Source organism: Saccostrea echinata, unplaced genomic scaffold (assembly GCF_033153115.1).
Source record: "Saccostrea echinata isolate AGI-Se365-2 ecotype Australia unplaced genomic scaffold, CSIRO_AGI_Sech_v1 ptg000012l, whole genome shotgun sequence".
In the NCBI taxonomy this organism is placed as follows: domain Eukaryota; kingdom Metazoa; phylum Mollusca; class Bivalvia; order Ostreida; family Ostreidae; genus Saccostrea; species Saccostrea echinata.
The window spans coordinates 7,756,426-7,900,604 of NW_026889761.1; the positions used below are offsets into that span (position 1 = coordinate 7,756,426).

A 144,179-nucleotide genomic window follows, 5' to 3' on the forward strand; every position below is an offset into this window, starting at 1 on the left:
ATGTTAAATTCAGGAACCTTGAAATATAGTCGACTAGAAAAAGCGTATATTTCCTCCAGATTTCGTGGAAAATGCCAAATAAAGCTTGAATCTGCACCGATGTTTTTCAGAGTTTGGTTATTTGCAACTTCTTGGCAATGAAAAACATCTTTGAACAATTCTCTCTTTTCAATACATATATCTACAATTGAATTAGGAAACTTTGGTGGATGCTTCTGAAAGCTCGCATTGAAAACTCGCAAGTTTTCCAGCATATTAAATTCTAGTATATAAGGGCCAGACGTTAATTTGTTTTCGTCCATTGACAATTTCTCTAAAGTTTTAGGAAGATTTTTAAAGACTCCTGGCTCTAATATTTCCAATCGGTTACTGCCTACATGTAATGCTGTAAGGTTAGTCTCTTTGAGAGAAAGAAGATGATGACATTTCAATTCTGTTCCAACTCCGGCTACACAGTTAACTCCGTTAATATTCAGGGATTTTATCTTTGTTTTGTTTAAATTAAAAGTTACATTAGGCAAAGATGCGAAACCTAACTGACGATTGTAGGAAATATTTAGATATTGTAATTTTGGCATGTTGCTAAATGATCCTTTATCAATATCCTTTACATTGCAGTAAGAAATGTCCAAAACTTCAAGGAATAGAAAATTTGAGAACATGTTCGAATCAATATATTCGAGAACACACTTGCCTTCAATTCCCGACATATCTAAAACTTTAAGATTCTTCAAACGCAAGAATCTTTTTCCAAATCTTTTATTTGCTATCCCATTAAATTTAATGGATGAAATGGAATAAAGATTTGCAAAAGCATTGTCTGGGAAAGCTATAACATTTTCCTTGTAACTGTTTTTCTTTATGTTTATATTTCTAAGGACGACAGTGTTTTGAAAAGTTTCTTGTAATCTGAATGTTCCAGTTCATTTCCCTCTAAATTCAAAAAACTGGAGTTTTGTTAAATTTTCGAAAGGATTTCCGTCTACAATTGTTAGATTATTTTCAGATAAATCGAGATAAATCAGCTTTTCTGGCAGTTGAGTACTCCATGTCTGAATCATCTTGATATTATTTTTACTGAGGTCTATCCATGTGATGCTGTCATTCATATGTGGTATAACACTAAGATTCCGTTTCGAACAATTAACATGAATTCCCATTTCATAAGGAAAACAAATACACTTAATGCTTCTGAACCAACATGAATTATTCTCCCCTGCATCACTTTGAAAAACGTCAATAAACATAGAAATATAAAACCAGATGAGAATTGATGCCTTGTTATTCATCATAGATGTTGCTGCGAAAATCGTCCTAGTATCTTTTTTCAAGTGTGGCTAATATGAGTGCTTTCCCCTTTAACTTGTAGAGTTTACACTTCAGGCTCTAAGAGGTTTATTATATTTTCATTTTGATATTTCTAACATGATGTGCCCTAGAAAAAGTTTACATAAGTACACATTCTATATCGAGCTTTCTTGATAAAGGTTTATTGGCGACCAAAAAATTTACCTGCCCGTCTTGATGCAAGTTTCCTAGTTGGGGATTTCCAGTCAAATCAATCATAATGGCTGAGCTGGATAGCAGTTATTCAGAGCTATTTGAATAAGAAGATGACTTTGCTATAGATTTAATTTATACAAACCGTTTAGGTTGATTTGTTATTTCAGTGTATTTCATAGAACTATCAAAGGAAACATTAATAAATTCAGTTTGTAAGTGGTTCGTTAAATAAGGGTGGGTGCAGGGATGGAAAGGTCAAATTTAGCTTCCGCCAGCCTTACATTTCAATTAAAATATACACCACACCTCTACTTCAAATAACTCACCATTTCAATATAACTTAGAGTCACTTTTTATGGATGTGATCAGTCGACAGGTAAAGGTTGTCCTTTAGTAAGGTATTCGATTGAATATACTAGGTAAAGCGAAAGCACCACAGTCTCTGATATGATAAGCCTTTCATACATCATATACAATTAAAAATACGAAAAATCTTATACCACAAGACACCTTAAGTTCGTGTAACATTATCATTGTTATCTTCAGCATAAAGACAAAAATGTTCTGTTTTTATGCAAATAAATAACATTCCACTGAATATTTAAAAGACAAGACTATAATTTTAATGCAGAAAACAATATTCAACGAATTTGAAATACAAAATACAAAGAGTCCATTGTACATGTATATTGATTAAAACAGTGATTGTTTGCTTATTTTGAATATCATAGAGGAAGATTATTTTGATAGTTTTCATTTTCTGAAAGGACTTCACGTGATATTCGTTCTATTGTAATATTAACCCGAAAACCGTCCGCGGAATATTATATACGACTCAAAGTTTTTGCTGTAATGAGCAAAAATGACCGCACCAAAATTACACAGAACATGGCGTCATCCTATTAAAAGCATGCTTTTACTATTGTGATATCATAACATTCAATTTTGTTCAGTGATGACTGTGTAAGATTATTAAGTTTGAGTGATTGATTATGTAATATAACTATTATGGACTTTTTCGCTGTTTGATGAGTTTGTTGGCAATATTTCACGGTAGGTTAATATGTTGTTATACGGACCCATATGTCAAGTGATATTGACCTTTTCTTCACAGAAAATGATAGCGTCCTCGTACGTTGGTCCGCTTACACTTTCTATTTTTCCTGTTGGAGGAATATTCACGTCGTTAATTGCTAGATGCAAGGAGATGGAGATAAAGAGTATACATAGTATATTTAGAAGTATTATCATAGTATTATTATACTTAGCCTAATGTCCTTTAATAAATTCAACTATTAAGCACTAATAATATTAAAGATCTTTTAAATTTGGGCAATTGTTTTAATGCTGCCACTTTGTTAAGAAAAAAAAACAATATCGATGTATAACTGTTACACTATTTTCATGTATACATTTTTTTTCGTTTCCTCTATCTGTATTTTTTAATAGCATATATTTATTATTCTGATCAGCCAGTTGGCTTAAGGAAATAAAAATAATTGAAACCTGAAGCATACATATATATGTATATATCTCCATCCCTTAGCCTGTTGCAATTAACGCCATGCATATTATTCAATGTTTGTAACTCTTAGGTTTACAGCACACCTTTCATTAACAACTAGATTTCGAGTGTACATTTCTGTTTAATTTATCTGTATGCTTATAATCTGACTTTCTTGTGCTTCATCTTCCTGTGCTTAGTCATTTACATCTGATTTTGATGCATCAGCTGTTAACTGTTTTAGTTATCTTAGTAAATACTTACAAAGTGCAGTTCTATGTCTAAATTCTGAAGTGTTTACATGAAAAAGTCTTGTTCCTGATAAAATTGTCTCATTTTATATACATGTACGTATATTTAGTAAATACACTCCGGTATAAATGCTGATTTTCTTTCTAATATGAACAATATAAAAAATATAATCCTGTTTCAGTAACTGAAATCAAACAAAGGGACAAAACAAGAGATAATATTATAGATTTGGAAAATAAAAACGATTTCAGTATAGTCAAGTAGTCAAGGAGTAGTCAAGATTCCTACCTTTCTTTAATTAAAAGTACTATTAAAGTATTCATCAACTTACAATTACATGAATGACCGAAGAGACATGTGTGTCCCTATTCTTCAAAAAAAAAAACAAAAAAAAAAAAAAAAAAAAAAAAACACAAAAAAAAAAAGATTGTTGCTTCACAAAAACGTTTTGTTTATATTGTAGTAAGATGCCTCAGCATCATAACTTTGTAACGAAAAATTTTATATGCACCCACGGGTGGCATTGTAAATTAATCTGCAGTTTATGAAGATATTCGCAGGTAGGCTAAGGCTTCCCGTAGAATATGACAGTGCACTCTGTGCCTTCACATCTCTGAACTACCAAAATATGACGTCATAATAGAAAATGACGTCAGGTCACTGCAAACTTGAGATGTTATGACGGGGAGAGTGTCATGAACTTTACACTTTATTTCAAACTGCATGTAAAATGCTAGATAACTATTGCAAAATTCACGGGTCGGTAAAGGTTTTTTAAGTCTTATATGTCCAAATATTTTAAAAATACACCGCTTACCTACCCTTGATTGAAATTCATCATGTTCAAAATGCTTATGAAAAATATACTTTTGAAATGTACTCTGTTTTATACCCGTGGTTGGAGGTAGAATTCATTTTGTGTGTATAAAAGAGTCCTGCGCAGGTGATTAATGAGGATTAATCTGAGAATGTTTGTGGAAATCTGTAAGAAGAGGTTGTTCTCTAACTGAATCTTGCTTGGGAAAAATGTGTGTTGGATTTGTTTTAATACAGATTACGATATTGTGTGGGAAATACCCTCAGATTTGTAGGTAAGTTGAATTTCTCAGGAAATATTTTGTGCCCAGGTAATAGTATGACTTTTCCCAAGCACATTTCGGATACACAAGGATACGATGAGTTTATTTATATAACAAAATGTTAATAAATATTGTGTTAATCAGCTGCGCCGAAACGATTTATATGAAACACTTCAAAAAATTATAAATGACCGTCACGTGATCAACAAAGTCATGTGATATCATAACAAATATGCTTATATATAGCCGAGGAAACCCTTTATATAGATTGAAAGTACTAAAGTTCAATGCTTAAAAATTAAAACCAAAACCGACCTCGCAATGACATATTATGATTTGAGTGCATTTTAAAGCTTCGGAAAGCCTTAACATAGCTGCGTTGTTTGTATCTATGAAATAGTTGAAGCCTTATAATTAGAGTTATATAGAAATTCTGGGAGTTCCTTCACACTAATACCCTTTATAATTGTACGGATAAAGCACTTTGTTTCAATCTTACCAGTTTAGGAAGCTTATTCTATTAGATTATGCCATTCTAGATTATCAAATCCAAATATCTTAAATGTCCTTTTCTGTGTCTCTTTTAAAGATGATGTCCCTTGCATTATTCCGAAATAGAAAATGTTTAAACCACTTTTTGCTACAGGTCAGAGTCACGAATTCGTACATTGCATAAAATGATTGAAATGGGGATACGTTTTGAAATTTGGAAATTAAAATTGTAAGTGATGACTTCTCAAACTTTACACTAATTAAAATGTTTGTTGGATTTTGAGAAAATTGTATCATATAAGGTTACATACTGAGTTTTTCTAGTCATTCTCAATGCAGGGAACCTGCCATATTTCTCCAGGAAAAAAGTTAAAAGACAAAGAAGTATTAATGAACAGTTACCTCTGTAGTTAAACTACATCGGGAAAATACTTGCAATTAAAATTTTCAGTTACTCAACTTGGTTTAATATAATGTTAAGAATATTTTAATCTATTTTGAGTTTTGTCTTTTAATATAGAGAACCGTTTATTTTATTTTACATCATAGGGCAGATAACTATGGAAATTTTGAACTCTTCGGTGAGCAGTATTCAGAATTTCCTTACAAAGGACCATTTTGATTTTGGGGGTCTCAAGATCAAGCTTATGAGAGAACTGTATTGCTCTTGGGATTAGTGGGTCAAAGGCAGAGGTCACAAATTCATTTATGTTATGAAAAGGTGCAATTTAGTTTCTTGATGAAATATCTGAAATTCCCTTAGCTTTTGCGAAAAGAATTTTTTTTTTGGCTACAAAAACTGGTTCCCAGAACACCTTTTACAATTTACACAGTAGAAAATGTACTTTTTGGGATGCTTGCTGGTGTCCTGTAGATGTGCAATAGTGTTTTGGTTTGGAATTTCATTTTCATTCGGGGGCAAAATTAAAGTCGAAAATGATGTCTTTCTACATAAAATCCTGGTTCTAGAGTTCCTCTTACACTTTACACAGTTGCGAAATCTTCTACTGGAAGGTGATTGCTAGTGTCCTGTACATGTTCAGTAAGGTTTCGGAATACTCAGTTTCACTCCAGTACCCAAATGGGAGCATAAAAGTTTTGTTTTTTTTTTATAAAAAGAAAAGGTTCTCTGAACTCTTCTTAGAATTTATGCAGTAGTCTATTCATGGGCAATGATTGCCGGCGTCCTGTAGATATGCAATAAGGTTTCGGATCATTTTTACCCCGGTAGTAAGTCAAATTTGGATCGAAAATGACGGTTTTTTTCTCACAAAGAACCCTGATTCCTTGGACTCCTTTGTAATTTTTGCAGAAGCCTAATCATCTTTTGGACGATGATTAGAGGTGCCCTGTAGATATGCATTAAACAATTAAACATTTTCATCTCAAATCTTATTTCTGATAATTACTTGTATCATTTTATTAGTTTTATTCATTTTTACCCCCCCCCCCTCCCTTCCCCGAACGCACGCACGAGTGTTTTTTTTTTTTCTGGTTGATTTTTTTCCCCATTTTATTGTACCTCTTTTTTACCGTCTTGAGTCCCCCCTTCCCCTTTAAGAAATCTGACTTTTGTGAGACTGACTACCTCTTGTTTCTTTTTACATGTCCTTGATCTATAATTTGTTATTATCTACAGGATATGTGGGTTGGAGTCATTCTGCCCAATGGTGAGCAATATTAGCAGACTAGAACTGAAGGACTGCTACATCCATTTCTCGTTTAATAGTACTACATGTATCGATTAATATATGGACAGTTTCCTTCATAAGAGTTTTGATTAACGGTTAACTACATGAACTACTTGCCGAATTAAAATACCACTGTGTCCACCCTACAATATTAATTTAAAAGCAGTTGCTTAAGAGGAGTAAGCATCCCCTGTCGACTCGTCACATCCACCTTGGCCCAATGTAATGATCAGATACACGGAATATTCCGTAGTCAAATTTAGTATAAAAACAAAGGTCTTACAACTGGTATGGAATGTCACTCAAAATATTATCCAATGCATATGATAGGCTATATTTGCTAACAAGGTAATCATAACGCCTATACAATTTACGAAATGCTGACTTTAAACGAGGCTGCTGAAATCCACTTACCATCAATTTATCTGTCAGTTGCCCATCTCAATTTGGATCAAAAGGAACAGAAGACAGATAAAAATGTGCACACTGTCTAAAACGTTTTACTCGTCAATACGTTTCATTTTGTTTGATACATGTTATATAGTATATAGCCACGAGTGACTCATAATATCATTTTTTCACTATACATTTCATTCAAAAAACAATATTAAATTTAAAAAAAAATCTTTTTGTGAGGTCGATTTTCCCCATTTCTAATGTTTTTGGCCCCTTATTAACGATATACGACACGATATATCACAGTGAGCTTGAAATAAAAGATACAACAGAGTATGACATATCTGTTTCATATTTGAATATTTTACTAGAAAAGACGTTATTGGTGATTTAAGAACAGAACTTTATGATAAACATGATGACTTTAACTTTTCAATCGTCAACTTCCCTTACTTATGCAGAAATACACCCTTATCACCTGCATATAGGGTGTATATTTCTCAGTTGATTCGATACGCCAGAGCATACTCTACGTATGAACAATTTCTAAAACGAGGTAAGTTATTGACAAACAGGTTGATGAAACAAAAAATATCAGCAGTCTCCTTTAAAGTCGTCATTTCGTACGTTCTATGGTCGATACAATGACTTTGTCAGCAAATACAATTTATCATCAAGTCAAATGGTGACTGGCGTTTTTCATACTTATTGTTAGGCAATAATTTACACACGAAATTGTCGACGGCTTTTTTCCCGTTATTTCCCGATCATGACAAGGAGCACACGGCGGGTGTGACCGGTCGGCAGGAGATGCACCTGACCCCACCTCTGATGTTTTAGAGGTCCGTTTTTGCTCTGCTCCAAAATTTGTATTGTTTAATGTACTTTTGAGCTTGAAAACTCTTCGTTATCTCCATACATTTCATTTAAATAGAAAGAACGAACTTTATATAATTGCAGTCCAATTGTACGAAAGTTGAGTCATATATATAGTAAGTACTTGACGTAAATGACTATGTCCGTTCATTTTGAACATTTTCTAAGACATACAATCGAGGCGAAGTAGATGAACTGAAAAAAACTCAAGATGGTTACCATGAAGAATCTTGTTATAGTTAAATGTATTTTTATTTAATTTAATAACTAATATATATATATATATATATATATATATATATATATATATATATATATATATATATATATATATATATACGAGGGGCATTTCAAAAGTTCTTGCAACTGGTATATAAAATTTTAACTACGTTACGGATTAAAATGACTCTGATACCACAGTAAAGCTTAGGCAAATATGCATTAGTAGTGACGTCATTTTACATTCAAAATGACGTATAGGTCTTCTAAAATGACGTCATAATTAGGTATACTCTGTATACTGGGCGTAAAAATGAAAATGAAATGAAATAAGGAGAACAATGTTTTTGTTGAGCAAAGAGCGTATTGCAAAATTCGCTCATTGCTTGGCTTTACGACAACAGAAATAAAAGCCGATTTAGATGTAGTATATAGAGAGCATGCTCTTTCATATCGAGCAATAGCAAGATGGGTAGTTCAATTTAAAGAGGGTAGAAAATCAATTGAAGATGACCCCCGCTCGGGGCGTCCAGTTTGTGCACATGGCGAAAAAGAAATCGTCGCTGTTCAAAATACGATAGCTGATGATGCTAGATATACAGTTGAGGAAATAGCAGACTTAGCTAACATTAATTCGTCAGCAGTTTTTCTTATTTTAAAGGAAAATTTAAAGCTTAGGAAAGTCTGTGCTAGATGGGTGCCGGATCTTCTCTCGGAAGAGCAAAAGCGCATCCGGGTAGAAATGGCCGCAGAGTTACTAACAATTTATGAAGATTGTGACCAAAGGCGAATAAATGAGATTGCAACTGGTGATGAAACATGGATATATTTTTTTGAACCGGAAACTAAGCTCAAAAATAAAGTTTGGATCGGTGAAAATGATACAAGACCTCAAATTGCACGCAGAAACCGGTCTGTCCGGAGAGTAATGTACGCCTAATTTTTTGATTCTAAAGGCCCTGTTGCTCAAGTTCCGGTTCCAGAACACAGCAGTGTTACTGGTCAATTTTATGCAGAGAATGTCTTGTCTCAGGTTGTAGAGCACTATAAAACGACCCGACCAACAAACAGTACTAGAGGAATAAAGCTCCTCCATGACAACGCACATGCCCATAGATCAGAGGTAGTAACCAAATATTTAAAGGAAAATGGTATTGCCGTTTTACCACATCCACCCTACAGTCCTGACCTAGCTCCATACGATTTTTATTGGATGCCGTTATCAAAGAAGCCCTCCGAGGACGGCGATTTGAAACTCGTCATGCAGTCGGAAGTGCCGTATTCCAGTGTATGAAGCGTATACTGAAAGAGGACTATAGGGCAACATTTTCCACGTGGATTCCAAGACTGAAAAAGTGTGTCCAGGTCAACGGAGACTATTTAGAGGGATTGATATAATTTAATTTATGATAATGACGCTCATTAATTTACCGCACACCAGTTGCCAGAACTTTTGAAATGCCTCTCGTATATATATATATATATATATATATATATATATATATATATATATATATATATATATAAAGCACTAAAAACCAACAACACTATATCTTAAGTGTCGGATCTACTAAGTAGATACAAGGTCACGGATGGAAATTTATATAAAGCACTAAAAATGACCAACGACACGAACAATAATAATTGTCAATTTTTTTGGACGACCTGTCCCTTCCTCAGGACAAAGAAAAAAGTTGAGAAGTCATAAAAACAAAGGAAATAGAGAAATAAAAATAACTAGCACTACTACTAAACTACCAAACACTTAATATTTACAGTTCTTTTATTCAATTATTGGCAGGCGCGTAGCATGGGGGCAGTTTCCAGTTTTTTTTTTTTTTGGGGGGGGGGGGGGGGGGAAGGGTTTCGCTATAATTAATATAATTTTTTTTTCCTACTTTTAACTCTGGCAATTTTTTTCAAATTTTTCAAATGAAAAAAAATTATACAAAGTTAGAGAAAGAACCCTCCCCCCAACAAAAAAATAAATAATTGCTATGGGCTTGGTTGATTGAACAATAAAGTAATTTCTGAAAAAGGCTAACCAAAAAAAAATTTGATAAAGCCATTAAATCATTTTATTTTGCATAGTAAAGGTACATGTAAATTGCAACTTGCATTCAAAAGGTCATTCTTCCTCTGAATTAAAAAAAAAAGATTTAAAAAGTTCTTACAAGAAGATGTGCAATGATAGTAAAGCAGCAATTAAGGTCTGGTTTATACTATACATATGTATGCATTGTTGTCTCTGCATAAGTGTTCATTCGATGGATTCAATCACTTGTCCACTGTTTTCTTTCTAAAAGGAAAAAATCAGAACATTACTTTGAACATCAAGCTATCAGACAGAATGTATTTTTATTTAATCTAATAACTAGTATGGAATCAAGCATATTAGTGCAAAATTTAAATTGTTTAGAAGAAAGCAAACAAATCAACTAGAGATTTCGGGGTTACAGTGCTTATTAGAAATACAAAATCATTATTCTTCCCATTGGCTAGTCGATATCTACAACGCTCTGTGTAAATTATCTATATCATTTTTTTCTCCTATGCAAAAAGGGGTTCTGTTCATATCTCCTAATAATAAGTTTTAAAAAACAAGCACATTGTGGTCCCCGCTTTCGGTGTCTTAGTGGTTGGGTGCAGATATTTAAGGTATATTGTAACTGTCTTGTTTATGTGTTCTGTCTTGTCTGTCTAACATAAAAAAAGCTATAAATTATTGGATTAAAAACATTGTGGCAAAGATTAAAGCTTCTCAAAACTGCATCAAACTTCAAAATCAAGGTCATGAAGTCTAATATCTTAATACAATTCGAAAGCTCTTCTTACAAGTGATGCATATGTAAAAAATATGAAAGCCCTTAAAATTGTTGATACGGAGGTGACTTCTAGATCAAGGTAATGAGGTAATATATCTTTCTCAAAAGGTGTTGTCATATGTAATGTACATGTAAAATACGAAAGCCCTATTTTCTCTCATTCAAACTTGATTACAAATGTGAAAAAAAATGAAAAAGACTGTGGGTTAAACTTGAAGATCAAGGTCACGAGGTCAAAACCAGAGTACATTAGCGAAGGTCTTGAAACAGGTAATGCAAATGTCAAATAGAAATACTCTATCTTCTTTTCTTCAAAAGTTAGCAGCAATAATAAAATGTTTGAAAGGTAGGTCAAACTTCTAAGTCAAGGTCAAATATTATACATTCCAAAACTTCTTGTCACAGGTAATGCACTTGTCAAAGATGAACGCCCTATTTTCTACTATTCCAAAGTTATGTCAAATTTCAAGATCAAGGTTATGGGATCAAAATTCATAGTATATTTATAAAGGTCTTGTCACAGGCAATGCACATGTAAAATATAAAAGTCCTATCTCTTGACCTGTACAGATAGATTCCACATTCATGTCAATGAAAGCTTACATCAATTTATTTGTGATGACTAGTAATCTCTAGTCAAGTTAAATATAATATCATTATTCATATTTAAAAGTAATTGGCTGCATTTATTTGTATTTAAATTTTCAAAAGCTATGAGCAAGGTAAAAAGAATGTAAAACGTTTTGAAAAGGAGGTCATATTTTAAGGTCAAGGTCAAGTCAAAAATCTTAGTATATTTGGAAACGTCTTGTTACAGGTAATGTACATGTGAAATATGAAAGCCCTATCTTTTCTCATTCAAAAGTATTGACCAAGATTAAAGTTCTTGCGATAGACAGACTGACAGATGTACAGAATGGCAGGAACGAGATTTCATGTCCCCTCACTTTTGCAAAAGGGGGGGGGGGCTTTACTTTCAATAAATATAAAAATATGCATAAACCAACATTTAACAAATGACTAAAAGTCATTAATCTCTTTCAATCAATTTGAAGTATAGGGTATCAAAATACTTGTATCAATGAATCATATACCTCTCTTCCGGATTTCCTCACTGTTTTCCATTTCCGTTGATTTTAATTCCTTTGAAGTGCTCTGTTGCTCTTCTCTTCTGAACCCCTGGTCTATTCATCATACGATTATGGTAGGCCTTAAGTGATGGAAAAGCATCCAGACATGGAGAAGACAAGGTCACAAGACAATCCAAAAGGTCAAACAGATTGTAGTCGGTAAAGCATATCTGTAAACCAAATCAAATTTGGATTGTTAGTATTTCTTTCTAAAAGATATAAACAAACTAGATGTCCTAATGTGAAACGAATGCGACCGCCTACATTATTGTATTAAACATTTGAAAGTCAAAGAAAGTGTGAATAACAATAGGTAAAAATAAAACACAAAAAGTCCTATTGCAGCTTTTTTTTTTTATTTTGAATCAGGTGACTTCAGATCGACAAGCACATCAGAAAAGAAGTCTGGACTATATTGAATAATTAGACATTTCATTATCTAAGGGCAATGACTTTTGTAACAATGGATCAATTGACATAAAACTTGAATTTGATGACTACACCATCAATGTTGAAAATCATACCAGAAAACAGCTCATTATTTACAAGCACGAGAAAAAAGTTCAGAAAAGTGAATATTAAGCAAAAACTAGGGACAATGGTTCTCTTGGACCGTTTGAAAAGGCATAAAGCTCGAATTTGTAAAGCATCAATATTAAGAATTACAAATTTAGGCTATTATCTTCAACCATGGCAAAAAAGTGGAGAATTTTTAAAAATTGTATGGTAATAACTTCTCTGAAAATCTGTCAATTAACATGATATCTAAACTAAATCTGTAATTCATCAAGACATAAACCCAAATCAATTTTTCATTCACAAACAGGGAAAAAATCCAGAAAACAGATTATGACGCAGTGACAGAATGACGGATAAAAGGGTGACATTATATAACCAAGACATTTCATAGTGGCACAATAATGATAACCATTTCTTGTAAAACAGATTTTTTATAACTTTTATTTTTGACTGAATATTTAAAGCAGATTTTAAATAACAAACCTTGCTTCCCAATACATAATCTCCACTTTTCATTAAGTTCTACAAAAGAAGGCTAAAAGATAGAATCTAATTGTGTCAATAACAGAGCAGAATATACAAATTTCCTTATTTAAACTTTCTTTAATGGACATGTACTGCAATGTCTCTATAAGCAGCTCAGTTTCATATTTTATATCAGAAACTTAAATGTTGCTTCTTGTATAGTATTGTAAGAATTATTTGATGATCATGTCAAGATAAATTGTTCGAAATTATAAACCATACCATTTAAATGTTAACAATAAAAAAGGGCGAATAAAACAAGTATACACAGTATGTACAGTAATGTAACAAACCTCAAAACACTGTAGTTTTCCTGGAAGTTTTTCAATAAATGGACCCTTTCCTTCCTCCTGCAAGAAAAAAACTGATATAAATTAATTCATATTTCATTGTCACCTCATAGGACCCAAGTATAAAAAATATTAAACAACCCCATGTTATTAGTGTTATGTCGATAAAGTGAGTTTTCAATCAAGTTAATGTTCGTATCATTTTTTTCTGCTAGAGAAGGCAACCCTCTCCTCACGTAGATGGATGGATTTTCCAGTCATTATTACGATTTTTACGAAAAGATGGAGGTTACATGAAATTCAATCAATTTAATACACCACATGGCAAGAAAAACTGTGTGACAGTGAAGCATTATTTATTGTAAGCTAAAATTCCATGTAATCAACAGACTTTGGACATCTGGTATAAGAATAACTTTCTAATTTATAGCACCAGGTAGAGTTGGTAGAATTTGACCCAGTGGCTTTCTTTTTACAAAAGAAAAATACACATGTACTTGCATAGTTCTGATAAATCATCCTTGTATATTCTATTCTAAGATCTTCCACCCCATCATTGATCATGTCAGCCCTTGTTGCTTCCTTATTGTTTGAACCATACAAATCTAAAGAGTGTCATAAAAAGGCAAAATATAAACGAGTATAATGATCATTTATACATGCATGACTTTCTAGCCATTGACAACGATTCAAGAGAAACCATTATCCGTTTTACATCATAGGATTAGTAAAACTTATTTCTTAATATCTATTATAAAAATTTGATAAATCTTGAAAAGGATATGATAAAATTATGATCCGTTAAAGGTTACAAGTAATTGAGCAAGATCACCAAGATTGTTTCGAAATATTTCTAGGAATATTACAAATTAAAATCATTAGTATGTGCGGCATCACATATCAGTTACCTCTAATAGAAGAATTGTTTTGGTAATAGACAAGATAAGATCATACTCACCCAGTTTTCTAGCCAGATATCTCAGAATTGCGTTGGACTGTACGATCTCTACATCTCCATCCTTAAAAAATGGACTCTGACCAAATGCCTAGAACAGTAAATGATACTGTAAATTTCATCAATTTTGACTCTCTTATGTGCTATGCTACTTTTTTTCAAGCTGCTGCATTTTATCATATGATTTCACATCAGTGCATATTTATCTAATATACGGGTGTAATATTCATCTCTTTTTTTATTACATTATTTTTTTTCAAATTGATTATAGAAAAATTTCATAGGTTGTTTCCACTTTTCAAAATTGATGTGACAATTTATATAAAGTACTATATGTACTTTCTTTTCTATGATAATTGCTGTTAAGATTTTTTTAAATATTACATGAACGAAGTAAGATTAACGCCCCTTGATAAATGAATTTACAAAAAAGACTATTAAAACGGTTTTAATGTTGGATAAACCAGTCACGGCAGCCTTATGGTAGGGCGCTCACTTCGTGATCGGGAGACCCAGGTTCGATTCTGGCGCCGCGTCAAACCAAAGACGTAAACATAGATAGTGACTGTTCAATCACCAAGCGCCCGACACCAAAAGTGAAAGTCCCGGGCCTTTCGGATGAGACCTAAAAAAAAACGAAGGCCCGTGCCACGAGGCTTTGGCACGATAAACCCTCGCTGCTCAATGGCCCTGAGTGCCGGGTATAGGTCTAAATTTGGAGCCCTTCACCGGCATACGGTAACGTCTCTCTATGACTGAAAAATTCTCGAATGGGGCGTTAAACAACATACAATCAATCTAATAATGTACGATAAAAAAAACAAAGATAACCTGCAAAGAGCAAGAGCCACTTAAGGCCTTTTTGGCCCTGACAATTTCTGAAAAATCGAAACTGCTCAGTTTTAGTTGGAAATGCAGTATTTATAACGTGGACCCTTGGTGACAGTGTATCAATTGAACATGACGTAATTTTCTCTCTAGTCAATGCATTATGACGACATAAAATGCGTCATTTTTCTCATATCCTGTAAATTCTCTTAAAAATGGCCAAAAGTTGAGGTATTTTTTCAATATTTCATATAAAGCACAACCTCTTATCCAAAACATGCAATAACATAATGAAAGATCTGTTTCTGAAGATCACAAAACATGTTTTAATTTTTGGATCGTGGGCTGTGCTCATATTTTAATTCTTTGCTGAAGGTAGTCAAATACGCATGTTTTCTGCAAGATTCAAGAGCATTGCATTTTCTCAAAGCCTATTTTCCAATACCTGGATTCTCAAAAAGAAATTTTGTTATAGGAAATGAAAGTCTCTACTTTATTTTGATATATGATATAGGACAGAGGGTGATAGTAAATTAATTGATATAAGGACAGGGCCATTTTATGCATAAAGTGAACCTAGCTCTTTCACTCTAACTTACCATAATTCATACACACCTCATAAATAGACTTCTTGCTTAATGATCTCGTTACATGTCTTTACATTGTTATATATGCATCATGACATTGCAGTATTCAGCAGATTCATTAATGTTTACAAATAAAAGTATTAAAAGAACCAGTAGCAAAAGATATTTGTGGATTATAATTTTAATCAACAAACATGTGACATTGTAAAACAGGAAAGCATCTTCAATACTATATTATCATAGCTTGTTTCTTCTTCTTCCTTTAAAGTGAAGGGCCGCTTCTGCGGCATTTTCTCACTGATTAAAAACGTGTGCGGGAGGGTGAGAGCAGCTAATACAAATTCTTTACAAAGTCAGCACATAGCAAAGTAATCTGAAGAATACAGCCCTTTACATCGAAAATATTAATGATTTGTGCTAAATTTGAAAGGAGTTCTGGAAAATCTTGAACACACAAACACTGATATGTCTAAAATGAGAGAATTCGAAGAACCTAGTCATCAACATACACAACATTTAATCTACAGCAAAAATACCAGATTTTCCCAAAGTCCTCAACATTAATTAATAGCAAAAAGCTTAATTTAATAATCAGGTAGACTGACCATTTTTGGTTTCCATTCCTGCACCCAGTTTGGTCCACAATCAATTTCCTCATACTCCACATTGTTGTCAACCATGAGAGTCCTTATTGACTCACCACGGCCTGCAAAATCATACCAATGAAACATTTCACAACAATTGGTATTTACCGATTTATTACATTATTTGCAGTGCATAATTTAAAAACAAACCCTCAATTATGAATAAGTTCGATCACTTTAGTTTTGATCAAAATTTATTAGGGATGTCAACTCGGTCAATATTTGATAATCGGTTACTCGGGCGATTTTCCGATCGAGTACCCGGGTACTCGGTAAAATTGTAAAATACAAATGTGTTAATTTTATTGAGACCAGTTAAGCCCTGTTTAACCCCAACGTTGAATTTTTAACGTTTTTTATGTTTGTACACAAACATCGAGCAAAACGAAAATGATTTTTTGCACTAAATTTATTTCTCAAATAAACACAAAAGACAACAATTAATGCATCATTAATTAGAAATGGTTTATAGTTCTTGTTTAGGAAGACGATTTGATCAACACAAGAGGAAAACAATCTGTAACGTAGCTTTGCAAATGATTAGACAAGCGCAAAATATTGTTTTTAAAGAAAGGGATATTGTCGAGATCGCTAGATATTATTTAATTAATACGTGTATGTTGGTTGTTTTCCCCATGTACGCTATGTTAACTTTGCACAGCTAATTTAAACATTTTTTAAATCTTTACTTCTTTCCTAATGTTTTTTTTTTCACTTTTGAAGTGGTAGCGGTATCTCTTTGTACATCCGAATTCGCTGTATGAAAACTTTATTATTTTAGGATAATAAAACCCTAATTAAACGATATTCATTAAATACTAATCATTAAAGCTATGCAAAAAACTAACGGATCACAAGAGGTGATAAAAGCTGTGTAGGAGATTGGTCACGGTAATTACTGTATAAACAAGTCCACAGCCACAGACAATAACGGGTATTGACAGGTGAGGGTGACGCTAATTACAAGGTAAACAAGGACAAATCATTTTGAAGTTGCATTTTTTTTTTATAAGTTTTTGATAAAAAAATATATACTTTGTTCTTTGAAATATGAAAAAAAAAATATACATCCGAGTAACCGAGTAGCGATTTTAGTATTCAATACTCGTTGACATCCCTAAAATTTATCCGTTGTCTGTCGTCGTAAACATTTTACATTCTCATCCTCATAAATTAGGCTTCACTTGCCACAAAGCAACCTATGTTAATTGGATTCAGGTTTGTTAAAAAAGAGGAACCACACTCTCTTTCAATGGGACGTAACTAAGAAAAAAGAAAACTGGAGTTATTTTAAAATCTTATGATATTATACATTATTTAATGCCTGAGAAGTCAATAGACCAGAATATTTTTCCCGAGGTGCAGGGAACAGCTCAGTGTGTTCTATTGCCCGAGGCCAACGGCCTCGGGCAATAGAACACACTGAGCTGTTCTCTGCACCATGGGAAAAATGTTCTGGTCTATTGACTACTCAAGCATTAGATAATTGTTTTATTACCTAATTCCATTTTAGTATTTAGTGTTCACAATTGTATATTACAGAAGGTTTCCGTACCATTATGCATTCATATTCATATAATATATTTAAGTTATGTAACTCTCATTAAATAAAATATCCTACCATTGAAATCTTACATTAAAAAAAAAAAATATTATCAAAAGATCACATGAAATGATTGTTTACAACTGGCGTCTGCGCAATGTTACACATTAATTCGAAATATGGATCTGTTTTTCCGAAGTACGTTGCCTGTTTAATGGCTCGCAGTCTATTGACCGGCGGTCCAATAGATTGGAGTCTATTGACCGGCAGCCCAATAGATCGGTTTCAAAATAAAGATAAGAAAAACTGAAAACACATACAGAATAGAAGAAAATATTAAATCTCTAATAAAACAACAAAATCCATTTGATTAGGCAATAAAAGAAATTGATGACCAATGATCTCTTTTAAGTATTTTGCACATTGATCTTTACCATATACAATGTCCATTTATGATGCAATCTTGACTTTGAGGTGTTGCCTCCAAGGTCAAGGAGTTAAAATTTTCATTTTAATTCTAAATTATGTGTCTGCTTCATAAAACTGGAATTATTTCAAAGGCTTTGGAGTAAAGACAAAATAATTTACACTGGGTGCATTATTTCCAACCAAAGGAATATTCCTTGGCACCATTCTCTCTTACACTGTAATAAATATTAAAACCAAAACATTGACATTTACTGATGGAAATATTTTTGCAATGGACGTTCAATTACAATTAATCTATCAAAACCCACAGTATAACCAGGACTAAACATATCAGTTTAATAGTACATGTAAGCCAAAATATACGTTCTCCATAGCTACGTCACATTTAGTTGTAACCATCAACAAAAAAAAATCATGTACCCTTGTAACAAGACACAACAAATAAGTCATAACGATGTCCCTCCAGGGCTTCCGTACAATACAGTACAATGTATCAACTAACAGCGTGTCACTTAATTTGATCAAGCGGGTTAAAGTTTCACATGTTTATCACCATATTTCTCATTGATTGGACATTTAAATTCAATAAAAAGAACACTATTTTGCATATGTACAGTCGAGAAGCCGACAACGGCTTTCACTGACCACGTGTTGATCCTGTCCTTGCAAACAATCGTTCAATGAGATTGGTCAGTATAATCAGTGTATTGCTGAATTCTCTACTTTTTTAATAAGCAAAATAGCACGGTATTTATTTCACTGGAATCAAACAGGGCTACGTTATCTCAGCTTCTTACAGATACATACAAGCATTACACATTCCTGTACACGTTGAGAAATGCAGTATCACGCACCTATGCAGTGAGATTTAATCTTACACCGGTGTCGCATAATTTACGTTCCGGGTAACTTAGCGTTCCGGCCGGAACGCTAAATACCTATAATATTGGTTCCGGGCTATAATAAACGTTCCGGCCCGCGTAAGTTTGGTTCCGGCCATAATAAACGTTCCGGGCATCCAAGCACCCTTTTAAAAACTTTATTTATAATTAATATTTACAAATAATTTGGATTTTTTCTTTCTCTTAACGGGTTATACGATGCAGCAGGATTTACACGTATATCGATTTAGAAGAAGTCCCAATATACGGTCTTAATACATGTACCAATACTATAATCCATGGAATTATACGTAATTATGTTGTTTCTTTGTAAACAAAAGAACGCCAAGGTGTGAAACTTGTTGACATTGATATACCCCGTCATGTTGTCTTTCGATACAATGTGCATTCATGCGAATCGCTGTAAGTATGTCACTTCCGCAATTTTAAATGAGTTTTAGGCAAAGGGCACCCCGATCAGCTGGTAATGCTAATAGATGAATTATATTTACGATTTAAAAAAATTATTGGATAATATTTTGATATCTTTATATATATTTTTTCAAACACCCATTGCGTTTTTGTAAAGCCAACTATATAATTAAATCACATTACGTGAATGAACATAATAGGAGATGTGTGGGCGACGGACTTGCAAAGGTGTGAATAGACATTAATTTCAGCGGAAAATTTATAAAGTATTTAATATGAAGAAAAGCAATTTCCTGTAATAATTCAGTAAAAAATTTTGTGGATTTTTTTTTCTCGGATAAAATTTATTTTTTAAACAGTCAATGTAATGCCAGCAAAATATGACGAACTTTAAAATTTCTAAGATCCCGATTTTAGCAAAGGTTTCAAGGTCACGGCTAAAAACTATTGAATAAAACTCAGCTCATTTTTATTTATACAGGTAAGTGCACTTATCAGCATTTGTAATAATAACTCTGAAGAGGAAATGTAATACAGATACAGATTTGTATTTTACAATCCTGAGAAATTAATAGTATTGTTAAGCCTGCGCAAAAACCTACCCCCCCCCTCCCCCCACCCCCCCCGGGGGGCAGAAAACTTAGCCCGACTGGCTAACGGAAGAGGCATAGATATAATTATATTTTACTTAACAATTTGTTGAATGTAAGTATGTATTTTAATTTCCGCTTAAATGTCACATTTTCGCTAAAACGTCCATTTTTCCCCGCTAAAATTTTATATACCATGTATTCAGAACTCAGTTTTCAAAAGGCATATCTGAATTTAATGATATATATAAATAAACGAAGTTTCAAAACAATAATTATTTGGGAAGAAGAAGAGATTATTCTGTAATTCTGTTAGAACATGTTTTCCGCTATAGAATGCAGTGGAAAATGGAAAATATCCCCCTCCCCCCGTGAAACTAAAATGCGGCGTGTAATTTTCGTCAGTTTAAAACTGCACAGCTCCATTTCAAGTTAGACGAATTAGGCTTTCATCTTATAATCTTGAAAATGAGACAGGACTTCATAATAAAATACTTAGGGAGAGTGGAATGTGTAGAATATGTTCAAGTGAACATGCGTGGATCTAAAAATATTTCATGGGGGGATGTTGAAGATGAAATGAGAGTTGTTATAACGTACGAACGAAAACTTTAACTGGGAGGGGGCAGTGGTGAAGTAGAGGATGAATACCATTTTGTTTTAAATTGCCTGCATTTTGAAAAGCTTCTATAAAAATATGTCGAGAAGTATTACTGACAGAAGTCGTCTTTTTTTCAAATTTGTACAATTATTAAGTGCTCACAAGGTCCATGATCTCTGTAATTTTGGGACATATATCCATTATGCCTTTAAGTTGAGAAAAAGTTTTTTCTTATATGATATGGTAATTCTCCATGATATAATTATATATTACGATTGAGTCATCTATAAAAACTACCATACAATGCCATTGTGTATTATTTTGCATTGTTTGTTATTGTTGAAATGCGATAAGATATATGTCTAAAGCAATTGATAATAATATTTTTTTAAGGCTAAAATTGAAAGATTTTGTGTCAAAGACAGGGTTACATTCTCACATTAAATACTAGAATTGTTTTAGATTAATAGTTAAAAAAAAGTTCAAACGCTTTAACGTAAACACATCAGGTAAAGTGAGTCGTAATAAAAAACTAAATGCGTTTGTGAAACACTGATGCTCCTGTACGGCAGTCTTTTGTGAAGGGTAAAGTCTCTAAAGTGCAAGTTAAACTCTAAGGTCAAGGTCAAGAGATCAAAAATGTTGTTTTCCAAAAAAGGACCTGTATCAATGAAAATACCTGTGAAATATGAAAGCCCAAGAACCAACCGTTCAAAAGTTATATATGGCCAAGGTTATAGTTTTTAAAAAGTGGGTCAAACTCAAAGGGTCAAAATCAATGATACCCAGGGAAAGGACCCGTCACATGAAATATACATGTGAAATATAAAAGCCCTAGGATCAAATGTCAAAAGTTATGGCCAAGGTAAAATTAAAGTTAATTTTTTTAATAGTTCAAACTCCAAGGTCAAGGTCAAAATTGTTGGTATCCTAGAGAAAGTCTTGTCACTAGAAATGCACCTGTGAAATTAAAATTACATATACTCTGGCTATTGTAACCTGGGACGTCTATTATAACCGTTAACTTGGTCCCGGGTTATTTTATCTTTGTTTTAAAGAGGGAGAAAATGAACAGGTAACAAATAACTTTGAAATTACTCTTATATAAATATTGCATATAGTTGAATGCACCCCAAGAAAACAATTGTCAATCGAGGCGTAGCCGAGGTTGACAATGGTTTTCGAAAGGTGAAAATTTTAAATGTTAAACGCAACTACATGCAATATTTATTATATTATACTGAATTTTTATACAAATACATGTACACATAACAGTGTTGCATGTGCGTGGCTTCATCATTCAGCGGGTAATCGTGTTTTTTAACAAAATAATGTTTCTCGACGAATCAGTTTTAACTAATTTACATGAAAGAATAATATCAGAAATTGTAACCCGGAACATTATTTGTGGTTCCGGGCTACTTCATCTTCGTAATAAAGTGGAAAAGAAACAACCTAGAAACAAAAGATGTTTGAAAACACACAGCAATTGTAACCCGGAACGTTAATTATGACCATAATTTCAGTTCCGGGCTACTTTATCTTCGTAATAAAGTGGAAAAGAAACAACCTAGTAACAAAGATATTTGAAAATACTCTCAGCAATTCCAACCCGGAACGTTAATTATGGCCATAATTTTAGTTCCGGGCTACTTTTTCTTTGTAATAAAGTGGAAAAGAAACAACCTTGTAACAGAAATATTTGAAAATACTCTCAGCAATTCTTACCCGGAACGTTAATTATGACCATAATTTTAGTTCCGGGCTACTTTATCTTCGTAATAAAGTGGAAAAGAAACAACCTAGTAGCAAAGATATTTGAAAATACTCTCAGCACTTCCAACCCAGAAAGTTAATTATGGCCATAATTCTGGTTCCGGGCTACTTTACCTTCGTAATAAAGTGGGGAAGAAACAACCCAGTAACAAAGATATTTGAAAATACTCTCAGCAATTCTAACCCGGAACGTTAATTATGACCATAATTTTAGTTCCGGGCTACTTCATCTTCCTAATAAAGTGGAAAAGAGACAACCTAGTAACAAAGATATTTGAAAATACTCTCAGCACTTCCAACCCAGAAAGTTAATTATGACCATAATTTTAGTTCCGAGCTACTTTATCTTTGTAATAAAGTGAAAAAGAAACAGCCTAGTAACAAATATGATTGAAAATATATAGCAATTGTAACCCGGAACGTTAATTATGACCATAATTTTAGTTCCGGGCTACTTTATCTTCGTAATAAAGTGAAAAAGAAACAACCTAGTAACAAAAATATTTGAAAATATACATATAGCAATTGTAACCCGGAACGTTAATTATGACCATAATTTTAGTTCCGGGCTACTTTACCTTCGTAATAAAGTGGGGAAGAAACAACCCAGTAACAAAGATATTTGAAAATACTCTCAGCAATTCTAACCCGGAACGTTAATTATGACCATAATTTTAGTTCCGGGCTACTTCATCTTCCTAATAAAGTGGAAAAGAGACAACCTAGTAACAAAGATATTTGAAAATACTCTCAGCACTTCCAACCCAGAAAGTTAATTATGGCCATAATTTTAGTTCCGAGCTACTTTATCTTTGTAATAAAGTGAAAAAGAAACAGCCTAGTAACAAATATGATTGAAAATATATAGCAATTGTAACCCGGAACGTTAATTATGACCATAATTTTAGTTCCGGGCTACTTTATCTTTGTAATAAAGTGAAAAAGAAACAACCTAGTAACAAAAATATTTGAAAATATATATATAGCAATTGTAACCCGGAACGTTAATTATGACCATAATTTTAGTTCCGGTCTACTTTATCTTCGTAATAAAGTGGGGAAGAAACAACCTAGTAACAAAGATATTTGAAAATACTCTCAGTACTTCCAACCCAGAAAGTTAATTATGGCCATAATTTTGGTTCCGGGCTACTTTTTCTTTGTAATAAAGTGGAAAAGAAACAACTTGTAACAGAAATATTTGAAAATACTGTCAGCAATTCTTACCCGGAACGTTAATTATGACCATAATTTTAGTTCCGGGGCTACTTCATCTTCGTTATAAAGTGGAAAAGAAACAACCTAGTACATGTAACAAATATGTTTGAAAATACTCTCCGCAATTGTAACCCGGAACGTTAATTCTGACAATAATTATGGTTCCGGACTATTTTATTTTCGTAATAAAGTGAAACAGAAACAACTTAGTTACAAAAAAGTCTGAATTTATTTTACTATTATCTTTTTATAAGGTGGAATACAATGAACAGGAAACAAAAATGTTTGATATTAGTCTCAGAAATTGTAACCTGGAATGATAATTATTTTTAATTAAAAAAAAATTAATTTACAATTTTACATTTTTGCAGATGCTATAATTTAAACTCCTCCCTTTTTTTTGGAAGGGGGGGGGCTCAGATAATTAACTAACATTTTTTTTTATTTTTGGAGCTGTTATAACCTCCTTTTTTTCAAATTTGGGGGAGGGGGCTGAGATTTAAAAACAATGGAGGGGTGTTACATTATTGCCGCTTGCCTTTTGCCTACATGTATATATGTATTTTGATTTTTTTTTCTCCACAAATTTTGATATTCATTAAACATAACGGTATGTATAAAACGATAAAGTTTTAAAGTGTCATAAAAATTGTCATTTTCTTATTGTGTTTTATGTATAAAAAACACCTAGGAATAAAAGTTATTTCCCAAATATCTTAAGGGGTGGGTGGGTAGGATATGCATCGAAGTTACAGAAAAGTCCATTTCAAGGCCTTTAAAACATAATAAAAAAAAAATCATATAAAATTTGCGAAAACCTTGATTTTACTAAAATATTTGAGCTAATTCAGTTTACCTCACTGCTATTTTCACAATCAACATTGCTGGTCTTTACTTTTCATATTTCAACCTTGTTTTTTTTCTTCCTACGGTCTTTAAAAAACAACAACAACATAATTTTCATTAATTACTTGTGTTTGTTCATTCTAAGGGAATAAACCATATCGTTATGTTTTCATGTTTGTTTCATTGCAGAATAAACCACATATTCCTGAAATAGCCATTGTTAATTTATCACAAAACTATATAACTATCTTCATCAGTGAATTATATTTTTCATGTTTGTTTATTTCTAATGGAATATAAATCATATTTTCATGCCAAGTGATAATATCTATGAGGAATGGAAGCCATGTATTCGAGGCTCGACATAGTGGAATTTGCAACACTTGTAATATCATTTAAACAGAGAATGCATCTCTGTAAATACATATACCATTTTGTATTTAATTCTTTACTTTATCAGATTATAAATTTAAAATTTACTGATCAAATTTATCTTTGACATTATGCTTCTTTCTAGGCTTTTGTAATCTCGGTCTAGTTTATCTTCTGTCCTCTTTACCCTGTAAATACCGGGTCTGCGTGCATTCAAGCGAGAAATTCACACCTGACATACACTAAATAAACAAAGGGACTGAATTTGTATGCATTAGATAAACAAAGCCTTTCTTGCGACCAAATTTTATTCGGTGTATACATGTATGTATCAGAAAGCGTATTTCACGATCTTTACTTGGACTATTTAATTCATTTATTTTTAAAAAATGGCTGTACAAAAAGGGCATGACGCCTTATAAAAAAGAACATTGCGCCACATGAGAATGGCATGCCGCTGCGCCATGCTTAATCCTCAAGGAAAAAAACTACTTCTATGATTCAGTGTAGAATGAATTCTGGTAGATAATAATCATTGAGAGATACCGCGATTCGAAGATTGCAGCCATGGCCGGAACCAAACTTACAGTAAAATCCGGAACCAATATTATGATTTTAAGGTTCCGGCCGGAACGCGAAGTATCCGGAACGTAAATTATGCGACACCGGCTGTGCTGACAGCCAATTTGAAGAGAAAAATAAAACTTTTGACAATGGTCTTGCTTTTTCTATTGGTAAAAACCTGATTAAATAATAAAGGGAAATACATAATTATCATGCTTGTACTTACCCCTGACCTGGAAGTACACTAGTTGTATTTTTGCCATGCTTACGATACTAACTCGTGAAGCACAATATTCTAGTGACAAAAACACGAAGATTGCTACCTTGATCAGTTGACCTACTTGATCGTTGCCACCGCTCTATTCAAACAACGTTAAAATAACATGTTTGTTTGCCCTCTCCTTATTCAAGATAAAAAAAAATGATTGGTAGGTACATGTAGGTGGGAAATTATTTTTCCCTGAAATTTTCAACATCAATTCTGAATTTCCAAAATCTATTAAAATTGAAGGAGCATGTATTAATCAAATTAATATATACAGTTGTCGACGAGATGAGAAAATTCCGAACTTAATGATATCGTCTCAAACCACATTTTGGCTGTGGTTTGCGGGGATGACCTTATGAATGCAGATCGGCTTGAGACGTCTGATAAAGTTAGTGTGCTATTCATTTTTTAGATTCATTTCTCGATGAACAAAATAATTAATATATATTTAAATGCTTAGAATTTAATTTGAGTGAAAAGCATGCTTCTTTTCATGTACATACTCATTATTTAGCTAACTCGAAAAGTTCTGCACGAAATTTACATGCTGACATATCGATTGGAAAATTACACCATTCTCGGGAACGTTCAACGGATCCAAAAGCATGCAGTGCACAAGCGAAGGCGGGTGTACATCTTTTTAAAATTTATTTTTAAAAAAGAATTCTCCGTTGTAATATTGTCTTCACAATAATTTACTAAAATATCAATTACGTAGGTTATGAAAATCTGCACCTGCAAATTTTCAAAGCGATTGCACCAGAAGACTCTACTCAGAAACTTGCTTTGTTGTCCGTAAGCAATCGGTCAGCGGGTCACAGAAAATTAGAGAGAGATATCTAGATCTGCAGGTTTAAATAAATTTCTGGAAAATTACTTGCTTGTCGATACACATTAGTACATGTACTTTTTAAGTAAATATCCTCTATAAAGTTTAAATGTACGCGTAGACGAAACACAGTCAGACAAAATGAGAATAATGTCATAAAGAAAAATTTGGTCTAAGGTCCCTTAAAAAAATTAAGCTTTATAGTAAGTTTCTAATTTTTTCTATTTTAGTTTTCAATTTGTACTAAAATTAAAAGTAATTTTGTCTCTTGAGAACACGCAAAAGGTGATTATGTGTAGAGTTATACCCCTTGCGATTATGTTACTAACAAAAGACGGTAATTAGGCTATATCACTTGATAATTTACAGGATTTTTTTTTCCAACTCAACCAAATTATATATTATAATATATATATATATATATATATATATATATATATATATATATATATATATATATATATATATATATATATATATATATATATATATAACCCTTATAAATATCTTTCTAAACAATTATTAATAATAAAAAGTCCAACAAAAGAAATGTTTTTTGCATCGGTCTAACAATTTCATTGTTGACCGACCTGCCAGTACAACATAAGTATTGTTAGACCGCAACGTCACTGCTACGTCAAAAGTAATAAATCCTCGTTCAATATCGGCGGCACTGGTAATTGATTGTATATTGATTAAATCTGATAGATGTTTTCATTTTAATTGTTCTATCTGAAGTGAAGGGTATAACAAAACAGTTATAGACTGGGATTCGGGCAACATGTGATTTGTTGCACCTATAATACAATTACTCAATGTGTTTGGATTAAGAAGACTTTTGTAAGTTTATAGTTTTATTATAAAGTCACAGCAAAGGCAAAAACAATGATACATAGGAAAAGTTCAATGGCTGTAGGTCTCGGAGCTAAGGTGGTGAAAAGCTCACATATTCAGTCTCAGAGCTTAGATGTTAAAAAGCTCTCGTAGTCATTGTAAGAGCTAAGATGTTAAAAAGCTATTGATACTCAGTGCGCACATCTTTTGTACAAGAAGCTGCATCATAGGGATCACGTATTTGGTAATAACAATCAGTAAGTTACAGTGTCACATAATTAATATTAATATAGTCCGAACCTCACTGAAGCTGTCTAATCTCCTTATAGGATACGGCAATATCCTCTGTTTACATTAACATTGTGTATCTTGCACATTCTTCAGTTAATTAGATGGTTGCAGCTTTGCACAAAGTCTGATTGGAAGTGTCAATGTTAGAGAACAACACATCGTAACAAGAGGCCCAGGGGCCACATCGCTCACCTGAGCACTATGGCTAGGAAAAAGCAGAAATCACTTCAATCTTGAAAGGTTGAAAAGTTTAAATATAAAAGTGGTTGGGGGGGGGGGGGTGTCAGGAATTGAACAAATTTGAATCTACATTATCTGAGGATGCTTCCATTTAAATATGACCAATCATGGCTTTGCTGTTCTTGAGTAGAAGATTTTTAAAGATTTAACCTATGTATTCCTATGTAAAACTTTGATCACCCATTGTGGTCCCACCCGACCCACAGGGGTCATGTTTGAACAAACTTGAATGTACACTATCTAAGAATGCTTCCATATAAATATGACCAATCATGGCTTTGCTATTCTTAACAAATAGTTTTTTTTAAAGATTTTTACTATGTGTTCCAATGTAAAACTTTGATGGCCCAATGTGGCCCCACCCGACCCCTGGGGGTCATGATTCGAACACATTTGTATGTACACTATCTGAGGATGCTACCATATAAATATGACCAATCATGGCTTTGCTATTCTTAACAAATTGTTTTTTTTTTTTTAGAATTTTTACCATGTGTTCCTATGTAAAACTTTGATCGCCCATTGTGGCCCCACCCGACCCCCGGGGGTCATGATTTGAACAAATTTGAATGTACACTATCTGAGGATGCTACCATATAAATATGACCAATCATGGCTTTGCTGTTCTTGAGAAGAAGATTTTTACTATGTGTTCCTATGTAAAACTTTGATCGCCCATTGTGGCCCCATCCGACCCCCGGGGGTCATGAGTTGAATAAATTTGAATGTACACTACCTGAGGATGCTTCCATGTAAATATGAGCAATCATGGCTTTGCTGTTCTTGAGAAGAAGATTTTTAAAGATTTTTCCTATATATTCCTATGTAAAACTTTGATCGCCCATTGTTGTCCCACCCGACCCCCGGGGGTCATGAGTTGAACAAACTTGAATCTACACTACCTGAGGATGCTACCATATAAATATGACCAATGATGGCTTTGTTGTTCTTGAGAAGAAGATTTCTAAAGATTTTTCCTATATATTCCTATGTAAAACTTTGATCGCCCATTGTGGCCCCACCCGACCCCCGGGGGTCATGATTTGAACAAATTTGAATCTACACTACCTGAGGATGCTTCCATGTAAATATGACCAATTATGGCTTTGCCGTTCTTGAGAAGAAGATTTTTAAAGATTTTTCCTATATATTCCTATGTAAAACTTTGATCGCCCATTGTGGCCCCACCCTACCCCCGGGGGTCATGATTTGAACAAATTTGAATCTACACTACCTGAGGATGCTTCCACATAAGTTTCATGTTTTCAAGCACAGTGGTTCTTGAGAAGAAGATTTTTTAATGATGCCATTAATTTTTCACGAATCCTTAATTATCTCCCCTTGGAAGAGGGCGTGGCCCTTCATTTGAACAAACTTGAATCCCCTTTACCCAAGGATACTTTGTGGCAAGTTTGGTTGAAATTGGCCCAGTGGTTCTTGAGAAGAAGTCGAAAATGTAAAAAGTTTACAGACGGACAGACAGACGGACAGACGGACAGACGGACAGACGGACTACAGACAAAATGTGATCAGAAAAGCTCACTTGAGCCTTCGGCTCAGGTGAGCTAAAAACTAATTGTCCGTCAAATGAAGACGCTCACTTATTGCATCCAATCTCCCAGAGTTTGTAAACAAGATCATAATTAAGAAGTTATTGTCCGTCGCTCTACACACTGATAGTATCAATTATAATTCAAAACACAATATTTTAAATATTAATAAACTCAATGTACAAACTTAATATATCAATTAAAATTATAATTTGAACGCTCATTGTGTTACATTCCTCCCCAAACCAGAGGAAACATTGTCCAATGTTTTACTTTATAAAAAGCACTAACACAATGAGTCAAAATGTCCATAAATTAATCACTTTAAAATGTCCATAACACACAACACACAGAAGTCCAATAAGAATGTCCTGAATTGTTTATTGAATAATGACGAATGTCCCTTGAAAAACGGCGACATCCACTTGACCAGGATTTCTGTGACTTCTTATGGATTACGGAGAATGTCCCTCACATCTGGTGACATCTCTCAGGTGGTTAATAATGGGTGACATCTTATGGATAATGATGAATGTCCCTTAAACTCGGTAACATCTACTGGATAATGATGAATGTCCCTTAAACTTGGTGACATCCTAGACATGACACATTGTCATAATGTTTGTGATCGTATAGTGGTAATAAGAGTTCATGCATCACAGCAAACGTAAACACACAAAATTGCAATCTGCAACAGAGTTAATTAAAGCTTTCTGCTTAATTGTCCGAGACTTGGATACATGGCGTTGATCTTTCGTGGCTATTCGACATCAGCATGGATTTTCGTCTCTGCTTCATAAGAACCATTGTAGCTGGATATTTGATTGTCTTCTAAACCTGATATTTTCAGCATTTTCCACGCTCATTACTGGTGCAAATGGAACTTTGGTGTGGTCAGTCTCTCTGCTTTCTAGGTACTCTGTCATTCTTGACTCTGAATAATTGGCTGAAATATTATACCTAGAACTTTTCTTTCTGGACAACCAATACACTTTTGACCTTGACCTTTTATTCACATTTTCAAATATACAACACAATTACTGACCCCATAATAATAGAACTTATTATCCCCAGGAGAACGTATATATCCATGTCAGTTAACCACTCTCAGTTATGGGAATATTTTGTATATATTTTTTTTTTAATTCTTAAGTATAAAATTAATTCTTTCCAATTTATAAGGAGAATCTTGGAAATGTGGAATTAAAAGTGTCACATAAAATTGAAATGTTGAATTATTAATTCGCTTTAAATAATTGTGAACAAAGAGTCAACTTGAAATCACAAATAGCGATGTGACAATTTAATAACATTACTTAAATGGTCATTCAAAATGTATTTCACTTTTGTACCAGAAATGATTAGATTAGTCACAGAGAGGCTTCAAAATTTTACAGAGAAAAAACAACAACCATGTAATCATTTTAACAAGTCTCAATTTATTCTAGGTTAGATTTCTTCATCTAACAATGTCATACTCAGACACATTACTTAGCGTAATCCTAGACCATTTTTTAAAATTATATTTAACACCATTCATGCTTTTCAAGATTAAACCTCATTAAACTGTCCTTTTAGTACTAGTTCAGAAAATTTATTCCGATATGTCATACCCAGACACGCTACTAACTGTAGCACTAGTTTTAATCAAATAATTGATCTGATTTTACTCTTCTAAATCACCACATGAAAATGTTAAAAGGCTACAGTAATATTTTAAGAGCAGCTTTCAGCGTTTTCACGGTTTTTTCATGATCTGACAATTTTGATTGCTTCATTTTCTTTGACTTCTTATGAGACTTTTGTATGTAACATTCATTTATGTCCATTTCATCAAAATCTGATGCTTGTTGTATAGTCTCACTGTCACTGGAATCTTCTAACTCCTCAGAATCCATATCTTGCTCAGTGTTAGTCTGTTTTCGTTGTTTTAGGCGTTTGGACAATTCCCATAAAGGTATGTCGTCCTCGTCAGACCAATCGTCTCTTTCCTTTCTAAATTTATTAGCAAGTTCAGCTAATGGTGTTCTGTCATTGGCGTCATCAGTGTCAGGTATTTTGTCACTCTTGATTTCTTCGTCTGCTTCGTCACTTTCAGGAGGTATTGCATACGCTGCATTTCTTATAGGTCTACCGTCTTCCTCTTTTGGAATTTCCCAATCTACTTTTGCCAATCTCAAGAGTTCTTTATGTGTTTTCACAACTCGACCGTCCAACTGATTTTTAATTTTGAATGTCACGGGTGTAGTTTGTTCAATAACACGATAAAAGGGTTTCCAATTACTTTGCAATTTACTTTGCTTTTGATTATTTTTGTAATAAACAGGATCTCCTACTTTTATTTCTTCATGTACAGTGTTTTTATTTGCATATTTCATTTGTTGTTGTTTTGCTTTTTTCATTATTCTATGAACGCGCGTGAAAATGTTTTATGTTGTTCCTGAAGCGCTATTTTATGAAGGTCTTCACCCATGTACTTGCGTCTAGGTTTCAAAATCTTATCAATGGGCAAAACAACATCCCTGTTGTAAAGCAAGAAAAAGGGAGAAAACTTGGATGATTCATTGATGTGAAAACGAACTGCAGCTAGTGTCTGATTGAGATGTATGTCCCATGTTGTCAGGTTGTCTTGTAATTTCTTGGACAAAACATCATGCATTGTGCGATGGAATCGTTCAACTTTTGCGTTACTTTGTGGATGGTAATACGATGTAGTAACGTGTGAGATGTTCAGTTCTTGTAATGTTTCTTAGACAATTCTGTTTTCATTTTCTGTCCCGTTATCAGTGACTATTTGCAAAGGCGCCCCATATCTTGGAAAGATTTCTTCTAAAATCAAATGAGCAATCGTTTCTGCTGTTTTATCCGGCACAGCAAAGGCCTCAGGCCAGCCACTAAATAGATCAACAAACCCCACAATATATTTGTTCCCTGATAAAGACCGAGGGTATGGGCCCGACAAATCTAACCCAATTTTTGCAAATGGATATGGAGGTATGTCTGTCTCTTGAAGTGGTGGTTTTAACTTCTTTAAGGACCTCACAGAACACGTAACACACTTTGTTACATAACTGTAAATTTCTTGATACAAGTTTGGCCAGTAATACTTTTGCCTAATAGAATCAAATGTCTTGTCTATTCCCATATGCCCAGTATCATCATGATATTGTTTAATGACACCGTCTCTGTAGTGTTGAGGAACGTACAAACGCACGATAGGATCATGTTCCATGTTTGACAGGAAATACACAACATCATCTATTAGCATGTATTTACTTAATATTGATTTATCGGCTTTTCCTTGTAAGATGGAATTTTTAATTTTTAGGATTTCTGGATCTTTATTTTGTTCTTTGGCCATATCTGCATTTTCTTCCTTTAAAATTTCAAGGTCATTTTTGAAAGGTAGATCTGGTCTTTCAAGATCACAACTAGCGTACTGTTTAGGATCAAAGGAATTTGAATCTAAGAAATTTATTTCAAATGTCTTATCATTTACATCAGGGTCAATAAATTCCTCATTTTCCTCTTTATTTATTTCAGGATTGTCTGGTAATCTTGACAATAAATCTGCGCACGTATTTTCTGTTCCTGCGATGTATTCTATTTTACAGTTGTAACCCGCTATACTCAAAGCCCAAAGTTGTATCTTCTTATTTTTCATTGGCGCTTCCAATAAGTATTTTAACGGTTTATGATCTGTCCTTATCACAAACTTTGCATTATGTAAGTAGTGGTCTAGTTTCTGTAAGGCATAATGAATTGCGTACGCTTCTTTTTCGACCGTTGACCATCTCGTCTGAGTATCGCTTAGTTTGTTTGACAAATAATAAATTGGCTTTTCATTTTTAACCCCATGAATAATTTCATCTCGATCATCTGTTTCTTGAACCAAGCACGCCCCTATCGCCTTGTCAGAAGCATCCGTATACAAAATGTATTCTTTGTTCAAATCTGGATAAGCCAGCAACGGAATCACGGTTAAACTTTCTTTCAAGTAATCAAACGCTCTTTGAGACATTTCATTCCATTTGAATTTTGCATACTTTTTCGTTAAGTCAATAAGTGGTTCAGCTATTTTAGAAAAGTTTGGTATGAACCGTCTGTAATAGCTACACATCCCTAGAAAACTTCTTACATCTTTAACACAGTTTGGAACTGGTACATGCCGAATAGCTTTATCTTTTTCTTCATCTGGTTTAATTCCGTTTTTATTAATAACAAAACCTAAATATTTTGTTTCATCTTTTAAAAAACTGCATTTTTTTAACTTTAATTTCAGCCCATGTTGCCTAAGCCTATTGAACACATTCTGAATATGTTTTATGTGATCTTCTAATGTTGTAGAATAGATCAAAACATCATCAAGATAAGCGGTAGCATAGTGTTCATAACCTTGAAGAACCTCACTCATTAATTGTGAAAAGATCTGTGGAGCGTTACATAACCCAAATGGCATCACATTAAATTCAAATAGCCCTCTGTGACAAGTAAATGCTGTTTTTTTTCTTTGTCGGCTTCATCCATTGCAACTTGCCAATAACCGGACTTAAGGTCTAAACTTGAAAAATACTTAGCATTTCCCAAAGTGGCTAAGATATCATCGATCAAAGGCAAAGGATATGAATTCAATTTAGTTATTTTATTCAGTTGTCTGAAATCAACACAAAATCTTTTCGACCCGTCCTTTTTGTCTACAACAACAATCGGAAAACTCCACGGAGATTTTGACCTTCGAATGACATCGGCACTTAACATTTCATCTACTGCTTTTTCGACAATTTGGCGTTTATTTAATGGAACTCTGTATGGTCGCAGTTTAATTGGTTTATGATCTCCCGTGTCAATTTTCATTTTTACCGTGCTTGTTTGACCCAATTCAGTTTCATTCTCAGCAAAAAGATCTTTATTAGCAATTAACAACTCTGAAATTCTCTTTTTATTCTCTTCTGGTACATCAATTTGATCTAAGTTAATTTGATTTGAGGTTTTGCATGCTTTCTCGATTTTATTAATGGAAGCGATTGTTGATTTATTTACATTATCTGCTCTACCAATCGGACAGCCTTGTTTAATTTTAATTGTTTTATTGGTGTTATTTACTATTAAAATTGGCAATCTGTTGTTATTTTTAACTTTTGTTAAAGAATTGCCTATCATTAGCCCTGGTTCGCCTCCCACAAAACCATTATCAAGAGAAGAGACTTCAACTAAGCCATCATTTGTAACAAAACTTCTTTTCAGTTTTCCATAACAAACATGCGCAGTTTGAGGTTTGATTACAGATTTTCTAGTTGCTCTTACAATTGCAGAGATATGAATATCTTCTTGAAATGGAATGTATGTTTTCCCTATTCTAAAAGACCCTAAATCATAGTATAAGCGCACACCATTCTTTATCAACCAATCGCGCCCCAATATGACATTTCTATTCATTTCTTCAATGACAAAAAACGGATGATTCAAAGTCATGCCACCAACTTGAAAACTGACATTTGCTTTTCCTTTGATTTTCAATGCATCACCATTTACAGATTGTAAATTGACTCTTTCTTTTGATAAATGTGGATTGTTATGAAAGGACCTAAAAACTTTTGAATGAATCAATGAGACTTCTGCACCAGAATCTATAAGTGCGCGAAATTTCTGACCGTTAATCTTAATAATACAAGAATTAGGATTTCCTGCAATATTAATTTTGAAATTTGGAATGTTTTTATTCTTTGATTCATGCAAATGTTTACTCCTTACAATGGCCCTATTTTGAAAGGAGTTTACTCGTTTAACTTATCTTTAGTTTGCTTTTTACAATTTCGTTTAATGTGTCCTTTCTTTCCACAATTCCAACATTCAACACTCTGATAATTTGTGGCTCGATTTACAGAATAAATACTTTTTCTCTTCGGTATTGTTTTTGAAGGGCGTTTAGATCTATAATGGTCAACCTCCATGGGTATATGGGTTTGCCTACCCGACCTGAGTTCGAATCGCTTATACAGGTTTTGTTCAGCCATTGCGCAGTTTATAGCTGCTTGTAGAGTTGCAGGGTTTTCACGCATAACCTTGAATTTCAATTTGTCTTGTAATAAGCCATCAACAAATATTCCAATCAATTGACGTTCAACTGAAGGTCCTCCTTCGAGACCTTTATATGCTTCTTCAGCCAATGACAATAATCTTTCAGCGTAAATCTGAACATTTTCTTCGGGTTTTTGATTAACTTTTCTTAATAACATGAATGCATGTTGAGGATCTGTTACTTCAGCAAATCTTGTGGATAACTCACTTTTCAAATCATTCCAGGTCCCCCCTGGGTTATTTGTGAGACTTCGTTGAATAAAGTCTGAAACTGCCCCACGGCTAGAACCATAAGCCACAATTTTGACTTTTTCATCTGATAGTTTGTTCATGAAAGAATATTTTTCAATTGATTTTATCCAATCTTTGAATTTGCTAGGATCCCCCTCATATGGTGTTATTACATTTGAAATCCCATTTGTACCAATTGCATTTGATAAACCTTTAACTGTAGAATCAAGACCATCAAATTTAGTTTCTAATACAGTCGACAAGGTCATAAAGGCACCTCCCAAGTCAAAACCATTTCCAATGTCTTGGTTGTCCATACTTAAAAAATCAAGGTATAATAAAACAGTTACTTACAGTAGTCTTGAATGTCTTTCTCTTTCCAGCGTTGAGAGACTTCCCGTTCTGCGTCCTGGTCCACGGCACCAATTAATCCGTTATATAACACAATTACTCAATGTGTTTGGATTAAGAAGACTTTTGTAAGTTTATAGTTTTATTATAAAGTCACAGCAAAGGCAAAAACAATGATACATAGGAAAAGTTCAATGGCTGTAGGTCTCGGAGCTAAGGTGGTGAAAAGCTCACATATTCAGTCTCAGAGCTTAGATGTTAAAAAGCTCTCGTAGTCATTGTAAGAGCTAAGATGTTAAAAAGCTATTGATACTCAGTGCGCACATCTTTTGTACAAGAAGCTGCATCATAGGGATCACGTATTTGGTAATAACAATCAGTAAGTTACAGTGTCACATAATTAATATTAATATAGTCCGAACCTCACTGAAGCTGTCTAATCTCCTTATAGGATAAGGCAATATCCTCTGTTTACATTAACATTGTGTATCTTGCACATTCTTCAGTTAATTAGATGGTTGCAGCTTTGCACAAAGTCTGATTGGAAGTGTCAATGTTAGAGAACAACACATCGTAAAAACTAATTGTCCGTCAAATGAAGACGCTCACTTATTGCATCCAATCTCCCAGAGTTTGTAAACAAGATCATAATTAAGAAGTTATTGTCCGTCGCTCTACACACTGATAGTATCAATTATAATTCAAAACACAATATTTTATATATTAATAAACTCAATGTACAAACTTAATATATCAATTAAAATTATAATTTGAACGCTCATTGTGTTACACACCTGAAGTTGAAAATGTTGTCCTTGGCCTGCGGCCTCGGGCAACATTTTCACCTTCAGGTCCAACAAATCATATGTTGCCCTCATACCCAGTCAATAACTGTATAATATAGCACTAGAAAACCAAAAACACTGTATATGTTATATGTCGGAACTGTTCCTTCATCAGGACAAAGAAAAAGTCATGAAGCCATAAGCACTACAACTAAACTACCAGACATTATAAATTTATAATGTTACATGTTTAATTAATTTGAAAGTTTATAACCAATTGTTAAAGATACATAATGAGTCAAAATTATGTGTGTTTTTTTAAATAGTTGTATCATAAAACAAAAGATTTATGTGAAATATGAATAAATAGAATTTTTGACACTGCAAAGCATGAAAAGACAGTCACTGCAAAATATAATTGCCGGATAAATAAAGGTTTTATCTATCGCGTGGTTGTAATCGCCAATGTCAAGAATATAAAGGTTACGTATCTTTTATTTTTAGCGTGAAACTTGTAAATAAAATTGAATTGGAGCAAACAAAAGTGAGAAAGTTTCTATCATCTTTTTTGAAGATTGTATCAAAATCATCGATCATCCTATCTATGAAATTGAAATCATGGTAACTTCCTCAACTTTTCTGCAATGCGTACATTAAAGACGACGAAGTGAAGCAATATTTTCGTGTTGAGCCAGACAAGAATTATTATTATTTATATTTTTCTCCATAAAAGTTGTTTTTTTTAGTTCTGAAACCTGTAATTGTTTGAAACCTACATTCAATTTTCTGAAACCTAATACTTTCAAAAATTGAAGAAAATTTGCATCTGCCATGGAAAGATTCTATACTTTTGTCAATTTTCCCATTTTCTGTCACGGTGTCTCTTTAAGAAAGAAATTCGGACCACTGCGAAATACGTCCGGTCTGTCGTGTATACTTTGGTGAAGTGACTATTTTTGGCATTTCATAGGATACATAACTAAAGGATTCATTGAAAGACAATCTGAAAAATGTTTATTCAAAGAAGTTAATGGCTGCATACACTAAAATGTTAATTCTACTAATTAATTTAGAAAAATATCGAAGACATTTTTCAGTGTTAGTAAAACAGCAATTAAAGTTTATTCTCTATAAATGAGTATTTATTCAAAGGATCTAACCACTTGTCTTTCATTGTTTTCTTCCTAAAATGAACCAAAAAAAACAGAACATTGTTTGTATATGTTGCTATCAAAGAGAATGTCTTTCAAAAAATACAAGAATAAAATGTAGCAAACGTTTTTGCGAACACAAAAGACACAAACACACACACATCCCCTCTCACCCTCACTGCTTCTAGTGAAGAAAAATAATAAAATCTTAATTTCATCCCTTTTATAAAACTATGTACATCTCTAAAGAAACCCTTTTTCAGAATGAATTCTGGATTTCTGTTAAATTTAGTTCACACTAAAATCCGAAACTCGAAACTTTTGACAAGGATAAATTGTGAAGGTAGACAATGAGAAGACATCTAAAAAGTTATCTGAGGACTTAGTGTCAAGTCTATTTAACCTTACTTGAAATTCACACCTTACTTATATACTTTAATAAATAGTCTACTTAGACCAAACAGTCATTTCTCTTTTTCCTACAGGTTAAATTTGTGAGAATTCAGATAGTTACATGTTTTGATGTATCATTTAATACCGATATGTTCACTGCTTCCCATTTCCGTTGATTTTAAGTCCTTTGAAGTGTTCTGTTGCCCTTCTTTTCTGGACACCTGGTCTGTTCATCATGCGATCATAATAGGCCTTCAATGTAGGAAAGGCGTCCAGGCAGGGGGAAGATAAGGTCACCAGACAGTCCAAAAGGTCAAACAGATTATAGTCCGTAAAGCAAACCTGTCAATAAAACTAATTTCTGTATAAGTGATGTATAATTACTATTTGTTTTGCACTTTATTTTGACACATGTTTTTCTTTTAGTACATTAACTGATACATACATGTATAGCTGCAAAGAGAAATATAATCGATTCTTTAAGTAGCTGAATATTTTAGCAATCTTAAAGTTGATTATAACAAACCTTGCTTCCCAATACATAATCACCACCTTTCATCAAGTTCTACAAAATTAAAAAATAAAAATAATTGCTTGGATAATATCATTAAATAAATAATACATGTAGGCCAACAACAATGCAGTGCACTATAGATTTCTATATTGGAACTTTTTTTCTCCCATCACCACTCCCGTACAGGGATCCTTTTTTTAAGTTCTCAATCACTTTAATAAACACCTATTATGACGTGACGCTGTGCTACTTAATTTTGGTTTGTGAGCGTTCTTCAGTAATAATGTACAGTTTGAAAAAAATTAATTAGTAGCTTAAAGAGTAAAGGGAGAAAAAGGTTCCATAAATATCATCTCATTAGTTATAATTTTTCTCCAACTATGGCTCCTTAAGGTCAGACTTTTCTATGTATATCTTCGTAATGTATAAAAAATGTGTAAAATTATAATAACCTTATGATTTTTAAACTGGTTTTTGATTGTCTTTAAAAACTCAAAATGCTAAAAAAAATTTATATTGGCAATTTAAGTTATTTCCAAAAGGATTATATAAGAAAACCATTATCTGTTATCTTACCCAAATGTCTGGTAAGGTACCTTAATTTTTTTGTTAGTAAACATGTTAAAGTAGCAATACTTCTTAGAGAAAATTATATATTATTTAGGAATGTATCGTCTGTCCTTAACTTTTCTATTGTCAGTAGCTTAAGACACTCGGTAAGCCTCGTGCCTATTTTCAATTTAAAATATTACGGAACTCTACTTCGAGAAAAATCGGTGACTAACTCGCATATGATATGGAACCTACATGCATATTTCTCTAACGAAGATAGTTCTCTACAAGAAACTGAGAACTGTATTTTGTATCAATACTTTCACTTTTGAATACTTGTTGCTTCATGCACACTTTTCCAAGATATTTTTTTATTTTGATAATGATTAAGTCAATGTAAACGCCAAGAAGAAAGTCTTCTCTTTTTAAAAGGGCATATGAAAAATATTATACCATATTCTAATTAAAACCAGACCTATAGAATTCTCATAGCTGAATTCTTACAAACCTCAAAATACTGTATTTTTCCCGGAAGTTCTTCAATAAATGGACCCTTTCCTTCCTCCTGTAGAAAATATATTGAACAAATGTCATATTTCGTTATCATGACTATTCCAGTATAGGACATTTTAAAAACAACACAATGTTATTGTGTTTTTATACATGTCGAATGTCTTCCAATAGGACTTTGTTGCATAATGGATATAATTACATTTTCAACAATGAAATGCTGTGATTTATTGATTGAATAAAAATGATATCCTGTCACACTTTGAAAGGATACCAAAGTGATATTCTGCACAGTGTGAAAGGATATCAAAGGAAGTAAAAATAATTTCTGGCCTCTTATACGAAAGAGATAGTACCTAAACCATGTTGATGGTGACTAAAACTGAAAATTTAACCCCCTAAAGTATAAATACATGCTTGTGACAACATCGTATAGCATTGACCAAACTTTTTTTCTTGTATATTCCTTAGAGTCAACAAAATGTGATTTTCTTGTGTGTGAACAATTGTTTTCATTTATAACATCTGGTAGAGCTGAAATTATTACATTTTCAATGGTGAAATACTGTGGTTTATCTATTGAATAAAAGTGATATTCTCTCACAGTCTGGAAGGATACCAAAGTGATATTCTGACAAAGCGTGAAAGGATATCAAAGTATGGAAAAAATAATTTCTGGCCTGTCATAAGAAACTAAATCGTCTTGATAGAGACTAAAACTGTCAATTTCTTCCCAAATATGATGCTAAAATCGATGTAACTTACAACTGCTAAGCTTTGACGTCTCAACCGCTTGACTATGATGTCACAGCCTATGACACTGTGTTAAGAAAAGACAGAGGCAAAGGGAAATTCAAAGAAAATGTAATAAACAGAAAATTCAATGTTTTGTAGTTGAATATGGAATTCATTTCACTAATGAGACAGGATTTTTTTTTTTATATTTTCACTCGTGCTTCGTACTCGTGAAAATATCAAAACATCCTGTCCCACTCGTGAAATAAATTCCGTATCCCACTGCAAAACATTGAATATCCTCTATGTACTTTGATATTTTATTTCTCAGAAGAAAAGAATACTTAAATAGTTCTGATAAATCATCCTTGTGTATTCCTTTCTCAGATCTTCCACTCCATCATTGATCATGTCCGCTCTTGTTGCTTCCTTATTGTTCGAACCATACAAATCTGATTAATATTATGAATTGCAAAATATATACCAGTATTATATGAACCCACCATGAATGTGTTGTATGAGATTAAGATGTATCCAGTCCAAGATGGTTGTAAATTCTTTTTTGTTTATCGTAATTACAAGTTAATTTTTTGGTTGCTTTACAGTACATTTATCTAAATATTTTGTGTGCTGTTATTTATCTGAATATCTTATGCGCTAATATTTTATAAGGCAAGACACATTTTCATGCCTACCCAGTTTCCTAGCCAGATATCTCAGAATTGCGTTGGACTGTACAACCTCTACATCTCCATCTTTAACATATGGACACTGGCCAAATGCCTGAAAAAAATAAATGATGCTGGGCAATTAATCCTTTTATTACCTTTATAATTGGCATTCTGTATCTATTAGGAATGGCAACGAATATTCGAACATTCGAATATTCATTCGATGAGTTGATATTCGAATATGAATTTAAGATCCGAATATTCGGTGTTTTTCAGATTTCATAAAAAGTACTGTGATTAATAAATTTTGATTAGAACAGTGCTGGAATTATCCCTGTTTAATTTACTAGCGATCAATTTCGATCGACTGATTTCTTTCACTACTTTCTTATCTTATAAATCTTCTAAATTACATGTATTTGGTTTTGAGTAAGGTGTTGTAAAGAATTGTACAATAATGCTTTATGTATAACATAAAACGTACTTCCATAGCTTTTATTAGTTATAGATACGATCGGATCTAGAATCGAGGACAACAAATGAAATCTAAGAATATCTAAAAGGCGTGAAGAGTATACTTATCAAAATAAAATTAATTGATCATTGAATGAATGTCCGATAGAATTAATCTGTAATTAATATTGTAAAGGGCTTAATTTCAGAATAAATGTGTAAATTACTTGATTATCTCGGGTTGTACATAATCCTGAATTTTTTATTCATTATCAGGAAATTAGTTAATTACCTAGGAAAATTGTCTGTGGAAATATCTGTTTACATTGTATCAAAGATTATAATCATATCTCTTATCAGGCAGATAATTGTAATTTATTACACGTATTGAAATCTGAACAGTATACCGTTACGGCTATCTTGCCTTTTGTGAGACAACTGGTTCCTCAGGTGGGGCTACTATAAATACACGTTTCATTTGTTAAAGTTATACTTTTCTACATTTAAATCAATTATTTATTTCAAACATTGACAAATATCAAATGGAATTTCTTATTGTACACCTACAAAAGTCTTCTTACAATTTTACTTCCTATATAAGTATACCTACGAGAGTAGGATGATGCATATTTAAAATAAAACAGATTTTATTTATTTCATCGAATATTCGAATATATTCGAATACTTTCATTGAATATTTGAATATGAATTATTGACAAAATTGACATCCCTAATATCTATATAGCTGTTCTATTAACCAGAAGTGTATGAAGAGACTGTAGCTCTACTGATTTGTACTTATAATAAAGGAAAAGAAATGTAGCACTGGTTTTGAAACTTTGCAACAGCAATAAATAGAATAATGATCTTTGGTTTAGTCTCTTTTTGTGGCAAGATTTACTGCAATCAGACTAAACCTGTAGGAGGTGGACCCTTTTAGAATTTTACAGAAATTTCTTTTATTTTAGTAACGATGGCAATATCATTCATCAAAATGAAAAACTTGCATGCCAAGTTATATTAAAATCAGACCAAACTATGAGTAGTAGTGTTTTGAAAGAATTTCACAGAAATTTCTATTTTTTTTTAACCATGGCAATACCGTTCAAATCCGATATACAGAATTTTGTGTCTTAGTTTAGTCTACTTGTGTGCCATTTTATATTGAAATCAGACCAAAGCTTAGGAGGACTATGGCATGTCAAACGTTGCAATATTCGATCTTTTCCATTTGTATTGTATAACTTTCCATTTGTATTGTATAATTTTTATTTGTATTGTATAATTTTTCATTTGTATTGTATAATTTTCCATTTGTATTGTATAATTTTCAATTTGTATTGTATAATTTTTATTTGTATTCTATAATTTTCCATTTGGATTTTATAATTTTCCATTTGGATTGTATAATGTTTATTTGTATTCTATATTTTCCATTTGTGTTGTAAAAAAATCATTTGTATTGTATAATTTTTCATTTGTATTCTATATTTTCCATTTGCATTGTATAATTTCTTATTTGTATGCGATAATTTCTTATTTGTATGCGATAATTTTTCATTTGTATTGTATCCGAGGATTGTTTATTTATTTCGTTACGAAGGATGTCATTGGTCATAAAATTTAGTCTGTATAAAGGTCTCAGGTGCCCATCACAAACTTAGTCTGGTACCCTTCCCACAATTCCGATCGCGCACTCTCTACAAACACAAACTCGGCTCCTCTATTTGCGGTGCATGCTAAGGGACGACCATTTGATTCTCGGGGGGTGTCGAATCCGATTATTTATTTTCATTCTCTCGCAGGAGAGAATATTTATTTCCAATATGACCAGAGACAAGGAGAAAAACAAAAAGAAGAAAATCCGCCCAAACCCGAAAACTCAGTTTTTTGGGGGTGGGGGTAGTTACCACCACTCAAGGTCAATTTATTTATTTTCTCAGTCAGCATTCCTAAGGACAGATTATTTATTTGCCATCTACCAGCGCTCCCTTTTTAGAATCCAATGACCGTCTAAAATGCACGCAAATACATATGCCGCCGAAATATGGCTGAAATATTGCCGACTCGGCGTTAAACAATAATCAATCAATCAAGCAAGCAAATACATATGAGCCCAGTTTGCTTTGAGCATCCGGAACATCTTCAACCCGATACAGGCTGAAACTTGACCAATGAAATCCTTCGTAACGAAACAAATAAACAGTCCGCGGATACAATACAAATGAAAAATTATCGCATACAAATAAGAAATTTTACAATACAAATAAGAAATTATACAATGCAAATGGAAAATTATACAATACAAATAAAAATTATACAATACAAATGAAAATTATACAATACAAATAGAAAATTATAGAATACAAATAAAAATTATACAATACAAATGAAAAATTATACAATACAAATAGAAAATTATACAATACAAATAAAAATTATACAATGCAAATGGAAAATTATACAATACAAATAAAAATTATACAATACAAATGAAAATTATACAATACAAATAGAAAATTATAGAATACAAATAAAAATTATACAATACAAATGAAAAATTATACAATACAAATAGAAAATTATACAATACAAATAAAAATTATACAATGCAAATGGAAAATTATACAATGCAAATGCAAAAGATCGAATATTGCAACGTTTGACATGCCATAGAGGACTAGCATTTTGAAAGTATTTGAAAGAAATTTCTATTTTTAGTAACCATAACAACATCGCTCATCAAAATCAAAAACCGATATATAGAATTATGCATCTTAGTATAGTCTTTTTGTATGTCAAGTTATATGAAAATCAGACAAAACCTGTAAGGGGAGTAGCGATTTGAAAGTATTTCACAGAAATTTCTCTTTTTAGTTACCATAGCAACGCCGTTCATTGAAATAAAAAACCTATAAACAGAACAATGTATCGTAGTCTAGTCTACTTATGTCCCAAGTTATATTGAAATCAGACCAAAACTGTAGGAGGAGTAGCATTTTGAAAAAAAAAATGTTTTCAGACAGACAGACGGACAGCTAGACAGACAAATGGACGACGGACTCCTTACTATAGCATAAGCTCTTCTGGTCTCTGACCGGTAGAGCTAAAATAGACATATATAATAACGTAGGTCGCAAAACTTTGGAATTTTATAGACAATACTGATTTTTTTTTTTTAGGATAAAGGAAATGCTTTTTTTCTTTATCTATTACATAGAACTATATACCCGATAAATTATAGAAGGACAGCATGAAAAGTTAAATCGTTTCATTGGAATAAACATTCATTACGTAATTCACTGTCCTTTTTGTGACAATGAGATAATACAAATTTTATTTTCATAAGCACCTCTCTGTTAACTGCCTTTTAATACAAATTTTTATGTTTTTGTGATACAAATTAAGTATATTGGCTAAGATTATATTTGTCCGACATAGGTTTTTTATATATCCATACAGTCCGAAGAGTCATAGAATTTTCTATTCATACAGTTAGTTTATGATACAAGTTTTCTGCAAGATTTATTGATAGTTTATGTGATAAATTACCTTATATAGAGAATAAAAATACCATTTTCCATATCACATGGCAATTAATATTTATTGTTTTTTTTAATTATTATTGCGACATATTTGACACAAGAAAGTGGGGTATGTTTAGGTTTTTAATTTTTAACCATTAAAAATAAGAAAAAGTTATTTTCAGAAATCAGCAATATTTCTTATAGATTAATATTCAAATAGGTAACCTGAATTATTTTTTCCAGGTAAAGTATGAGAATTTTGCAAGATTTTGTCACAATGTCAAACAAATTTTATATAAAAATACATACAAAACGATACAAAGTCGCATATCTAAGCACCAAAGAAAACCTACGATTTCTTTATATTTTAGGGATTGGTTTCATTTCCATTCAAAATCAGTCAAAATATATATATATATATATCGATCCATCCATATATATATCGATCCATGCATCAAATTTTTGTTTGTGTTATGTATCCTTAAATGAATAGTGTGTTTTTCCATTATTTTTCATAGGTGAAGACATCAGTTCTTGGGATAGTTGATCTTTCAATTGGAAAGGCTGAGACAATAATGGATATATCAAACCGGTTTTGTCTCAATCAGGAATTTCCACAAATAACCTGATAGGATATGATTTTGAATTTGCCTCAGTTATGGTCTGAAGAAAAATCTGGAGTATATACAGTACATGTATATCTAATTAAAACATTTTAAGGAAACAAACCATGTTTATTCTGTGGAAGGCAAATTTAAATCATTGAAAGCTATTGGATAAAGAGGACATCAAATAACGACTCTACGATTAAAACTTTTTTTTTAAAATCGTGTTTAGACTAACAGTCACTAGATCTTAAATATCTATTAAAGACTGACAGTACATACATTCGTGGTCTGAAAATGCTTTTCAAGAACTACCAACTTTCTACTGTGAAATTTTATGAGTTTTAATGACTATAAAAAAGAAAGAAAGTATATATGCATAAACAGATAAAGTATTGTCGCTTATTTTTCTGGTTTAATAACAACTTTCAAGTAAATCAACGGTCCTTATTTTGGACAAGACTTGGGATTTTATACGTGAAGAGATTAAGATTTGATAATAGATCCGAAACCAATACAGAGGTTAAAATATGTATTTAGAAATTTATTATATTACCAAGAAATTTTATGGGAAGCTAGAAACTAGAGTAAATGTGAAAGAATTCTACGATTTGTCTTTGTATTTTTTGACTGATTCCTGTATCATATTATTGTTATACAGTTATTTTTGTAATTACAAGGAGGGGTCCTGTCCTCCTGTATTACTGCTATAGGGGGTTGTGTATAGACTTTGTTGTGAGGATAATCCATTTATGGCATTGCATGTGTAAAAAGATTTATATAAATATGCATATTATTATTATTATTATTATTATCATCATCATCGTTTTTCTTTTCAAAGATTTGCTTATGTATTATGAAATAAATGTAATAGATTAAAATATCTATTATCATAAATATAGAACGTAAATAAAGGGAAAATATATTTAATACAAACAAATTAACTATCTATCACACCATTCTCTAAATTAGTACAAATAAAATCAACCTTTCGATAATTATTTCCTATGTCTCAAAATTAGTTTGCCTGCAAGTGAAGTGTTGACAATTGACACTAAACCATCCATCAGGTTGATTTGTAGAAAAATAGCCTTGAACTTTTTATGTAAATCTATTGCTTTAACTTTAATGTTATGCTGTCCTTTATTCCCCCTATTTTGTTATAATTATCATGATAACCGCATATTCAGCAGATTAAATTCCCTGTACAATTACAGCTGTATATACAGTAGCATATGTACAAAACTCTGATAATGGAATACATCTGTTGATCTATTTATTATGGATAAAAATAAGACACTGTGCAGTAGCTTTAGCATTCCCCATCCATCAAGATACAAACTCGATATGTTCAGTAAATAGCGGAGTAGTAATTGATCACATTCTCTTTAAAAATGATCATGAACAGCTGTTTTGTTCGAGACACTATTTCAGACATCTACATCTCTTTCCTTTTTATCAACAAAAGTCTCTTATGACAACACTTAAACAACATGGAAATTTAACACTGCATTTACAATTGCACAATCTATTTAAACCATCATGCCTCTTATCTTACTAGTATATGAAAAAGAGGCCTGTGGGCCTTGACGTTAACCTGATCTTAAAGAGTTCCTCGGGATTTGACAAACTGAGGACTTCAAATGATATTACATGAATTATTACCAGTAGGTGAGGACTCTGTGTAAATTTTAACATTTTATTAAGCTTTTTCCATATGCTCAGGAGTAAGAGAGAATAGTGAAAATAAAAAAAAATGTACATTTTAAATAAAAGATTAACTTTGACCCATTTTGAGGGCTGCAGTTTTTACAATATAGTAAAGGACCAATAGGTCATTGATTTACAGTTACATATAGTAAAATTGAGTTTTCAATATATCCACAGTTCACAGGAGCCTGAACTACAATTCTGGAAGAGGTATTACTGTTCTTTTAAATTATAATGTATATTACTTTTTTAATGTACGCCCATTTAGCACCTTTGACCAGAAGACATACATTTCATATCTCTAATTTATTCACATGAGGATGCTTGATGAATGTTGGTTTGAAATTTGATTTTCAGCAACTGGTACCGGCCGCTTTAAAATTATTCTAACCTATTTCTTAGGGAATAGTAGTAAATATTTTTTTCTTATTTAATAAATTAATTTAATTAATTAAGACCCAGAATTCCGACTAATATGTTAATAATTAACATATTAGTTGGAATTCTGGGTCTTAATTAAGCCCTAAATATTTCCTTGAAGTACTTAGGAATTCTTCAGATAATGTAAATCTTATACGGTACCAATTTTGATGCACCATATGCGCATTTCGACAAATTATGTCTCTTCAGTGATACTCATGCCGAAATAGTTAATTAAATTAATTAAAAAAAACTTTAAAGAGCTGAAAAGGGGGGTACAAAAGACTTGAGACAAGTTGTCGGAGGATCAGAGCTACATGTATGCATGAGGGAGATAATCCTTAATTTTGGAACAAATTTCTAAATTCCACAGCAATTAATATTTATTCGTATTTTCAAGGTAGTACCGAAGTACTTAGCTACTGGGCTGTAGAGACCCTCGGGGATAAACAGTCCACCAGCAGCGGCTTCGACCCAGTGGTTATAATGTAAATCTTATTTTGATGCACCAGATTCGCATTTCGACAAATTAATGTCTAATGTGGAGGTTTTATTAAAAGGGAACCAATAAATTTAGACGTAAATAAAGATATATATATCTTCTAAAAATTACACACTCTCCTTCCCAACCGTTATAGCAACTGAAATTGGAAGATTAAAAAAATTATTATTCTTGTATGACAACAAATACAATGACTGCTGATAAAGCACATATGCGCACTGACTAGTTTCGCTTCAGTCGTAAACTCGAGATTCAGGAGTGTATATTAGAAGTTGTGGAAAACTAATTGACAGAATCGAAACATGAAAAAGAAGAGAAACCAAACATTCTACTTTGTTGAATAAACACTTTTTTGAATATTGTATGAAACTATGAATTCTACTTGTAAACAAGCCCACGTGTTTACCTTGTTATGCTTTCGAAAACCCCTCGATCGTTCTTAAAAGGTTTTTACGCTAAATATTCACGAGTATTTCTTTGTAATCCAAGAATCACTTCATATTTTATTTAATTACAACTTGGGAATAAAAAGAAAGAAAAGGAGAATTTTTTGGTCATTTGAACGGTAGAGCGCTCGCTCCGTGATCGAAAGGTCGTGTGTTTGAACTACAGCCGCGACAGATCGATAAAAAATAGGTAGCAACTGTTCCTTCGCCACAACATACAATCAATCAATCAATCAATCATTTTTTCTCCTTTTAAAAGGAGGGTACAACCCTGTGATTTGGCATCTGCAAACATTATAGTAATTATGATTGTTTTGTGCTTTATTTAGCTGGCAAATAATTCTCCAGCTGTTCATGTTCTTTAATTTAAAAGATGTTCAAAATATGAAAAAAAAAACATATCTAAAGATAAGTCATCAATTTTGTCATCTAACTAAATAAAATTTTGTTTTAACATATATTAATCCAAAATTTTGTTTCACCAAGCAATGGAATATGAATGTTAATTCCTTATAGAAATCTACGAAATAATAACATGTACATGATGTAGCAGACTGACCATTTTTGATTTCCAATTCTTCATCCAGTTGTCCCATGGTCCACAATCAATTTCTTCATAATCAACATCATTGTCAACCATGAGAGTCCTTATTGACTCACCACGCCCTGTGGAAAAAATAATAAAACCGAAATCATCGTTAGTCTTAGATCATAACAGTTTTGTTTACACTGAAGATATTGATAAAATTCATTAACACAGGCTCTTCCCACACATGCTATATGCATTTAGTTGACAAGAATAGATTACAATGTACAACCAGTTTAAAGTGGATGTAGGCTATGCCTGTTTAAATTAAATTAAAATTAAAAAAAATAGCAACAATATATATAGCATTGTCTTATGTATTCTATAATGTCTACCAATTGTTCATGATTTCTTTTTAAATATTTCAAACAGATACATCCATTATACAACTGTGTAACGGATGTACGAATTCATTAACGAGCCTGGAAGGACGATTTATCTCATATATATTTGTGTCGACGAAAAACTTCGTATCCCTATTTACATAATTAAACAACATAATTGTCGACATGATAAACAACATGCACATTACATAATACACGTACTTACCCCTGGCTTGGAAGTACACCAACTGTATTTTTGCCATGCTTTCGATACAGACACGTGTAACACAAAAAAGAAAAATATTTCTTTACCTTGACAAGTTGACCTACTTTCCGTAGCCGCTCAGTTCTAATATTACCATTTTACACAAGTTTAAACCTTGGCCTAATGTAGACAAGTCCCCCGACTGTTCAGTGATCTATGTGCAGCAACAATGATAAAACATGATAATGCATGCAGAAGAACTGAGTGAATTCATTTTATTTTTTTTCAGTTGTGTTCTTCTTCGTCTCTAACTTTCGGTTTTACTGCAGCCTCTTATTCTGGATCTCAAACCCGAATACAAACTAACAGCTATTGCAGAAAGGCTGTTTGAGGTGAAACCAAATTGGGGGGGGGGGGGGGTGTCAGAAAAATAATAAAGAGGAAAACTGCAGATTGTTTGAGGTATTTTTCAACATTAATTAATCAATAAATAAATCAAATTTTCAGTTTACATGGTTTAAGATGAGTTGAATTTTCTTTTAGGTTAAATGGCATCATGCTAATTGAAAAAAAAAGCTATTATAAAAGATTTTCATAAACAGTTACATGAATGTATCACTATTACTTTGTATATAACTGTTCAGTAGTATTCATGTATGTAATAGATGTCATGTATGATACCTTTATATACTCGTATACAGTTTCAAACAAATAAGAGCTCATTTTTCAGAAGTGTTTCAGTCATTTTATCCTACAGGGTACAGGGTAGGGCTACTACATCCAAATTATTTTTTTGAATGAAATATAAAACAAGACATAAAACAAGACTAAACGACGACTTTAAAAAGCCATTGGATTTTATTTCTTGACTGTTATTTTAACTGGCCATAAAACTTCATCTCCAATTGGAAAACAGGTCTTAAAGGCAACATGCGAAGTACAGTATTAGGAATCGGTGGAAACAGAAGGACGCAATTTAACTTTTATGTGGGACAACAAACACATTGTGTGTGTGTTTCTTGATAAATAGCTGTAACGTTATTAAAGTCTCACTTGTTCAAAAATTGTTCAGAAATAAAACAGCTGTTAAACATTTTAACAAAAGTATGGGCAGTGTAAACCTATAGGGTTTAGCAAAATGTCTACGCTCTTCGGGAATCTTTGGGACGGATCTTTAAAACTTTTGCTACAACTAGAGTATTGGTCTATTCTGGTGAAATTTCAGAAACAAGCATTTAAAAATCTATACGATCACGGTTGTTTAATAAACTTTTCAAAAAACTTACAAATCTTGTTATTGGCTTACAGCAGTGTTTAATACGTATACTGTAGGGTTAACGGGACGTTTCATCCCTATTGACCATTCGCACGGTTGACATGGTGTCGAGTCCTTTCTATCTAAAACTGTTTCTCTCGTAGGTTATTTCTCTCTAGTACATTTCACGGTGGGTAATTTCACTCTCCTACCTACATGTAGGTCATATTTATTTACATCTTCTGTTTCATATTTGGATGTTTTACTGATTATAGACGATAAAGGCAAACTAACAACTAAATAGTATGACAAACGAGATGACTTCAGCTTTTCCACCGTCAACTTTCCATATTTACGTAATAATATCCCTCTATCACCTGCAGTGGTGTTTACATCTTCCAGTTTATTCGATACTGAATAGCATGCTCCGAGCACGATCATTTTTTAAACAGAGACAGGCTACTGACAGATAAGTTGATGTTACAAGGATTTCAACAACCCCTTTTAAAGTAAGCATTTCGTAAATTCTATGGTCGTTATCATGACCTTGTTAGCAAGTATACCTGTTATTGGGTCGTATGTTGGCTGACGTGTTTCATACCAATAGGTAGACCTTTGTTTTTATACTGAATTTGACTTTTGAATGTTCCGTTTACCTGATCTATACAAAGGAATCACGGCGGGTGTGACCGGTCAACAGGAGATGTTTACTTCTCCTGGGCACCTGATTCCATATCTGCAAATTCCAGGGGTCCGTGTTTTATGCCGCTCACAATTTGTATTGATTATTATACATTTTTGACTGGGTTCGAGGGCAACGTACCGTATATACTCGCCTATAAGTCGGATTTTTGGGAGTTAAGTTTTGGTCCAAAACTCTATGTCCGACTTATAGGCGAGTTATAAAAAGATTGGTATTTTAGAGGGTCAAGCCCTGTAATATAAGCTTAAAAAATAACACCGACTTATAGGCAGACCGACTTATAGGCGAGTATATATACGTGCGTTTTGTCGGACCCCAAGAACCAAACTGTTTGCCTGAGGCCGAGGGTCGGCAAAACGCCTGTTGCCCGTAAATACAGTAATAAATGTTTTGTTATACCTTTTATTTTATTTACATACATGTTTCATGTGCTGGATTCCATGATGTAAATTTCCTTTACTACAAACTCGGTCAATTTCGTCTCAAACACCAACGAATACAAATCTCATCGACAGGTCCAATATCACACTCTGCTGTCAAACATCTATTTTTTCAATGGACTGCTCATTAAAACTTTGCAAATGTAAGATTTCTTTTAATATAAATTTATATAGAAAATAATTTTTAAAGGTTTAACAGAGATTTTTATGAGATCGATCACTGTTCGTTATCTTCACCTTGTCATTCACTCCATTTTTGTATGTGTAATTAAACTATTTTATGGAAAAATAAATTTATTTACAACTCCATTCATGTGTTTTTTAACTTTCATTTTTTCAAATAAACTTATAACACTGTCATATACATATGTGGTATATTGTAACATTTTCAATATTTCCAAACCGGTACTACTTTGTACTCTTGGCTTTTTTTTTTTTTTTTTTTTTTTTTTTTTTTTTTTTACTTTTGCTCGTTTCTTTTCTGAAACTTTGTTCATTTCTTCTTTTGTACATGTTTTCTTTCGCTTCAATTATTAATTTATTATGTATTCACTTTGACCTTGATGTAGGGAGAGGGCTAAAATAGGCTGAGCCTTCTGCCCAATCCTAGTTACTTTTACATCTGTGAATAAAATATTGTTTAAATTAAATAAACTTATAACACATAAATGTGAACGTGCGGAAGTCAGCAGGTATCCTATTTACAGGTAAAATACACATTGTTTCAAATGAAAACAACAAATAAATACTGTTGCCAAGCAATTGTCGTGTGAACGTGAAGGCCTCCCCGTTAAGAACTATAATTATACATGAAAAAAAATTAAATTCAATCAATAAATTGGATTAAAGTAATCATTTTTACCTTAATCGATAATGAAATTTTGAGTTTTTACGAGATATCATATCAATCAAATTCGAAACCATAGAAAAAAAAAACAATATATTTGAAAATTAAGCTTTTATCTGTTGATTTTATACAAGTCATAAACATATGTACGAACCAAACATAAATCCGATTCAAATGACTTTAGTTTGACCAGTTTGGATAATTACAAAAGTGAGCTACCAAAGCTTACCATGTCAAACTATTCATTCTGGTAAAACACCTACTGATTGGTAATTTAGATAAAAGGTTCGCCACTTAAATCAATATGGTCACAGATGTAACAGTTCTCTGTAAAATTCTTATACATGTATTTCAAACTTTAACTATATGTTTCATTTCTTCTTTTAACGGGAACCATGAGATATCTATATCAGACAAAACTCAGATGATCAAACATGTGTAAAACCACAGGCACCTGAGTGTGGATCGATACCCTAAGTGTATCGATCTACTCTTCAGGTGCCCGTGATAAAACATTTCAGGAATCTATCCAAACTTTGTCTTTCCATTGTAAATATCTTTTTTAATGTAATAGGTAAATAAGTAAAACATCAGAATACAATGTATTGTAAAATTCTTGTAATCCATTAATTTTAAAATCAAAAGTAAATATTATTTAATGGATGTTGATTTTGAAAGATTTTGACTCCATCCCTTGTCGAAATCGAAAAAGAAAGAAATGTATGGGCGGCGGAAAGGGTAAAAAAGACGTTAATGCAAAACTAACAACTAATTTTAAAAACATACTGAAATACAAAACAGACCACCTTAAAATAAAATCAACAGACTCGTTTGTCAAATCAACAGACTCCGATGCAAAACCAACGATCACCGATGCAAAACCAACATTTATTCACTAAATTGACGCTAGATGGCGTGCAAAAAAAAGACATTACCTGAATTAACGCTAGAGGGCGCACAAGTTTTTCTACGTCATCATTAAATGTGTACTTTCATAGGAACGTAAAATCCCGCGAAATTGTCTATCAGCATCCATTTGGCAAACCCCGGATAACAGCATCATGTCGGACTCTCAAAATTCAAACATATCAGAGGCAGCAAGATTTCTACAAACGGCTGTAAATTTATTACAAGAAACCAGTAGCAGTGGTAGGGTAAGGTCTACACCGACAGGGAACCAGCAGACGAGCTCGAGCCTCCTTGAACATAGGCAGTTATTCAGCCGCAACATGCAACCACGGCCAAGACCATACCTTAACATGAGACTGGTTAGTTAGTGTTGTATTCAACATTTACCGTTATTACCAGTAAATGAAAAATGATAAGGATTTTCAACGCACTGACTGCAATGCTGCTAATGGAGAAAATGTGGGATTCTTACGAGATGCAGAGTCAATCCGATAGCATGAACTAAGACAGAAATATATGAAGAGACAGTGTGAACCAACATTTTAGGTTAAAATAAAATAAATACGTGTTTTCAAACCCAGAAAGACCAGTGGGGGTACAACGTAAACAAACCGGAGTGGCATACCTTTCTCTCTTATAATGTATAGTGGGGTATTTTTGTGTGGAACGATTATTTTGGGGATTTCACGATTTTTTCCTATGGTACACATGATGAATAAGTGTAATGAATATAATTTCTGAAAAAAAAATGTCCAACAACCTCGGGGTTGAATATCGGGGGGGGGGGGGGGGGGTCCTGTCCACAAGTACCTGTGCATAAACTGTGCATTTGATGCAAAACATACTCTAATTGAACACTAGGGTCACTAGAGTGTATAAGTGGGTGTAGTCTGGCTAAGATATGGGTCAAGCGAGCGATAAAATTCTTTTTTACAACATCAACTTCCTCGTCTATTCTGTTGGTCGCCATATCATAAGAAAGTACCCTCATAATCATGACGTTCATAGCAATTTACATCTCGCGCGCCTCTTTGCACGCCATCTAGCGTCAATTCAGTGAATAAATGTTGGTTTTGCATCGCTGATTGTTGGTTTTGCATCGGAGTCTGTTGATTCTGCAAACGAGTCTGTTGATTTTGTTTGAAGGTGGTCTGTTTTGTATTTCAGTATGTTTTTAAAATTAGTTGTTAGTTTTGCATTAATATCTTTTTTACCCTTTCCGCCGCCCATAGAAATGGAAAGGGCGTAGGTGTGTATTGACCCGGAGTGCCAGAGGATACGATCATTAAAAAATCATGTATAAAATTATAACAAAAATTAACAGAAGATTTAAAAATCAGAAGCGATAAAAAAGGATTCAAGTCTCTCGCGTTTTTGTTCATTATTAGCTGGCAAACAATAAATATAATAATATGAAATTTACTCAAGACCATGACTGACAAAAGACTCAGAGAAAGAAATGGACACTGAATCATATTACATGTAAGTAGATTCTTATTGAAGTGTCATTCTGGTATAGAAACCAGAAGCGAGTACTTAGGTAAACCATTAGGTATAGCACTTAAGTATGTACTAATTTGTTTGTACTATAACACTTCATACCACGTTTTAAAGAATAAGCATTTAAAATTTGTTGTGTTTTCCGTCATAACAATGAGTTTATAAGTGTTTTTCTCTTTTCCAAAATTTGAAATGTTAATCCACTACATGAGGGCTCTAGCTTTAAGGAATTTAATTTTTCCATACTCGACAATGACTAATAAGCGTTGAGTAGCGTGGGGGGGGGGGGGGGGGGGTCCGGACCCTCTCCTGAGATTTCCAAAGTTTTCAAATTTGTAAAATAAGGAGAATATGATCTTGGACCCTTTGCAGGCCAACACCCCTGATGCACAAAACCCAACCACTACATTCTTAAATCCTAGGTACACGGGACCAAGTATTACAGGAAGGTAGAAAGTTTATGGCTGGATCGGGAATTGAAAACGGGGAAAGAGGTGGCACTGAGTTACTAGTCAGGTGATCTAAGACCAAGCAGGCCAGGTTGACAACCCTCAGAGTTGCAGTCAGAGGGGTTCGATCGCATGCAGGTGGCCAGCAAGCTAATTTGAAAAAAGCACCTGTCTAGAGTTCAGAGTTGGTGTGTCGAGTAAGCTTAACTAGGAAATTAGTCAATTGATTTATTGGGTAATTGACTGCTCTCTACTTTCTGTGCTATTAAGTAGGCCACAAGTTTCACATTTGAATATCACTTCCTTTCAAAGGAATATTGTATCTCAGTTATTCTCTTCTAACAATTTGAAAAATTGCGCTCCATATTTTTCCTACAAATTAAAACATTTCAATGTAGACAGAGTTAATCTGGAAGTTCCTTTTCCTTGAAAATGAATTTTACAGATACATTTCCACAGTGAGAATTGTTGTAAAACATTAGCCAATCAGTGCATTTGAAGGCAATTGCCAGTTCTGTTCACCAAATAATCCCTTCCAGTTTGAATGTTATGTCAGGTGATGAATCCCGCCCATTCAAAGGGTAATATGAACGTTTTTAAACATGCATAAATTTCTATGGATATAGAAATGAATGGCGTATGTAATAAGGACGGTTGAAATTGAAATGAGTAATGATTCATATTTTTATGCCTCCGTAATTGAAGACTTGGGGGTATATAGTTTTTGCCCTGTCCGTCCGTCCGTCTGTCTGTTTGTCAGCATAAATTTTAACCTTGACCATAACTTCTGATTGATTGGAGCTATGGCTTTCATATTTCACATGTGTATACCTTGTGACAAGACTTTTCTTTGGGTTCCCTCATAACTGACCTTTTGACCTTGACCTTGGAGTTTGACCCAGTTTTGCAAAATTTTACCCAACATTAACCTTGGCCATAACTTTTGAACAATTGGTGCTAGGGCTTTCATAGTTCACATATGTAATCCTTTTGACAAGTCCTTCCTTTGGATATCAAAAACTTTGACCCTTTGACCTTGACCTTGGAGGTTGACCTACTTTTGAAATACTATAACCTTGGCCATAACTTTTGAATAGCTGGTGCTAGGGTTTTCGTATTTCATATGTGTATTTCTTATTACAAGGCCTTTCCTTGCGCACCATTTATTTTGACCATTTGACCATGACCTTGATGTTTGACTCACTTTTGAAAAACTTTAACCTTTTCCATATCTTTTAACGGTTGCTGCCAGTGCTTTCATATTTCACAGGTATATTCTTGGAGACAAGATCTTACTTTGGGTACCATCATAATTATTTGGTTTGCATTTGAGAAACTTTAACCTTCACCATAAGCTGCCATACGGGGGCATCAGTGTTTCACAAACCCATCTTGTTGAAATCCTTTATTTGTATATAGAGCACTTAAAATCGTCATTCAAGTCTAGAGTCAGATAGCAAGATCGCTTTATATAACGAAGATGGATTGTATTTGCATTGAATGTAGACATTTTGGTACTAATTAGATACTTTTTCAACTTTAACGTACACAGTGACAGTTACAGTTATTTTTTTTTTTTTTTTTAAAGGATGAAATATGAAGATAACGAATAGTTATCAATCTCAAAAGTCCGTTCAAGCAATACAAAATTGGAGCAAAGCAAACATCAGATATGGGATCAGGTGCCATGGAGGAGTGAACATCCCTAACATTATTTTTTTTTCAAAATCCTTTAAGAGTTCAAAGTCAACTCGAGCTCCCTTTAGATCCGCCACTCAAAAGTTTTGAACTTGCTCATACATGTGCTGAAAAATTTTGATCCCCACTCCCATTGATATCACCTCTAATAAGTTTAGATCATGATCATCAATGTCTAAAATGTACCGTAAATGTTTTAATGTTTTAAATCATTCAGTATGTATTAATTAACATGATTATTGAAATTTATCAAAATCATTTGATCCAAAACAGATATCCAAATAACTCACTTATATTATGTTGAAAGAATCAGAGTAAATTTAAAAAATATATTTTTTCTTGAATCCTTTTAAACTTTCATGTCCACTCCTCTTTGATCCACCACTCAAAAGTTTGAATCTTGATTTCACATGTGCTGACAATTTTTGATCATGATAATCAATGTCTCAAAGTATGCTTAATGACATTTAGTGTTAGATTTTAATGTTGATTTTAATGCTAAATTTAAAAAAATCCTTTGGTCTACAACAGACATCCAAATCACCCACTCATAATAATAATATAATGATAATGCTTTCTGTAGAGAAGGTAGCTCGATTAGTACAATGTACTATATTTCCCCGGGATCTTCTGAATTTCAAACAACATACATAATAAAATACATAAAATCATACAATCAAAGATAAACATACATGTAGAATGATTAGCTCCTGATTAAATAAAATTAAGAAATAAAGTCCGCGTTATCGTGAATGTTGCAGGATAACCTCCGAGGTCGAGAAATGTTGTCTGAAATATAAAAGCCGAGGCGTAAGCCGAGGCTTTTATATTTCAGACAACTTTTCGAGACCGAGGAGGTTATCCTGCATCATTCACGACAACAAGGACTTTATTTCTATTCTACTAACGGCTCTAAAATACAGCTGATCGTTTTCTCTATCAAGAAACGAATTAGGTCACTATGTCGCAATTCCGCTGTTCCATTTAACACCAGAGGGTCAATCGATTGCATAAAACGCAGACGATTTCAGCTGTTGTTGGATTAAAAATATTCTTTAATTATTTATAAATTTGTTCGTAACATATATTGATTAATTTTTGTGAATGTAAAATAACAAAACCAGTAGTCTATTTCATTGCTTTATCAGTAAAATCACGGGAGTGTAAATGTTGTGGGGAGGTCCGTGGAACTGCCCCACTTGGCTATAAAAACGGATATTTATCAGTTGTTTCAGGCAATACACACGTTTAGACTGCGTAAGACGACACATCGATGTGGTCTAAATAAGTATTAGATTCTACAGTGAAATATTTATTTCAACTGTACAGGTTTGACATGTGTTTCTGATCTGATAATTTTTTGATGACGTTCATGATTTATTGGAGAATAATGTCCGCGGCATTTCTTTGATCTCGGCAATAATCGTAGTAGAATGTTGAATAAAATCACTTGAGAAATGTATGGGGGATAAATAATGAAATCTATATATACAGTATACAGCAGGTAGAGGTGGAGATAATTTTACATCTCAAGGTAGGTTATTCCATGCATGTACGCCTGAATATTGAAGACAATTTTTGAATAGAATTGTTTGATGCTTTGGTAAACGTAGATTATAATTTAATACTGAACGCAGGGAATATGAATCATGGATATGAAAATCAAAAAGATCCTGGAGATATTCAGGGCTCATACCGTGAAAAGTTTTGTACAATAAAACACACTTACGTAATGTAACTAATTCATACACATTTAACCATTCTAGTTTTTCAAACAAAGGTTTTGATGGTTCGTTGCGGATCGGGTGCTACATCAAGAATAATTCTAGCAGCTCGTTTTTGGAGTTTCAATGTCGATGTTAGTTTTTGAAGCACTACCCCAAATTGCAAGACATTTATTTATTGAAGGCAATTATATAATTTTGAAAGAAGTTTTGACAATGAAGTTATGTTAAATACAAAAGATATAATTTTTTTCGCCTTTTTCCTTTAAAATCAATGTTCACTCCCTTTGGGTCCACCAATAAGAATTGGATCTTGATTACACAGAATCAATAAGCTTATTGTCTAAAGTCAATCAGTCTTTTAGATATATAATCAGTAAAACTACACAAAATATTCTTAGATCCACGTACAGATCCCAATTCCATTGGTAATTTTCATGTTCACTCTTGATAATTATAATATTACAGTGAAATAAACAAGAAGTCTGTGAGCCAATAATACTACACTAATAATACCCCCGCTCTGACGTGAATACACAAGTTCAATTATGGACAAACACAGTGATAATCAGGAAATTGACATCGGATTTGTAAAAAATGAATCCCAACATATGGCATCCCTAAATAAACACTGTGTTAAAATTTCAAGCACCTGCGATGAGTAGTTGCTGAGAAAACTGCGACCAAAATTTGTTATGTATGTATGGTACGGACAGACGCACGGATAAACAGGAAGTTGACATCGGATTGGTACAAAAATATATCCCACCATATGGCATGCCTAAACAAAGAGTGTGTTTAAATTTCAAGCACCTGCTATGAGTAGTTGCTGAGAAAACTGCGACCAAAGTTTGTTATTTATGGTACGGACAGACGCACGGATAAACAAGAAATTGACATCGTATTTGTACCAAAATGTATCCCATTATAAGGCATGCCTAAACAAAGATTGTGCTGAAATTTCAAGCATCTGCGATGAGTATATGTAGTTGCTGAGAAAACTACGATCAAAATTTGTTATGTATGGTACGGACAGACGCACGGATAAACAGGAAGTTGACATCGGATTCTTAGAAAAATGAATCCCACCATATGACATGCCTAAACAAAGAATGTGTTAAAATTTCCAGCATCTGTGATGAGAAGTTGCTGAGAAATCTGCGACCAAAGTTTGTAATGTGTGGTACGGACAGACGCACGGATAAACAGGAAGTTGACATCGGATTAGTACAAAAATGAATCCCACCATATGGCATGCCTAAACAAAGATTGTGCTAAAATTTCAAGCATCTGCAATGAGTAGTTGCTGAGAAAACTGCGACCAAAATTTGTTACGGACAGACAGACAGACACACAGACGGACAGACAGACGGACAGACAGACAGACACACAAGGGTAAAACAGTATACCCCCTCTCCTTCAGAGCGGGGGTATAAAAATATCAATATATGTTTTCAAAATTTTGACACCCCCCCCCCCAATAGATCGACCGCTATGGACTATGAATAATTGTTTATTACAACCTGATATCAGATCATGTCACAAAAAAGTTTACATCTAGCTAATTTACCTTTGATCCATAATCATTAATTGATAAGTATTATCATAATAATAGTCATGTTGTATGTATATAAAGCTTGTCCGTCTTGTTTTAGCAACAGGAACCAACCCCATAACCTCTTTTATCCTATAGTAGAACAAGCCATAAAGTACGCAGTCATGTATATAAAAATTCTTAACTCCCAAACCTACTCCAGGTATTGCACATACACCAAATTTGTAATTTTAGTGACAAAAGGAATTCCCTTTCATTGATACTGTGTCCCCAAAACAGATCAATTAATCTGCTTCCACAGATCAACCCATGTAGAATATGACAATTTACTTCAAAAGCATTACAAATTCAAATTATTGCATAACAAACAAAGAAGAGTAAATGGACTATCAATAACAGAGTTGTCTTGATCATTTACTTTATATTGTAATATACTGAAATATTTTTGTTCCTTAGTTTTAAATCTCATTTTTACGTCATTTCATTCACTAAATAATAAAACAGCATTGTCTTGTCCATTTTCATTATTGAAATATTTTTGTTCCTTAGTTTTAAAATTCATTTTTACGTCATTTAATTCACTAAATAATAAAGCAAAATTAAGTAAAACTATTTCCCACTTAACATAAAAAATTTGAAAATGAAAACTTTTAAATGGAATTCATTTGAATTATAAACGAAGATATGCAAGTAATTAGCTTTTTTATATGTAAAAGAGGGGCTTATTCTGCAGTCAAAACATAATTTATAAATGAGCGTTCCTAAAATTTACCTACTTGGGACTCAACTTATCATTTTATTTTACTGAAATCAATCAACACCTTTTCGTAGATTTCTTTAAGACAGACAAAGAAATTAAAAAAACTAAAGCCATTAATATGTTCCATTTTCAACTATAGATATCTAAAATAATATACACAAATAAATAGAGTTTATTACAACGCCACTTTAGTGTCGATGAATGATTGGATTTTCCCTTTAGCCTCTGAATTAACATCACACTCATAACATCCTCCGTCCCCATACAAGATATTGGTAAAGTCTGTAAAGCAATCGTCTGGGTTGTGTTTCAGCATTGGTCCTGGAGAAATTCCTTCCCGGCAGTTTTGGATTACAACGAGCATGTTCGTACAACCTAAAATATTTCAAAAACTAAAAGCTTAAGGTTAACGATATATATATATCTATATCTATATCTATATCTATATATATAATTTCTCTCATTTATTCCAAATTTCAAGCTCTCTGATTGGCTCAAACTTGATTACAGTCATGATCAAGTATTATAGTGCTGATTGCACAATAGCTAATGCATGATGTTTCTGGAAAAAAAATATACTTCATCTCCTTTTTATGATTTTGATGTTCAGTAATAAAAGGTAAGACGTAGCAGTGACTTGAATAAGTATCTATGTTATATTAAAACATATTAGATATGTTTTTTTTTTCAAAAATCAATACAAAACATAATAAAACAACTGGAGCCAAATCTTTTAAATTAGAAAATTCACTTTACACTATTAGTATAAAGAAAACCATTAAACAGCTTAATTTATTTTGATCTCTAGTCTCTAAGTGTTAAAAACAAGAGAGAAAACTTGAGGCTTCCAATTATTTTCAAATTTTGTTTGTTTGTTTGATGTTTTAACGTCCCTCTCGAGAATTTTTCACTCATATGGAGACGCCACCACTTGCCGGTGGAGAGCTGCAAAGTTTGACCTATACTCGGCACTCAGTGCCATTGAGCAGTGAGAGATCTTTTTTCCTGCCAGCATCTACTGCGACAGGGGACCTCGACTTATACGGTCTCATCCGAAGGACCGGTTTCCACAGTGGGATTGGAACCCGCGATTAAGGATTAACTCCTTACTCTAGAGCAGACGCTCTGCCACTGCGCCAGGCGGGCGACTCAAAATTTGATATGTCAATCTCTGTAAAAAAAAAAATAATCTTACAAATTTAGCCCTTTAATTCGGTCAATCCATAGTTATATCGACTACATACACACACACACACACACACACACACACACACACACAGAGAGAGAGAGAGAGAGAGAGAGAGAGAGAGAGAGAGAGAGAGAGAGAGAGAGAGGGAAAACATTTGTTAAAAAAAATTACTTTTCATGAATTTCTTTTATTTATTTGTCATGAAAGTTTTGCTGCTTGGTAATGCAAACGAATTAGATTAATAAAAGAATCATTAAGAAAGTATTCATTATTTTTTTTAAAATGAATTGTCATGACATTTATGTATACATGATCAATTACATATTTACCTTCATTTCATTTTTAGAAACAAAATATCTACAGGATTTAATAACCGAATCGAAAAGTTTGAAAATAATAATTTATAAATAGGAAGATCATGAATGATGATTAAGATCTTTTGCTTCAAACATTTTACAACGTCCTTTGTATATCTTGTTTTTTTAAAGAGTTGATATTTAATGAATGTTTTTAAGTTCTGTGTGAGTTTCTGGTGTTTAAATCACACAGACTTGTCACGTAGGCATATTTTATGAAGCGTGCTACGCTTCAGGAAAATTATCCCTATGAGTCTGTGTGATTTACAAAACAATAACTCACACAAAGCTGGAAAACATTCCTTATATTTACATTTTACATATTCAAAAGCACCAAAAAAATGTTCATTGTTTATTTCCTCCCTGTCTTTTATCGTTATATTTTTATTAATGTCTCTGTAGCCATTGGAATGTCACTTTAGCACGAGTTTTTCCATGTATATTTCTACGCGTGAGTAAACACGAAAATGGAATTTAAATCAATTTTATACTTGCCCTAACAAAAAAAAAATTACTATAGTTTACTATATTTACATGTAACTATACTTTAATATAGTTAACTATATTTCACTATAGTAACAAAATATTTTTCCTATACTAATTAAAGTATTTTTACTTTGGATTTCACATTATTATTTGTACAGTACCCGCAACGTTTTTCTTGACATGATACACGATAGGATAGGATACACGCACGATACGATAGGATACGCACGATGCGATAGGATACACGCACGATACGATAGGATAAACGGTTTTCACGATAAACGCAAAACCTGATCAACGCAAAACTTCCTAAACTCAAAACACGCTAAACGCAAAACCTGATATGATACACGATTGGCAATACAAATTGCAGACAATTGTGTACAAAACGAAATATGACATATAAAAACAAAGATTTTTTTTTTTTTTTTTAAAAATCGCTAATAAATCTCATCAATGTTCGTATATATATTTATAATTTAGTAACTCAATGAATTTATTTTACCATTTAATAGTAAGTGACCAATTTACAAATGTCTTAAATACCGTTTTCGGATATCCTACATATTGCTATTCTATTTATTTTTACGTGTTTTATCAATACATAAGAATTAAATGTGTACATTATGACAATTATAGAAAAATATAAATATTTATATTAATGCAATAAGTATTCTGATAGCCCAGTTACACATTAAATTGCTTATTTCTTTCCATAATCCTCTCATCACTAGAACACCTTATCTTATCCTCCTTCAATGAATAAAAAGTCTGTAAAACAGTTTGTCGTGTGTTGCCACCTTTGTGACGTTTAATAATTTGTTTGAAATTCTCAAACGTATTATTAACAATGGCATATAATTTTAGCAGACACAAAATATAAATATGAGAAATAAACAAATTTTGTAAAGGGAGATAATCCAAATTTCCAGTAATTACAACTTAGACTTAACAGAAAATCATGAAAATGGGTCTGAAAACGCCACTGACTTTACCGCACTAGGGAAAGTTCAGAGATAAATCGAATAAAATCGATGGAAAAATCGCCAGGGTAAAAGTTGAAACTAAATAGGTCATGCCTATAGTACTGTAAAAGTCACAAAATTTTTAAAAGTGAATTTCAAACGTAAAGGTTGAAATTAAAATGAAAAAAGGCAATGATTGCGAAACCAAAATCTGATAAGCAGATTTAAATTTTTTTTATACACTGTAATTAAATAATTAATTTACAAAAACTGAAAAATTTAAACTTGTTACATGTACCATATCCAAATGATTTTGAAGAAAGGATAAAAGTGACAATCTTGTTACATTTTCAAGAAAATCTATTTTCTCACTGAAATTAACGCTCCCCTTATAGTCCTATATAACTGTACATTCCCTTGTTTGTTCAGATGTACTCCGTCGCATTCAAATTTCCGACTACAGTCTCCGTCCCAGAGAGAAACAAAATAATTCCCGTGTTCCCAAAATACACAATAACCTAGTGATGGCAATGCATCTCTCAGTATTTCATTCACTTTGTCTGCTACATCATTGTACTCGAAATTAACCTTAAATCTTGGCAATAATTTGCAAACAATTATTTTCGCAACATTATAGCGGTGATGCATCACCGATACCACTGTTTCAATTTCTGCGGCCAACAATGTAGGATCTGTACTGGGAACGATGTCGTTCTCCCCGATCATTAGAACAACTACCTCGGGACCTAAAGCAAATACACTCTCCATATCCTTAAATATTATATCACGAACCTTCCTTCCACCCACACCCCTGTACAAAACGGAATGCGTTTTTCCCAACCCAAGATTTGCAGAATATCTAATGTCATCACCATGTTTCAAGAATTCGTGAAAACGACGCACAATTGAATGACCAAGAATGACAACCGAAGTTTTGCCCATTGAAGACATGATAAAATAATTTTACTCACCAAATACTTAATAAAATAAATAACAAACTTGAAAAAACGTCCGTCCTCCAAGGCTGTACGTGGGAGAAGAGGCAGAGTGACGCACCGCGTGACCAGAATTTTAATTGTTTGATTTTGATTGGTCAATCTCTGCCTCTCCTAAGACATGAAAGAAAATGACGATTATAATACATCACTATACAATATTTCAGACTTGAACATTCAAGGAGGACACTTATTGATTACAATAAAAAATTTTAAGTAAACTTAAATTTATTTAAGTAAGCATTAGAATTTTTAAAAACTGTCCATTTTTTAAACATGGCTTTATTACCAGCACATAATTATGTGTGTCGATTTTCAACCTTATTTACAGGACACATGAATCGTGTGTTATGTAAACATGTTTGTTGACTCCAAATCAAGAACTTGATTACTTGATTTCATTTTTAAGTCAATCTGCGCGACCTGGACGACGATGTAGCCTAAGAAATGTTCAAAGGATAAAAATTATTCAGATTTGATGACTTTATTAGAAATGTTTTTTTCTTCTTTTTTCAATCAGTCGGTCGTTTGCACCTCATTTGTCTAATAAATAAACGTCGAACATTTGCCGATTGAAAAGAAATACACATACGGGTACATTTATTGAAAATTAAATTGCCGAGGTTCTTCTCAAATTCATGGACGGATGATTTTAATATTTATTCACATCCAAATTGAAATAAATCAACACATAAAAAATTATTTCTCCAGTTTACTTGTAAATTCGCCAATACTTAGAGCAGTTTAAACATTTTTTTATTATTACGATCATAGTTCATGAAAGTTTGACAGCGTATTCTCTCCAAAATCGATATAAACGGGAAATAATAGTCAGTGCTTAGCGAAAAGAATGATTTTCTTTTAATTATGTGATTTAAAAACAAATGGTAATAGAAATTATTGACTCGAGTTCTAAGATTGTCAGGTTATCGCATTTATTTTTTTTTATGCGAATGATACGTATTTTTTATATTGATATAAAAGTTTGGAAGATGGGCTAATGTGATTCACATGTAAACAATTTGTTGTTACTGTTTTTGTACGCCCTCGTTTTTTATGAGCCAAAGTGTACAAAATCATGCTTTCTCATCCAGAAATGAAAATCAGGAGAGAAAATACGGCATTTTTAGGAGACTACGCACGACAAATCAAGGACAGAAAAATTCACGAAGTTACGTTACGGGGGGAGTAATCTTAAAAGGTTTCGATTCATTAGAATATCTAAATGAATTTAAAGCCGATTTTTCTCATTCATTATCAAATTTGGAATAAATGTATACATTTTATAATTCATATATAAAGACACTAAGAATAACAACACAAAGAAAACAATAAATCTGGTTATTTCATCAATTTTTTGTGAACAAAATAAATATATAAAATATTAAAAAATAACTTTCAAACCATTATGTTTTTTTAAACAACTGTCTGTCAAAACATTGGCTTTATTTCTCCCGGTAAATAAATATTTATTCATTTATATAAATAATTAATATATATTTGGATATAATGAAAATTTCACATTTAATTTTCGTTCTTTCCTTAAATACTTCTTTTCATGATCAATTTTCATTATTCGTTTTTCTTTTTTCTTTAATTAATTTATATACATAGGAATACCTCTGTCTTTTTCCTGATAAGGACAGTAAAATTAGATGCCTTCCGAATGCACACGATAAACGGAAAACCTGATAAACGCAAAACACGATAAACGCAAAACCTGTTAAACGCAACATACGATACGATAAACGGCGGGAATCCTGATAGGATACACACACGATACGATAGGACACACGCACGATACGATAGGATACACGCACGATAGGACACGATAGGATCGTCAAGAGTAACGTTGCGGGTACATCTATGTTCACATATTATTTCCAAATTCTATATCTGTTATCAAATTTAAGAGATTTTAAGCTTTGAAATCTCAAAAAAAGTTCCAGAGTAAAGTTTCATAGTCTGTTTCATATTTGGATATTTTACTTGAAAAAGACGTTAATGGTAATCTAACAACCAAGCTTTATGATAAACGTAATGACTTCCCCTTACTTATGCAGCAATATACTTCCATCACATGCATACGGGGTTTATATCTCTCAGTTGATTCGATACGCAAGAGCATGCTCTAGGTATGTACAATTTCTAAAACGGGTAAATTATTGACAAACAAGTTGATGAAACAAGAATATCAGCAGTCTCGTTTAAAGTCATCATTTCGTAAGTTCTATGGTCGATACAATAACCTTGTCAGCAAATACAATTTATCATTGAGTCAAATGCTGACTGACGTTCTTCATACTAATTGTTAGGCCATTAGTTACACACTGAATTGTCGACGGATTTTTCCGTTATTTCCCTATTATGACAAGGAGCACACGGCGGCTGTGATCGGTCGGCAGGGGATTCTCACTCCTCAATGGCACCTGATCCCACCTCTGATGTTTTGGAGGTCCGTGTTTGCTCTGCACCTATTTTGTAACGTTTAATGGACTTTTGAGCTTGAATACTGTTCGTTATCTCCATATATTTCATTTTATAGTTAGCAATATTAAACTATAGTTAACTATAGTAATTTTTGTTCGCGTTGCTAAGTAGAAAAACACAGCAAATGTAAATATATACAAATATGGGTATAACAGGTATGTCTTTGAAATATTGAAGCTTAATACTTCATGTAAGGCATGGAATAACCTAGATGTTAAAAATGGTGTGATTAAAAAAATGCAAAATACTTCTGATGTTTTAACAGTTGCTATTAGTTTTATGTATCGTAAAGATTACAAACGTTTAGTAATTTAAAGTAATTTAAATCAGAAACGCCAGTCTTTGAATTTTATACACTTGTGTGTACAAAAATACTCGCAAAGGTAGGTATTACATATTGTAGAGATGTGTGTATAAATAGAACAAGTGGCATAAGACACTTACAGACGTGTGTCCTAAAGACCATTATCTCTGTTTATTTACCAAGCAAAAGCAAGAAAATGTAAAGTACTGTGTCATATAGCTAGTCTTGTGTAGTTTCTCATGAAAATTGAAAAAAATAAGGAACGAGAGTTTCAGAAAACCGGTTACATACGAGCACTGAGTGATTATGAAACCTGTATCTCCCATCACGCAAACATTTTGGGTTCAATCAATCTGAATCATATGTATAACATATTATGAACTCATCAATGCATAAAGTACAATGGCGTAGAAGGTATAAAACACGGTTGATAATGGGGGAAATAGGGTTTTTCTTGAAAATAAGCGTTGTCCAGTGATGTGTGACAGGAGTTTGATTACCTTGTGGTGTAATTTTGACGACAGCTGAGATATCATCAAGAAGACGAGAAAAGGTGAGGCAGACAACAATACAAAGGGAACCTTCATCTACAGGTTCCTCCTCCGTCTTCCAGACTGGTTCTATCCTTCTTATATACCTTTCCATAAAATCAGAGAATGCTTTCCTTGGTAAACTTGAAAGATATTTGATATAAATTTGCCGTCCTTGTTTCTTTTCTTCTACTTTACATTGCTTCATTTCGTTCCCTTTATGTTCAACATCTAATATTAAGGATAATACATAATAAAATGTAATTTTTCTCTTTATTAGTCAAGATTTGAGATATATCAATTAATCATTGATATTCCTGCACATTTAAGTTGTTGATGAAAAAAAAAAATGAATTTACAGATATTTCATGGCTTACATTTTCATTCCAAATCAAAGGTTCATTAAATATTATTTTTAAGTTCTTCTGGATAGGAAAATGTTTCCTTACTTTTCTACTAAAGGACTGTTTAAAGTATATATTTTGTCTTATTTCAATAGAATAATGTTTTTCTGTATAATTTGATATTCAAATTGCGTTTTAAAAATTCTTTTTAATGAACATTAGTTAAATTTAATTAAATCTAACCCATTGATTCTTCCGGGTTTCCAATTTCTCGAGAAGATGGGTCCTGATGGATAGAGTTGTTGAGTTTTAACAAATTTTCTTTCCTGTCAGTGCTTTCATCTATAACATGATCAATGATCAGTGGCATGAACAATAAAAATTGTGAAACTTTTGGGACACCCTGTCCCTTCCTCAGGACATAGAAAAGGTTAAAAAGTCATAAAAACAAAACAAATTAAAAAATGAAAACAATATCTAGAGAGAGAGAGAGAGAGAGAGAGAGAGAGAGAGGCAAAAACTGTTGTTTATTACCGTATGTATTTCTGTCTGCATTGAAGAGATCTGAAAGCAAAGATTCGAAATAATAAATGTCAATGATTTCTTAGATTTTAAGATAAATGCAATCACTTATTTCATCTATATACTTTTAATTAATACCTCCTTCAATCAGGGCCCCGACTGCTCGCTCAGCTCTGTATGTATCACCTGGAAAACCTACTATTGAAATGTATTTTATTCGCTTGTCAGGGTAGTATGTTTCAATGACATATTCTTTACCTTCCTTCATATGTTGTTCTCCGATCATGAGTATCATTCCTATATAGATAATAATAATAATTATAATTACAGACATAAGCACCCTTCAAATATCCTACTGTGACTTATAACATCCAACAGACATATTGTAAATGTAAAATAGTAAATCAGACATTAAGGAAAAAGGAATACGTGTATATATAAATCAGTTTGAGAGTGGAATAACCAGGTAAAAAGGCCAAATCTGCAAAAAAAAAATTCCCCTAGGAAGATTAAAAAAATATCGCAAAAGATAGGAATATGTACATCAATTTCGAAATTGACTGATATATAACTTTTAAGGCAGTGAATATATTAATTTTTATTATGAGACTTAGGTTTGGGGTTAGTAAACCAAATAAAATAAAATAGCATTTAATTCATTTTCTACAATAAACCACCAACCCACCCACCCCACCCTCCAAAAATTAATTTGAAATGCATTATTCCATATCATTTTTGTGACTGCAGACGGGGGGATGGGGGGGGGGGTCAATGCAAAACATTTCGCACAGTACAGTGAAATACTGCATATTTTAATTTTTAAAGTAAATCTTCATCAAATATAACAAAAGAAAAAACACAACAGATATAACATATTTAATTTTTTTCTTTCTTTTTTTTCGATAGTTTTTCATGACACTTGGCTTGTACACTGGAGTTAATTTATAAGCAAGAGCATACTCTACGTATGAACAATTTCTAAAACGAGATATATTATTGACAAAAAAGTTGATAAACAAGAATATCAACAGTTTCATTAAAGTCATCTTTTCGTAAGTTCTATGGTCGATAAAATGACCTTGTCAGCAAATACAATCTATATTTAAGTCATATGTTGACTGACGATTTTCATACTAATTGTTATTCATTATTTACACACCGAATTCCGTTATTTACCGATCATGACAAGGATTACAAGGCAGGTTTGACCGATAGGCAGGGGATGCTCTCTCCTCCATGGCACCTGATCCCACCTCTGTTTTTTTTTTAGGTTCGTGTTTGCTCTGCTCCCGATTTGCAATCTTTTAATTGACTTTGAGCTTGAATACTGTTCGTTATATTTATATTTATATTCATATTACACTTGTTATGAAAAATAAGAAGTTTTTTCTATTGAGTTTTAACGCAATAAAACAGTATTCAGCCTACTTAATTTTGAATTATTTGTCAATTTAAAATATTCCGGACGCCAAAGTACACATGTAATCTGATATATAGTATTTTACTCGATTCGACAGATCCAAATTGCTGTTACACACCATTTGTTGTTTTGAACTTTTCAACAACTTTTTAATATTCTGTTTAATTATTCTGTTTAATCAAACATGAATTGAAACATCGGTTTTAATTGTTTTATTTAAATATACATAAAATGTTCAATCTCCTTTGTAAGAAGTTTGAAACTTGGAGTTAATATGTTCAAGTTTTTTGTGGGAAATATTTTTAATTTAAGTCCTTTTTTTTAATATTTTAATTTCCTTTAAATATTTTTAATTATTATTTTCACATGCTATTAGAACATTTTAAATAAATATAATAAGGGATCGTAAAAGCAAAGGAAACAGCAAATTATCACAATGTAAGTTAAAATAATTTGTGTTTGACAAGGAATAAATTCATATCACAAATTTTTTAATCATTTAAAAATTATTATTGGATTAATACTCATAAGTAGTCACAATCTATTTTAACCTTGTAATTTTGTTTCTGGTAGATATTCTTCTTTAATTGAGTCTATAACATCGATGTGACCTTCAAATCTAGCCTCACATACTCCAATCCACTTATTTTTAATTTCCTCTCCTATTTTCCTCGAGTTGATACTGATCTCTTTTTCTTTTAAGAAGTTTTCGATATCATGTCTCCTTTCTTCAGCTTTTGTTGTCAAAAAAATCAAATCCAACTCCGCAACCACGTCTTAAAATACAGCATTGGATATTAATATTGAATACGGCATTAATCATTGCATTATGGAACAGGAAAAATGTACTATTAGTTAATTCTATTTTTGAAAATTCTACTCCAGTTGAATTTTCATATTTAATATAAAAACAATCAGAATACTCACTTGATTTTAAGGAGGAAAGCTTCAGCCCCATTTTTCTTAAAACTTCATCTTTAAAGAACAAAAAAAGGTTTTAATCAAGTCTTAATTAGAAAATATAATTTTTATGTTAATTATTCTTCAATATTGATTCTTGTGGACACAAAATCTGTCTGCAAATTTCTCACTTGTTTGTAAACAATTTCTTACATCTGGCAACAAATCCATGTACAACTACTTTGAACAAAAAATATGCTTTCTGATTAGAGTGATTTCCCTTTAAATGATTTCTATCATGTACCTTTCTTCAAAATAAATGTCCCGAAATGGAAAAGTCAGATTTATCATATCTGATACATTTTTGCTAGGGCTGGGACAATATATCGATATATTGATACGTAATGATATTCAAGAATGTATTGTATTGAAAATTTTACTTCCAATACGCATCGGCCAGGCAGTTTTTCTTATAAATCTGTTAAAAAGTTGGGAAATTCAATCACCAAACATTATATTTAACTGTTTTGAATTAAAACTGATCAATGATTTAATAATTCAGAATTGAAAAACAAATTAGATAGATTATACGATCAGTATGTACTGGTCCCAGCTGACAAAGCTTGTAGCAACGTAGTTTTTGTTTTTAAGGTTCATTATTTGAATTGTATTTTAGAGGAACTAGGATCTGATTGAGCTTGAAATAAAAGATAATACAGAGTCTGACACATCTGTTTCATATTTTTACTTTTAAATCGTCAACTTCCAATACTTATGTATCAATATACCTTAACACCTGCATATGGAGTTTATGTCTCTCGGTTGATTCGATACGCAATAGCATCCTATACGTATGAACAATTTCTAAAACGAGGCAAGTCATTGACAAACAAGTTGATGAAACAAGGATATCAACAGTCTCGTTTGAAGTCATCATTTCGCAAGTTTTATAGTTGATGCAATGACCTTGTCAGCACATGCAACATCAAATGCTGACTGACGTTTTTCATACTAATTGCTAGGCCATTATTTATACACTGAATTGCAGACGGATTTTTCCGGGTTTTTTCCCAATCATGACAAGGAGAACATGGCGGGTGTGACCGGTCGGCAGGGGATGCTCACTCCTCCCTAGCACATGATCCTTCCTCTAACTATTGAGGTCGCGTTTGCAATGCTCCAAATTTGTATCTTTTTATTGGACTTTCGAGATTGAATACTGTTCGTTATCTTCATATTTCATTCATATATGATTGATTGATTGATTGTATTTTGTTTTACGTCCCATTCGAGAATTTTTCACTTATATAGATACGTCACCATATACCACTGAAGGGCTGCAAATGTTGACCTTTACTCGGCACATCAGGGCCATTGAGCAGTGAGGGATCTTTATTGTGCCAACGCCTGCCGTGACATGGGGCCTCGGTTTTTAAGGTCTCATCCGAAGGACCCGCAACTTTCACCTCAAGCGCATGGCGAAGGAACAGTTGCTACCAATTTTTTATCGACTAAGGTCAGTCGCGGCCGAGATTCGAAATCACAACCTCCCGATCACGGAGAGGGCGCTCTACCGACCGAGCTATCGTGAACGGTTTTCATTCATATAAACATTTTAAAGGAGATACCATATCTTAGATCATATAGATACTTAGTACATAATACATAGGCAACTGAATTTCTAAATGTTTGTTTTACAGATCTTAAAAGTTTGAATTTGAGGCATATTTTTTTAATAACAGTAAGACAAGAATGACGAAATGGATTATAAAACATTTAGTTTTTATAAAATTTAAACATTAAATTACATGCATAAGACTTAGTGATAGACGTTAAAAAATCCAATATATCGCATATCGCTTTATAAATTATCGTATGGTATCGTAACAAAATGTTTTGCTCAAAACACAGCCTTTGAAAAATGATACATTTTAAAAGTATTCTTATGAAGCAGAATTTATTCAAAACGTTTACATGAAAAGAAGTATCCTGTTGTGGCCTTTAATTCGACATTTAGATATATCGACAGTTTTATCAATTAACCATTTTCATTTTTATTACTTTTTGAGTCGATGAAATATGTGGAGATAACGAACAGTATTTGAGCTCAAATGTCCATTAAACATTACAAAATAGGAGCAGAGCAAACACGGACCTCTAAGACAACAGAGGTGGGATCAGGTGCCATGGAGGAGTGAACATCCTCTGCCGACCGGTCACACCCGCCGTTTGCTCCTTGATATGATCGGGAAATAACGGAAAAAATCCGGCGACAATTCAGTGTGTAAATAATGGTCTAACAATTAGTATGAAAAAAGTCAGCATTTGACTTACATTGGAATGATATATTCTCTCAAACTGGAAATAAAAGATGCCTCAGAGTGTGATACATCTGTTTCATATTTGAATGTTTTAATAGAAAAAGACAATGATCGCAATGATCGTTATTAGCAGACCTACTTTTATATTCATATGAAGCAGAATTTATTCAAACTCTTGTACATGAGAAGAAGACGACTCTTGCTGTGGCCTTCAACTCGACATTTAGATCAAAAACGTATTATCAATTAACAATAGTTACTTCCATTCATATGTCGACTCGATATATCCCAGTGAACTTAATATAAAAGATACCACAGGGTCTGAAACATCTGTTTTAAATTTGGGTATTTCACTAGAAAAGGACGTTAGGGAGGGATTCTTGTCTGGTTTCTGACTAAATGAAATATTCAAAGTATATTTACTCAAAAAGCTTATATATTTAGATGTAAGGGATTTATAAAAGATCCTATTTTCCTTTCCTCTTCATACCTGTACCACTTTAAAAAGAAATGGTAAACTGGGTTTGAAATCTAGCGGGGACCATATTTTTGGCGGAACGGCGGCGTATGAAAATATCTCCTTTTCTGCTTCTCGAAATTACTACAAAACATTTAAAGTAATTAAATTTTTTAAACAATCAAAAACTTAAAGAAAGTTTCTATTGTAAATAAAGTTAAAATAATGAACTATGATTATATAACGAAGTATTAGAATATATCAAATAAAAATGATTTTCCAAACAAACTACAATCTTGTTGGCTTTTGAAAGCTTCCAATCTTGGTACAGATTTAAGCAAAAATCAGTAATTTTTTTTCCCTAAGTAAACGGTCAAATCTTTTTTTTTTTTTTTTTTTTTTTTTTTTTTTGTATCATTTTGTATATTAATATGACTACTTTACCATATGTGAAAATAAGAAAAATTAAAATATATGAAGCATGTAATTATAACTAATATTCCCTAAAACGTTTAGAAAATTAAAGGAAATTCGGATCAGTTTATATCTATTTTAGTTAAATTATTTATGTCAGTTTTGAAGTATTATCTGATAGACCCTATATGGTAACATCTTTTTATGCAAAAAGAAAAATATTTTATCTTTTAAAATAGAAGTAGACATCACATGATTGGCAACAGTAATTTTTTATTCTCAATGTCAAAGAAAAAGACAATGACCTTGACCTGATCTTGCTTCTAAAATAAAACGGTCAAATTTAATCAAATTGATACCATCATTTAGTGTTATTGTCTTCTTTAAATCTATGAAAATTTCATTAATTTTCAAATATAAGAAATATGAAAAGAATGCCTCCTTAATTGTAACCTAACAACAAAAAATTATGATAAACGTGATAACTTTTAACTTTTCCATCGTCAACTTCCCTTGTTTAGGTATCAATATACCTATCACCTGCAAATAAGGTTTATATCTCCAAGTTGATTCGATACGCAAGAGCATGCTCCCCATAGTAACAATTTCTAAAAATTGAAAAGCAAGTTGATGAAACAAGGAAGTTGAAAGTCATCATTTTGCAAGTTCTATGGTCGATACAAGGACCTTGTCAACAAATACGATCTATAATTAAGTCGAATGCTGACTGACGTTTTTCATACTAATTGTTACGCCATTTTTTAAACACTTAATTTTCTACGGATTTTTCCGTTTGCCCGATCATGACAAGGAGCACAAGGCGGATGTGACCGGTTGACAGGAGATGCTTACTCCTCCAAGGCACCTGATCCCACCTCTGATGTTTTAAGAGGTCCATGTTTGTACTGCTTGCGATTTGTATTTTTTCAATGGATTTTGGAGATTGATTACTGTTCGTTATCCTTATATTTCATTCTTTGAAAATCCTTTTCTATGCTCCTGGATTTTTAGCAGAGAAACTATGAGCATGATTATGATGAGCAAGAACGTTTCTTCCAAAATTGTAAAACACATGGCCTATGAGACAGGGGTTTAGGAGTTACGTTGTGGCTTTATTGGTCATACAGTGAAATGCATTAATTCTTTGAAAAGCCTCTTTTTTGCTCCTATGCACAAAGCAAACTGAGTTTTAATAATTAGCAAAGGTGCTTCATCGAAAAATGTGAAATTCATTGTCCTGGGTCAGGTATTCTGGTTATAAAGTTATAACTTTCATAGATTCCGAAGTAATTCAGCCTATAAATTGACCTAAACATATCCTTGGATGCACAATTTTAGAGAAAAAAAGCAATCTGCATCATCTGAGGATGATAGCATATTAATATGACTAAACATGGATCAGCTCTTTCCGAGAGATTTTTAAAAAGTGGTCCCAACCTAATAAATAACCTTTTTATTATAATGTATTTCTTATGACAAAATTCTGTATTAGTATGCGTTTGTGATGTGTCTTCACCTGTTCACACAATAATGAAATTAAATTATAGATAATATGAAACATTACATCAGTATAAATCCAAAATTGAGGCAATTTCCACTCTTGATATTGGAGATTTGATTGACTCTACAGAGAGTTGAAACTAAATTTGTTGTTTTTGTGTTGTTTGTGTATTGTGTATTGTTTGTTTATGACTACAAAACAATGAAAGCTATTTATTAATCCTCTTGTTAATGAATTCAAATTATTATATTATTATTAATCAACGCAAGTTTATATTGAAAATGACCATTTTTTCCACTCTCTCACAGATTCAAAATTGGATGCACAGAGTTATAGACACTGATGAAATCAACTTGTTTTCCACCTGAAATTGAATAGGAATGACAGCAGCTTGTGATAGTAAGAGTTGTTTGGTCAGCATTTCAGAAATATCAAATAAAGTCAATGCAAAGCCTTCCCCCCTTCCATTTTACGCTTTGTCCCAAAGTCACTTTTTGCTTTATATTTCTTGTTTCCTTTTCACCTTTCCTTTTCTTGTGTACCTCAGTTTGTTTGCAGCTTTTTGCTACAAATGATACCTGCATTGTGGATATATTTCTAAAAGCAGTCCTGGCCAAGACAGATTCTTCCTCTGATATGCTATAAACATTCTATTCATGCACATCTCCACAAGTTTTCAATATGTCAAAGAAGTATACAATCTGAATCGGATTTATTGAAGATAAGAGGAGGTTTCTTTGAGGAAAAAAGATAAAACACTTACAGTTTGTCCAAAGCATAGGTATGTGGTACATGTATGCCTTAATAATGTTTCAAATATTCATATCAAACTGATGAGATCTCTTTTGACTTTGAGCTCTCTAAAGTATTAAATGCCCCAACTCAGTTAATACTTGTATAAAATGGGTAGGCTTACATATTCTTTACCTATCCTGAGAAGTGTGAATGTTTCACAATTTATAATTTTGACAAGAATTAAAAGTTGCTTCACCGTATATGGTTTGTTAGTTATTTGACTTAATACTGCATTCTGAATTATCAGTAGATGCTGCAGTTATGCTTATATTAAAGTTAGAAATTAATTTCATAAGTATAAATATTTTTTCATAAGCATCCAAAACCAACCATGATACTGTAGATATAATGATGAAATCAACATCAGTATCAATAAAAATTGTTTACTTCATAGGTGTTCCAGTATTTTGAATAAGACTTTTAACTATATGAAATCAATATCAAAATTGATATTTAAGGTAGTCAGATCCTCAGGTCCATTAAATCAGCAGTTAAGTAATTGGAAATGTTCAGAAAAAATCTCTGAATTCACAAAGTAATGTATATTTACCCACAATTTTTTTCAAAGCTAATCATTAAAGTTAATCATATATATAGGGAAAATTATCACATTTCCAATATATATTCAGGAAAAGCAAATAAAACATAAGCTATGCATTTTATAAGTGAAAATCGAACAACATTTATATTTTACATTACATGTCAATATTGCAAACATAATGATGATATCAAATTGATAAAGAATAATACTGCTAGAACCATTCAATCATATTTAAATATTATCAATTTATTTTATATCATTTTGCTATTACGATATCATGGATATTGACAATATTTAAACCAATGTAAGCTTCTTGGAATATGAAATAACGGCTTTATATTATAGTTGTTGACTATGTTGAATTGGTATTGTTACATTATCTCTCCAACATAAGCTCTTTTAAACATAATATTGTTGAATTGGGATTTATTTGTTCATAAGGTGAAATCAAAATTGATACAAAAATATTATCAATATTAAAAATATTGATACCAAGGTAGCCCCTTAAACTTGCATATAAAATAATGTATGCATGTTGAAATAATTTATATTATAGTATCAACATTATTTGTATTGATATACATGTATTAGAGTATCAACATCATTCATATTGATACTACATAGTCATGATAGTGTCTTGGACATATTTCAATTTTTAGGTATGCTCTTGGCGCTGGATGGAGGCCCAGTAAAATGTGTTCCCTTGAATGGGCCTGTCATAAGCAAAGCAAGTCCAATTCCAAGGGAATTATAACAAAAGAACCGCCAATCTTCATGAAGAAGTTTTACAATTTTCTTATAAGATTTGGATCAGGTTAGTCTATTCAGAAGATGAATTAATTGATTTTTTTTTAAATTATTAAATGGTAGATTTAACATACATGTACCTCTAACTGTTAATAATTTTTTTTCAATTTTTTTTTAACAGGAGTGTGTTCTAATTGCAGAAATATTCTTGTTAAAAGAAAGGAAAATTAATGGAAGGAAATAAAATGCTAAGGCCTTAACAGGGTTCATAAATTTGCTGCTTATTCTTTTAAAAGCCAGCAGCTGTTTCTGGTTACCTAAAAAAAATCTTAAAATACAGTAACCAGAGACAGCTGCTAGTTGATATGTAAAAAAATTTCCAAACTATTTTTTGTATTACCTTTTCAAGAAATAGTTTCCTTTTTTATAATTTTTTAAATACATGTATTTTTGAAACTAATTTGTCTGCTCGTATGCTGCATTTTCATCTTTGCTTACATTTTATATATAAATGTAACAGACTGTTTTAAATCTTAAATTTGAATCTTTAACAAGAGGCCCAAGGGCCTTAACGGTCACCTGAGTACAATACAACAATTTAGAGGATCCATAAACTGACAAATGAAGCTTTGTTGCCCAAAAGCAAGAAATATAGTATGATTAGCATCAACAAAATAATTGGTCTAGTATCTATCTGTCCCCCATTTATCACTATTACCATGCAGACTATTTAACAAAATGTCTATTTTTTAACCCCATATTATAAATTCTCACATTAGCCTCTCTTGGCCTTTGAAGAACATTTAAAAAGATAAGTTATTTTTGTCTCTATTTTATTCATTTATTATTTCCAAGTCTACCTGATCATTAAAACTGTGAAAGTAATTTTTTTTATTTTACAATAAATATTCTTGCATAATTCTCGTATTCTTTTAAACTTTCAAATACATTGATTACAGTGATTAATTACCAAAGATGAATGGCAAAGGGGAATAACTTTGCTCAGCAGAATACATATAGAGCACTGGGCAGGACCAGAACACTTGACTAAATGGTCCAGGTGTTCAAAATTCTGATAAAAATACCTTTGCATATTAAAACTTCTACTCTGTTTACCCAGAAGCATAGAAGATTTTCAAAGAAATGGATTTTCACTATATCATTAAATAAATAAAGCCCCTTCTTAAACCAGAACATCTGACCCAGGAGCCATGAACTCACAATTCTGGAAGAAGCACCCTTGCTCATCATAACTATACACTTGTTTCTTTGCTTTATAACCAGTAGTAGAAAAAAATAATTTATTTTGAAAGAAATTATGCATTTTCAATATATAATCAATAGAGTCCCCCCCCCCCCTCTTCACCTAACCCCTGACCCAGGGGCCATGAATTTCACAATTTGGAAGAGACATTCTTCCTTATCATAACCATGCATTTCCTTTGTTTGAATACTACCAAGGAGCAGAGAAGAAGATTTTGAAAGAATTTTTGCATTTTCCCTATATAATCAATAGAACCCCGCTCTAACACAGGAACCCTTGACCAGGAAGCCATGAAATTCATACTTTTGGAAGAGGCAACCATGCTCGTCATAGCTCATCGTCACTATGTACCTAGTTTATTCAATATCCAGGAGCATAGAAGAAGATTTTTAAAGAATTAATGCAATTTTACTATATAATCAATAGAGCCCCGCCCTAACACCTGAACCCCTGACCCAGGAGCCAGAAAATTTACAATTTCTGAAAAGGCAGCCATGCTCATCTTAATTATGTTCTTCAAGTTAGTTTATTTAATATCCAAGAGCAGAGAAGAAGATTTTCAAAGAATTAATGCATTTTCACTTTATAGTCAATAGAGCCCCGCCCTAACACCAGAACCCCTGACCCTGGGGCCATGAAATTCACAATTTTAGAAGAGGCACTCTTACTCATCATGACTATGTTCTTTGTTAGTTTATTTAATGCCCAAGAGCAGAGAAGAAGATTTTCAAAGAATTAATGCATATTCACTATATAATCAATAGAGCCCCGCCCTAACACCAGAACCCCTGACCCTGGGGCCATGAATTTCACAATTTTGGAAGAGGCACTCTTGCTCATCATAACTATGTACTTAATTATTTTATTTAATACCCAGGAGCAGAGAAGAAGATTTTCAAAGAAATAATGCACTTTCACTATATGATCTATATAGCCCCACCCTGGGGCCAGAACCCCTGACCCTGGGGCCATAAATTTCACAATTTCGGTAGAGGGCTCAATGCTTATTACAATGATGCCAACAGCTTGACTGCTTGATGCCCAGGAGAAAAGAAGATTTTTAAAGATTGCATTATTTTTTATGGTTTTTGCCCCACCCCTCAGGCCCCATATGGGGGGGGGCAGGGACCATTAAATTCACAATTTTTGTTCCCCTTCACCCATAGATGCTATATGCCAAATTTGGTTGAAATTGGTTAAGCGGTTTCAGAAAAGCAGCTAAAAATGTTCAAATGTTAACACACGACGCACGACACAAGACGCACGCCGACGGACGAGAACGGATAGCAATAGGTCACCTGAGTGACTCAAGTGACCTAAAAAGGGAAATGAGCTCGACCCTGACCTTTATTCTGTTGAAGCTGAACCAGAACTTCCCAGTAAGGAGCAATTGATGGTATGGTATACATTATCTACATGTAATTATAAACTGCACAATCAAAAAACAATTCATTAAATCTATTTTAATTTCTTTTCGATATTTTCATTCCTAATCAGATTAATATATTTAATATAACTTTTTCTAAAGCAAAATGAGATCACCGGACAATTTCTCTGGTGAAACTGAAATAGAACTTTCCACTGAGGAGCAAAAATGGTTTGTTATACAATTTGCAAGTATTACAAAAAACTACTTAAAAAATCAAAGAGCAATCAGTCAATATACAATTAAGCTTCTTCGGTTACCTGAGTCACTCAGGTGACTTACTGCTATATCCGTTTTCATTCGTTAGTTGTGTGTTAACATTTCAACATTTTAATCTTCTTAAGAACTAAGACTATCTTGACCAAATTTGGTGTGTAGAATGTATTTGAGAAGGGGAGTATAAATTCATGACCTTCACCCCCTAGGGGTCAGAAATTCTGGGTTAAAAAAAAAAAAAAAAAAAAAAAAAGTTGATCAAGTTTTTCAAAAAATTCCCACTCCCAGACCAATTATATTCTTGTTTCTTTGTGTTATGGCACACCTTATGGTATATCGATCAGGATCCTTTGAATCTAGAAAATATCTAGTACATGTGTAATTTTGGAATCTGTAGAGATCCTTACCCCTTAACCATATATAATCTAATTATTCTTCCTTCTAGAGACATGGTACAGGGAATTGTGTGTAAATCATGAACTTGGGGTCATTCCCAATTAACCCCTGCCCCCTGCAGAAACAGGAAAAGAAAGAATATCCTTAAAACAGTTTTTATAGCTATTCCGTAATAATAGGTATTCTTGTTTTTGTGTCATTGCATAAGGAATGGTAAGTAGTTCTTGACCTGTGGATTTCATTATAAATTTGCCACTCTTTACAGTATTGTATGTTGTAATCAGGTGACCGCTAAGGCCCATTAGCCTATTATTCCTTGTTAAGTTGCTTACATTTTACTGATAGCTCATGGGTCTATTGTTCCTTGTTAAGTTGCATACTTTTTACTGATAGTGCTAATTTAGATTCCTCCTATCTAGAGACATGTGCTTTGTTATCAAATTTCACTTCTGTTAATCAGACTGGTCTTATTTCATGTTTGAAACTTTTTACAGTAATGGACTTTAATAAGTAGAATACATATGTAGCAATTGTAAAATGTTAGCTGGGTTCAGCCATTCCATGTCATAACAAAAACTTATGCTTATGCCTAGCTATAATAAAATATAAAACACTGATGCCTCAGTATGGCAACTTAAAGCGAAGGTTAAACTTTCTCAAATGCAAATCAAATACTTTGGCACACAAAGTAAGGTCTTGTCTTGAGGAATACACCTGTGAAATGTGAAAACCCTAGCAGCAACCATTGAAAAGATATGGAAAAGGTTAAAGTTTTTCTAACGTACGTCAAACATCAAGTCAAAGTCAAATGGTAAAAATTAAAGGTGCCCAAGGAAAGGCCTTTTCACAAGAAATATATATGTGAAATATGAAAGCCCTAGCACCAATCGTTCAAAAGTTATGGCTAAGGTTAAAGTTTTCAAAAAGTAGGTCAAACTCCAGGGTCAAGGTCAAAGGGTCAAATTTGTTAGTATCCAAAGGAAGGTCTTCTCACAAGGATTACTTATGTCATATTATTTTTATTTAGATCGTTGTCTGTATTTGACTCCTCACCAAAGCTCAGGGATAAAAAATAAAACACACAACTCGTTGCATAAAAATCATATACAACAAATCAGGGAGTTCATATATATATATATATATATATATATATATATATATATATATATATATATATATATATATATATATATATATATATATATATATATATATATCTTTACTTCAGAGAATCGCAATCAAGATGGTTTGGAAAAAGAGGTCTTAATTGGCACATCACTGTAGCAGCATACAAATCATCAGCTGATGTTGTATTTGAAAAAAAAATTATTCATCTCTTTGATACTGCATATTAAGATGCCTGAACATCAAATGCAATTGTTGCTGTTTCCTTAACCTTAACGCTGCGTGTCTTCATGGGCACCTCAGCATATCAGGTATAGCAGAAATAAAACAAAATATTGGTATCCAAGTTCGATGTCTTGACTTTGCTGGCCCTTCAGGAGGAAAATCTATTTGTGATAGAAGAGCCGCGCACAAAAAATCTGCCATTCGAAAGTATGTCAATGAGGGAAACGATGTGCGCACTGCCCAAGAGTTTATGGTTGTTGTAAAGAACCGTAACATGGTAAACACAAGATTCTCCTGTGAACTTAAAAATGAAAGACATGTGTCTGAATAATTTTGAATACAGCCCTGATTGCATTAAAGTGTGGTGCCAGCATGCCATAGGAAATGGGAAGATCTACACTTTACATCCCTCAGATAAGCTATTAGACTCAACAATAGAGGTCCTTTCTGTACCTGAAACAGAAAGTGAATGTTGTAGATGTGATGTACAACAAATATCAGAACCTGTGCAAAGAAATGATGAACCTTCAATGGAAGAAGAAGAGACAGATGATATTCATGAACTTGATGAAACAACAAAGATGCCTAAGTGATAGAATAAAAATTTTGTACAAAAAATTCATGAAAAAATCAACACCCTTCCAAGTTTACAAGGAGAGACTTACCCAGCTGGATCGGTAAAAGTCCTTCATAAGTCTTTTCTAAAATCCAAACATGAGGTTAAACGGTTTACTCCTTCTCAAAAAGCCTTCTTAAAGGAAAATTTTGAATTGGGAGAGAGCAGTGGGCGTAAACTTGACCCAAAAGAAGTTGCCATGGAAATGAGAAGCGTTCAAAATTGGCAAGGAAAGCCAACTATTATAGTAAGTGAGTTCCAAACAACAAATCAAGTTACCAGTTATTTCTGTACATTAGCTATGAAAAAAGGAAAGCTTTCTGCAGTGATGGGATGGTTGAAGAAGACATGGAAGCTGGAAATGATGAAGACATTTTCAGAGCTTGGCTACTTTAGCATCTTATTAGAACTGATTTAATACAATTACTGAGTTATAGTATATGATATATTAAGAAATAAATAACAATTTTAAATTGTGTTGAGAATTTTGAACAGTAAAACTGTTGTAACAAGTTACATAATGTGTTTGTTTATTTTTAAAATTTGAGATAAACTTGATCTCATTGAAACAGAATGTCCATGCAATGAAAGAATTTATATATATATATAAATGTCCTGCTTTTATTTGTTTTAATGTTGCATCAGTCATACTTTAAATACAATATTTACATGTGCCATTTATTTACGTGTATCATTTTGACCCCGTAATCGAAGATTCGAGGGTATATGGCTTTGCCCTGTCCGTCGATCCGTCCATCTGTTTGTCCTCAAAAACTAAAACATTGCCCAAAACTTTAGAGTGGTTTGAGCTATGGCTCTCATATTTCACGTGTTATTTCTTATAGCGCAATGATTGAATTTTATCTGAACAGTTTACACTGATTTTTCTAAAATTAAAAATTTTATTAAATCTTCTTCCAATTCACGTGTCTTTATGAGTTTTACCGAGACTAAAATGTTAAAAAAATTATTTTAATTTGGGTTTACGGTGATCACAGAATGTTCAATTTTATTACACAGAATTAAACAAACAGTTTTTTTAATTATTCTTTTGATACACGTTTCCAAAATGTCTTTTATCGGGAAAATAGATGTAAACCACAGCATACGTGTTTTCTATATCTGGGAAACATGCAGGAAACTACAGGTGATTGCTACCATATCGGGAATCTACGTGGAAACCACTACTGCATGTTTCCGCGGTTTCCCATATTGGGAAACTTACGGGAAACCACAGGTTGATTGTTTCCATATCGGGAATCTACGTGGAAACCACTACTGCATGTTTCCACGGTTTCCCATACTGGGAAACTTACGGGAAACCACAGGTTGATTGTTTTCATATCGGGAATCTACGTGGAAACCACTATGTGGTTTCGATAAAATGGAAACTATATGGAAACTACTGATGTCACGATTCCCATATGTTTCCATCAGGTTTCCAAATTTGGGAAACCTGGCTTTTCATCCTGTGAACAAGGCCTTTCTTCGGGTATCAACATATTTGACCTTTTCATCTTGGAGTTTGACCTAATTTTGCATGAATTTACCCAGTTTTAACCTTGGCAATAACTCTTGAACAGTTGGTGCTAGGGCTTTCATACTTTACATGTTTATTCATTGTGATAAGAAGTTTCCACGGATATAAATATTTTTGACTTTGAACTTTGAGTTTTACCCACTTTTAAAAAAAAACTTTAACCCTTGACATAAGTTTTGAAAAGTTGTTACTCGGGCCTTCATATTTCACAGGTGTATTCAATATGACAAGGCCTTGCTTTGGATAGCAACAATTTGGACCTTTTGACCTTGACCTTGGAGATTGATCTCCTTCTGAAAAAACTTTAACCTTTGCCATAACTTTTGAAAAATTGGTGCTAGAGCCTTAACATTTCACACGGGCATTTCTTATGTCAAAGCCTTCCCCTGGGTACATTTAATTTGACCCCTTGTGACGGTATATATTGTCGTTTTCTACATATTGTCGTCGGCGACAATATGGACCTACCCTCACTGCACATATTATTGTCCATCGGTACATACTGACGCTGGCGACAATATGTACCGAGACGAGCCTTATTTTCCTCCTGCATAATGGACGACAAAATATACAGTCAAGCACCAGCACATATTGTCGTCGGCGACAACATGTACAGTCAAGGTTGGCATATATTGTCCTCGATATATTGTTTTAACGAATATTTACTTGAGAAAAGAAAGAGAGAATGACAAACACACACGCACTGAGGGAGACAGACAGCATTACTCGCAATACTGCAATACTGGTCAGAAAATTGTGTCCAGGATTGACGTACATCACTATGACATATCAGGATACCGTAATTTTGAGATCTCTGATAAATCAGTGGTGACTTCTCAATATGAATGAAAAATTTACGAGAGGGACATTTTAACAACAAACAAACAAAGAAAAACAAAATCAATTTTGTCCAAGTCATGACCCCAGGAGTAATGTGTGGGCACAATGAGTGATCAAAGTTTAACATAGGAATATATACAGAAAATCTTTAAAAACCTTCTCAAACACCAAAGAGATGTAGCACCCCTCCCCCCCCCCCCCCCCGCTTGGTGCTTTGATTTTTTTTTTTTTTTTTTTTTTTTTTTGCTTTGGTAAATTCTGTTTGTTTAACTTGTATATACTTAGTCAACAGGTAAAATTTCATAATTAAATAATTAACTTATCATATACAATAACATTCAGCGCAGTGAGGGAAGGTACACATTGTCGCCGGCGACAATATGAACAGGACGACAAAATGTACCGTCACAATCACGCTACATGAAATAGCATACGAGACACGTCAGTGTAATTCTCACACCAATTACATTCACAAAACTACCAAAAAATAACAAAAGACATCTTTAAACAAAATATCTAAGGGGCGACAATATGTACAGTGAGGTTGAGGCACATAATGTCGCCAGCGACAATATGTACATATGTAACTTTTCAGTCGGCGACAATATGTACCGATGGACGACAATTTGTGCAGTGAGGGTAGGTGCATATTGTCGCCGACGACAATATGTACAGAACGACAATATGTACCGTCACACCCCTTGACCTTGGAGTTTGACCCACATTTAAAAAATTTAACCTTGACAATAATTTTGGAATGGTTAGTGCTTGGGCTTTCACATTTCACAGGCATACTCATTTAGAACAAGTCATTTCTTTGGGGAAAAAATCCCTTAATTAACCTTGGAGTTTGACTTGACTTGAGAAACTTCAACTTTCGCCAAAAGCTGTCATATGGGGGTATCAGTGTTCCACAAACACATCCTTTTTAATATGTATTGTTCACTGAATTTCAACAAATGCATGATAACTCATTAGAGTTGAGTAAAATTCACATACAAAAGCAGCCACGGTAAGAATTCTATATTGTTTTTAGGCAATATTTTTTTAAATTGACAGACTACGACCTCTAAATTGAAGAGATAATAGATGTTTGACTCTTTCTTCTACAATTAAATGTTCCTGAAAGAATTTATTTTGGTAAAATGATATGTCTATCTAAATACATGCAATGGGGAAAAACAACAATATAATGCTTGAAGCAATGACAAAATAGATAAGAATGTGTTGCTACTTGCTATAGAATTGATTAAAAAACCTTCACGAAGTAAAATCTGGACAAAGTAAAAGTTTTGGTCACCCGAAACAAAATGATTAAATGATATGAGAAACATTATGTGAAATGAAAAAAAAATACTTTCCACAAAGTTTTACTAAATGAGTCGTTGTAATTACAAAACAATTAAGCAAAATCTGCAATTAAGAATTCAGTCTTTTCATGAATATTGATGAAGGAAGTGCGTAAAAAGTAAATAGACACGCATGTCCTCGGGAAATCATAGTCGACGAGATATGTTGCATTTTGACGACAATTATGAATGGAAGGTTAATATATGTTATTACAGAGTAAATGTTTAATACTGGTTGCTTTAAAAGATAAGTATCTTAAAGTGTAAGACGTTTGCCATCCATGTCAAAAGTTATTTGTATCCGAAACAACCAACTCGTATTCTTGACGCCATTTTTGTTTATCAATCTAAAAGTAGCGACGGTGTAACGTGATGCATTAATTTAGATAGAGGTATTACTTTTCTTAGCAGGAAAATAAATAATTATAATTTGACATCTTTTTAACGCGTTCATTTTCCAATAATATTGTGTATTTACAACATTTTCGTAACTTTAATTGGTAAACAAAATAAATAAAATTCCATCTTTATCTTTAACTGACGCAAGTTATAGCGTGTATATCTTTTTAAAAGTTGAAGTGTGGTCAACAATAAAACATTAAACATCGAATTTTGCCTTTTTGGCCCTTTTATAGACCCCAAAGTAGTAAGTTGATTTAAAAAAAAAAACATTATCATTTTGTCATGAAATAATTCAAATTCAATTTTCAGTTTTGATTTATATATTGCTAATTGCTTTTACCTTGCACAAGTCATGTTTTCCACTTGAAAAGTGCAACTGACGGGTACCTGCCGTATAACACATGCGCAATATCAATAATTTTTCAGTGTGAAGGCCAATGGAAATTTTGGACAAAAATACCTAGTCACTGGAAAATATTTTGTGACTATCACAAGAACATTTTTGGCAAAAAAAAACGTAAGTATTTTAATGAAAACTTTTTTTTCACTTTACCGATAGATGATGTAAACTTACTTGCATTTTGTGTATTTCTATCTGCTCTTTATTTCATGTTTCATAAGAAGTTGGATTCTTCTATTATAAGTATCTACAACAAAATGCGTTAAAAGTGTCATAAATGTGAACTAAATCATATTATAGTGGTAGCATTAATATTTTCATATATATATTTTTTGTAAATATGCAATATGTCAATTATAGTATATACTTCTTACTGTTCGTTATCTTAACCTTTCTCATTAAAGAGAATAAGAAAATTTAAAATGTTATCAAAGACGGTGGAGAGGAAGATTGAAATGGCTTTTTCTCTCTTATCGTTTTTTTAAGGATACACCAAAGGCTTTTTTCAAGATTTTCAACAATTTTGAGATTTTTGGCTAAGAAAAAGAAGTTAATCACTGCTTTATAATGCACGTAAAATTTTTGGTAATTATGAAATGGTTTTCTAATTATTTAACAATAATGAAACATAAACACAACCACATGTGAATGTTCCGTTATTGAAGCTTCTGATTTCATCTGTGACTGCCTGCTCATGAAAGACGCAATAAATCACTGTGACCACTTGGGGAATTCTTCACTAGCCACACAGAGGTTATCATTAATTAAACTACAGGGACTCTAGATTTAAAGAAGGAGATCTAACAGATCACTGATGACCATAAAATAGGAGGTGGAGCTTAGCTCTTGCCATTTTGCCGGGAAATCTTTCTGATTCAGAATTGAACCTATTTTACTTAATTAAAAGCATCTAAATACAGAAAAGAACCTCCCATTCTTGTGAATATGCATGGAAAATATGGTTAAGTGACAGGTATCCAAAGCTGAATCTCCAAGGTGTCATATATTCCTAGCTTTGGCAGATTTTGCTGTGTAATGGGTTTTTGCCCTCTACTGTAAAGTAAGATCAGACAGTTTGTGGTATTATTTCAAAGGATTCAGCTCCCTTATTTATTGACCAATTTCTCTGAAAATTGGATGGGTTATTTCTCAAATGTGTGTTCACAAAACCGTATCTCAGATTTTTGATATCTAGCTTAGTTTTGGAATTATTGAGGGAAATGTTAAATTAGGCTAATAAATTGTTAACATTGAAGGACAAATGGCTGTAACTTTTGAATTAGAAGATTTATCAAAAATCTGAGATACAGTTTTTAAGTTCAATCTTTAATCTACCTTGAGGCAAAATTACCACTTTGAGGGGTTAAATACAAAAAAGTTGATTTATAAAATATTTATGCACACTAAAATTTACATTAATATTTAAATAATTTTTAAATAAGTTATTAATTAAAGTTTAAATTAGGATAATTAAATAGTGAATTTAACAAGCTTTCAAATGATATATACATTTATTACGTTATCTTTGATAATGAAAGAATTACATGCAAATTAAATTCCGGCATTTGGAAACCTTTGGTGTATCCTAAATCCCCAAGGAAGTTTTACCTAACCCAGATAAAATTTATCTTTCTCAGAGAGATTCTGAGCGAGATTCTTGTGCAAATAATACTACGAATTTTATTCAAAACAATTCATATCTTGTTAATAATTCATGGAAAAAAGTTAAATCAACAATATACATATTACCTTTAATTGCATCACAAATACCTTTATCCACAACCTGATGTAAATACATTCTTGGGTGGAAAAATAGAAAAGTAAATGAATATTTAAAAGACAACTCGTGTTATATTTGTTGATTTAAATTCCCCATACATGGAATCATACCATTTAAGAGGCCCAAGAGTTAAGTAAAAGTACCCCCTCTGACTCAAAAAACTACAAATGGAGCTCAACGAGAGAGCTATAGAACCAAAGACGTCAGCAGTAATCATGATGATGGAAACCCTGCCCCTATGCATAAAAGATATTGATTATGCATAATATTGCTTCGTATAGTATATTTAAACAATAGTACTTCAAAGAACAATATAGTCCGTGACTTAAGTATATTTCATGACAGGAGAAGATTAGAAATTACCTGAATCTCAGTAGAGGATAAAAAAGGAAAGGTGCACTTAACTGAGGCATAAATTGGAAATTCAACGACACAGACGTAGGTACAGACTATTGATGACAAATTCAAAGCCTTTTAGTAAAAAGAAGTCGGTGAAGTGGGGCCGCTGTCACGATAAAAAAGCTATAGATCATAAAAAGGCCTTTGAAGGTCGCCATTGGGGTTTTTCTCGACGTAAACACTTAATCTTCGCCATATTTTCACTAAATTGGGTATTGAAAAGTAAATATCTGAGGGTTTTCAATAGGATCATGTCAAATGACTCGTGCGAAATCAACGAAATGACGTGTGCATTAATAATGCAATATTTTCAATGGTCTAAAATAGTGCACGACGCAGGAAACATCATTCAGTATATTGTTTAAAATATAAAGTGATATAAAAATACATTCAACAACGCATGAATTTGTACCTTTTCACAGATACATCCAAAATTATGCACATTAAATGTCGATATGATGAATTTTCTTTCGGTAAAAACTTTGTCTTTGTTTGGTGTTTAATGGGAATGGTATTCCAATTTGTTCTTTAAAAATCTGGAGCAAACATAAAGAATTGTAACTGAGTATAGAAATTTATCAGAGTATTTGCTCATTATTTTTTTTAACTTTAAGTATGTTCTATTAAATAGTATGATTTAGTCTGATCTTGCCGCTCTTGAAAAGATGTATTTCTTTTTAAATTGTATAACTCTGATCCCTTATTGTAGCCTCATCATATTCCCAAATTAGGAGCCTTGATATGAACAAACTTAATTCTAAACTAACTGAGAATGCTTTCAATCAATGTGACTTATAATGAATGAAAACTCTGATGTTCGTAAGAGGAAGTATTTTGATCTTTCCCCCAAATATATTCCCATGAATAACTTTTAAAGCCCAATCTGCCCCCCCCCCCCTTCCCGTGTGCCGTGATTTGAACAAATTTAATCTAATACTACCTGAAGATATTCTAAGGTATAAATATGATTGCATATTGTGGCAGCGCCCTATACCCGTCAGTCATGATTTAAAGAAGCTTAGATCAACACCAGTTGAGGATTTTTGCTAAAAATATGACTAATCATGGCTTTCCTCATCTTGTGAAGAAGCTTTTCAAAGATATTTTGCCTAAAAAGCTTTTCAAAGATATTTTTCCTATATGTCCCTAGGCAAAATTTGATCATCATTTGTGGCCCCACCCTTCCCAGGGATCAATATTTGAACAAACTTGAATTTTCACTACCTTAGGATGTTATTGTATCAATATCACTAATGTAGTTTTTGCTGTTCTCGAGAAGACATTTTTAAAGATTATTCCTTTGTATTCGTATATAAAATTTTCATATCCATGATCGTTGCTTTAGTTCTTAAAACTTTAGTCTTTGAAGTTGGAGGGTATATAGTCAAATGCTTGTGTGTGAGTGAGTGCATGGACAACAAAAGTAATGATTTACATGTATATTGGGATTGATGTGCTCTTTTGCAAGGGAATGCTAAGCTTTGCAGTGCTTTTGTTAAATCTATGGTTTAAAAATGTTTTTGAAGCAAAGTCAATGTTGTTCAGAAGGACTGAGGATTAATCCCTCATATATGAATTTTCATGGGATTAAATTCCCAAATATCAGAATCTAAGGGATTTACCCCATATTTTATTCTAAATGGAAGGAAATGTCCAACTGATCACTTGAAAAAGACGTTAATGGTAATCTAACAACCAAGCTTTATGATAAACGTGAGGACTTTAACTTTTCAATCGTCAACTTCCCTTACTTATGCAGCAATATACCTTCTTCACCTGCATACGGGGTATATATCTCTCAGTTGATTCGATACGCAAGAGCATGCTCTACGTATGTACAATTTCTAAAAACTAGGTAAATTATTGACAAACAAGTTGATGAAACAAGAATATCAGCTGTCTCGTTTAAAGTCATCATTTCGTAAGTTCTATGGTCGATACAATGACCTTGTCAGCAAATACAATTTATCATTGAGTCAAATGCTGACTGACGTTTTTCATACTAATTGTTAGGCCATTATTTACACACTGAATTGTCGACGGATTTTTCCGTTATTTCCCTATTATGACAAGGAGCACACGGCGGATGTGACCGGTCGGCAGGGGATGCTCACTCCTCCATGGCACCTGATCCCACCTCTGATGTTTAGAGGTCCGTGTTTGCTCTGCTCCTATTTTGTATTGTTTAACGGACTTTTGAGCTTGAATACTGTTCGTTATCTCCATATATTTCATCCAAAGGATTTATCACATTGGAACACATTTGTCGAAGAAAATATCCAAATTTGAGAAATATCCTATCAGAAAATTATGAAAGTGATAGTATTTAAAAGAAAATTAACATATTCTAACATTAGATTTGATATTTAAAAAATTAAATAATTGTGATTTTCGGTTATGCTGCTAAAAATCCAACCATTACTTTTATCTTTTTCTTTGCCATCACAATTAGCAATGGTAGGATAAAGTCCAGAGTTAAATATCGCACTGTTTGATAATTTTTTTTTTATTTTTTCTTTATCCTTTTTTTTTATCTTAGGAATCGTAGCAGTTCTAAGATCGACATACTTAAAATATTCAACCAGGTAGTGTGTATAAGAATACAACTGCACACGAGTTTTCTACAAATAAATGCTGCTCCTGTATAAAATCGTGTTGTGATATAGAATACATAAAACTTTAATTTTTTCATTGTATAATACATACCATTTTAATCAAACATAAAGTACAAATTCATAGAACTCACCTCACATTTTCAAATACATTAAACTAGAATGATTTTATTTTCATGGCAGGTTACAGAACTTCAATCTCCTTTGAATAAAAAAAGATGGGATCTATGTGGAGCAATGGTGACGGTAATAATTTATTCAATGAAATAAAAAAGCTTTTAGAATCAGAAAAAATGTATCTTAAAAGTAATATATGAATATTCATAAACCCTTGATTTGTTTTATTTCTTTTCAGATCTTGTAAAGGAAAGGGGTATGACAATATTTGTTTCTCATGATGTCATAGTATATAAACTTTAAGAAAAAGTTTCTCAGCAGAATACAACTAAAAAGTGAATAATTACTTAAGGATTATGAATTTTTGTGTACAATTCTTTGTAGATGCTATATCTTTATTACAACGTAGACGGAAATTCGAAAGTTCATAAAATGTCATATTTCGAATAAATTCCTATTTGATAAAACCCAACTTACCAAAAAAAATTCGAATCCCCCACTACAGGTACAAATTTTCTTAATACATGTAGTTCCAAGTAAGTATCTGACATACAAATGTTGTTTGAGATAGCTATAACCACATTGTAATTTGAAAGGACTTTAAACCTTCTAAAAATTCTCCCAACTTGTATTCGATACTCAAGAGCATGCTCTAAGTACGATTAATTCTTTAACATAAGCAGGCTACTGGCAAATAAGTTGATATTACAGGGGCATCAATAATCTTGTCTTAAATCGTTTTGGTAATTCTGTGGTCATTATAATGACCTTATAAACAAATACATGTCTTTGGGTTGGATCCTATCTTGACCGACAAATTTCCTTCCATTTCTCGGGCCTTTATTTTTATATTAAAAAATCTGGGAGATTATATTATACGAGTCCATGCTCATTTTGCGAGTATGTATATCGGAAATATCTCAGTTTTTACCAGGACATTTAATGTGTACAGAACTTCTCAAAATGATGATACAATTTATTTAGATATTTAGATTCCAAACAAACTAAACACCTGCCCTTGCATTTTACGTCATAGAATGTCAAACACAGGTATAGACTTTTCACATAATGACCTAGAGAATAGTGATCCAACCTCCCCTGAATAAATCACAGAAAAATCCTTTTCTACATTTTAACTTTACATTTTAATTACCAAAAAAATATTATGCAACAAAATAAACTGGTTTGGTGTGTGGTCGTCCATGCGCCTCGAGTGTCGACTATGTCTAGATTTTTGTTCCAAACAGTGTTTGGTCTACACTAACTGTCTCTTGCCGCTGTGGAGGCTCAGACACCCCTCTCCAGTGCGAGAAGGTTTACAGTCCCCCCTCTCCAGTGTCGAGGAGGTTACACGTACGTCTTACGTTTAAGACTAGAGATGTGAATAGTACCGGACGCCATATCATCTCTACACTACTATACAGGATGAAAACCTGTTAAATATCATACACAGAATAATATAGACATACAATTTACACCGTGAAAACGTTACAGTGCAATATGTACAACTCAATAAATGCTTTACTACACAACAGTTATTACAGAACGTAGAACCGACAAATAAAGACACAAACAATCCACCGTACAATTAAGACTCAAACATTTTCGAGTAACTATAAATAACAGAACTTAAAAATATCAAATAGCGAATAGCTTAAAGTTGCATGTTTTAGAAATTCAGTATCTGGGTGTTTTAAGATTTTTACAACTTTATAAAATAATAAAAACAAACACAAATAAGGTTTACCTCAGAGAAGCAGGACCATACAACTAAATTCTAAATAAGGGTTGGGTCGTAAAACCCTCGGTGGTCTGCCATGTATATAACATAAATCAAATAGATCTTGAGAAGTTTTGAAAACGTCCGTCTCCCCGGACTGTCGTGTTCAAACTCCTAAGCACGGACTTACAAATATTTTAAAGGTCCATTGATTTGAGGTATAAAAGGGGTAAAATGAACCCGGTGAAAAATGGAGGCTCCGCACAAGTGAATACAAATTGCTTGCGTGTTCGATTAAGGACATGTAGATTTTAATTTGACAAGACTTCTACACTGTTATCTGTATATTGAGTGTTAACTCATAATATTGTGTAGATATTATTTATATATATACTTGAAACATAATGATACAAGTTGAACTTTGGGTTTTTAAGCACTCGTAGTAGTAAAACAAACAAAAAGGGAAATACACTTAATATTTCAATATTTATAATAATTTTTTTTTAATTTTTAAATATTTAACTGTATATAGATTAATTATTACATGCATCTATTTCAATTTCAGAGAAAAATGTTTAATTCCCATAGAACATTTCAACTCAATTATAAACTAAACCATTCTGAAACATTGAAAGTAAAAAAAAATCAAAACCAAATCAAAATCGAAAATAAATGTCCGTTTAAACAGCCTCTAACCGTCACGGTGGCTTAGTCGTAGAGCGCTCGCTCCGTGATCGGAAGCTTGTTGGTTCGAGCCTCGACCGCGACTTACCTAAGTCGATAAAAAATAGGTAGCAGCTGTTCTTTCGCCAAGCGCTCGGCACTTTGAAGGGAACGTTGCGGGTCTTTCGGATGAGACCTTAAAAACCGAAGCCCTCTGCCACGGCGGGCGGTAGTACGATAAAGAACCCTCATTGCTCAATGGCCCTGAGTGCCGAGTAAAGGTCTAAATTTAAAGCCCTTCACCGGTATATGGTGACGTCTCTATATGAGTGAAAAATTCTCGAATGGGGGCGTAAAACAACACACATCAATCAATTAATTAAACAGCTTTTCGCTGACCACTACGGCAAGTATTCACTTATTTATCGTCATTTAAATAGCAAACAGTTAAACAGCAAAACGTATTTCGCAAGCATTTTAGAACAGAATTGTTTAAGAAAACTTATTTTTTATGTATAATGGGTTTTCGTGCCATATTTCTAAGTGTAAACAAAAACATCTATCCATTGCCATTCATTATTCTAGCTCTCAAAAAAATGGAACGATGAAGCACTCTGTTTGAGAAATGTAGTTATTGAATCCAATTAATGTCAATATTTGGGGAAATTGAGCGTGTTGCCATATTGATATGTTAATAATACTCAATTTTGCAGTTACTGTAAATGGGTATTTTGTATGCTGATGGTAATAAACATTACCTAATTATTAAAAAAGTGGAATTTGTGAGAAATAAATTGATTTTTCTATCCGTCGTTATGTAGACACATGACTCGGCTTATCCTTCCAGTTTTTGACTATGGAATATTTGGCATACTTGATCAATACATAAAGCTTACAGCTTATCATCTGATCGTACCAATGGAATTTCCTGGGGTCCGTGTTTTATGCCCTGTTCACAGATTTGTATTGTTTGTAGGCTTTTATTAGATTGTAAGCTGTTACTGTTTTCTGCATTTGATGTTGGACTGTTCTCAGCGCACAACTTGCATGGATGTCTGACCCTAATATTTGGGGAGAATTACATTTTTAATTAACGTTATGTATGGAATATTGAATTGTCTTAGGTACATTTGACCTAACTGAATATTGTAAGAGGACATGTGGGTCTTAAATATTTACTATGAGCAATGGTAACAGTAACCATGGCCAGAATTGCTACCCCGATGAGGAATGAGGGAATACAGGGCTTAAAATTTTCTCAGACTGAATTGTTCGTTGTATTCGCACCAACCTTTTTGATTTGATGCAACGAGAAGAATATCACAATTTTACGGAGAAGTCCCTGTGTCCTTTTCCTATATTTTTCAATTAATAGGCTGGAGAAGATTATAAAAGCGGATATTCACTTTTTATTGAAAGAAATGATTTGGTTTTGTTTGATAAGGCACATTTTTCCGTCCCTGATTTGAAGTTTCACCTAGAATCCATCTCATTGCTTTGTTCTCCACAAAATTTTGAGAAGTAAATCCAAACCAGAGTTTTCTTCGTATATTTTTGTTTGAGCTTGAGCAGAACGTGACCACGAAAATCATCAAAGATGATGGAACTCTGAATCTACAGTTCATCGACGACTGCCGGGAAATTCATTATTGGCTCTGTAGATTATTTCTGTACTCGGTTGAGCTACATGTAGAATGTGCTTCCACATCAAAAATGGCAGCGGACACTGTTGTCCAGGATGCTGATGTAAAAAGACGATTGGCATCTAGGTTCCTAGGCCTTCAATTACCCCTTAAAGGTGATCTCCGTTGTCATTTAGTCTGCCTCTGGAAAACTTCTGCTTGTTTTAACTAAAGGCATAGATCAGAATGTTCCTGGATTTATAATTACTTGGATATGACAAAGTTTGTATATATTGTTTTTTTACGTCCCATTCGAGAATTTTTCACTCATAAAGAGACGTCACCATATACCAGTGAAGGACTTCAAATTTCGACCTTTCCTCGGCATTCAGGGCCATTGAGCAGTAAGGGATCTATATCGTGCCAACGCCCGCCGTGACACTGGGCCTCGGTTTTAAGGTCTCATCCGCAGGACCCGCAACTTTCGTTTCAAAGTGCCGAGCTCATGGCGAAAGAACAGTTTCTTTCCATATTTATCGACTTCTGTCAGTCGCGGCCGAGATTCGAACACACAAACTTCCGATCATGGAGTGAGCGCTCTACCGACTGAGCTACCGTGACGGTGGATATGACAAAGATACATGTACATGTATATAGACCGAGTGGTTTCTTGACTTATGTGAACATTTTTTTTTTAACTTACCAGATCCTCAATATGATTATTACATGTAACTTAAATTTAGATATTAAACCGTATAATCTTATCCTATATGTTGTATAGTTTTCTTTAATCTTTCATTTTGTATGCAGAAAGAACGGCTGAACGGGAAAGAGAAATTCGAAGATTAGAAGGTACGATTCGTGTTAAGATTACTATCAATTTCTCTTTTATATCGCATATTTATCGAAGATAAAGAATTTTTTAAAATTGCTTACTGTTTTTTATTTAATGTAAATAATATTTAAATTTTTAAACAATTCTCTCTAAAAGGAGATTTAAGAGATGATACTTTCTGCACTTAGTAAGCATATCCTCTATTCCGCCAATTGTAACTTAAGAAAAAGTTGGGGGGGAGGAGGTTAGAAATATTTTGATGATTGATACCGAAAGCGATAAATACAAACCAGCTCTTCAACGTTTTTGGCAAACTTAACCACAGAATTTTCTTGAAACTTGATGCATAATTAGGCTTTCAAGCTTCAACCAAATGCAATGATTATTTGTTCGTAATGGATTTCTATCTTCATGATAAAAGGCTTTAAGAATGACGAAATGAGATTTTATAGCTATTTTAATTCCTCAATTTGGATAAGGCACGTTAATGACCATAAAGGTAGAAATCGCGGATCTTTGTCTTTATGCAGACATAAACAGACAGAAAAAGATTGCAATGTTTGCCAAATGAGTGGGTATTATTTAATAATTGAATCATAAAATAACACAGTTCTTGAATTCTTGTTGGGTTTTCTGGTCAGTGCAGTGATTCGGGAGCCATAAATTGAAGTTCTATATCATCTCAACCATCTGAGGTCTATAAATATTATTGTCCTCGGATAACTAAATCATCGAATTAACAAGAAAACATTAATCATTATATATAAAACTTTTCCTAAAATATTTTCTTTTGAACAGAACTAAGAATGCAACAAAGGAATGAAGGTAATACTGATTTTCTTTTCATATATTATTTGTAATTTTTTTTTGGTTAAATTATTTTATTCAAGAATATTCAAATTTGAATGACTAGTATATGTGTATCATCACTGAGCACTGAGTTAACTGATCAAATGCTATTCAATCTCAATATTTTTTTTTTTCAGATCGTCGAAAACAGATTGGTAAATTATATTGATTTCTTTTTATAAAGATATAATAACTATATATATTATAAAAATCATTATTTTTCAGTGCATTAATTCAAGCAAAGTGTCTTTCAAGACTCAGTACACATTACAATCAAAAAAAAATTATTCTACTTTTTTTTTACTTTTGATATGCCACAGTTAATATTAATTAATTGATGCATAATTATATATATTTCTTTGAAAGACGTGGAAATTTAGCTGGTTTTTTTTTTTTTTTTTTTTTGCATTTTTTTTTTTTCAGAGCTAGAAGAAAAACTAAAAGGTATTTAAAGAAAGAGAGTATGGTCGGTAGCAAGGGGTGTACATAGTTAAACAAGATAATTTGATGGCTCGGGATCAATAAGCATTGTCTTATTCTTTCACTTTATGATAAGTCAAATCATTTTCAAATATTCATTATTCCTATTCATCATTGTTACTCGTTTGATTATTTCTTAAGATATTGTCTATTTACAAGCACATTTTATATGCTTTAATAAATCAAACTGATTAACGAACGTGTTGACTCAAATAACTTTTGTATATTTTTAAACTTGTACTGATATTGCTCTGATGTCAGTGTTCTTGTGAAAAAGTGTGCAGTCTTTGTGCATTTTTCATTTAAATATTAAGTGTACGTACAGATTACTCGATGCAGTAGTTATATATGATCATTGAAAGTGGGTGTCAAAAATAGATGAGTTTTTTTTTTTTTCATGGAGGAATGTTTTACTTGGCAGTGCTCTTGTTTTTGTTTGTTTTCCTCTTTTTTGTCTTTATATGACTTTTGGCTTTGTTTTGATAATTTTTCTTTGGCTTTCTCTTTCCTAGTTCTTCTAGTGAAACATAGAATAGCTTATTGTTTGGATGCTCCTTGTGAACCCATTGACATTAATGATGGCTGTGTTTTCAGTCTTTTGTCCTGACAAGCATTTCCTACAAACGAAATTTAATCATAAAAATATTACTACACTCGCTGTCTGGTTTTCGCCGTCTGTCTGGTCGTTATTATTTCAAAGAGTGACCCTCCTTCTACATGTAGACTAGGGTTATATACGGTTTTGTGAATAATTATTTTTGACAGAATGTTGTCCCGTGGTAAATAGAATACAAAACTTCCGTTTTATTCATTTATACCGAACTCCGTATTTTATTTTGATCTGGTTTCCCAATAACTAGACTTAATAAAGTCACATAACATTTTTAATCATGTATTGATTTTGATGTATATCCTACAATTAAATGATTTTCTTAAAATGGAATAATCTGTTAAATTCTTTTAAAACTCTTTTCAGTTTGATTTTGACTAAACTCTATACATAAATAAACTTCATTTAAAGTTAGACTGTCTATATGCTTATACATTTAGTTTTTTTATCTGTTTAATAATTAAGATTACGTATATAAAAAAAAATTATAGTTCAACATTTCTCTTTGGATTATTTTTTTTTTTATGAAAGTGCTATAACGTTCACTAAAACTTTGTAAAAGTGATATACTTCGAACAATAAAAATGCTTCTTCTCATTACATTAACTTCATTTAAATGAATTTTGATATATATTGAGACTAGCTAATGGTTCATTTTGTTAATAAGACTTTAATTAATGAAATATGGAGATAATAAACAGTATTCTTGAAAACTCAAAGTCCAACATTTTTAACAATTTTCTCGTGGATACCTTGTTTAAATTATAAAACATTTTTTTTTTTAATTGCAACTCTTTCTATTTCTTGATTAAAATGAAGTAACTTTTTGGGGAAAAAACAAAATATGATGAGAGAATGCAATAACACACTCTCAAAAAAGTATTTCTAAGTCAACTAGTATATTCCTGCAGTCGTAACAGTGACATTTGTTTTTTATGTTATGTTATTTCTTTCCTTTTTGTGTTTTCCCCTTCTTTTTATGGTTAGATTTTTTTTTTCGATTCGAGTCAAATCACCTGAACCAAACGCTCAAGTATAATTTTCTAATCTTTTTGTCCGTCTGAATGTCTTACGGATGATGTATGTCAAGTTTGCATATTTGACTTACATGTATGCAGAATCACTGTGTAAATTCAATCCGAACATGAAACTAGAGTGTTCCAAGGAATGCATGCTTAGCCTGCTTTGTAGCTTCATTAAAGGTGTAAATTACTCTTAGAAGTGTAGATAGCTATTTATTTACTACTAGCATGATAGTTCATGCAGAAAAAAAGTATCCACGGATAGTATAAAATTGCTAAAGAATCTGAAAATCAAAGAAAATATGATTCCCAACCCTCAAATGAATAATTAAATTGAAATTAAATTAATGATTAATTATTTATCATTTCACATGTATAAACACGTGTTTCAAAGACTTAACTCCAATTATCAGTGTACAAGATCCATTGTGGGATACCAATCCCTATGTATTTTCATAGTATTCAAATACTAGTTTGTATGGTAACTGAATATCATACAGTTTCAAGGTACAGTGTCATGAGCTCATAAACGTATAATTGCTAATTATCAACACCCCCGCCTCTCACAGTTCAAAAGACATAAGTTAAATTAAACTCTCCGCGGTATTTTTTGCAAAGTAGGTCAAAGGTAAGGGCCAATTGGAATGTAACGATGGTATTTTTCATAATGTTTTATGACAATCACTGCACATGCTAAATAGCATAGACTTTCCTCTTAAATGTCAAAAATATGCTGTATATTGGTACTATTAACTATTTTTTAAAAAGTAGGTCAAAGGTCTAGGTCAAGGGTCACGAGGTCTGTAACCATGGCAATACACAAAAGCCATAGTGCCAAGGAATATATGTGCAGAATATCAAATCACTATCTCTTACAGTTCTTGAGATACAGAGTGTGACACACGGACGGACGGACAGTTAAAGAGACGGACAGACAGACAGAAAGACGCCGGGTAAAGTCATCCCCAAGTGCCACTCTGCTCTGCAGGCGACACAAAAAGCATCGTGTTAAAGAGCATTGCAGGTAATCCTTTTCAAAAGGAGATGATTATGAAATAGTGAAACGACAAGGAATGAAAGAACTTTGTGCTGCGATGATCAGAACTTTAAATATTTTATCACATAGAGGACATCATTTAGCATATATAATGTAAAACTTTCACTTTTTTTAACATTACTAACATTACGAGGGTTGTCCGGTAAAATCGTGGACAAAGCGTTTTTCTCAAAAAATAATGGGCGCACTAAGCTGAAATTTTCAGCAGTTGTTTATTTATCAGATTTAAGTGCATCGTAATTTTTTTGATAAAATAGAGACAAAAAACAAAGTGTTTAAATTTGCTTGAATGTACACAGGGTACGGTCCTACGGCGCACGATCAAATAACCAGGATTTCATTTGCGAGTACATGAGTATTATTTCGAAATAAAAGTACTAAATAGAAAAGGTTGGGGTAAAAATTATCCTATTTTTAATCCACTACCTATTATGTCGTCTTTTGTAAAATTTTAAGGCATTTGCTTAAAATTTGGCAGTTTCCCGACCATTTCAAATGGGGAAGTGGTAAACGCAACAAGCAAAAAATGGCGATGTTTGGTGACGTTACGGCGCACAGGAGAGCAGTTTCGTTTGATTTAGATGTAGTAATTACGCACCACGAAACTTTAAATGGCCACAGAAGGAAAAAAAGTATGAATAAAAAGAAACTCAAGTATGTGCATCAATGAAATTCCCGAATTTATGTGGGGCTTACCTAACTTTTTTTAGCAAAGAGGAAACGTGACGCTGCTTTATACACTTTGACGTTATCATACTTGCGCCGTAAGGCGATACAACACATAACATAAAGTTTCATATTTTGTTTATTTGAGCACATATCTATTTGAAATTTGCTATGTATTTTGATGAAAAATGTATTAGAAAATAGTAAAAATTTTAGAACGTAGTGATGATTATTTTTTACTCTAGACAACTTGTCCACGATTTTACCGGACAACCCTCGTATTTATTCATGACTTTAGCATATAAACGTAATGTAATTAAAAGAGAGAGAGAGAGACGATTACCGTAGACAATTTGCTTAATGTTATAATTCTATTTTAGAGCTGAAGCTTCAACAGCAGAAGAAGGAAGGTAAGCTTCGCTTTAATTTCACTGCTTTTTAGATGTATATGATTTTTCATTGAGCATTCTAATCTATAATATACCATTGCTTAATTCATGTATTGTTTTCCAGAGGAAGAAGAGAGAAGAAGGAAATATCTCGGTAAAATACGTTTGGAAAAATATGAAGTGTTGAAATTCAATTCTAATTAATATTCTTATATATTATTGATATCAATGAATTTTAGAACCATTAGAGGAACCTTGGAGAGCAATATCTTCCAAATCGAAAGATCCTTGGTCTCTGGAGGTATTCGTTTAATGAACTTATCTATACTTTTCCCCAAGAATTATTCTTTGTTATATTGAATTTGAACAAGGTACTTCTACCTCACATACAAATTATCATTTTCTCCTGTAATTTTGTAATTTCACTTTATTAATATTCATTTTTCATTCAATTAAATGGAGATGATTCGAGACAGATTCTATATTCACTTTAAATTAGTTGCTGCGTGATTTTAAACGAATCTTCGTTTAATTTTTGTTTGAGGAAACCCAAGTCCCATGCATGAAACACCCGTATTTATCTGCAAAGATCAAAGTGGGACTTTATAAGTTTTCCTTCCTTTTTTTCAACAACATATATCTTATGTTGAGCTTAATTAAATAGAGCTGAAAATCATAATGAAAAATATGAAAGCCTCGGGATTAGTCAATTAATCTAGCAGTGTAACCGTTTCGAAAATGAAACGTCTATTTGTTTTGAATGTCGGACAACGTTGCATACAATATATTTGGAAAGAAAAGCACGTTCAATGAAAACAGTTATTCTTTTTTTTACTAAGATCAACGTTATTAACCGGAAAAGAGCGTATAATATGAATTGATCGCAAGTACTCTTTCGAAAAACTTATACATGTAAATTAATATCCATATGCCAGTCATGTATATGGGTGAAAAGATCCCACGCCCTACTTTCAGATATATATATATATATATATATATATATATATATATATATATATATATATATATATATATATATATATATATATATATATATATATATATGAGCTGTGCTCACAGAGAAGACATCTTCTGTCAGAACAAGTTTTAAAGCCACCGTTAGGGAATGGATTGTCCAATCTGGTTCTTACTACCATGTCCTTTAGGTTCCTCGGGCGTCTGTATGCAGCCAATGGGGGCTCCATAAAGACCTCTGCCATTCGTTTATTTGAGTTGAGAATTGGCAGGTTCTTTTGGAGGATGCCGCTGAGGTTCTTAAGGACGGGGTTGTATGTGGTTACCAGAGCGATCATGCCGCTCTTGTCTTTCTCCATGTAGCGTAATAGGTTTTGCCTGTCATGTCCCGCCATCTCATCAATAGCAGTTTGTACGGTGCGGGCATTGTAGCCTCTCTTGCATAAGTGGGACTTGAGGAGACCGCTTTGTTCCTGATGTAAGGCAGGGATGAACATATGGAATTTTGGTGGCTAGATCTTTAGGTAAACAATTGAATGTGTGTGGGGGATGAAAGCTAGTTGGCATAAGATACAGATGGGAATCTGTGGGTTTCGTGTGGAGACTGAATTCGATTTCACCATCAATCAGGGTAGATGTAGTATCTGGGAATATGTTTTTCGAATTAGATACGTCTACTGTAAATTTGATAGACTGATGAAAGGTGTTGGAAAAAGAAATGAATGCCTCGAGACTCTCGCGACATTCCACCCACTTCATCTCTATATCGTCAATGAAACACAACCAGCTAAGGGGCCTAAATGGTGCTTGAAATAACAAGTTGCGTTCAAGTCTGCCCATGAAAATAATGGCATAAGATGGTGCCATTTTCGTACCCATAGCAGTGCCATTAACCTGCAGGTAATGTTCTCCATTAAACATGAAGTTGTTATACCTGAGAACATGTTCAAGGAGCTTGGCAAAGGACTCGGTAGAAGGAATTTGTATGGATCTACTATCCCAGACTTCTCTACAGGCTTCGATACCCTCATCGTGCGGAATATTGGTGTACAAAGATGTGACGTCCATAGTCACGAGAAGGGTATGATCTGGAAGGCCAGTAGAGGGCGTCTTGTTAATGTAGTCTGTGGTGTCCTTGAGATAGGATGACAAATTCTCTACGTGTGGACGGAGATGTTAATCAATGTATTCAGAAATTTTCTCTGTGGGGTATCCAATTGCGCTAACCTATAACCTAGAATTTGTATTGTTAGGCCATAATTTTTACACTGAACTGTCCACGTTTTTTTTTTCTTTTGCCCGGTCGTGGCATTTGGGCGCACGGCGGGGTATTTTTGGGCTTCTACGGCGCATGATCCCACCTATGATGTTTTAAGAGGTCCGTATTTGCTTTGCTCCCAGTTTGTATTTTTCAAATGTGGTTTTGTGCTTGGTTACTGTTCGTTTTCTTTTTTATTTCATAAGTAAATCCCGTCAATTTTATACAAACTGATTAATATCAATTTGACGGTGGTATATATTTAGCAGCTACTGATGACCAGGCATTTCTTGTGGTCAAATTATGGACTAATATTAACAATTCCGCCTAAATTGAACATAAAGTGTCTAGGTACGGGGGATAATGGTGGCAACATTGCAGAAAATAATTCATAGCACGCGTAAGAAGGTTATGCTAAATTGCAAGAAAGAAAAAAAATATTATGCAATTTTGTATTTTTTTAATTTTTAGAAAGTGGGTGAATATACGTAAAACATGGTATTATTGAATCTATTAATTCTGGTTGAATGTCATTGGCAAAAAATCAGGATGTCATAATTCATATCTTTATAACATGTGTATAAAGAAATATTTAAAGCTCCTTTTGTGGCACAATTGTCATTTTGACTAGAAGATGTATTAAGATTAGGTAATAATTATAAAGAAGTCAAAAAGAGAAGAAGTAGCAAAAATTTTTCGGCAGTATAAAATTTCGAAGAAATACATCTCTTGTAGTTATGCATATAAAAAAAATGTTTTTCTGTCTTTTCAGCATTGACATTTTCATTTTGTACTTTGTTTTTTATTTCCCCCTAGTTTAAAGAGGAGCTTCTGCAGAAAATAAATACGATAGCACCAGCTGGTGGCATACGTTATTTTAATATTTTACTTCTTGGTCAAGCTGCTTCTGGAAAATCTTCATTTTTCAATACCTGTGCGACTGCCATTATGGATGATGAAAGACTAGTGACGGCAAACCTAGTTTACCAGAAGTCCTCAAGGGGTGTCACCACAGCTGTAAATTATTTTGTTTTGTATTTTTGTACAAACTACATTGCCGGTTGATTTCTTGCAAGCATATGTTTCTCTATATTCGAAATCCAGAGCTACAAATGTTTTATTTATTTATTTATTTATTTTTTTTTTTTTAATTATTATTATTATTATTTTTTTTTTTTTTTTTTTTTTTGCTTGAATTTTCTTGTATGAAAGAATACTATGAGCGTATGTTTTGTTTTTGTTTGTATGTTGTTTGACGTCTCCTCGAGAATTTTTCACTCATATGGAGACGCCACCACTTGCCGGTGGAGAGCTGCAAATTTTGTCCTATACTCGGCACTTACGGCCATTGGGCAGTGAGAGATCTTTTTCGTGCCAGCACCTACTGCGACACGGGACCTCGGTTTATACGGTCTCATCCGAAGGACCGGTCTCCACGTCCCACAGTGGGATTCGAACCGACGTAAGGATCAACTCCTTACTTCGCGACTCTAGAGCAGACGCTCTAACCACTGCGCCACGCGGGAGACCTATGAGCGTATGTCCGAGTTCTATATATTCAAATACTTGCCCCTAATTTTAATTATTATAGCTATTGGCAATTTAAACATCTTGAATTATGATTATTAGTATGTAAAGTTACATCATCAGCAAGCATGTCAACTTTTGAATTATTTTCATGTTTACATGTAATTGAAGGTCATTTAAGTACAATTAAAATGAAAGTGGACCCAAAATTGAACCCTGCAGTATTCCTGCTGTGACGAGTAGGATATCGGAAACACATGTTCTAATTTTTGCGTATTGTTATTAAGGTAGAATTAAAACCACTAAATATCCAAATAGTAAAACATGTAATGAATTAAATTCTCTAGAAGAATACCATGGTTCACCAAATCAAAAGCTTTACTGGAATCAATAAATATCATACCAATTAGTTCACCACGATCCATTATATTAAGCCAACAAGCCGTCACGGTAGCTCAGTTGGTAGATCGCTCGCTCCATGATCGGAAGGTTGTGTGTTCGAATCACAGCCGCTACTGACCTAAGTCGATAAGAATAGGTGGCAACTGTTTCTTCGCCAAGCGCTCGGCACTTTGAAATGAAAATTGTGGGTACTTAGGATGAGACCTTTAAAACCGAGGCCCCGTGTCATGGTAGGCGTTAGCACGATAAAGAACTCTCACTGCTCAATTGCCGAGTGTAAAGGTCTAAATTTGAAGTCCTTCACCGGTATATGATGGCATCTCTGTATGAGTGAACAATTCTCGAACGGGATGTAAAACAACATACAATCAACCAATCGATCATTAAGCCAGCTTTCTGTTTGTTTTGTGAGTACAGTTTGACAAGAATGAATCTATCTAAATCCTGATTGTGCTTATAGATCAAATACAGAAGTAAACTGTCGGATTTATTTTAGCGACATGCATTTCTATCAGCTTTGATAGCATTAGTAAGACATTTCTATAAGCTTTGATAGCATTGGTAAGATAGAAATCAGATGATAATTATCATGGTCGACATCATAGGGACTTGAGACAATCTAGCAAAATCGGGTCTATAGTATAATAGGGGAGAAGGGACCTAACGAGCCGCCATTAATTCCTCGGTGCCTCGCTTCAAACTCTTTAAACTTCGATTCTTATTTTTTAAAAAAATCAGGAAAAGGTTTTGAGTCGGAAGGCAGAATGTTGTCCTTTATTGTCATAAATTGATCATTTACCTTAATTCATTAAAACTTAGAAAAAATATTCGAACTTCTGAGAATTAGGTCGCCGTCGTTAACCCTACACCATTTTTTCCATGCAATTTTCGTGCATTATCTTAATTTTTCCGCACTTGTCATCTGTTGCACTCTATCTTAGAGCAACTCTATCTTAGCAGCCATATTTGATTCCGTAAACAACTAGTAATATTACCCAATCGTCTTTCACCGTTTAAACTTTAGTCATTCAGTGCGAATTTCATTCAATATAGTTGACCCAATTGAACTCGAAGGCTAATCAAAGGTGAAAATGGAGTTGATCTCTCGAGACGGACGATCAACGCGGTCCCTCAAATATTGTGAGGATGACCAAAAGCAGAGATATTTTTTCAAACGTTGCTCTAAGATAGAGTGCAACAGATGACAAGTGCGGAAAAATTAAGGTAATGCACGAGAATTGCATGGAAAAAATGGTGTAGGGTTAACGACGGCGACCTTATTCTCAGAAGTTCGAATATTTTTTTCTAAGTTTTAATAAAGCAAGGTAAATGATTAATTTATGACAATAAAGGACAACATTCTACCTTTCGACTGGCAAAACTTTTTCATTGTTTTTTTAAATAGAAATCGAGGAATTAATGGCGGCTCGTTAGGTCCCTTCTCCCCTATTATACTATATACCCGATTTTGCTAGGATTGTATCAAGACCCTATGGTCGACATCGTCATTTTTCGTATAAATAGGTATTACTTTGGCTTGTACTCTCTCTCTCTCTCTCTCTCTCTCTCTCTCTCTCTCTATATATATATATATATATATATATATATATATATACATATATATCAGTAAATAGGTGTTTTATTGTACCAAAGCAGTCTTTACTTGTATTACGTCACAATCTGGATAAAACCAGAAGAGTTCCGAGATAAAAAGCGAGGGGAACAGAATGCTGCGGGTGAATAGTTCAATGACTATTTCACCATGGGCAAATAGCACAAAAACTATTCCACGGTAGGGGCTGTTTGGAAAAAATAGCATGTTTATTTGTCATATTTTTATATAGAAAAAAAATCACAGAGGTATTTTATATATATATATATATATATATGTGTGTGTGTGTGTGTGTATGTGTGTGTGTGTGTGTGTGTGTGTGTGTGTGTGATAGCTTCCAAATCGTATATCATATATATATATATCATATCATATCATATCATATCATATTATATATATATATATATATATATATATATATATATATATATATATATATATATATATATATATATATATATATATATATATATATATATATATATATATATATATATATATAGGGACGATGTTAATTGAATTCAAAATATTTAGATCTTCATTTTGATCAATTTGTTCATTACCAAAAAAGATTACATCTCCAAGCTTCTACTTAGCAATTTTTTTTAATTATCTCTCATTTTATATTTTCTTTTTTTATTCACATGAAAATGTTTTTTTTTCCTTTGTTAATTAAAGCTTGAATCATTTCCAATGAAAACAAAGGCGGGAGGATTCCTTCCGGTGCGGTTATTTGATTGCAGAGGACTCAATATTGAATACGGTGTTCCCACAGAGGACATACGAGCAATCGTAGAGGGACATGTTAAGAGTGGATATCAGGTTTGCTTGCTTTTTTAAGGCTAACAGTTTAACATGCATGCATATACATGTTTCTATTTTTTAGAGTAGTATTTTTTTTTTGCCAATTTTTCCACAGGCGCTTGGGGTTTGGACCAGCTGGGACGAAAGTGCAATAACGGTAACTCCGACTTTATAAATGTTTTGCATTTTAAAAAAATCCCGGCCTTATAATAAAAATTTTGTGAAATTCGGTTGTTTAGGTCGTATGTGAAATGTTAATTTTCATCCATCAGAATTTACAAGTTACAGTTACCTTGTTATATACACGGAACACGGAAGAGAAAATTCGGGATTTTTTTCCCTCTAGCATTTAATGTTCCGTATGACATTACATATATAGCCTGGTTTCCCTGGCTTATCCTTGCCAAGGCAGGACAACCAGGTGGATTACAGTCGCTGCTGTCCCTTGCTTGGTCAGAACAATTCGCGCTAAATCTTGGATTCTTGAGCAGTTGCCGATAACCACGTAAATAAATAAATATTGACGCCACGATGATACATTGCATCGACGGCGTAGAAAAATACGACGTCACAATGAACTTCTACACCAGAAGCGCAGCTAAAGACGACTTCACAATGGGCTCAGATTTAGGGCAGATTCGCCCTCAATCCATTGTAGTCCACCTGGCCCTTGTGTCGCGGAGTATACGAAGCACAACAGGCACAGGGAACCAGGCTAATTACACACAATGATGGCGCCCGAAAATACCGGGCACTTCCGTCCCAGCTGTTGCACACCAAGTAAATTTACCCTAGATGCGGATGATTTAATTGAAATATTTACAAATCGGGTGCACATGAAATTTAAATGGAAATATGAAAAGGAGGAAGAATATATAACAAATTTATTGATGTATGCATATTCTATGTTTTCTTACGTTTAGATAGATAATCACTCAAAGTTTAAGCGATAGAGGCAGACGACGAGAAAAGAGTTGAAAGCCTTCTCTCTTCTTATGTATCAGTCGAAAACGATATATTTAAAAACAACTTATAGAGACAAAAGGTTTACATTATCGATAAAATATAGTGCATACCCGAAGTGCCTGTAAGTTATTTTTAAGATTACGTATATTATGGACTCCGTTATATGTGGAATACAAACTGTCATGCAAATTGTATACATAAAATATATATATTGTTAGTACTAATATAAAAAAGTAGTAATATTGCTTATTTTTTTGTTGATAATTTGTATGAAAACAATACATTGAAGATCAATCCGGTGGCTCCTATCCAAGAAAATGATCCTAGTTATAGAAAGTCTCCGGAAACCAAAGACCGTATGCACTGTGTTGTGTATGTTGCCAATGCTGAAAATCCTTCCGAACAGCTAATGGATCACAAGACTGAGGAACAATTACGATATGTTAGGGAAAACCTAGCAAAACAGCGTAAGATTTTAGTCTTACTTTATATGCTACTGGCAAAGTAAGTTAAGTGAGTTAAGTTTTGAATTTTGCCACAAATTGATAATATTTACTTTTAAAATTATCAGACTGGCAAATGAAGTGAAAAGACATTCTTTTCTGAAAAGGTATATCTTATATGAATTCGCCCTTATTTCATGGTTTTTTCCTAAATGACTCCATATTTTTGCTTAGACAGCAATAAAGAGTGTTGCTCTTTCATATGAAGGACCCTACAAACTTTGCTGGTGAACGACTTCTAATTGATAAGAAAAAGTTATGAATAATATATCTTACAACCTTATCCGTGCCAAGAAGAAACATAAAAGTATTTTATAAAACTTGTCTTTTCATGTATATAAAATTTAAAAATCATATTTAAAGCCATGATACAAAGAATAGCTGGAATAGATAAATAATTTGCACTTGCAAATAAGTCGTAAGCTTGTTTATATCTTAAGGAGAAAAAACAACAGTACTCGATGCTCATGACTTTGCATCTCTACTTATATCAGATAAGAAAACATACATTCATCATATATAAAATCACAAATTTTCAAATTTTCGTGGTTTGAGGAAAAACTATGGGTTGGCAGGAATTTGATTTCGTTGATATAGAATTGTTGAGTAGTTATGTACGAGGGGTGATCAAAAAGTTCGCGAACTAATTGAATTACTTCTTTAAAAGAAATGAAATGAAGTTTCAGTGTTTATTATTTTTTAAAGTAGTCCTCTCCGATTTTAATGCACATCTGCCATTGTTCTGCCCATGCGCCAATCACGTGATACAGCAAGTCACGTGACATACTCCGAAGCAGTCTGTTCAGAGAAGCTAAAAGATTTTTCCGATTCTTATATTTCTTACCATGCAAGTTATTTTTTATAACAAGAACAGCCCATCTGTCAGAAATGGCCAAAGCTTGGCAATAGGATGGGTGGATAAGGATATCCCTTCCCACAATTAGTATGGTGACCCATCACAACCCGAGTCCTCTATCTCGGGAGAGTCTTTTATCCAATGTGGATAAAGTATGGGCACCTTCTTTTTATCATATCTCATATGTTTAAAGTCTAAAGTAAACGACATTTTAGAGATTTAATAATTATATTATTGTTAGGATATGCAACCATTTTTCTAATTGTTACTTGACGAAGTTTCATAACAAATTGCTCAACTAAGGACATATCTTTTCCCCGGCTTGCTTTCGCTGGGCAACAGAACAAACATCATTTTTAACCGTCTCCCTGTCTTTACTTAAACAATCAATCCAATTAATGATTGAACTTCTGGTTAGTATTTTTATCTTTATAAACCTTGTACAACTTATCATATTCTACTGCAAAGGAATTTCCAAGGTATACGTTAAACTTTACAGCCGTTCGTTGCTCGAGTACGACTGAGTCAACCATTTTTTGTCACAAGTGACCTACATATTGACGTCATTTTCACATTGTGACGTCACAAACACGGAGCAAAACATTATTTAATATATGTTATTTATAGAACATGTGTATGACTATATGTGTGCCAAATTTCATTGTGATCTGAACTGTGGTTTTGTAAATATAGAGATAGTTCGCGAACTTTTTGATCACCCCTCGTATGTGACATTTTACATTTCGTGGTGGACATAAATTCGTGAGTCTCTTCATGCTTCGAAAACGACGAAAATTAAACCCCACTAAAACAAGTGTTTTCACAGTATATAAAACAGTGTTAAAAATGTGATAGCTGTGTGTAAAACATGAAAGCTCGAGGATAGAAAACACACAACTCTGGAAAAAATCATATCCAATCATAAACAATTCGACATGTGTACGAATGAACAAATATGCTGCCGATATTTTACCTACAGTTAAACTCGACACGTTGCTTGAGTTGCAATGATCATCTTGAAATTTGTGCAATCTTCATATTCTGTGCATGTTCTTTTACCAAGAATGCAACCCTTTCAAATGCCTAAGAGATCTTAAATTATTGATATTAAATTTTGTAAGATGTCCATAAACTTTATGAAATGTTGATCACGCATTCACTTTTCAATATTTTCTACTGAGAGTCGTTTGGCAAAGGGCTTTTAATTATTTTATAACTTGCATTTGAAACATAAATATGGAGAGATTAAAGAAATATAATGAAATACGAAGATAACGAACAGTAATCAATCTCAAAGTCTATTGAAACAATTCAAATTTGGAGAAGAGCAAACACAGACATCTAAAATAAAACATCAGAGATGGGATCAGGTGCCATGGAGGAGCGTCCCCTGCCGACCGGTCACACCCACTGTGTGCTCTTTGTCATGGTTAGGAAAATGTGTAGACAATGGACTTACAATTTGTAAAAAGAAAAGTCAGTCAATATTTGACTTATTAAGGTCTTCCGTTTTCACGGAAGACCTTATAGTGATTCTACTGTTTCTTATTATTATTAAGGTCTTCCGTTTTCACGGAAGACCTTATAGTGATTCTACTGTTTCTTATTATTATTAAGGTCTTCCGTTTTCACGGAAGACCTTATAGTGATTCTACTGTTTCTTATTATTATTAAGGTCTTTCGACTTCCTTCGGAAGACCTTATTGTTTTCCGTCTGTTTTCTATTATTATTATTATTATTATTCTTTTTTTCATAGTTATGGCGATATCTCAGCTGTGAGTAAGCAGATTTCAGAGATTTTTTCAGGGAAGATGCATCATGTAAATATCTCCAGACGTGTTTTTCATTTTTTCAAAATTCCCTTCAGTTCGCGATTTTTGGGGAAATTTGTATTTTTTAAATGGCATTTTGTCCAGAACTTTTCTCGAGAACGGCTAAAGATATGAAATTGAATCTCAATGAATAGATAGAACATCAAATTTCAATATGGGGAACGACCTTTATTTTTCGTCGTCGGCACTTCCGGTCGCAAACGGAAGTGAATTCAAAAAGTCCAATTATTCAACTTTTTTGTTTTTCAATATTTTTCTTTAGAATTTACAGGGTTTATAGAGTGACTTACAAGAATTCTAAATAGGTATTCAATATTTTGATGCGTGCATTTATTGCAAAGATATGACCGATCAAAACTTTGTCCCACTGTCTGGAGTTCGAATCCTGCTGGAGGCAGTTAATTTTTTTTTTCTTTGTTTTTCTCTTTTTTCAGTTGCTAATGACTTCTCTCTCCTTGAAAACATGTATGGTAGCTTTTGCTGATTTTTAAAAGCTTTTTTGTCAGAGATTCTGTAGACATACACTGAATATCTTTGCATCTATAATATGTCCTTCTAAAACTATTTTAAGGATTTTATTCTTGTCCCCAAAGCTTGACCCATTCAAAAATTGTCACCCCTTTTGCAATAAAACCTTGTTATCGCTACTCCTCCGAAACCGTAAAACGTAGAGATTCCAAGCCTTCATCAGTGTCTTCGACTCATTTAGTACTCTCTTCATTCTATCATTGCAAAAGCATTCTTTCGTCCCTTGTATGAGTTACTGCCCCTGAAAGTTTATGCTGCTTACATTTAATGAACTTTTTTAAAAAAAAAAAAACGGTGTATCCTAGAGACATGGGACCAACTGCATCGGCATATTTGAATTTGACCTTGAAATATAGGTCAAGGTCAAAGTCATTTAAAAACGTAAGAAATTCCTTATATATGTGTAAAATATAGCAATTCACCAAATGACCTTGACCTTTGACCTTGACATTGGGTCAAATGAAAAGTAAGGACATGCATCCAGCTCCAGTATCAGGTAAAAACATAGAAAGTAAAGATTTCCTTTTTTTTTCTTTGAAATGACCTTGACCTTTGACTTTGACCTTTGATCTTGACCCAAAGGTCCCAATCAGGCTTAAAAATGTGAAAGTAGTTACAATTCTTAGTTTAAAAGAGGCATAAAATAAATAATTCATCCCCCCTCCTTCTTAAAAAAAAATCACATCAACAACAACGTAGAATATTTCTGTAAAATTCAAACCAGACCTCGGATCGACAACTTATTTGGTACATATGTAGTATAGACCTCAGAGAAACTTTCTTGAGAGTTTTACGGTGAGTCTTGTAAGTTTATAGAAGTTATGAAGTTTCACGGCAAGAACTACAAGTTCTGTTGTGTTTGAAATTAAAGTGCAGGTGAACGAAGAAATGATCTAAACCTTTTATCGGCTATTTCTTCAGATGGCGTTAGTAGCATTCGATTTTCCTGATATGATACAACATTTTAATACCAAGCTTTCTCTCTTTCTTTTACATTTGGAATTCATTTGATTTTTATTTAGAATTAATCAGTTTCCAGAAATAGCGATTTTCGGTAGATTAAAAACAATTCTCGCTTTCATTGTCGTGTTTCCCTTCTAAAAATGCATGTTGGGAGTTTAATTTGTGCTACACATATTTAATTTAACCCAAAGAAATGCTTATTTCAATGTTTCATATTTATTTCAGGATATTCAGTCAGAAATGTTAAAATCCGAACCTGATCTTTTAAGCTTACAACAAAGCTATTTTCAAAAAATTCAGCATGCTCACAATATCGATGAATCGGGCTATAGTCCATTAATACATTTTCATTTGAGAACAGTGTTAACGTTTTCTCACGCAGTCCGTCCCTTGTTATTTTATATACTGCTTGCAAGTTCAGGAACTATTTTCTTTTACGGAACTTCTTTCTTCCCCTACCGATTCTAAAAATACGCTTGTATTTATTCTATAGTCTTAAACAATTAACTTACCCAATTTTATCGCAATGTGTAGCGCAGTGGTTAGCGCCCCTGCCTTTCAAACCAAAGGTTTTGAGTTCGATCCTAGCTGGAGGAGGAATTTTTTTTTTTTTTTTTTTATTTGCATTTTTTTGCATTTTTCTTTTTTTTTTTTTTTTCAGCCCAAAATGACACGAAAACACTTAAAAAGGTGGAAAGGCCTCCTCTAATTCTTCTCTGAACAATTAGTTTACTAGTTATTATTAAGGTCTTCCGATGTATATGATAAGATATGAATATGAAACTTGCTGAGGTTGTAGAGCATCAAATGTAGATATGTTGATCGACCATTATTTTTTCGTCGTTCGTACTTCCGGTCGCAAACGGAAGTGAATTCAAAAATGTTAAATTTGTAACTTTTTTGTTTTTCAATATTTTTCTCTGGGATTTACAGGATTAATAGATAGTCTTCTAAGAATTCTACGTATATTTTCATCATTTTGATTGCTGCATTTATTGCAAAGATATGATCGATCCAATCTTTCTCGTATTGTTGCGGGTTCGAATCCTGCTGGGGCGGGAGATTGTTTCTCTCTTTTTTCAGTGGAAAATGATATTCTCTGTGAAGACATGTATGATAGTTTTTGCTTATTTTTTAAAGCTTTTTTAACAGAGATTCTACAGAAATCCTTTAATAATCATGATCTATGTTGAAAGACTGTGTTACATAAACGCAAACAAAAAATACCTTAAAGTATTAAATGAAGTGAGGTAGCATAGCGATCTGGAGAAAAGTTCGGTCGGAAGACCACTTGTTGCCCTAGCAACAAGAAACGCATCTAGTTATTATTATTTTTTTTTTTTTTTTGGACCAAATTTTGTGCAGGCGTTTTTTCGAAAACTATTCAGTGGTTTTTCGTGAAACTTTCAGGAAAAATTAGTCATTGTATGAACTTGTTTCATCACAAGGAAAATTTGGAAAATTCCATTTTGGTTCCAAGTTACGGGCAATTTCCTGATTTTAAAATGAAATTTTGTCCTCGAATGTTCTCAAGAATGACTAAAGATATGAACTGGAGACTTATTGGAGAGCATAGATCGTAACTTCTAAATTTGTGGAATCGCATTTTCGTTCGTCGTCGGCACTTCCGGTCGTTTACGGAAGTGATCAAAGAAATCATAATTTAAAATTTAAAATTTCAACTTTCTTTTTTTAAATCAATACTTACATCACATTATTGCATCTCTTTTGTAGTTTCGAAATATGTTGGTCCCACCGGAAACAAAAACGACAACTTCCGGTTATAAGAGAAAAACTACATAATTTTAGTATTTTTCTTTCCCATTAATATCCTTTGTAGATAAAGTATTTGAAATGAATTTTAAATATGTTATTCAAACTGCAGATATCTAGAGTAACATCAAATATCTTTGTAAAATTCACTTCCGGTCGCGTGTTTTCCTGTCCTCAAAATGAGAAGTTCTCTGAGCAAGATCTCGGAAACGGCGAAAGATTAAGACACCAAACTTATATGAGCAACAGACCTTAAGATGTAGGCAAAACCATTTGGGTTCAGAGCGTCAGCCATCACTTCCGGTTGTCACAGGAAGTGATCAAAGAAATCGAAAATTTCAACTTTTCTTTTTTTAATTAAAAATTGCATCACTTTATTGCATCTTTTTCGCAGATTCGAAAGATGTTGGTCTCACCGGAAACAAAAGTGACAACTTCCGGTTATAAGAGAAAAACTACATAATTTGAGTATTTTACTTTTCCATCAATATTTTTTCTAGAAAAAGTATTTGAAATCAATTTTAAATATGTTATTCAGACTGCAAATGTCTAGAGTAATCGTAAATATCTTTCAAAAATTCACTTCCGGTCGCATGTTTTCCTGTCCTAAAAATGTGAAGTTGTCTGAGCGAGATCTCAAAACCAGGTAAAAGATTAAAACACCAAACTTTTATGAGTAATAGACCTTGAGGAGTAGGCAAAACCATTTGGGTGAAACGCGTCAGTCGTCACTTCCGCTTGTCACAGTAAGTGATCAAAGAAATCTAAAAAAAAAATTAACTTTTCTTTTTTAAATTTATGCTTGCATCACTTTATTGCATCTCTTTTGCTGTTTGGAAATATGTTAGATTCCACCGGAAACAAAAACGTCAACTTCCGGTTTTAGGAGATAAACTACTTTACTTTGATATTTAACTTTCTCATAAATATTGTTCATCGATAAAGTACTTGAAATGACTTTATGTATGTTGTATATACTGCAAATGTCTAGAGAAAAGTCAAAGATTTTTATAAAATTTACTTCCGGTCTCGTGTTTACCTGTCCTCAAAATTAGAATTTGATCTCACAATATTGCTCGGCAACAGTAAACGACTGAAGTCTAAAACTTTCAAGACTGATGGTCAGTCATCAGTTATATGAATCGTGAGAAAATCTTGTATCGCCGTTACTTCCGGTACTTCCGGTCGTGACCGGAAGTGATGTAAAAAATGAATGGTTAACGTTAGCAAGTTTGATTTTCACGCTGACGACCAGGGTTAAATTTCCAGAGTGACTGAATTTCTTTTATCTCTCTTTCAGCTTGAATTTTCGTTTTTATTTTCAGAATCGGACGGAAGACCTCTCATTGCTCGCAATGAGTTTCTAGTTATAGATTGTATTTGCTGACAAGGTCATTGTATCGACCATAGAATTTGCAAAATGTGGACTTTAAACGACATTGTTGATATTCTTGTCTCATCAGGTTATTTGTCAATAGTTTTCCTCATTTTGGAAATTGTTCGTACGTAGAGCATGCTCTTGCATATCGAATCAACTGGGAGACATAAACTCCATATTCAGGTGATAATAGTATATTGCTACTCAAATAAGGAAAGGTGACGATAGAGAAATTTATGCCATCATGTTTGTCATAAAGTTTTATTGTTAGGTTACCATTTACGCCTTTTTCTAGTATAGTATAATATCCAAATATGAAACAGATGTGTCAGACTCTTTGGCATCTTTCATTTCGAGCGCAAACGTATATATCAAATCAACTTAGAAATGAAAATGAATACATGTATTTTTAATTTATATTTATAAAATGTGGTCTATATGTGTTGAATTGAAGGTCACAGCAAGAGGCTTTTTCTTGTCATATAGCAGTTTTTGAATAAATTTTGACTTATATAAATAAAAAAAATAGCTTAAAACGGGGCGCCGTTAGTACCAATAAAAATTCAGACAGATAGTTGGAAGACTACATACATATTGTTAATCAGAAACCCAAGCATCTTTTAAATATCAACTTCAGAGTACTTGTGTGTACAATCAGAATATTGTTAACAAAATTATTTTATAAATGACCGATTGCAAGAAAATCTATGAGTTCCATTTTTATTGAAAAAAGCAGCTGTCTATGATGTTAAAAAGTCTGGACATATATTTTGATTGCTTAAAATCTCTTTCTTATGTCTTTGCCAAACTTTACCGAAGAGGGAGGCTAAATTGAAAATTTGTAAATTTGAATTTCGTCAATGTATCAACAAATGGCTCAGAACGTGGTAATCATTTAACAATGACTTAAAATTGCAATGTTGAAACTTTTATATTTTGGAAATGTTGAGCACCTTGAGTTGTATAAATATTAATTGAGTTCACGATACCCTACATTTAATTTAATGGCTAATCATTGTGGAATTCTCAAATAACTATAAAACACTTCCTAATTAATGCATACTGGGAAGTGACTTACCTAGTTTTTGCATTGAACATCTGTTCATTTGTCGTATCAAGGTACTGTTCACTGCCATTCCGCCATTTTTTTTTTTTTTTTTTTTTTTTTTTTTTTTTTTTGCTGTTATATGTATTTTCTATATTATCTTGCAATTTGTTCTTGCAGATATGCCACAAATGGTTCTCTTCAGTAAGATTGACAAGCTTCGTATTTCTAACACACATAGCTTGCGGGATATCTTTCGGAGTCAGGACGTTAGAGATACATGTACGAAAGCTGCCGAATACATGCAGATTCCATTAACGCATGTCTTTCCAATGTCCAACTATTGTGAGGAAAATATTCCTACACTAGAGAAGGACATACTAGCTCTCTTTTATCTCCTTACCATGATGCAAAAGGCTAATGATTTTATACATCGTCTTACCAAAGACGATGTACCAGAGGATTTTTATGATTAATTATTACAAAATTTCCTCCCCCCCCCCCCTTCAATTGATCACAGAGCAATTGATGTAAAGAAATTTAGTTTTCAAGATTATGATGGTTTAAAGCCAAAATGCTTTATAATGCATCAGCCTTTGATTAGTCAATGCTTTTAAAACTTTTCAGCTTTAGAGATATATGATTTAATTTTATAATTTAATATAATCACGAAAGTCATTAGAATTACAAAACAATGTAAATCATTTCACCTGTTTTCAATATTACTGACAAACTAGGAAAACATTTTCATTCTAGGGATTTGATTTAAAAATATAATGAAGAGCACTCTATAAGGGAACATTTTTACAAGGAAAATGTTTGACATCTCTGTTGAAAGAAAACTTCTCTTGGGGCTTTTTTGTAAATAGAAAGGAAAAGGCCCAAGCCAGATAGAATGCTTCTTTGAATAAATAGACTTCCTTGAATAGTATTTCTTATAGGACTATTTTGATGAAGTTCTTTGATAGAGAAATTCGAAAAATCACTCCCAAACTAGTTTCATGTTAGCAATAGAGTGAGTATTGTTAATGCTATCATTTCTTAAAATTTTGATAATGTCGAGGAAATGACTTAGTGGATATTTGAAAACTTAAAAGACATTTCACATTATCTCAAAGTACAAGATATGTATTTAGGAGGACGATTAAATTGTAAAATACCTAAACAAGTGGTTGTCTTTAGAAAATACGTCTTTTTGCAAGTTCGAAACAAGCAAAGCATGAGGTGTTTTGTTTGGGAAATTTAGTGCTATCTACATTTTGCTAAGAGCATTTCAAGGTTTATATAAAGTCGATGCATTTTTATATTACCTACAAAAGACGATTTTATACTAAAAGTAATTAATATTCATTATCTCTGAGTTATGTTTCAACCTTATTCCAAGCATTTAAAATATTAATTATTAAAACAGAACATTTAAATATATGTAAGTAGAAAGTATTTGGACTTCATTTTGAAAAGTATTTGACAGAGGATGAAACGTATATATTCATATTTACTGTATATGTCACATTTTCATATTGTTCTAGAAGCTATTGAATCAAAAATTTATGAAAATGCAAATGCTTCATTTACTAAAATTCTAAAAGAAGTATGTTTAACCAAAAAGTCAAAAGTCAGATTCATTTAAAATGTATACTGTAATGTATTTATAAGTATGAAATATATGGAGATGAACAGTATTCAGGCAAAAAAGTCCATTCAAACAATACAAATCAGGAGCAGAGCAAACAAACGGACCCCTATAATATCAGAAGGGGAGTCAGGTGCCATTGGGGAGAGAGAATCCCCTGTCGACCGGTCACACCCGCCGTGTGCCCTTTGTCATTATCGGGAAATAACGGGAAAATCCGTCGACAATTCATTGTGTAAATAATGTCCCAACAATTAGTCAGCATTTGACATGATGATAGATTGTATTTGCTGACAAGGTCATTGTATCGATTATAGAATCTACAAAATTATGACATTAAACGAGACTTTTGAAATTCTTGTTTCATCAACTTGTTTGTCAATAACTTACCTCGTTTTAGAAATTATTCATATGTAGAGCATGCGATTGCGTATCGAATCAACTGAGAGATATAAACCCCATATACAGGTGATGAAAGTATATTGCTGCATTGGTAAGGGACGTTGACGATTTAAAAGTTAAAGTCATCATGTTTATCATAAAGCTTTGTTGTTAGATTACCATTTACTTCTTTTTCTAGTGAAATATCCAAATATGAAACAGATGTGTCAGGATCTGTGGTATCTTTTATTTCAAGCTCACTTGGATGTATCGTGTCGACATATGAATGGAATTAACTATTGTTAATTGATAATACGTCGTCGATATATCTAAATGTCGATTTGAAGGCCAAACAAGAGTTTTCTTTTTCTCATGCATGAGATTTTCAATACATTCTGTTTCATATGAATACAAAAATAGGTCTTCTAACAAGGGGGCGCAATTGGTACCCATGGAAATTCCTACATAATGTTCGAAGAACTGGTCTTAAAAAACCACATAGATATTGTCAATCAGAAATTCAAGCATCTTTTTACTAACAACTTCAGAGTACGTGTGTGTAAAATCAGAATGTTTTTTAACAAAATAAAATTGCAAATGACCTATGACAAGGTAAGTAAATTCACGAGTTCCATTTTTATTGAAAAAGCAGCTGACATTGATGTCAAAAATCCTGGACTTTAATTTATAATGGGGAATGGTTGTATATAGAGTCAAAAAAGTCGTAAGTTTTTATGCTATTGATTTTGGTAAAATTTTGTAATTTCAAATCTTCCAAAAGTTTTCTTGGAATATTTAAGTATCCACATCTGATTTACACCACTTCTCGAATATATTGGTGCACAGTACTCCTAAAGTTTCTCCTTCAATGCTGTTAATATTTTAGTGAGGAGTAAAGAAAGAGGTTTAGTAGAACATTTACTGGAACCCGCTATATATCTTTGTTTGTAAACAAGTTTCGGTATCCAATATAAATATGGTAATTCAAATTCATTTTGGTTGTTGGGATTATTAAAAATATTCAAAACTGACATATGATTTTGAGGAATTTCCTCCTTAGAAAGGGAGCTATGGGAATATGCTGAATTACAACTTGTAGAATTAAATCCCAGTTCGATCCTCTAAAATACAACTAAAATAATGAGCCTTGCAAACAAAGACAATATTGTTACCTGCTTTGTCAGCGGGGACCTATCCATACTGTTCGTGTTGTCTATCTAATTCTTTTTCACTTCTGAATTATTGAAAACAAAAGGATGGATGGTTCTCATATTGCCCCTCAATCGCTTAATGCGAGATGTTAACATACATCTGATACATTTAATCCATTCTGACAATATGTCAAGGTCTTCTTTTTCATGTCTGGTCCATCGCCTGGCGTAATCTTCCACAGAATTCATAATATTTATGAAATTATGATTCCAGTTGAAAGATCGGGTTACCTAAATTTTGGCCCTTTTAAAATAAGTGGTTTAAGGTCCTCAGTATTTATTTATATTTACGTCACTATAGCTAGTAATGACGCGCACAATGGAGGATTATGTTTCAGATGCTCAGTATCCAGGCTCTGTAAAGTGGTCTTGTAATTAAAAAGTTTGGATTCAAAGTCTAGTATATTTGTAGGAAATGCAGGGTGTAATCTTCAATTCGAAATATTGTGGAAAACAAGACTGGGCTCTTTTGTGATTAAACATATTACATATATAACCGCGACAATTACTTTGTTGGTATATTGGAGTTTAAGGACAAAACGGGTTGTTAAAGCTGTATTTACTTCCGTAGTATATTATTAAAATATATGCTTTTGAATTCTATATTTCTGATAATGAAGTCAAGATGTCATACAATTCATCGAAATCATTTCTCTTATTGTGGAAACCGTAAAATTTTAATTTATCCTTGCGTGATTTGCAATTATTAAGTATGTTAACGTTTTTTTTTTGTTTGTTTTTTTGTTTTGTTTTTGTTTTTTTTTTTTTTTTTTTTTTTTTTTTTTTTTTTTTTTTTGAAAGATTAATTACGTTTCTGAGAACAATGACTACTGAACGATTATTATATTTATCCATACTCTATCAACACAGTACAACTGTAATGATCTAGCCTAATTCGTAGAGGAATATAAACACATGTAGACTAAATGTATAATTTATTCATTCATTTGCACATGTGAAACTTCTTTTAATGTGAACACGGTGGGTTTCAGATTTTCCTTTGTAATGAGGCAGATTTTTTACCTTCATAAATAACAATAATTTTTGAAATATGGAACACTTCTAGTATACCGGTCCCTATAAATATGGCGCTAAAATAGGTGCCGCCGAAGGCGGTGTACAATATAATACGATCGCGTGAGCGATCGACAAAATCGATAAAAAAGGCCACAAATCGCAAAATTGAGCCAAAAATCGTGTTCCTTGTGAAAAATTGGGTTTAAAAAACTGGTTTTTAAACACAGTTTTTTAAATGAGAATTAAAAGTTTCGTAAAATAAAGTACTTGTTTAGTAGATAAAACTCCATTTTGCGTTGTTTAGGAATGTGGTCACATGATCAGTTTTTGACGTAATCTCATAAATATTCATGACGTGCGTCACTTGTGTTTTGACGTAATGAAGACTGATGAAGAAGTAGCTGATAGGACTCAAAGTGAAATGCTACTAAAATTGCGAGATTTTTATGAGAAATGCAGGGATTTAACAAGTGATAACTAATTACTAGTAATTGGTTGATTGAATTGTACATCACCATTGATTTGAAAGAAAAAAAATATTCTGAATATGGACATTAGGAGGTTAGGATATCGAGCTTAAGTAAACGGTAAGTCGCTTTTACCAATTACTTGCCAAAACTTAGCGCACAATATCGGGCATGTTTCAACATTAGACCAAGGCTAATTCATCCAAGTTTCGCAAAACTTTCCTGTTCTTTGTAAGCAAAAATTGCATGAATAAGCCCAAAGTGGTATAGATGCGAGCATGGGTGAATATAAAACAGTTACAATATCCGAGCTATATATACACTAACCCTAATTCGTAGATCGCATACAATGCCATATTTAATTAACGGTCTGTTTAAGTTTTGCATGTTTCATGCTTTACTCCTATAAGATGGTATATCGGCACGGTTCAACATTAGGCTGATTCATGCAAGTTTTTGGTCACAAAAGGCACTTGGCAGTGCCTTTTGTAAGCAAAAATTACATGAATTAGCCCAAAGTCAGGAAGATTTAAGAGTGGATTTATAAAACAGTTCCAATCTTAAAACAATATACCCTAACCCTAATCACTCGATCGAATGCCTTTTGTTGAAGCGAGGGGAAAATGGCGGTTTGTTTACATTCTGCATAGCAACGGCAAGGGAAATAACTGCTCATGCGCAATCGCGTGATTCTGGGGACCGGCATACTAGAAACTTCCCTGAAATATCTTTTTTAATTTAAATTCTATTAGACTAGAGTAATAATGTCTAAAATGCATATTGTGAAAATGGCGAATATAACGAACAGTAACCATTTTCATATATCCTGTAAGCAATATTTAGTGAACAGGACAAAACACGGACCACTAGAAGACATGCAATTGTTTGATTTATTCTTTGACGTACTAAGACGCTGTAAAATCTGAATGAACACAGAAAAAAATATATCTAGTATATCTCGATCCCTAAATGACACTTAATAAGATACGGTTATAAAAATTACTTAATGGGTCAACTTTTCCTACATCGTACCAAAGGTAGGTAAATCTACTAGAAAATCTAGTATTCGATATATTCTATAAAGGCTGTTATTATTTTTTTTTTAAATAATTACATCCTTGACCATTAGAATTTACCGAATATATATCCTTGTTTAAACACACATACATAATACACATGCTTTTGTGTTTCATAGAATTTAAACCCTATTAAGCAATATAAAAAAACTTATTATTATATATATATATATATATATATATATATATATATATATATATATATATATATATATATATATATATATATATATATATATATATATATATATAATTTCCAAATACATATGCAATGTTTTGCATATAGCTTAAAGACAAGAGTCAATAATTTTATAATTTCCTCCAAAATTGAACTGAACTATCCCTCCCATTTAAAATAAATAGAATAATTTCATTTTTCTCCTCATTCAGTACATTAACATGCACTTTTTTTTTCTTTTCTTTTTTTCTTTTTTTGGTATGGGTCATTTAAAACTTCTGAGAAACAAATTTTCTAAGAGACCTTTTTTTAATTTCATTTTATACTTGATTTTTTTTCGAATTCGTCGGTGATATTATATCAAAAATGTTACATTATGTCTTCCAAGTCTTTAACACATGTTAAAAATACAAAAACTATTTATGACAAGTTTTGTTTTCCCAACATTCCCAATGGTTTTCATATGTAATGTAATTTAGATACTTGTAATTTAACATTTTCTTTTCCTAGAAAATATATGCTGAAATATATATTTTTGTCCTATACTTAAAATAAAATTTTGTACAAAGCTAGGCCCACATCTTGTTTATTTTCTTGAAATACAGCGTGAGTTCTATGAAGCTATCAATAACGGTTATCTTTTGGGGGGAAAAAATTCTGGATGGAAAATATTTTAAAAGTATCGAATGTATATCTGTGGACACCTGTGTATGTGTAAATTTTAGATTTTCAATTCCTCACTTCCTCCCTCTATACCTTATTGTATATTATTTTAACGAGGAGTTTAACACACGCACTTAATCTAACCATTATATGTTATACGACATTTGTATGTGCAAACTTAAAATTATTATAACCGGTGAACTAAACTAAGAGATAAATGGGTTAGTTAAGTTAAAAATATTGAATTATTACTTGAAATGTTCTCCATTCTTACCATGATTATATCCTCTACCAGTAAGGTTTACTTTAGAAGAATTTCTTATCAAATTCAAATTTTGATTCAAACTTTCATGAAAAAAAAACAGATGACAATGTTGTAAATCTATTGTTTGAATGCATTTAGAAATGTATACTTTGTTCTGCCATAGAATAAAAATAAACACCATAAAAAAAACATGCAAGTACATAACTGCTGATTTTTCCAAGCTTCTGGTACATTTCCATCTGTATTTAAACATACCATATAATTTTATACATCAGACAAATTCAGAAACAGGAACTTGAGATATACACACAAGAACGGCTGATATCATGAGAAGAAAAGAAGAAGCTGAAATATTCACACCGGAAGAAGTGCTAGTTTGACGAGTTATTGACTTTGTCCTTCTCTCTAGCCAATCATAAGCTTCTCTGTCACTATTCATCAAAATAGGACCGATAGTTTTCTGTACTTTTTCGTGGAAAGAATTAATCCAATCAATCTGAAAAAGGTAATAATGATTTATTTCATTATGATGTCTTTTTTTCACTGAAACAATTTAAAAATAAACGGAGTCCAAAAATTTTAATTTTGCAAAATAAAAAAAACTCGTCACAAGATCGCATGTCATGCTTACATAAACAATCATATCATATCTAGGCTTATATACTGTAGCTTATAATTTCTATTTGTTTTGAAAATGATGCAATTTATACAGTAAGTATGTGAAATGAGTTTTACATTTCAAAATTTCCTCGGTGAAGTATTTGTACTTAAGGAATTCTCCTAAATGTTGTAATTACGTGTTAGTTGTCGTTTTAGGTGCAACAATTTGCGAGAAACGCAAACACTTTATCTTAGATTCAGAGACATTTTAAATATTCTAAACATATGAAGACTTAAAAAGATATCTTGCAAGATTTGAACATAAATTTTCCTTTCTTATTTTACGCGTTAACATCGATTTTAAATAAACAACTCCACATTTAATCAGTTCCGAGATCACAAAGGTAAATTTTTGCAATGCGTGAAGTAAAACAATTTCTTTGGATAATTACTGTACATTACTTTTGTTATTTTCGCATAATTACGCAAGGCCGCCTCCTATAAATTTTGCTTTGTAAGATAATAAATACAGCAATAATCAGAATTCGTAATTTATATATATATATATATATATATATATATATATATATATATATATATATATATATATATATATATATTTTTTTTTTTTTTTTTTTTTTTTTTTTTTTTTTTTTTTTTTTTTGCTTTAAAAGCCTGATAACGAAAATAACGTGATGTAAAAATTTTTGTGATCTACAGTAATTAATAATATCACTACTAATTATATGAAATTATGTTCACTCATTAAAATAATGCTCTATGATGAAAAGTTCATTGCGGACCATTTCGATAAGGGAAACAAAAGAGTCACAGCAGAGTAACAGTCGGAGTATATTTAAAGAAAAGTTCCAAAAATTACATTAATGAAAAACATAACATACTGGTTTTTACCTGATCTCTGGAAAGCATGTCATACTCGATGAGGTTTGGTTCAAATGGTACCAAAGTGATAGTTTCGAATTCAAGGAATTCAGAATCCGAAAACTTATACTGTATGATAAAAGGTAATATATGTATCTATCAACTATATGTTCGACGTGTTTTTTTCTCAAAACTCTGAAAATGTCCATTTGTCCCAAATAATCTTTATAGTCGCAACATTTTTACAGAATTTCGCTTTCATAACAACAAATTCCTTCAGTACGTTTCATTCAAATGCTAGAAGCGAGAGGGAGAAAAATTATTTCTAAATTGTCATCAAAATTTCATTCAGTTCAGTTGTTATAACTGCAATTTTTATAAATTATGGAAATCTTTATTTTATATTTTGTTTCAATTATTATTCTTTGTCTGCAAGTAATAAATTGTAAGATTAAATTGATTATTCATGTAATATTTCTAAATATCATTTTTCTATACTACACCTTACTTTGTATTCTATTGAACCTTAAAATACAAACCTTCAGTTCCACTTTCTTTACCATCAGTATGCTCTCTATACGTACACCAAAGCTACCGTCTTCATAATAACCAGGCTCTATATTTAGAATTGTGATATTTGAAATATGATATTTGTATATCCAATTTCCTTTTATTTGAAACTTACGATTAAAATATATGTTTCGGATCCTTGTCAAATTTGAGAGGAAGATTGTAAATACCATCAGAAAAGAATTGTCCCTCTTTGATGGGTGCATCATGGGAGGAGATGCTCCTTCCGGTCATGCCTATAGATGGAGGATCTGAAAGAAAACTGATATTCAATTGTCCGAAAGTTTAAAAAATCAAACATGACCTTTGCATGGATATAGGATGGCTTCTAATTAATTTTCCTAAAGGTTATAATTAATAAGTTTTGACATTTCTTTACATTTTTTATTCGTGTCATAACTTTATCAAGGACAGAGTTGTACTTATATGACTGCAATCTCACTAGAAAAGGTTTATCTTTGGTTAACAATAAAAATATCGAAATTTTGAAAATATTAAATTACCGAAGAATATTTTTTTACTGACGTTAAGAGAGTAACAAATCCTATAAGGCTTCATAAGCCCATTCAAGCTTTGCGTCGTCATACGTGAACACCGTGACATGGTATTTTGGATCAATGTTGACACGTTTCTCTTACAGTTTAAAATAGTAAAAACAAGAAGTTTGTGAGCCAGTACTCACTAATAATACCCCCGCTCTGATGTGAATAGACAACATATGGAGAAATGGTGTGCAATTTATTCATGAGATTGCTTCCACGTGATTTATTTCTCATTAATATTCATAAGATACTGCATATACCCGAAATTCCATTTCTTTAATTTTTTATGTTAAAACCTGCAAGCCTGTCTCGTTTTGTTTTTTTTTTTCTTCAAGCCTCCGTCATAGTTTTTTGGGTAGAATTTTGTGCGATTAACTGCTGACCACTCAGGGTACCGTTTTTTCTGTTATTAAGTAGGTCACACTGATGCAAGAAATTGCCGTTTTCAAATTAAAAAGGCGGTCGTAACTCCTTATGAAATGTAAATCACATGTAATTTATAAAAATGGGCTCTCTCCTGCACTTCTTAATCGGCGGAAGAACTCTGTCTACTTGCAATAAACACTTACATTTCATCATCAAAAATGATAAAAACGTCAATTCTGTACGCTTTCCTTCATTAAAACAATATACTCTCGCTTCGAATTTTCAAATCAAAAAGGCGGTCGCAACTTTCATTTTAGTATCAACAATCTTGTCATTTCCGGTAAAAGAAATTAATAAGAATCAAACCATCGGCGGAAGAACTTTATCCGAAATAGTTAGAATATAAAAATTTGCGGTATTTTGTACTTTCTCTATATAAACCTTTATGAAATCGGCCGCCATTATAGTTCAGATATGCAAATGGGCAGAATGAACACCATTTCTCCATATGAGTTCAGTTACGGACAGAAACAGTGATAATCAGGAAATTGACACCGGATTTGTACAAAAAAATGAATCGCAGCAAAAAGCATGCCTAAACAAAAAGTGTGTTAAAATTTCAAGAATTTGCGATGAGTAGTTGCTGAGAAAACTACCAACCAAATTTTAATGTATGGTACGGACAGACACACGTCGCACGGATCAACAGGAAGTTGACATCGGATTCGTACAAAAATGATTCCCACTATATGACATGCATAAACAAAGAGTGTGCTAAAATTTCAAGCATCTGCGATGAGTAGTTGCTGAGAAAACTACGACTAAAATTTGTTATGTATTGTAAGGACAGATGCACGGATAAACAGGAAGTTGACATCAGATTCGTACAAAAATGAATCCCACCATATGGCATGTCTAAACAAAGGTTGTGCTAAAATTTCAAGCATCTGCGATTAGTAGTGACTGAGAAAACTGTGACCAAAATTTGTTATGTATTGTAAGGACAGATGCACGGATAAACAGGAAGTTGACATCAGATTCGTACAAAAATGAATCCCACTAAATGGCATGTCGAAACAAAGGTTGTGCTAAAATTTCAAGCATCTGTGATGAGTAGTTGCTGAGAAAACTGCGACTAAAATTTGTGTTATGTATGGTACGGACAGACGAACGGATCAACAAGAAGTTGACATCAGATTCATACAAAAATGAATCCCACCATATGGCATGCTTAAACAAAGAGTGTGCTAAAATTTCAAGCATCTGCAATGAGTAGTTGCTGAGAAAACTGCGACCAAAATTTGCTACGGACACACAAGCGTAAAACAGTATACCCCCCTCTCCTTCGGAGCGGGGGTATAATAAAACTAAAATTGTAAAAACGAGATGTGTTTGTAAAACACTGATGCCCTCGTATAGCGGCTAACAGCGAATGTTAAACTTTCTCAAATGCAAGTCAAACTCCAAGTTAAGAGATCAAGAAATGTTGGTACCCAAAGAAAGGAATATACGCTTGAAATGTGAAAGCCCTATCACCAACCATTGAAAAGATATGGGATGGTAAAAGTAAGTTAAACGTCATGGTCAAGGTCAAATGGTAAAAATTAATGGTGCCCAAGGAAAGGCCTTTTCATAAAAAACACATGTGAAATATGAAAGCCCTAGCACCAACCTTTCAAAAGTTATGTCCAAGGTTTAATTTGTATAAAAGTAATTCAAAATCCAAGGTCAAAGGGTCAAAGTTGTTGGTATCCAAAGAAGGTCTTGTCACAAGGAATACACATGTGAAGCAAAACTAGGTAAAACTCCTAGGTCAAGGTTAAAAGGTAAAAATTGATGGTAACCAAAAAGGTCTTGTCACAAGAAATACATATGTGAAATATGAAAGCCATAGCTGCAACCAATCAAAAGTTATTGGCAAGGTTAAAGTTTTTGCGGACAAACAGATAAAACAGACAGACGGACGGACGGACAGGGCAAAAACTACATGCCCCCAAATATTAGATTACGAGGGCTTGATAAACCTAGAGTTTGGGTTTATGCGGCTATACATGTATATACATCCGAGCACGTGGGATCTTTGTATAATGGGATTGATCATAAATGCAAATTGCTACATACCCCAGAGTATATTTACCCTATTATACCATTGAAAAAATAGATTGTTATTTCTTAAATGTCACTTTTACAGAAACAACAACACTTACATTCATGAACACCTAGATACATCCCTATCCCATGCCCAGACCCATGTTTATAATGAAGTCCAACATCCCATAGAGGACGACGAGCCAGAATGTCAAGTTCCTGACCTTGGAGAAATGAAAATGACATTATTCAAACTGATCATTAATTGAAATCAGAGTTTTGGTTTTGCATTTAACACACATTTCATAATTTTGTTTGAAGTTGTACCAAGTGAAAGCAATTCAACGTATTACAGTTAGAGATGGCACAAAATGAGCAGTTAGTTTAATAACTCTTTTAATATATATATCATTTATCAGAAATTTATATAAAATAATTCTTACCATGAGGTCCGATACTACTTTTCAGGATCTTTACTCTAGCAAGATCTACCGACCCCATCAACACACGAGTGTAGCATTCCTGTCGGTTAGAATAAGCTAAATCAATGTTATTTTAATTACTTCTTTTTCAAACTTTTCAATTTACTTTCAGTATAAAGACTGTACCATGGTTATACATAGAGAGGAAACTTTGTCTATCATTTGTCCGTCCATTCTCTCACCAAAAATGCCTATGGACAATACCTGTATCTTAGAGAACAATTTTGTTTCCAGCCACCGGGATTATGATTATTTTAATAAGTTTTGTTAAAGGTATTTCTCGTAACCTACATTTTTGTAACATTAATCATTTGTAAGAAAACTGACTTCCATGGGTTTTCAAAAGAGCAACAATATATAGTCATTGAAATGTTTGACCAAGAATGAGTAGATTTTACAACTTTTCATAATAAAATGCATTATCAAATTTTGATTACCTTTTGAAAGTCTGTTGGGGTTCCAAAATGAAATGTTCTTGTGACATCCGTAGTTCCATCTCTGCCACATGAAATGAATTTAGGAAAAATCACACATACTTCTTATTTTGCGGTATTTTCATTATTCTTCCTTTATCCGTTTTCAAAGATGTAAAGTAAATTTGACTGCATATTTTTTTCTATAATTAAATTCAAGAGATTAGAATTGACTTTTTTTTTTCAAATTTGAATGGGTAGTAGTTATGTATTTCAAGACCTTGATGTTTTTGAGTTGGTCTTGGTATACTTACAGATACTGCCCTCCAGAATCCAGTAGATACATCTCTGTTGTTGTTATTTCTTTGTCTGTGAGGTTAGACGGAGTGTAGTGAATCACTGCGCCATTGGATCCACTAGAGGATATCGTATCAAAACTCAGACCGCGATTGTACTGTTGCCTCCTATGGTTTTAGATATAAATAGATTATTTGCGCATGTTATAATTCACTAGTAAAATCACACATCACTTTTTTGGAACATGAAGATCATCTTACAAATGCAAGGTATGTCGGTAAGTATGTTAAGGAAGCTCTAACCACTGCACACTGAACAGTTCTTAAGTGATCTGCGATGTGAGAAAGAATACACGAAAATCTACAGATGATGACAAAATTTACAAATGAAAAAACTTCTCTTAACATAATATTATTCCAAGATAAAGTGATTAAATACATTAGTTATATAGTTTTTCTCAGTGTAAGTAAACAGCAGTTATTTCTGTTGGCTTCGTTGTTTTTTGAATATTTCCTGGGGAAATATGACAGGTAACAGAGGCTGAAAATGATCTAGATAAACTCGATATGTACAAATATATCTCTACATGACACAATTTTAAACAAGTTTAAAAACATTGTTCATTAGTGATTAGAGCGTTTTATCTGTAATATGTCGCTGACCTCCTCTCGTCCTCTTAGTCTATAAGTGTATTGAAGTGTTTTGATGTAAACACCTCCTTCAGTGACATAAACAATATATGTGGTTAGTTGGTTTATCTGAGAATACTTCTTTTGTTGACGTCAAATTATACAAGATCTTCTTTATTGTTTTCTCACCCCCTGAATTTGGCTAGATCTTCAGCCGCTGACAACTCTGTCCACTTCTTCCCTTCTTTAACCTTAACAAAATAATCAATGATAATAATTAAATACTGTTTAGAGGAAATGCAAGTCACTGCAATTATCTAAATATTCTTAAATCATCAAATTTCCTCTCATTCAATGATTCCAAAATACAGTATGGATATTTTATACAATTACCTAATTAACGATATGGGTGAATTTTAAAAAAGGGACCAAATTCATATTTATCAAACTGTACTTATAATGCAGGTAATGGGAATAAATCTCTAGGTATCAGCATATGTCTTTGGATAGCGTCTAAACACCAGTCAAATTTCTCATCGATATCTCAATTCACAAAAAAGTTACGTCCACAAATGATGCTAAAAATGTCGGGAGTGCAATACCTTTTTGTGAATTTTGAAAATTCAATATTTTTTGAAGATCTGTGAAATAAATAATAATGGTTTATGTTGGAAATAAAGACTTTTCTGACAATATTTAAAGTATTGGGCTTCACATGTAGACTGTAGCAACTTTTGTTTGACCAAGTTGTGGTCGCAAACTGCCTTTCCTTGCGAATTTTTTACATAATTTTAGAGGTCCGTGTTTGATATGCTCCTATTTTGTAAGGTTTAATGGACGTTTGAGCTCGAATACTATCTCCCCATATTTCATAATATTTTTTTCTGTGTTACACGTATAGATTACAACACGAGTATAGACAGTCCATGACTGCATTCCAGTCTGTTATTAATTGGTACTGAGATGCGAAATTCAACATCATTGATAGCGCTGTACATTGAGCAAGGATGATAATAAAAAGACATGTTTTTAGTTACATTGCCTGAAATGAGGGTCTAGAAGAAGAAATATTAGTTAATATGGATATAAATTATATAGAACGTAAGTACACTGTAAATCAATTTTCTGAGTTTTAAAAATATGCATGTATTCAAATATGAAAAATATGTACGTATTCAATCACTGCATTACATGACCTATTATGAGCCTTTTTTAGAATACAATGTATTTGCACCAAAGATGTTTTTTCATAACTTTTTCGAATTAATACTATAGTAACTGTTAGCTATATGTTACACAAGTGGTATGTGCCTACATAATTTTTAAATGAACTACAATGTAAAGAGATAAGACCCGCCCTCATCCACTAGGAGCGGATTTCGTACTCTCTATCTCTCTTATTGATATCTATAATTAGAACTGCGCGTTACGCAGTACTTGACCAAAATAGCCGAAAGAGAGTCGGGGATTTCCAGTTGCATATTTTTAGAAGAGTCAGTGGCGTTATCTTACTTGCAGTGGCGCTGGATCGCGAACGGAAGTAGTATTAAAATGCCAGTAAGCGCTTTGCGCTGTGCTTAGCGCTTAAAAAATCATTAAGTGTTGGCAACATCAAGTGGTAATGAAATTGTGCAATATTAATCGTCATAATTAAGACACATGAAAATATTTAAACTTGGCTTTATATCTTGAATTATTCCCTATTTATGTAAAAAAAAAAAAAAAAAAAAAAAAAAAAAAAAAAACTAGCTAAAATATATATTTAAAAGATAAAATATATTTTATAGTATATTTCTTTTTATCGCAGGACAAACACTGTAAGCAACTGAGGTCAACCAGAAACATCCTACTCATCAATTTTTTCTTTATGTTTATTCATATTTGATCAGCAATAATTCTAACATATTTGTTGCACTCCTGATCAAGAGCATGGGAGTCTTTAAAGAAGAATTGTGATGGGAATATTACATCATAACTTGTTCTGTTGTTTCAGTGAAGTTGAGGTTGAATTACTTGAATTTTATAACAATTTCTCAGAGTGTTTATTTTTTACATTCATACAAAAAATCAAAGAAAAGATAAACACACACCTGAATTGATAAAATTGAAAAGTAGAAGGATTTCAATGACAAAAACTTCAACAATTTAGTACTAAATTATTCAAAAAGATCATTATATATTACACATTGCAAATAAACATGTTTTGAAGTCTTGAAAATATGAAAAACTTGCCATAAATGATAAAAAAAAATATCAAAATGACAAACTGATTTACAAACTAACGATGGGTTATTGTGTGTTATAAATTTTAAAACAATGTTAAATAAAATACATATCAGATGTCAGTAGTGCAACACAATAATGCAACATAGGGTCAATTCAAAATCTAGTATTTTTTGTAAGAAAACTGTATATCAAAATTCTTTTTTGACTTAGATTTAAAGAATTGACTTAAATGGACTAAAAAATGATTTTAAGGAATTCTATTGTTACATATTTCTTTCATGTAAAAGCTTTTCAACCCAGAATTAAAAAAAATAATGTAAAAATAACAATGAAAAATAACATGTTTTTCCACATATACAAGAGAAGAAACTCAATCAAAGTTTAGATCTAATCATTTATATCCTTGATACCATTTTGAAGCATAAGAAACCATAATTTCTTCTGATTATGTATTTTATAAAGTCTTTTAGGATGTAGTGATGTTTCCTTTTTTCAAATAAAGTTTTACTAATAAAAATCCTGAAACTTTTTTATGCAATTGTCTATTCTATTGCAACTTCAGGAAATTTAACTTGAATGTATGTACAATATAATGATTTAAGTGAAAAATATGTTATGGGTAGTTGAATTGTATCAAAAAATTTCAATTTGATGGTCATTATTTTTTGATTCACCCACATCATAAACTAGACTTTTAAACAAACATACCCAAATTATAACCCGTATTACGGCTGAAAAATGTGATAAGGTTTTCATTAAAAATAAATCATCGTTCCGGAATGAATTGTAAAAAGAGAAGACAGAAAATATAAATCTTTTTTTATTGAGATAGGGGAAGAAGAACCTCTACTTAATCCATATTTTCATGTAATTCTCATTACCCGTTGAACCTACCTATCTTAATGTTACTTATACCCTGTCGTCACCTGCGTGGCACAGTGCTTAGGGCGTTTGCTCTAGAGTAGCGGAGTACGATGCTGATCCTTAAGTTCCGGGTTCGAATCCACTGTGTGTCACGGAGACCTGTCTTTCGGATAAAACCATATAAATCAAGGTACCGTGTCGCAGTAGGTGCTGACACGAAAAGGATCCCTCACTGCTCAAAGGCCGTAAGTGCTGATAACAGGTCTAAATTTACAGTCCTTTACTTTAAATTCTCTAACAAACAAACAAAACATATACCCTTTCACAGGTCTCTGATTTTTGCAAAACAGAGTTACATACAAAATGAAAATTGTCCTCATATAAATGACACCAAGACGTTGACGTTGTAATGGTGTTGTGAGGGTAGTTATATACTTTCACCGGCGACAATATGCAAAGGGCGACAAAATGAGGCTTCACAAACCTTCATCTGCGTCTTTTGAAAGAAACTAAGATTCTTTTACTGACCTGATAACGCCTAAAGATTAATCACTTCGAATAATTAAAGCCATTTAAGCTTTACTATGATTTCCCTCGAATATGTGACGCTATAATATAAAGAATTCAATTCAGTGCTCTTTGAGCAAACAAAAAACAAAAAACAGAGGATTTTGTTCGAAAAAACGAACATTTTACGAATCAGAAAAAAGTATTCGGGAAATATATCTCAAGATGGCATTAGAAAATACCCCTTTTCACATAGAGATGATTTTTCAAATTCCAGTCTTGTTTTCAAATCCCGTTTGAACAAATATCTCTAAACATTTCCAATTTCTTTGAATAATTTTCCTTACCTCCTTCTCTAACTTTGCAATAAAAGATATCAATGCAACTGCGTCACGAATCTGTTTAAAGACATTAAAATTCATTTTAACATTTGAAGATTAATTTTAAAAAAAAAAAATCATTAATAATTATGTTATTTTAATAATGGTTTGATGAAAATCTTATAAAATTTTTCGGGAAGAAAGCGTACGTGAGATTTTATCATTCCGTTCCTCTCGACTTCATTTTTTTCTGCCTTTTGTAAAGACACGGGTGTGTTTTCCTGTATCCGCTTTTCCTAAATTGAAAACATTTGAAAACATGGAGTTTCACATAAAAGAAAAATATAGCTTACGAATACTATCTCCTTGGTTAACCTTACACAAGAATGAATTGATGATAATGTGGGCTGCGTTACATTTTTTCCCCCTTTTTTCTAACAAAAACGATGATGCAGATGATTTTATACATCTTTATTTGTTTTACTTCACTACATACATGTGTAGATTTTCTTTTTAAAATGCCATATTTCTTTTTTAAGAAAACATAGTGTTAATTTTGCAATCAATTATGACTTAGTTTAGAAATGCATTACCTTTGGTACGACAGAAAATATCGCATAACTGCAGTAAGGTGAAATCCAGACTTTCTCGCTGTTAGTAACCACTGACCTCATCTTATTTATCAATGCCATTGGTTCATATTCCAATACCTAAAAGTAAAATGATATATGGATTTTAGAAGGAAAGTGTGTTAAGTTTAACAAGCCAAATATCCAAGAATGATTTTTGTTTGGATTGAAATGACATAATCATGGTCATTGAAGGAACTAGCAAAAGGATGCATACCTCAGAAAAGGTAAAAGATATTATAAAAATACATGAATTGGTGTGAAATAGGATATTATCTTCACATACCACAACACAATATCCTGTCTGTCCACTACAAGAACCTGTACTTCCGGTGTTAAGATGTTCATGTAATTTCTGAGTTGTTTCTGGATCAGTCGGAGCTTGTGTGAGCTTCTTGATGTGATCTTTTATATATAACCTACTCAAAGAGATTTCTTAAGAAAGTATTGCTTTAAAAATAAAAAAAAAATGGCATAAAAGTAAAGTGCAAGTCTGTTGACATTTATTTGTTGAGTTTGGACACACGTATAAACAGTAATAACAAATTTAAAGGATCATTTTTCACATTTTTAATCCATAAATAAAAATGGAATAAAAAAGAAATATTGAAAGAATCAAGAATCCTTACGTTATCTGGTTCTTTTTTCTGTCGACAATTATATATGAGAGAAAGAATGGGCTGTATAAAATGTCCTCAGCTCTCAAGTTCAGTAACCCTATAATGCATTTTATATAAATGCTGTAGAGTCAGCAAAATCGTTTGCTAAATATTAGGAATCCATTAAATATGCAAAAAATAACACTAAAAAATGTGTCTCCTAAATTTGTCACTTAAGAAAATATCAGTTATAAAGATAATTATGTATTTAAAATTTGTAAATTAAAATCAATGTATTATAATGTAGCTGCTTGTATTCGAAATTTAGATTTGACAAATCCAACAAATTTGTCCGATCCTCAAAACAAACCCACATGCTGTTTCATCCAGACTTGATACAATCATAGAGTCTACTTTTTTCTCCTCCATAGCCTTGTAAATGTCAGCGATCTTATCCTGCCAATTACGTCCTGAAGCAAAATATTCCCAGTTTGATTTAATATACACTGTACATGTCATATTTATACCAGAAATATCACCACGAATCACTTGTAACACTTAGAAAAACATAAATATATTTCTGAAAAATAATGTTTTCTAAATACTAAAAATTATTATTGTACGTAACTTTGTAGTACATTGCATGCTTTTTTGTTACCAGCACTTCGTTATAACACAGGTGATTGGGGAAGGGACACCCCCACCCCACCCCATCACTTCGTAACCCAATGGTCGACATTTGTAATAGAATGTTTTCCATTACACGTTTACAAACTAACTTTTATAAATTGTATTATAATTGAAAAATCCAAAATATAATGTTTAACTTTAAATTAACCTTTTATAAAACTTTATACTCATTGATCTTTTATTATAATTGAATTGAGAATATTTTTTTTAAATGGTTAGCGTTATATTTTTGATTTTTCAATTGTAATACCTTGTAAATGTGTTACAGAAAAAGATTCCATTAAAAAGCGGTTGGGAGTTCCATCTCCAGGCACCTATGGTTATACCTACCTGAAAATTTGTATGGAAGAGCGTTAATGGGAGAATTCGGTTCCTGTGGACGCCCTGTTGTCCAAATTTTGTCTATTAAATCTTCATCTGTCTTCGTCATTGTGATGTTTTCCTCAGAAAGTTTTTCTTCGTAGCTTTCCCACTTTTCTTAAAGAAGTAGTTACACTATGCATCAATGCAGTTAGCAATACACAGTAAAAAGATCTTTTTATGAGTAGAGTTTGTTTCCTTAAGAAAAAGCAGGTATCTCTACCTTGTAGGATCAAACACATGACCATTACATTATGACCTTGATGGCAAAAATCTTAAATCAAGACCATTATACCTATAAGTCATGCTTTACAACAAATCAAAGATATTCAGTTTGATTTAGACTTTAACATTCTTGCCTTGTCTTCAAGATTTCAGCATCTTTTTGCACCTTTAAAATTAAGCGTAGCATAAGTCAATCTTTTGATGAAAGCACCATGGAAAACCAAAAAACTGAATCTTGAACTTATATATTTATCAAAGCAAGAATTCTTCAATTTTTGCTCTTTCAAGAATTTTGATGAACAGAAATACAGAGAGCTAGACAATCTGAGGGAAAGATAGTCTTTGTCAACACATCAATATTTCTCTTTACCATTGGGGAGAGGAAAAGTAAGAACTGAAAAGAAATGTTCATCGTTTTAACAAACACTTCTCAAACTCTTCTCAAATGTACAATTGTACATACTGCTGCCGAGAAAAAATGGATATGCTCCAACTTTGGCGTTTGGTGTGTTTTCAAGGACTGATACTAGCCACTCTGTGGCTGAAGGTACGCCTGTTTCTCCTGTCATAGAATTAAAAGAGGAAAGAAGCTTTAAAAATTCAATTTAGAAAGACAGCAAAGATTTAGCTTAAAAGTTTCAACAATGTGCTTACGAAACATGCACTGATTAAAAAATAATCAAATTTCCATTTCATTTTCCCAAGACAAAATGAAAAACTTGATGATTCAGTATTCTTTTATCGGCAAGATTTAATCTCTCTCTCTCTCTTTCTCTCTCTCTCTCTCTCTCACACACACACACACACACACACACATACACACATCCTCACGCACAAACAATCATTAAAATGCATGATTTACTAACCCCACTTCATAAGAATCCAATTACAATCCATCTCATCTTCTGCTTGAAGAAAGTAACGTGCATCCGTCCACAGGGCTGCCTGCATCTTTGTCACAATTGCATAACCTTGTCAAAAATAATTTTACTTTCAAAAAATCAAAAACAAAATTTATACTATGGAAAGATAACTTTGGCAGAATGTTCCTGCCCCCTTCCCTCATATGCAAATTAAATTTACATATAATATGGTATATTGCCATAATTAGCTCGGATGCATGTTGATATAATTTTCCATTATGCTGGCAAAATTAAGATGTTCCATTTCTACGGTGTTTCCATTGAGCTAGAAATGAAAACACCACAGAGTCTGACACATCAATTTCATATTTGGATTTTTTGGAGAAAGACATTGATGGCAAACTGACAACTATGATGACTTCAGCTTTTCCCTTACTTATGTTGAGATATACCACTGTTAACTGCATATGGAGTCTATGTCTTATATTAAGCAAGGCCTTGTTCTACGTACGAACAATTTTTAAATCGATACAGGCTATTGACCAATACGTTGATAATACAACGATACAAGCTCCTTTAACGTTAACATTTCGAAATTCTATGGTCGATAAAATGACCTTGCTTGCAAATACAATCTGTTGTTAGGTCTAATGTTGACAGGGTTTTTTCACATAAATTGTTAGGTGATTATTTTCACACTCAATTATCTACGGATTTTCTGTTTAGTCGAGAATCACAAAGAGCATACAGCGGGGAGTGAAAGTTCGACAGGGGATGCTTTATCCTCCATGGCACCTGATCCCACCTGTTTTCAGAGTTGGCTCTGCTCATAACTTGTATTGCTTAAAAGGACATTTGAGAATTATCACTGTTTGTTATCTTTCATCCTTTCAAAACCCTGACATATCTCAATACATTTTTCATTCATAAAAGAACGACATACAATATTGTTATGATAATATAACATGTGAACATATATATGTACATTGAACTTAGAAATAGAAATATACAAATGTGCCACAAAAACCTTTTAAAGAATTCTTATATATACAAAAAGGACGATTATATTGATCTCTACATTGACATTTTCAATGAAGTGACGAACTGAAGCCATAAGTTAAAGCCCTTCATTGCTCAAAACTTACCAGCAGAGCCTGAAAGACCAGATATAAATTTTCTTCTTTTATCATATGGAGAAGTGTATTCACTCTACAAATGTACAACACAGTTCGTTAGAGAAAAAAAGACGATTTTTCAATTACGCCAAATCCAGTATATCCTGTATGTTTTGCATCTACTACAGTAAAATTCACTTTTGAAGTAATTTAAAGTCATATGATGTAAAAATCGTCTAATGTAGAAAATATTTAGATTTACATCACAAATAAAGACATGAGAAAAAAGACGGTGATTTCAAATACTGATCTGAAGCTTTGATTCTTCATCGACATAAAGAAACCTAATGAAAATGAAGATATTTAAAATCTAAATTTTGCTTGAAGTCTGCTCTGAGTTCATGTTCTTGGGGCCTGATGTGCGTCTTTTGATCATGTGATATACTAGTAACTTGTATAAATGTAACCTTACCTGATGTGCGTCTACTGATGGTATTATATAAGCTTGTATAAATGTAACCTTACTTGATGTGCGTCTACTGATGGTTTTATATAAGCTTGTATAAATGTAACCTTACCTGATGTGCGTCTTCTGATGGTATTATATAAGCTTGTATATATGTAACCTTACCTGATGTGCGTCTTCTGATGGTATTAAATAAGCTTGTGTATATGTAACCTTACCTGATGTGCGTCTACTGATGGTATCATATAAGCTTGTATATATGTAACCTTACCTGATGTGCGTCTTCTGATGGTATTAAATAAGCTTGTGTATATGTAACCTTACCTGATGTGCGTCTACTGATGGTATCATATAAGCTTGTATAAATGTAACCTTACCTGATGTGCGTCTAATGATGGTATTATATAAGCTTGTATAAATGTAACCTTACCTGATTTGCGTCTACTGATGATATCATATAAGCTTGTATATATGTAACCTTACCTGATGTGCGTCTTCTGATGGTATTATATAAGCTTGTATATATGTAACCTTACCTGATGTGCGTCTTCTGATGGTATTATATAAGCTTGTAATCCCAAACGGTTCATCTCGGTCCGAAGATCACTCAGTCTCTCTGTTGTATTTATTCTGTTTGGTGGAACAGACTATAAGCATGGAATAATTGATTAGATGATTGATCATTCAAGGTGTTTTCTACAAGAAACTTTTATAAGATGTTTATCAAATGTGTTATGAACATGAATGCATGTAACAAGATATAAAGAGCTGGGTTCATTCAATTCATAAAATGCCACTGCCCATATACCAATTAACTGACCAAGTCCCAAAAGCCCATTTCAAACATCAAGATAAAGTACAGTAAGTAATTTCAAACATCAATATATAGTAGAGACATATGCTTTCATTTCTTATAAAAAGGTTTCTTGTGTGAGTCCAGGTATTGAAATGCAGGCTTTATGAAATTGTAAGATTCTTGAATTTTGAAGAAAATAGCTATAGAGTACCTTCAGCAAAGAATTGAAATATGAGCCCACTCCTCGATCAAAAAAAATAAAGCATGGGTTA

The 144,179-nt window shown here is 32.7% G+C and overlaps 6 protein-coding genes, 2 long non-coding RNA genes and 1 pseudogene across 9 annotated transcripts in view; 3 read left to right on the plus strand and 6 right to left on the minus strand.

The window, feature by feature from the left end:
• LOC133185614 (toll-like receptor 4) overlaps nt 1-1,182 on the minus strand; it is a 1,423-nt gene extending 241 nt beyond the window's left edge. Inside the window, exons 1-2 of the mRNA XM_061320927.1 lie at nt 1,046-1,182; nt 1-829 (exon numbers count right to left, since the gene is read on the minus strand). The exon at nt 1-829 is cut by the window's left edge and continues 241 nt beyond it. Of these exons, the coding sequence (XP_061176911.1) occupies nt 1-829; nt 1,046-1,160 (944 nt within the window). The 5' untranslated portion in view covers nt 1,161-1,182. The remainder of the gene's footprint in view (nt 830-1,045) is intronic.
• Nucleotides 1,183-10,076: 8,894 nt separating this feature from the next.
• On the minus strand, nt 10,077-25,903 carry LOC133185289 (glutathione S-transferase P 1-like). The gene is made up of 8 exons (XM_061320406.1): nt 25,794-25,903; nt 16,277-16,377; nt 14,260-14,347; nt 13,803-13,906; nt 13,305-13,361; nt 12,970-13,008; nt 11,932-12,137; nt 10,077-10,311 (listed from the first exon to the last, which is right to left on the minus strand). Exons 1-7 carry the CDS (start codon nt 25,828-25,830, stop codon nt 11,949-11,951), a joined length of 615 nt encoding a protein of 204 aa, XP_061176390.1. The 5' UTR covers nt 25,831-25,903; the 3' UTR covers nt 10,077-10,311; nt 11,932-11,948.
• A 12,118-nt stretch (nt 25,904-38,021) lies between these two features.
• LOC133185290 (glutathione S-transferase P 1-like) lies at nt 38,022-49,928 on the minus strand. 2 transcript variants are annotated; one of them, XM_061320408.1, is made up of 7 exons: nt 49,773-49,928; nt 41,575-41,662; nt 41,228-41,331; nt 40,143-40,199; nt 39,095-39,133; nt 38,690-38,910; nt 38,022-38,208 (listed from the first exon to the last, which is right to left on the minus strand). In XM_061320408.1, exons 1-6 carry the CDS (start codon nt 49,851-49,853, stop codon nt 38,722-38,724), a joined length of 558 nt encoding a protein of 185 aa, XP_061176392.1. In that variant the 5' UTR covers nt 49,854-49,928; the 3' UTR covers nt 38,022-38,208; nt 38,690-38,721. The 2 variants fall into 2 exon arrangements, with proteins under 2 accessions (XP_061176392.1, XP_061176391.1); XM_061320407.1 differs by having other exon boundaries at nt 38,022-38,910.
• A 12,100-nt stretch (nt 49,929-62,028) lies between these two features.
• LOC133185889 (uncharacterized) lies at nt 62,029-69,674 on the minus strand. The gene is made up of 2 exons (XM_061321180.1): nt 69,453-69,674; nt 62,029-62,542 (listed from the first exon to the last, which is right to left on the minus strand). Exons 1-2 carry the CDS (start codon nt 69,595-69,597, stop codon nt 62,343-62,345), a joined length of 345 nt encoding a protein of 114 aa, XP_061177164.1. The 5' UTR covers nt 69,598-69,674; the 3' UTR covers nt 62,029-62,342.
• Nucleotides 69,675-70,148: 474 nt separating this feature from the next.
• Nucleotides 70,149-70,629, minus strand: LOC133185890 (uncharacterized). The gene is made up of 3 exons (XR_009720967.1): nt 70,487-70,629; nt 70,361-70,390; nt 70,149-70,168 (listed from the first exon to the last, which is right to left on the minus strand). It is a non-coding gene; the product is annotated as an uncharacterized LOC133185890 (long non-coding RNA).
• Nucleotides 70,630-77,741: 7,112 nt separating this feature from the next.
• Nucleotides 77,742-85,130, plus strand: LOC133185754 (uncharacterized; annotated as a pseudogene).
• A 9,087-nt stretch (nt 85,131-94,217) lies between these two features.
• On the plus strand, nt 94,218-104,085 carry LOC133185891 (uncharacterized). Its single transcript, XR_009720968.1, has 7 exons — nt 94,218-94,280; nt 94,390-94,407; nt 98,967-99,008; nt 99,790-99,816; nt 99,978-99,995; nt 100,264-100,284; nt 104,056-104,085. It is a non-coding gene; the product is annotated as an uncharacterized LOC133185891 (long non-coding RNA).
• Nucleotides 104,086-107,125: 3,040 nt separating this feature from the next.
• LOC133185892 (interferon-induced protein 44-like) lies at nt 107,126-121,025 on the plus strand. The gene is made up of 4 exons (XM_061321182.1): nt 107,126-107,314; nt 110,517-110,660; nt 111,898-112,075; nt 120,668-121,025. The coding sequence occupies exons 1-4, from the start codon at nt 107,246-107,248 to the stop codon at nt 120,961-120,963; spliced, it is 687 nt and encodes a 228-aa protein (XP_061177166.1). The 5' UTR covers nt 107,126-107,245; the 3' UTR covers nt 120,964-121,025.
• A 6,454-nt stretch (nt 121,026-127,479) lies between these two features.
• LOC133185282 (xaa-Pro aminopeptidase ApepP-like) overlaps nt 127,480-144,179 on the minus strand; it is a 22,426-nt gene continuing 5,726 nt past the window's right edge. Inside the window, exons 3-22 of the mRNA XM_061320397.1 lie at nt 143,648-143,758; nt 142,676-142,739; nt 141,534-141,638; nt 141,131-141,229; nt 140,413-140,559; nt 139,767-139,862; nt 139,423-139,510; nt 139,080-139,212; nt 138,758-138,874; nt 138,374-138,460; nt 138,192-138,242; nt 134,437-134,498; nt 133,636-133,785; nt 133,346-133,406; nt 132,870-132,948; nt 132,546-132,650; nt 129,601-129,681; nt 129,400-129,476; nt 128,891-128,989; nt 127,480-127,874 (exon numbers count right to left, since the gene is read on the minus strand). Of these exons, the coding sequence (XP_061176381.1) occupies nt 127,650-127,874; nt 128,891-128,989; nt 129,400-129,476; nt 129,601-129,681; nt 132,546-132,650; nt 132,870-132,948; nt 133,346-133,406; nt 133,636-133,785; nt 134,437-134,498; nt 138,192-138,242; nt 138,374-138,460; nt 138,758-138,874; nt 139,080-139,212; nt 139,423-139,510; nt 139,767-139,862; nt 140,413-140,559; nt 141,131-141,229; nt 141,534-141,638; nt 142,676-142,739; nt 143,648-143,758 (2,037 nt within the window). The 3' untranslated portion in view covers nt 127,480-127,649. The remainder of the gene's footprint in view (nt 127,875-128,890; nt 128,990-129,399; nt 129,477-129,600; nt 129,682-132,545; nt 132,651-132,869; nt 132,949-133,345; nt 133,407-133,635; nt 133,786-134,436; nt 134,499-138,191; nt 138,243-138,373; nt 138,461-138,757; nt 138,875-139,079; nt 139,213-139,422; nt 139,511-139,766; nt 139,863-140,412; nt 140,560-141,130; nt 141,230-141,533; nt 141,639-142,675; nt 142,740-143,647; nt 143,759-144,179) is intronic.

What these genes read in the sequence shown, in the direction of transcription:
- LOC133185892 (XM_061321182.1), top strand. Translation starts at nt 107,246, where the DNA reads ATGGATGATGAAAGACTAGTGACGGCAAACCTAGTTTACCAGAAGTCC. An exon ending in CAAGGGGTGTCACCACAGCT is followed by an intron (nt 107,315 to 110,516) that starts GTAAATTATTTT and finishes TGTTAATTAAAG; the next exon opens with CTTGAATCATTTCCAATGAA. An exon ending in ATGTTAAGAGTGGATATCAG is followed by an intron (nt 110,661 to 111,897) that starts GTTTGCTTGCTT and finishes AATACATTGAAG; the next exon opens with ATCAATCCGGTGGCTCCTAT.
- LOC133185290 (XM_061320408.1), bottom strand. Translation starts at nt 49,853, where the DNA reads ATGGTTGACAATGATGTTGATTATGAAGAAATTGATTGTGGACCATGG. An exon ending in GGATGATTTATCAGAACTAT is followed by an intron (nt 40,200 to 41,227) that starts TTAAGTATTCTT and finishes TATTTTCTACAG; the next exon opens with GAGGAAGGAAAGGGTCCATT. An exon ending in GAAAAATACAGTATTTTGAG is followed by an intron (nt 39,134 to 40,142) that starts GTTTGTAAGAAT and finishes TTAATTTTGTAG; the next exon opens with AACTTGATGAAAGGTGGTGA.
- LOC133185289 (XM_061320406.1), bottom strand. Translation starts at nt 25,830, where the DNA reads ATGGCAAAAATACAACTAGTGTACTTCCAGGTCAGGG. An exon ending in AGTGTACTTCCAGGTCAGGG is followed by an intron (nt 16,378 to 25,793) that starts GTAAGTACAAGC and finishes ATGATTTTGCAG; the next exon opens with GCCGTGGTGAGTCAATAAGG. An exon ending in GAAAACTACAGTGTTTTGAG is followed by an intron (nt 13,009 to 13,304) that starts GTTTGTTACATT and finishes CTTCTTTTGTAG; the next exon opens with AACTTAATGAAAAGTGGAGA.
- LOC133185889 (XM_061321180.1), bottom strand. Translation starts at nt 69,597, where the DNA reads ATGGAAAGGTATATAAGAAGGATAGAACCAGTCTGGAAGACGGAGGAG. An exon ending in CGTCAAAATTACACCACAAG is followed by an intron (nt 62,543 to 69,452) that starts GTAATCAAACTC and finishes GAAATATTTTAG; the next exon opens with GTTGTACGAACATGCTCGTT.